Raw genomic sequence first — 144,179 nt, 5'->3', positions numbered from 1 at the left:
ACTTTTTATACCCATCAATGGACGAAAAAAGAATTTAGTTCCCATTTCAGATTAGACCATTTTACGAACTGACAGGTGTCACGGATTCTGCTGATATTGATGTTGCTTTTACGTGCGTTATGTCAGCGGTTCCGAGCTTTCTATCAAAATTTCATTCATGAATTTAGTTCAGAAACATCTCGTAAAATGGTCTATGCTCTGTCGACAAGTTTGCACGCGTTGCTTTTACGACCTTTTTTACAAAATCGACGAGTACTGCTTTGATAGTATACAATATAGTAGACTCATCTGCCAAGGCGAGTCGAAAGCGGAAACTAACTGTCGGGGAGAAGAGAAACAAAACAAACTTTCATTAAATTGTGCAGACGTGATTTTGATTAAAAATCAATATTTTTGGTTTATAAAGTGTCAGGAGTTGAGACATGAAACTTTTAGACGTCTGATTGGCTATTTGAGTAAGTCATGCAAATGTAGATAAGAAACAGGATACTAATTATTGAATACTTACCGTTTTTGAGCCACTCCAAAGGTGCAGCTACAATATGTAGATATCCTAACCAAAGACAAGACGGGACAATAGGGTTTCTATTTTTCTTTTCGTAACGGTCGCTATCCCTGTTGAAATGTTTTGAAACGTTCCACATCGTTGTTACCAGATTTAATATATTCAGAAACTCTGAATTTCTGCTATACACACACAAAACTGCTTTGCATTTCATTTAAAAAAAAAAACACTTAATCTCTTACCAAATTACGAATTAACTTCACCGACCGCACGGTACAAAAACTTACGAATGGGCCATGAATACGATTGCATAGTCTTAAGGCCTAAACACAATTGATACGTTGCGGCTGTGCAGAGATGCCAGATGTTTTTGAAAAATGTCTGCAACTGCTGGAAAAACTGGAAAAATCTGCTTGAAATCTGTGAAAAATCTAGTCGTGATTCGAAAAAATTTTGCTTGGGCAGACAAAAGTCTGCAAAAGTCTGCACACATTTTGAGGAAGTCTGCGCAAATAGAGGTAAACTTTTACAAATATCTGCAAAAACCATTGAAAATATTTTATTATCTGCAAATCAACAAAAATCTGCTTACAGGTTCCAAAAATCTGCGTTTTGCAGACAAATCTGCACATCTGGTATCCCTGCGGCTGTGTTTGCGGCAATTTGACAGTTAGGCCATACATTTTCTGTCAAAGTAACGCCAACGAAACGCAAACGTATCCATTGTGCACGGGCCTTTACATCATCTCTTATGGACAATGAATATTTATATTAGCTATGTTATGAGTTTCCAGCAATACTGCGTTACAATAAAAAAGCAACCTTCGTAGCGGTGAGATGACAGGTTTAGCCTGGTCGGAATTGGTTCAATGTAGCGGACACCAATTGTCAGGTCCTGTCCTAGATCCGAACTAGACATGAAAAGTATTTCGGTATTATCACGCGATATTGGTTGATATTTTTTTATATTTATTGTTTATCTGTCAATTGACATCCTTAAAACGATCATGTAACGTCAATGAACTATGATATATTTAGAGGGGTGCCCAAAAATGCAACGATAAATACCTTGTAATATCGAATATTAGAAATATTTCGCAATATATAAAAAGTGTCTTGCCCCCGAAAACCTTTTTTGTCGCAACTTTTTTTTTATAATAAATGAAAGTAGAGTGCCTGTACATAGAGTGGCGAAATTATCAAATCAAGTTCACCCATTGAATGGGTTGACTCTAGGGTTGACTCCTTTTTGGCTAAATAGAGCTTTCTACGCCAGATCTCACCAATACAGGCTTAGTCTGTATCCTAATAAAATCGATTTGTTTTCAACCAAAAAATCAGCTGATATTCAATTTCGAAAAATATTGTACTTATGAATCCAAGTTCATTAGTGTTATTTGTTTTAACAAACTTTGTTTTAGTGGAAAACCAGATGAAATAAAACTAAAAATCGGCTTACAACTTGAATAAAAGCTCGGGGCAGGAGGAAATTTTTTGTTACTACCAGCGTGTTGATTATTTGCAACCAAAATTAAACTTGTATTAGTGAAATCGACCACTAATACTAGCGCAGATAGGAAGGTCTATGGTTGAAAATTTACCTTGTGGTTTTCAGTCTTATCGTGTAGACTTAGAGGTAAGACACTACACGCTCCTTCAATTTTACCCTAAACTGAGTAACATCTACTCTGTTTTATATTTCTATGCTAAACGTCAAAAACTGAGTAACACTGATTGTTTGAACTGAGTAATATTTACTCAGATTCTCTCCATAGCCGTATTTACTCATTTTTGCGTAATATGTGCGAATGTCAAAACTTTTCAAGCACTCAAAGCAGTATATATATTTTGATGCTAATATTCGACGTTTTATCAGTTATTTCTAAAGTGTTACTCAAAGTTGTAAATTGGTTCGAGCCCGAACCACTAACGGCGTCGAAGATTTTGAAATGTACCTGGCATCTCTCGAGAAAGAGCAACCTCACATTGCTTGTATCAGAAGGCCTTTCGAAACAGGTCGAATGTTCGTTGTCGTTACCAGGTAGATTTCCTTAAATGTACCAGATTCAAATCAATGTTTGGAATCAAAATTCCAACAGATTTGCACATGATTACGGACTTCATGTCAAGTACCTTATATAAAAGATCAAACAACAGTTCCCGAGCAACTGTTAACCGTATCGCTGCTGTTTTAAAAGAAGCCGCCAAGGCAGAAGGTGTTGAAGTTGTTTGAACTATGTTCATTGGACTACTTTTTATCATTTATGAATAAACAATTGATGATTTACGTTTAATTGGTGGTTTTGAAGTAGAATAATTCTCTCAGGAAGTTCGGCTACATAGGGATTTGAAATGAAAATCTAAAACCGAAAAAAGTGAAAAACATGTCCAATTTCAAATGCTAATAAATCGGTTAGTATTCGATGGATTTCCTTCGTTCTTGCAGCAATAGATTGGAAAATCTTATAAGATTCTTCCCAAAATAAGATAATTGTAATTTTATTGTACTATTGAAAATAGTCAAGCCTTGTCAAAACGGAAAATTCGACCTCTGATTGGTCGTTATATGCTTGCTTCCCAAGCACGGTCGACAGGATCATATACCTTGCAACTGAAAACATGCTATTTGGCCTATATAAGAGCCTGTTTCAGCCGGAGCCGCTCATAATAGTTCTAGACAGCGACAACAGCAGTCGTCCTTAGCAGCAGCGCTAGCTCTGTGGTTGGTCATCACAGGACACAGGTTCTCAGGAGCAGCGCGGTTCTTCTCAGCGTGTGTCGCCAGACTGCCATTATTCCCCCCGTGTTGGGGCAGCATGAAGATTGCCATCAGGAAATCCAAGTTTGAGCATCAAAATGCTTTTTTCAAGGCAAATTAACAAGTCATTGAAAGTTAATAATTTTTGTCAACGCAAACAAGCATTCTGTGTTGCATCCTAGCAATTTAAATTTTTCGCACCCGTCTAATTTACTGAATGTGAAATAGCTTCCACAGTGCATGTTGTCCGTGTATCTTTATTCCCCCAATGTTAGGGCAGCTCAAAGGTTGTAATTAGCAACCGATTTTGAACCGCAACATGCTTTTTTCAAGGCAAATAAAAAAATAACTGAAGGTTAATAATTTTCTGGCATCAACACAAGCAGACATTCTGTGCGGGATGCAATCAAATTCTGTTGTAGTTGTCTAATTTTTACTTTTACTTTATTTAGTTAACCCCCCACTGTAGGGGCAGCGCAAAGGCTGCGATCAGCATGACCAGCTTTGAATAACAAACGGTTAACGTTTATTCACTAAAAATTCATCCAATTCAAAACAGGTTTTTGTCTGAGTACAATAATTTGCACAAAAATACATTAAAAATTTTACCGCATTATCAGACGCGTTTCTCCAGTCATGCCTCGTGAACGTGAAGGTTCCCTATCACAGACATAGATTTCGTGCTCCAGCACGTTACAACACGTGGAAATTGTCTTTTGAAGTAAAAAACTTCTCTCAGGAAGTTCGGCTACATAGGGATGTGAAATGAGAATCTAAAACTGAAAAAAGTAAGAAATATGTCCAATTTCAAATGCTAATAAATCGGTTAGTTTTCGATGGATTTCCTTCGTTTTTTCAGCAATCGATTAGAAAATCTTCTAAGATTCCTACCAGATGCATGAAATTGTAATTTTATTATTCGAACTATTGTACTACTGAAAATCCTTAAGCCTTGTCAAAACACAAAATTCGACCTCTGATTGGTCGTTATACGATTGCTTTCCCAAGCACGGTCGGCAGAGTTATGGACCTAGTAAATTGGGAATGCATCATTTGGCCTATATAAGAACTTCATCAGATAATAAACAGACATTTCATTGGATATTAAATTGAACAACAGAAATTTGAAGAGCAAAAATGAATATTTGAAGAGGTAATATTTTCTCGTTTTGTGCTATAATACAAAGTTAATTATCTTCTTCAACATGCATACTCTGACTATTATTACGTGTTTGCGTCGCTTAGTGTTTGGCTACGGTTATGCAGAACGCATATAATGGTGCGATTCGGCAAGACGAAATGTGTTGAAATGTATAGCTCTACTTCGCCTTAAAAAGAGCTGTACATTTCACCACGGTAAGGCGAATCGCATCGCGCCGTCATTCGCGTTCTGCATAACCGTAGCCTTTGTTCCGTTCCCGTTTAATGATGTCGTATTAAATGTGCATATTACAATTCGGCAGCACCTCAACTTCTCATTTGCACAAAATTTAAAAATATTCAATGAAATTCATTCAAAATATCAAACAAAAAGAAAATACAATACTGCCAATGAACGATCAACGTTTATTTACTAGAAAAAATGACTGACACGCAAGCAGCCGAGTTATTTTTCTTGTAAAAGTATTCTACTTCAACCTTGCGGTCGTGGCTTTGCATACAACCTTCCTATGATTTTTTCATTTCAATTGATGATTGATGATTTCAATTGAGATAATTCCTTGGAAAATATTTGAATTACAAAAGTGGGTAACTTTCACTCAGTTTCGTTGATTTGTGATTAATAGCAACAGAGTAAAATTTACTCAGTTTCTGACACATAGATATGTTACCCAAAAGTGAGTAATAGCACAAATACTCTATTTAGAGTACGTCCACCTTTAACGGAACAGAGTGATGTTTAACTCAGTTTAGAGTTAAATTAAATGAGCGTATATAGAGATAAGTGACTTTTCACCTACGCACACTAGTAAACGTGTAAAGTTGCTTTTGTTTCTTCCAACCTGTAAATCATCGCATCTCGTTGCTTCGACTTTTATCACTTTTTCATCATTTTTGGTCGATTATATTTAGCAGCTTCTTCCGATTTCTGATCACGAATGAGAAAATTTATTCAGAAACAAGTTTAAAACATATAATGAGTGTTCAACTGTATTTTTGTCCAGCTGCTAAAAACATAGCATTGCAAACAAAACAACTATTTATAAATATTTTCCCCAACTAGTGGCACTAACACATTCGTACGTAAAGTCTATTGATATATTGCGAAATATTTCCAATATTTCTAGAGAAACCTTTCAAAAGGTCCTATCTGCTCTGATCAATTTTTTGGTCGATCACTTTCATTCAATCACCACAACTTATTAATCACCATGTTATTTGCACGAGCTGATAGTGGAGGGATCACCCTAGCCTTCTGAACGAAAACCACGCTTGGGAAAGTTACTAAAGCTGAACCATTACCAAAAGAAAAAGACGCTCCGGAAAAACGATGAAAGCAGATAGGACCTTCTGAAATGTTTATCCAGATTTAATATTAAGAAATATTTACCGTTCCATTTTCGGGCACCCCTCTATCTAGATCATAGCTCATTGCCGTTACATCAAGCGTTACATTATCGTTGGAGTATGTCAATTGGCAGATAAACGATAAATATTAAAATATATCAACCAATATTACACGATATTATTGAAATATTTTCCATAAATATAAAGATGTCTAGCCTCTAGCTGATGACTATGTTTATTATATGTTATCTTTATAATATAGAGTCGCGTAAAGTTGAAACCAAAGGAACCAATTTAACTTTAAACAAGGGTACCAATCGCATTCGTTGTTTTGCTTTCGTCTCGATTAGACGCAAATTGTTTCTCTCCGTTTGATTCGCAAAATAACAATACACGAGTTATCGTACGGGTGTTTTTTTTCTTTTCGATTAGTTCTTGTGTTGTGCGATAACAATAGCCTGCAGTTTATCGGCAGAAACATCTTCTGCACACTGGTAGGGGCAGGCTACCCCGCCAGTGATCTGATACGCAGCTGATATATCAGCAAGAATAATTCTCCCGCACCGCTGTTACCCCGCTAGCAGCACGGACCACCATACGATCGAGCGAGTGGAAGTCAACTACAAGTGGCATCTACAAGGTCGCGTGTAGGATACGGCCACTGTTTCACAACACAAAGCTGGATCGTCATTGTTTGTTCTGCGGAGACACTCGATTGATCCTACTATCAGCCGTGAGGTCGTGACTTAGACGTTCGGTGAAGTATTCACTTTAGATTTTTTATCATTATCAATAATATTATTACTATCAATATTATTATTAATATTATTATTATTATTATTATTGTTGTTATTATTATTATAATTATTATTATTATTATTACTATTATTACTATTGTTATTAGTATTAGTATTACTGTCTTTTTTTTATTTTGATCCCTTGTAGTTTGAAAAATTGTTTTTAAAATTCAATATCAACTATTTGATCCCCCCACACATTCGAATATTTATCGTTTGTGTGCGGTAGAGCGTAACGCTCCCGCAAAATGGACGACATGCAGGTGCAACTTTTCCTGGATGTTGAAACAAATGGGGAAGAAATTGAAATTTCCCCCAGCAGTTCTCCCTTACCTTCCCCTGTACCACCCCCGCTACCTAGCCCCGTACCAAGGGTACCGGAAATACGGGTAAAAGCTTACCCAGATGCCGCTAGCGGTCCCTACGTTGTTTACTTCCGGCCCATAAAAAAACCTTTGAATATAATTCAAATAGGCAAAGACCTGGCAAAACAGTTTTCGGCCGTAACCGAGAACCGCACTGCCGAACTACATCTCTTTGGACAGGGTTCGTCTGCCTGTACGCCTGTTCGTACCGCGGGCATTGCCAAAACTGCAAGCAGTTAGGTCATACAGCCACCTACTGCTGCAACAAGGCACGCTGCAGCAAGTGCGGAGGCAATCATGCTGAGACCGCTTGCAGTGAGGATACTGAAAAGTGTCTTTACTGCGAGGGAACTTGGCATGACCTTTCGGCGTGTCCCGCGTACAAACAGCGCGAGGAAAAAATTAAGCGTTCCCTCAAGGAACGATCAAAGCGCTCTTTTGCAGAAATGCTTAAGAGGGCTGAGCCACCCTCGACAGGAAACATTTTTTTCCTTTTTGCCAACCGATGAGGGTACCTCTGACGACCCTTAGTTCTTATGCCATGCCAGAAGGATCTAGGAAGAGGAGAATGATCAACTCTCCTAATCTTTCTCGCAAAGGCCGCAAGATAACCCCTAGCGGAATGACCAATAAGCCAACACAAAAAGGAAGCGGTGAAGAAAAACCGAAGCAAGTTCCTCCCGGTTTTAATTTTAAATCAAACCAGGAGTACCCACCGCTTCCTGGGGCACCAAAAACCCCTCGTGCACCCATTTCTCGATCAGAAGATAAAAAAGAAACAGGGTTCATAAAATTTTCTGATATTGTGGACTGGATAGTTAAAACATTCAACATACCAGATCCCCTACAAAATATTCTTCTTGCCCTTCTTCCTACAGTGAAAACCTTTTTGAAGCAACAAGCAGCAACTTGGCCCCTCATTTCAGCTATTATATCTTTCAATGACTAATACGGCGAAAGAGGTTAGGAATTTTATCACTGTATTACAGTGGAATTGCAGAAGTATCATCCCCAAATTCGATTTATTTTCTCATTTGATAAATACATACAATTGTGACGCATTCACGCTCTGTGAAACCTTTCTCAATTCAAACGATCAACTCAATTTCCACGATTTTAACATTATTCGTCGAGATCGAGACTCACACGGTGGAGGGGTACTTTTAGGGATTAAAAAGTGCTATTCCTTCTTCAGAATCAACCTCCCCTCGATCTCGAGTATTGAAGTCGTTGCCATTCAAACCAATATGAATGGAAAAGATCTTTGCCTTGCTTCACTATATATACCTCCAGCCGCGTGGATTGAACAGAAGCAACTTTCTGATATAGCAGAATTGCTTCCCGCACCTTTTCTGATAATGGGAGATTTTAACTCTCACTATTCGCAATGGGGGTCGCTGTACGACGACAACCGATCTTCGTTAATCTGTTCCTTAATCGATGACTTCAATATGACACTTTTGAATACTGGGGAAGCGACACGTGTACCTAATCCTCCAGCTCGTGGAAGCGTGCTTGACCTATCCCTTTGCTCGACATCACTAGCGTTAGATTGCCGGTGGAAAGTAATCAATGATCCCCACGGTAGTGATCACCTTCCAATCGTTACCTCAATTGCTAATGGTTCAACTCCCCCGGACACAATCAATATTTCATACGACCTTACTCGTAATATTGATTGGAAGTCATATGAGACGATCATAGCGGAATCCATCGAGTCTCACGAGGAACTTCCTCCGGAGGAAGAATACGCGTTCCTTTCTGGCTTGATCATCGACGACGCGACTCAAGCTCAGACGAAATCGATACCCGGGGTAACGATTAGACAGCGTCCTCCCAACAAGTGGTGGGACAAAGAGTGCTCTGAACTGTACGCGCAAAGGTCCTTGGTGTATTTGGCCTACCGAAAACACAGTACTCTTGATCTGCTTCGAAAGTACGATGTACTGGATAAACAGATGACGAGTTTAATTAAAGCGAAAAAACGCGGATACTGGCGGCGGTTTGTAAACGCGTTGTCAAGGGAAACAGCGATGAGCACTCTTTGGGACACGGCCAGACGCATGCGGAATCGTAACGTTTCTAATGAGAGCGAGGAATATTCAGGCCGCTGGATACTCGATTTTGCCAAAAAGGTCTGCCCGGACTCTGTACCGGAACAGAAAACCTTTCGCGACGCGTTTTTAGTAGCTACGGAAGAGCCTCCATTTTCGATGTTGGAATTTTCGATGGCTCTCCTCTCGTGCAACAATAAAGCTCCAGGTTTGGATAGAATCAAATTCAACTTGTTGAAGAATCTACCCGACTCTGCAATAAGACGCTTGTTGGACTTGTTCAACAAGTTTCTTTAGCTAAACATTGTTCCGCACGACTGGAGGGAGGTAAAAGTCATAGCTATTCAAAAACCCGGAAAACCCGCCTCTGACCACAATTCTTATAGGCCGATTGCTATGCTCTCTTGCCTCCGGAAATTAATGGAAAAAATGATCCTCTTACAGTTAGACAAATGGGTCGAAACAAATGGTTTACGTTCAGATATTCAATTTGGCTTTCGCCGGGGCAAAGGGACGAACGATTGCCTAGCGTTGCTTTCTACTGAAATTCAACTCGCCTTTGCTCGAAAAGAGCAAATGGCTTCTGCGTTCTTGGATATTAAGGGGGCTTTTGACTCTGTCTCTGTAGAAGTTTTAAGCGCGAAACTTCATTCGCAGGGACTTTCGACAAATTTGAATAACTTTTTGCTCAATTTGTTGTCAGAAAAGCATATGTATTTCTCACATGGCGATTCGACAACTTCCTGAATTAGTTACATGGGTCTTCCCCAGGGCTCATGTTTAAGTCCTCTCTTATATAATTTTTACGTCAATGACATCGATGAATGTCTTGCAAATTCATGCACGCTAAGGCAACTTGCAGACGATAGCGTTGTATCCATTACTGGTAGCGAAGCTAGCGATCTGCAAGGACCATTGCAAGATACCTTAGACAATTTGTCTGAATGGGCTCTTAAGCTGGGTATCGAATTCTCTCCGGAGAAAACTGAGCTGATCGTTTTTTCTAGAAAGCATAACCCAGCTCAGCTGCAGCTCCTACTAACGGGTAAAACAATCTCTCAGGTTTTAGTCGCTAAATATCTCGGGGTCTGGTTCGACTCTAAATGCACCTGGGCTTGTCATATTAGGTATCTGACACAAAAATGCCAACAGAGGATTAATTTTCTTCGTACGATTACCGGAACATGGTGGGGTGCCCACCCAGGAGACCTTCTAAGGTTATACCAAACAACGATATTGTCAGTTCTTGAGTACGGGTGTTTCTGCTTCCGCTCCGCAGCAAACACACATTTGATCAAACTGGAACGAATACAATATCGTTGTTTATGTATTGCCTTAGGTTGCATGCAGTCGACCCATACGATGAGTCTTGAAGTGCTAGCGGGTATTCTTCCGTTGAAACATCGCTTTTGGAATCTCTCTTATCGGTTGCTAATTCGATGCACAGTTATGAACCCATTAGTAATTGAAAATTTCGAGAGGTTGGTCGACCTTCAATCCCAAACCAGATTTATGACTTTATATTTTGACTACATGGCTCAAGATATTAATCCTTCTTCATACGATTCCTCCAATGTCGTACTTTTAGATACTTCTAATAATGCTATATTCTTCGACACCACCATGAAAGAAGATATTATTGGTATCCCGGATCAATTGCGACCGCAAGAGATCCCTAAGATTTTTTCCAATAAGTTCAAACATGTTAGTTGTGATAAAATGTTTTACACTGACGGATCTAATCTAGATGAGTCCACTGGCTTCGGTGTTTTTCACGAAAATTTTACCGCCTCCTACAAACTCGATGCTCCTGCTTCCGTGTACGTCGCAGAGGATCATCGAAACCCTGCCCATAGACCACTACTTCATCCTCACAGACAGTCTCATTTCCATTGAGGCTCTGCGATCGATGTAGACTGTGAAGCACACCCCGTATTTCCTGGGGAAAATACGGCGGTTTTTAAGTGCTTTAACAGATAAAAATTACCGGGTTACCTTAGCGTGGGTCCCTTCTCATTGTTCCATTCCGGGCAATGAGAAGGATGACGCTTTAGCTAAGGTGGGTGCTATTGATGGCGATATTTATGTAAGACCAATTGCTTATGATGAATTTTATAGCATTTTGCGTCAGAGAACACTCAACAGTTGGCAATCATCATGGAACTCAGATGAACTGGGACGGTGGCTACATTCCATTTTTCCTAAGGTATCGACGAAAGCATGGTTCAAGGGGTTGGATGTAGGTCGGGACTTCATTCGCGTGATGTCTAGACTTATGTCCAATCACTACACGTTAAACACGCATCTCTTTCGTATAGGGCTTGTAGACAGTAATCACTGCGTTTGTGGCGATGGCTACCATGACATCGAGCATGTTGTTTGGTCGTGTGCCGAATTCTGTGATGTTAGGTCCGAGCTTATAGATTCCCTCCGGGCCCGAGGAAAACAACCGAACGTTCCCGTTAGAGACATTCTGGGAAGCGGTGATCTTCAGTACATGACACAACTGTACTGTTATTTGAAAAAGACTGACATTAAAATTTAATATTCTTTTGTCTATTTGTCAGAATACCCGTATACGACGCTGGAGACACGAACACGAAGAGCCTAAATCTATGTTTGAAAAACAAAAAGAACACCAGTCGAAACACAAATAGATCGTATATCTTAATTAGTTTAAAGCAAGAATTGTAACTCCCCTCCTCTCACCTTTAATCCCCACTAGGTCGTAGTCGGCCGCGAGAAATAAAAAAAAGTCCTCCCTCCTTTTCCCGCTAATCTAGAATTAATAAAAAGTGTACTTGGCTCAGTTAAACTTAAAATTGTATCGTGCCGTGTCAAATAAACCATATTTAAATTGAGGGTACCAATTGAGCAATGTAAATAAACAAAGTGATAATGTTAGGAGTGGATGAAAAGTGTTGTAATTGAGCGTGATATCGAATATGAGTTTTTCCGAAGTTTCAACTACAAACATGTAATCCAGCATAAACCTGTAAACTGGTTCAATGACATTTAACAAAGCATCACCGCGATTATCTTTTAAAAATGGAAAATATTTCGATATATGTTGATAGTGTCTTGCCCCAAGCCTTGTGAAGAATTTCAAAAGACGATATTCGCTAAAGGCTGGATTACACTATTTGACCAAGCGTCAAATATTTGTCACTTTTTGACAGATAAAAATTTGGTCAAAGATAATTGTTTGTCACTCTTCAATTTTTACATGTGACAAACATAGGCAAACAACAAACAAGATGTCGAATAAATTTGACCATTATGTCAAAAGGTCAAATATTTGACCATTGGTCAAAGAGTGTACTACGGGCTTAATACATGGTGAAAAACTATACTGTATAGTTCTTGGCAACAAACGGGTCAAAAACTGTTTGCCGGAACGATAGATTTTCTCTTTACGCGACTTTATATAATCATAGACTCTGCTTTTTGCCTCAGTGTAAAATAAATAAACATAATTGATATTATTCGCGACTACTAGGTTGAGAGACCTACACGCTCGGAAATAATAACTCTCAAATGAGTAACTTTTGACGCATTTTCGTAAAAAGTGGAACAACTCTTAAAATGAGTAACTCCACAAGTACTCAAAACTGAGTAACACCAGGCGTCTTTGAAAATGAGTGATTATTACTCAAAATTTACTCATTTTTTGGGTAAAGTTCAGTTTCAGTACTGGATATAATCCGCCTTGGCCAAACGACACAAAATAAAAATTAATAATTGTAGAGCAACATGTCAAAAGGATCTATCTATTTTCATCGATTTTCTTGATTGACTTTTCATTTGTTGAATGGTTCAGCTAAAGTAACTATTCCCAACGTGGTTTTAATTTAAAAAGCTAGATTAGATTCTCCGCTATCAAATGGTGTAAAGGACATCTCATGAAACGTGTTTAATAAGCCGTGGCGGTTGAAAGAAACCGATCGATCAAAAAATCGATCAAAGCAGATAGACCCTTTTGACATGTTGCTCTACAATTATACCTGGTGATAAAGAGAGTCAAAGTTACTCAAAATCGAAAAGGACTTGTGCTCATTTTCTGACGTCTACAAAAATCGTTCTAAACTGAGTCAGAGTTGCTCAGTTCATGAGTTATCATTTATGAGCGTGTAGGCGAACTCTCAGGGATCATTCAAATAATACATAATGCGCTCAGGGGTGGGGTGGGGGTTTATTCAGCGAAGCGTTACATTGCGTGAGGCAAACATGTAAAATTGCGTTACGTGGGGGTGGGTGGGTATTGGAAATTGCCAAATTCCGCGTTATGTAATATTTGAATGGTTCCTCATATGCAATTATAGAGCAACATGTCAAAAAGGTCTATCTACTTTCATCGATTTTCTTGATTGACTTTTCATTTGTAGAGCAACATGTCAAAAGGATCTATCTATTTTCATCGATTTTCTTGATTGACTTTGCATTTGTTGAATGGTTCAGCTAAAGTAACTATTCCCAACGTGGTTTAATTTAAAAAGCTAGATTAGATTCTCCGCTATCAAATGGTGTAAAGGACATCTCATGAAACGTGTTTAATAAGCCGTGGCGGTTGAAAGAAACCGATCGATCAAAAAATCGATCAAAGCAGATAGACCCTTTTGACATGTTGCTCTACATTTGTTTAATAGTTCAGCTCAAGTAACTATTCCCAACGTGGTTTTTATTTAAAAAGCTAGATTAGATTCTCTGCTATCAAATGGTGTAAAGGACATATCATGAAACGTGTTTAATAAGCCGTGGCGGTTGAAAGAAACCGATCGATCAAAAAATCGATCAAAGCAGTTAGATCCTTTTGACATGTTGCTCTACAATTGTCAAAATGTGTGTGATGACAAAAGCAAAAATACTTCCCTCCTTCTTTTTCTCATGCAAAAACCAAACAAATATCAGCCAGCACCATCGTAGTTGCGAATTCGATGTTGATCTACTTACATCGTTAACAATACGTTAACAATAAGGATTAGGAAAACTGATTTGATGCATTTTGTGTCAATTTTCTACTGAAGTTATACTTATGTGAATAAGCTGTACGAAATCTTACTATTAGCAGTTTTATTATTAACTTTCCGGTTGAAACAAAATTCACTCCGTTCTGTTCTGTGATACCTGTTACAAAAAAAAAACGCTATGTCGAGAAAAAATAATAAGCGGATAACGTGGAATGAAAGTCATGTGTACAAAATTTTACAGTACGTTCAGCAGATATACCGTCCCGATAAAGAACCTTATATCCTTGTATCTGAACTACATGGATTGTTGCGTGGAGATTCAAGCCTTGCCGCATACAGTAAAAACCAATTAAAAATGAAATTGTATCAAATTAAGCAAGCAATTGATAGATATTCAAACGGTTCTACTGGTGCTGGGCTTATTACACGGCGTGTGTACTTTGATTTGGCTTTGGCGATATACGGCAAGAAACCCAGAAAATCGGCTTCATGCGAAGAAAGAATAGAAGGGGAACAAACGCAATTACAGTCATCGGATCATCATCAGTTTGAGCAAATCAAAAGGTTTATAACCGTAGTAGAAAACCGTTTCCAGTTTCCAAAAATAGGATGTTGTCGTTTATGTCGATCAACATATACCACAGGAGGAGTTGACCTTTTTCAAGATACCTACGATAATCAAAGTTACAACCAATTGCTCCAAAATATGTTGTTTATAACGGTATTAAACAAACCTGGTAATTTTTCTCCTAACTTATACTTCTAATTTATTTGTAGATTGACGAGAAAATAGATGCAAGTAGAAAAATTTGCGCGAGATGCGCTAAGTTTCTGGAGAATGTTGCTGCTTTTGTTCAGCAATGCCACATTTCGAATGGCATATTAAGCATTAGTGAATCAAGTGAAGCATTTTCGTCCATAGCTTCCGCTGATAACCCAGGTCTTACTGGTAAAAATGATTTATCAGGTAACAAGCATTATTTTCCCGAGTATACCGATTCTAAATGTGAAAAAAATGAAAATGCTGAGCTATCCGCAATAGAGCAAATTGACATAGATTACCTAGGTAAGTAAACATCAGACGTGCGAGGGACCTTTTCAGTTGCAGTTTTTTAATTTGTTTAAAACATATTGATAACTATGTAAAAATATACTCTCCAGATCATGCAGCCACTGATGAACCTAAAATTGAGTCCTTTCAAGTGGTTTCAGACACTATGAGCGATGATTGCTCAGAACAAAGAAAAAAATGGGAAAACAAGCTTACTGGACTGACATCTAATTTGAATAAAAAAGGACTAAATAAATCTAAACAAATTATTGATCAAAAGTGCTCATGGAAAGCCTCACACTTGCGGATCCTTATGAAGAAGATTCAGCACTACCAGCAATCAAATAAAAATGTTAACCACACGGAATTGGTGGCAATGTTGAAAAGTGTCCCAGAACTAGCACACTATTCATCTTCAGAATTAAAATCAAAATTGTATTCCATGGAAAAAATAATACAATCCCCGCAAGTTGAATCTGAAAGCGCATCTTCCGACGATATGGATGATGACTATAGCTATGATTCGCAAGACACTTTTGTACTTGACTATCAGGAGGATTTAGTAGTGCATGAAATCGAAATGCTAAGCGAATCAGAGTGTTTTTCGTCAGATTCGCATAGCTGAATGACGGTAAAATAAAATATAACAGTCGATACACGGAAAAGACTTACGGGTAACGTTTTACAATAAAAATGAACTACTCTCAAAGTGCGATGTTACTTTTGACGTTTTTGACGGATTTTTATTGTAATCGGGACCACCTTTAGTCCCGGTAAGTGTTTCTAAACCAAATTCAAACAAAATTTACAAGCTATCTAACATTTTCTGAAGTATAAGATATGCAAAAGCGACACATTGCAGAAACAATCCTTCACGTTGTATAATTGCACGACACTTCCCGAAAAATTTGTTTCGGAAGACTACCGAATTAGTTCATTGCTGAAAAGTAGAAAGGGTCTGTGGCTGATATCACAAACGCAGGCCTAACGAAGAAATGCGGACGGTAATATAGCAAAATGCTTGCATTTGCTATGAATCATAAAATTTAAAACTTCACTCTCAAAATTCAGCACACACGCTAGAAAATATGAGTGCTACGAAAACCGTAGATAGCAGTAGTCAAACGAAAAATTCCAATACAAATTGCACAATACCATGGTATTGCGAATCATTTCGCATAACAGTCGGATACGGCCGTAAACAAGAATTAAGGTTGTTTGATACCATACAAAATTACAGATGATTACATTGATATTTATTTGACACAAATTATTGTGGTTATTTGAGGTTTAGTTCTCGCATATTATTGCAGCTACAATGCCGTTTTCAAAGAATGTGATTTAACCTTAACTCTTATCGATTCAACTGAGAACGAAACATTAACGAACATTCAGCAAGAAAACGCACCGTTGCCACAAAAGGAAAAAATACTAAGCATCTCTGACCTGAAGGGTCTTGTTTGTTGTACAATTATGTAAGCAATGGAACTGAACCTTTAACTTTTTATCACATACCTAATGTAATTTTTTTTAAGTTACATACAAAACGAGCTTTATGCTGTTTATTAATAAAAATGTACTGCAGAATTTGTGGAAATATTCATTTAGAGAGAATTATTTTTAAATGCCAGTGGTCGAAAAGTAACATGTTATGTCTTAAAATACGATTTAGAAGTTATTGACTGCTGTGCTAAGACTGCATCTCGATATTGTGCGTAACTGCTCATTGACAGTTTTCAATTTTTCTTTGGCAACAACTTCTTCCTGAGCACAAGCTGATGTGTAAATCATGTAGGATTATTTTGCTTATTTGATCGCAATCTAGCCAAACCGGTTCGTTCTTCTTCTTCATCGCTGGTGTAGGAAGAAATTCCACCAACCGCGCCACGCAGCGAAGTTGCCTGCATTAGTTCCTGATCTGGAGCATTTTTATTCTCATATAGTAAAATGTTAAGAGTTTCTTCAAATATTCGTGCCTCAGGAAACTCAACTTTCGTATGTTTTTTATCAGTGGCGTACACTATCGAAGTACAGCACACCTCAGCTACTTTTTTACTATTACCGTAAAACGACCAGCAACAAATTTCGCTCGAACCGATAACGTCTTTTATGAAAAAAACACGACCACTAAAACGTAACGATAGCTTATCAAATAGCTCGATATTTTTCAATAGATTATCGTCCGAGGTATTTGTATAACTGTATTTATTGTTGTGGCGATTAATCAAAAGTTTCACCACTGGTTTTGTAGCCGTTGTTATAAGATACTGTTCCTCCTTCTGGGATGTTATCAAAGGAACTCGACAAATCGGCTCCGATTCGCGTGATTCTCGTTCTTTTTTGGCAAGTATTTTCTCGCAAGCTTCAACTAGTTCCTCAATGCAATAATACTTGGATTCGGCAAGTAACTCAGCAATGCCTTTAGACGTATCCGGAAGAGCTACACTGCCATCTCGTAGAAAATTCAAAATAGTTCCAAAGTGACTGCCGCAACGATCTATTAGTATCCAGCCTGAAATTAGGAATCGCTCGTCAGTTTTAGTAATTAATATTTATTAAAATGCACGATTCAGTTGAAAATTTTACATTAAAACAGCTAATACATCCGACCTGATTGAACCCAAATTAATTACCTAATCAAGTATAGTAGCAAATTTGGATTATTAAACACGGCTGCATGTTTCGTAAAAAAGATCTCTCTCAATTGCAAGGTGAAACAACACAAAGTGAAATGAAATAATTGAGCAACATTGAAGCACCTTACCTTCAGAATCCGTAAGCACTTCCATTCGGCCGCTGAACATGGCCCGAAGCATTGTGTCCTGCTTGCATAACGTCCCAATTGTAGTATAGTGCAGGGAACCGCCCACATTCAACTTCACGTATTGCGATGGATTGCCCTTGATGAGGGTTTTCTGATCACCCGACATCCTGGCCGATTCTCCTTGGGTCGCAATTTTGACTGCAGTTCAAGTTACAGGCTAACTTGAAACAATCGTTTAAATAACGGATGGAGAAAAGAACAGGAATTTAATTATATTTAAATTTTTTTCTATTTCACACTAATTAGGTGTTTTCTTTCAATTACAAATATGAAAATATTAAAAAAAAAATATATAACACATATAATTACGATATTTGATCAACTTGCTGTCAAATTATAAGCTGCTGACTACACGCTCCTTCAATTTTACTCTAAATTGAGCAACTTTGACTCAGTTTTACATTGTCTATTCAAACGCCAAAAATTGACTAAGTTTCCAGGGGGGATCTATCTGTCAAACATCGTGTAACCAACATATTCGGCAACATGGCGTTTGTTTTGGTTTTTGTTCTTTTTAGTCATGAAATTGATCGATGTGAAATATTATAGAATTGGAACGTTTTTTATCAAAACGCGAGAAACCGCGGAAAACTTTCATGAATGTGTTGTGTAGTGATATTTTTCCCCCATTATTGTTCATAGTTACCTAAGACAAGACTTGACAGCTGGTCACCGTTACATTCAACCAATTTGAACCGGCTGCTGATTGGCTGAATTCGATAACGCAATCGTCACGTAGAAAATACAACGAGGTTACTTTTCACTGTAAAGCAGTGATGCTGGAGAGTCATAATTTAGCTATTATAACTGTTCATAAATAATGATGCAAAAGTATGCAAGGTACATGATATTACCGAGTAATGTATTTCACTGTTATAACTTTAAAAATGCATTGATTAATCGTTTATTACTATTTCGGTTGAAGTCCAAGAAACTTAGAAAGAAAAAATTTGGGTACCAAGAAAATTAGGAAGAAAAAATTTATAGTAGAAGTATGCTTTATTGAACATAAAATAATAAATAAGAATTGAGTGTTATTCGCCTATATATTGCAATTTTAATTTGTTTTATTTACATTGACCTGCATAAGTTGTTAGAAATAATCAGTCTGGCATTAACGGTATGGAACGTTCAAAAAAATTTCGACGGGGATGACGGCCGTTACGAAAGGAAAAATAAGAAGCCAGCTGTCGCGTCTTGTCTTAAATAGTTACAAACATCATGGACCAACAAACGTCATGGACCAGAGTTGATCTGCGATAACGCACACATATATGGAATATGACAGCAGTGAATCCCCTCTGTACATGGGCGTAGCCAGAATTTCAAATAGGGGGGGGGGGCAAGCTCTTCAAAATTTTAGAAGTAAAAAAATGGTACACTAAGGTCGCTTTTACGCGGTTGTTTTTACGCTGGTTTCTTTCACGCGGCTTTTTTTACGTGGATTCCGGAATTTACGCGGTTTTTTCAAGCGGATTTCGAAATTTACGCGTTTTTTTTACGCGGATTCCGGAATTTAAGCGTTTTTTTACGCGGCACGTATCCCCTGCGTAAAAAGCGACTTAAGTATGTTTTGAAAAATAGAAATAAATACTAGTCTTTAGTGATTGTTACATCAAGGCCATCAGTGAAAAGTTGTCGTTGACATCAGATTGGAAAATTTGATTAATTTTTGTCCAACCTCGAATATAAATAGATGTTCTTTACTAAAAACTCTTAAGTTCATTTAAACCTTTGGACATATTATTTTGGCGACGAGGATCTCAAGAATCCACGAACACGGCAGAAAATAGAGTTGATCAGCAGCCGCAACCGGGAATTCAAGATATGATTCACAAGATGGCTCAAATTTTACAGCGGATAGCGGTCCAGCAAAGTTGGACACCCATTCTCACAGCCGCTATCTCAACTACATCCTGTCAAAGCTTTCCAAGGACGTGAAGATTGAAGACACAGTCAAGATTCTCAATAAAATCTTCGGGCATCAAACGTCAAACGTTCCGGAAGAGGTTCATGTGTCTTTTCACGATTGTTGTTGACCATCTGCCGATGAACACTCAGCAAGCAGAGAGCACTCAACCGCTGTCCAAATATTGTTGACCTCAGCCAGGTTTGCACCCGACGTAATGTGCTGAACGAGCGTTCAATCGTGCATGTTTTCATGGTAGAGCAAATGCAATTTTAACTGCTTTCTCAGTCGCAGAAAGAACGGGCTTTAGCTAGCAGGTCTATAAGATCCAACTCTTCCAAGTTCTTATGGTCTGCTCTCATACTGCTGCAATGTTAATACAAAACTTCCACCTCTCCAACAAAATTGTCAACTTCATAAAAAATTACGAAATTTTCGGTTTTGCGCATGAACTCTTCCAACGACATGCGTATTACGTTAGCGGGATGCAGCAAGGACAATGCGTAGGCAGGTGCACTATCTTCATCGAACCGTGTTTCCAGTGAGGTTACAAGAGAATCAAGGTAAGGAATTGTCACAGCTCGGTTCCAATACTCCAAGCTAGTTGATGCAGGCGGATTTGCCCGGTACTTTGCCGCTGAAATACCCTTGGTGGATCAACTGAAAAACCTATGCAATTCCACGCAACGTAGCACAAGCATTTCAATCAATTATTTTTGATCTGGCTGTTACACAGATGTTTCTGTGGGCTAAAGATGTCATTTTGTGCTATTAGAATTATTGAAAACAAAATTCTGCACCACTGTCAACACTTAGGGGGGGCAATAGCCCCCCATGCCCCCACCCCCTCTGGCTACGCCTATGCCTCTGTAAGTTTCGTTTACCGAACTGAGTAACAGTTACTCAGATTGTCATTATTTTCTGCTTTACTCTTTTTTTTGAGTGGTATTGAAAACATTTAAAAACGTTCCGCTAAAAATAAGTTGTTGTTCGGAAAAACGTGTTGTGTTGTTGTTTGAAAAAAGTGTTTTTATTTGTGTATTAGAGTTCCTCCAGATATGAGAATGGTTATGGATTTTTTTAGATGTGTACTATTTAAAACCTCAAGTCACAGTTCCCGGGTAACAGTGAACCGTATTGTTGCGGTTTTTAATGAAGCTGCTAAGGCAGAAGATAAACTAATGATTTAATAAGGTTTGTTTTTTTTTTATTACATATATGTATATGCAAAATAGAAAGATTTGAAAAAAAAAACTTGTGATTTTGTTATAATTGTATGCAGTGGTGGGCACCGCTAACCGAAAATTTAGCGACGCTAATCGCTAAGTCGCTAACCGGAAAATTTAGCTCGATAATCGCTAAACGCTTATCGCTAAACCCACATTAGCGGAACTTTCGCTAATCGCTAACTTTTTAATATGTAAATAGTCATATCGCTATATTTATTGCTCGTGTTTTGTAAGATTTGGACCACTTTGATCTGTTTTGGTTAAACAAACGAAAACAATTACTTTTTAAAGCTATTTACATAGGGTTACCATTTCGTCGGAGTTATAAATCAGGACAATTTTTTTCCAGCAAAAATTTGTTCTGAGCTATTGTTATTGTTTGAGGCATCAATAAATAAAACACGTAATTTGAGATTTGCACTTCAAAATACGCCAAAAGCCTCATACTTAACGTATTTCTCGAACGATACCTTAAAAATGCAACACTAAACTGTTTGAAATAAACTTAATTGTCAAAAAACGTTTAACGATTTCAAAAAATCGTTTGAAATAAGTTCGTTTCTTCCCGGAGTCAAGATGAAAGTACTGAACAGTTTGCTTCCTCTTTGAATATCCGGCATCATTCAGAAAAATCAGGACAAATGCTAAAATATGAAAAATAAATCAGGACACTCCAAATGGATCTCAAAATCAGGACATGTCCTGCTAAATCAGGACGGATGGTATCAATTTACAGTAAGAGGTTCACGAAACGGTATTCATATTTGATTTTGTAAAAACAAGAATAACAAATATTATTTAGCTTGCATTGAAAATAGATACTCTTAGGAATGTTTTCATAAAAATTCAATTATTATCTGAATCGAAAAAGTAGAACCAAAGTTGTCATAATTTCAAGCGCATTGCAATCTACCAAAGTTCTTGATGTGCCGAAAATTCAATCTAGACCTTGTGCTTGTTCTTCAAAATGCTCCTGTGGCTTGTACGATAACTGGAACTCCATTCTAGGGAAAAAAACTGACAAAAGTAACTTTCGCAGTAAAGTATGTTCATCTTTCGAAGCAATTTACGTACGCCATCAGCAATTCACAGTTTTTCTAAATATTTCTATTTTCGCTTCTCTACAAAATTTAGCGAATTAGCGATTAGCGTTTCGAAGTCCAAAATTTAGCGACGCTAACAGTTTCGCTAACCAGCTCAAAAATTAGCGAAATCGCTAAATCGCTAACTGAATTTTAGCGTCGCTAATTAGCGAATTAGCGGAATGGTGCCCACCACTGATTGTATGCAACAATCCTCTGGCAGTTTCATTCATCAAAGGGATCAAAAGTCAAAACGAGCAAACTCGGAGCTTTTACTCAGTTTCATTTCAAAGCGGTTTTCTAAGAACTGATCATTATTTTGTTGACCATACAAAAGGTTTGTGACCACCAGTTAAAAATCACTATGATAAAGCAATTTCGGAGCTTTCTCAATTCATTGTTTAGCAATATAACGGGAAAAAAGTGTGAAAACAAATATATCCTTTATGAACCTGATGGCAATACCTTTCAATGTGTTATCTTTCTTGTTCCTTTAGCTCGGATTTTGACATGTTCGATTTGCTCACAACCATGATGTACCACTCATTATTTGTTACTCTAAAGTGAGTTAGATATGACCCATTTTTGAAAAAAGTGGAGGTACCCTAATTTGAGTACTTTTACGGTTACTCACTTCTGAGTAAGGGCGTCATACGTCAAAAACTGATTAGAATCTACTCTGTTTATGCAAACCAGGAATTAACGAAAATGAGTACAAGTTACCCAGTTTGCCTAAATTTGGATATTTGATGATTTCTGGTTTTTGTAAATCTGACTCAATAAATAAAATAAATTCAGAATAATCAAAATCATAGATTTATTTCTCATCGAAACATTATAAAAGTTTTATATCATTCACGTGTCTTTATATAATGCGGCAACCAACCGATTCACAGTTGCCCGTGAACTGTGGCTCATGTTTTTGTACAGTACGCACACCAGAAAATCCGTCATCATCCGTCACCAAACACTGCGAAGGATTTAAATTGTATCGATTGCATGTATTGGGCACTGTACATCGATACAAACGTTTCCGTTCATTATCACGAATAAAAGCCCGACTTAAAACGGCATCGCAGGACACACAACATGCGGTTGTTCATTTTGAAGAGATGTTTTTTATGTTTTCAAATCCTCTGCAATAATGATGTTGGGCTGAAATTGTTATGGAATATTGTTACATGTTGTTTGTAATGTAATTGATTAGGAAATTATTGATTTGATGAAAGATCAAATACTTACTGCTAGCAAACGAATAAAAAGCGACACCAATTGTTCTTCGGAAACAGATAATATCGCTGTTGAAAACTTTTGACATATACATATACTCAGGGGTGAGTAAACATCATAGATAATAGCTCAAAACTGAGTAAACATGGTAATTATGAAAATTTGGGTAAATGTTACTCAATTATCCATTACCCGATAACTCACTTTTTGACATTTTGCATAAGAATACCAAACTGAGTAGATCCTAATCAAATTAGAGTCAAAATAAAGCAGCGTGTATAAAGACATGGTGTAACGATATGTCAAAAGCAGAATCGGCCATATTGGAAAAAAAAATCGCCAGCGAGTAGGTTTGTTTATAAACAACTAGGGCATAAAAATTATCGCATCTCATAATATATCATTTGGATGCATTTAAATTATAAATATGGCAATGCTACATACCTTGCTACCAATTTTCATTAATTTAAGAAACAATTTCCAACTTAAAACCCCTGAATTTGCGGTATTCAATTGCCTAGTTAGTCAGGGTATATCAACAAACACGAAAAAGTTATTCGCTGTTGCATAGTGATGCTTCGTCTTCAACCCTCCAAAGTGAAAAAACGCTTCCTCGCCCCGCGCCTACTTTTTGATCAAACCGTTGCACCATGTTCTACTCATCATGCTCACAACATTCTCTCCGCACACGCTCGGCCATTTTTACTCTAAATTGAGTAAAATATGACTCAGTTTCGTTAAAAGTGGATCTACCCTAAATAGAGTAATCATGTTGTTACTCACTTTTGAGTAGCCCTAGTATATGTCAAAAACTGAGTACTACTTACTCATTTCAAACACAGCAAGAATTAGGCAAAGTGAGTAACTGTTACTCAGTTTCGTAAAATTGACGTTCCTACGCAAGGGAAAATGACTGGAATTTCGGAAATTCAAATTTGAAAACAACATAAGAAGCATCGCATAAATGTTATAGATTTATTTGGTTAATAAAGTTTACATTTCATATCATTTCCACATCTTCCTCATTGATTGCCTCGCGGAAAAAGCGGCTGTTTTGTTTACGGTTATGCGGCAGCTGTGGTCTAAAATTTTATACAGAACGCATCCTAAAAAATCCATAATCATGCTTAAGCTAGTTGGAATTTTTATTCCAAACACACTGTAAGCTTTGTAGAAGGTGTCTATGGCATGTAATGATGCCCCGGAACCAGAATCCCGCATGAAGGAAGATGACAACGAAATCCTTCAATAATGATTATTATTTATTTTTCCAAAATTTTTATTCAAATAGCTTTCCTTTCAATTTATTACACGTCTCGGCGTCTACTTTAGCTGCAATTTGATCCATTTCGGTTCTTTAAGCAAATTTTACTCCTTTATTTCACTACACAAATTAGGTTCTGCACATCCAATCACGAAATTAGCGTTTGAATCGCGGAAAATAAAATGGCCAGTTACTCAAAAATGAGTAAAATAGAAGAATACGTAAACTGAGTTTAAGTTACTCAGTTTCGTTAATTGAGGTTACTCATTTTTTGACATTTTTAATTAAAATACGAAAGTGAGTACCTTTTACTCAATTTAGAGTAAAATTGAATGAGCGTGCATATCTCTGAGTATTGCTACTGCTGACATCACAAAGAGATGCCAGATGTTTTAAAAATGTCATCAATTGCTCGAAAGCCGGATAATATTCCTTAAATTTCGACAAAATATCTACTGAAAGATCGAAGAAATTGAACTCATCCAGGTATAAAGGGATTAGAAAAAGGCTTTAATCATTACCATTGCCCCTGGACCTTCACACTTTGGAGGCCCCCACAAAAGTTTACTTTTTATGACTCATGACTAAATACTAGAAATTAAAAACACAAAAAAATCGTAACACTCAAAATAAAATGAAATTTATATAAAATTAACACAATATTTTTATAACTTTTCTTCAATCATAATCTATGTATGACATATTTCTTTATTGAAATTTTGTCAACTAAAAAATGACTGAGTTACTAGACCTCCGGGCCCCCACGACCCTAAATCGGGCTCTTGCTCCAATATAAATTCAGATGCGCTATACAGCGTACTACTTCCGACGTTAAGTATAATGTACGGTATGAGAATAAAGTCGAATGTCGCTAGTCGACAACTCCAATTTTCAACTTAATGCATAATATGTAGCATTCGAAACAACACGTGCAGAATAATAGATGCTGGGTTGCCGTTTGAAACGTTTAACTAGCTTTAATTAGGCGAGAACGTCACTGATAAATGGGGACCTTTAAAGAGCTTCAACGCAGCACATATTTATTAGTGCTGCTGGTAATCACTTGCAAACGTTTGAACAACTTCTGTTAAGCTAGAGTTCCACTGTTGAATAAGTACATGAACAAATAATGCACCTGTTGCTTCTACACTGCTTTTTTCCACATTTCGCGACTACGAAGTTGGAAGAGATTTTGAAGGTTGTTCGCACCTGCAATTGTCAAAATGTGTGACAAAAGCAAAAATATAGGATTTTTTTTCTCATGCAAAAACCAAACAAATATCAGCATTTTTTTTTTATTCTCGCTCATTTTCCGTCGGTCTAGTTCCGCCACTGTTGTGGCCAATCACCGACGCCCAGGGAGACGACTCCACACCCAGGACCCTAACTCACGACCCGTTTATTAACGGACCGGCGCCAACGGCTTTACTTCCTCATGCGATGGAAGGCGTGATCCCAGAGATTTTTCGCCTCAGAAAATCTCCCGGTGTCGGCTAGGATTGAATCTAGACCAGTTGGGTTGGTTGTGAGTGGATCCGCGTATTTACTCTTATAACACCTTCCAAATTGTTTTTTTTTGTGACATGAAAGTGAGTTTAGTCACTAACTACACTATAAAAAAAATCCACGTCGAAGTGAAGTGATTTGCTGTTGAATTCGCACTACTTGCCTAACATTTCGAAGTAAAAAGAAAATCTTTTGGAATATGTTAATGCAAAGAACGATAAAATCAACAGCGAATCACTTGACTTTCTGTTGTTATGATCATCTCTTTTGAAATGCCTATGTTTGAGATAAGGAATGTCGATCATTTGGATATTATCAGCTAATCAGAATAAATCTTTTGATCTTTTGATTGTTATTTATTTTAGATTTTTTCATTTTTTTTAAATCTCAGATTTTCAATTTAATTACAAAATGATTTCTGTCATCATGTCGGTGCAACCGATTTCAGGAGCTGTAAAGTAAAGAGTTGTATTATTGTTATTTTAATATCAAAGATTCAATAAAACTTACTTTCAAACAAATTGTTAATCTCTGGGGAAAATGTGCTGCTTACGCCTTTCGCCACCGTCACTATTTTTGTTTCGCCTCATGGTTCTGACGTTTGTCAATTGATATTGCAGCTGTAATTCAATTGATTTAAACAGTGGTGCAAACACAAGAGATATTCATTATAATATGATGGTGATTTCCATTGAACAGTTTTCAACGCAAGATCATTTCGTTGGAAAATGTTAATCATTGTGAAATCAACATAAACTCACTTCAATTTGCAGTGCCACGTGACGAATTGAATCAAGTGCAAAAATACTTGAAGTAATCGTACCATTTATTTACAGTGTATGGTGGATAGTTGTAAGGTATTTTTAAATGTTTGAAATGAAATCAAATTCGCCTTCTTTTAAATTCTATCACCTTTTTGATTACTTTTTGTTTTTTGTTGAGATGTTTCGTATTTACATGGTGTGAATAGAATACGCTCATAAATGCGTGTCGCGCATGATTGCAGTGCTGCAAGCACTGTAGATTACCAAGGTTACCTTGACTACGTATTGCACAAACATAAATGTTAATCAATAATAAAGATGATATTTCCGTATTTTATAAAACTGTTGAAATGAGCGAAGAATTAGGTAGTTCTGGTATCTACATAGATGATTTGTATTCTTTACGCGTAATTGATCCTGATGTGGCTAACGAAACCCATGAGTTAAAGGATGAATGTGAGAAATTCACGGATAGTAAGTTAAGATGTATATTGTTAGTTTCACCCTTTGCATGCAATTCATACATATCTTTTCTAAATGACGATAATGAGATAACACCTTATTTGAGGGGCCTTAAAATAATATAATATTGAAAACTTAATAGAAAGAGCAAACACTATTTTAAAAAATTTTTGAACTTGACTCGCAACGTCGATTACCTAAACCCTTTACATTACGTTATCTATTGATCTAATGTCTACGTTGTCTTCCAATTTTTCTAGAGCTAAAGGAATTTCGACAAATAATCGACCAATTCGCTAGCATTGTAGAAATCTTTTCAGTCGAAGTTGACCAAGTGAAGATGAGAGCAATTGGTGTCCAAAATCTGCTGAAAACGTTCTCGAAACAACGGGAATCTGAGCGGCAAGCTATACAAGTAATATGCTTATATTATTTCAGATGTTCAGAAAAGTAGTTTTCTTTTTAATCTATTTTAGAGTGAAATAATAGAAAAAATGGTAGAGCTGGACAAATTAAAAATAGAATATCAATATTTACAACGAGTAGAATCTGAACAACAGGAAATAATTGATGATTACTATCAAAACCAATAAAACGAGTTTAATGGATGCTCAAGGTCACTAAGAATAAAACCGTGAAGTCTATTTTTTTTTCAATATCACGGCGTCATGAAGTTAAACCACAGAGAACAGACATTCATGTTCATATAAAGAAATTTAAAAATCGTGTGTTAAAATTTGAATCAAAATACGTTAATACACTAATGACATCTGTCTTGTGGCGCCCCAGTTGCACTTCATAAATATTGCCGTATCGATATTTTATCGACATCAGTACTTGGTTTGTAAGTGACGAGATCGCCACGTAGCGGGAGCATTACCACTTGCTGGTAAATGACGGTTGCAAGTTTTTACACATCTTTTGAAAACAAGATGAACGTCTGTTCTCTGTGGTTAAACTAGATAGCAAAACAGCATACAATTATATCAATTTCACATGCAACAACTAAATCAAAAAATCTGGCTACGTACACGGTTGAGGGCAGCAGTGACTGTTCTGGTCGATATGAGACATTACATGGTCTTATGGTCAAAATCAAACAAACAAATTAATGGATATATTTTATATGTGGGGAATGTACCGTGAGGCGCCCTAATTCTGCGCACTTCGTATCAAAATGTTGAAGCCATTCAGTAAAAAAGGAAACATTAACAGAAAGTTGACAGTTAATATATGTATAGCAAATCTCTCTCAAACACCATTTTTTAAATCTACCTACTTTAATTTGATATTTTTAAACATTTTAAAATGAAAAAATGCAAAATTAAGAGACGCGCAGAATTAGGGCGCCCCAAAAAAAAGCCTTGGTGCTAAATTCCGATTCGGAACTCGACCTTCTGTTTATTCCTACACAGACTTCGCAGCCAACTGTTTAGTTTACAGGACAATTGCGGGGCTAGCGCTACCATCCTACTGACACTAACAGCCTTTCCCAAGCCGAGACTCGAACTCGAGACGACTGGAATGTTAGGCCAGCGTCGTACCTCGAGACCGTCTGGGAGAGTTAGGGCGCCCCACGGTAGTAAAAAATGAAACAACAAAGTCAATAAATGGGCTTGGGTTGTAGTCCTTCCAACTCTGATCTCGATAGTCTCCTATGTGAGGGAATCCTTCTGACAATATTAATTGTTAATAATTGTTTGGTGAATTCTCTTCACACGTGGACCGGACCACATTGTGCAATCTCTGTTCTCATCTACAAAATGATCCGTAGTAGTAGAAACAGAACAAGACATTTTATTTTATTTAAATATTTTGTGGTAATCAGGTTAAACTTTGCATGATTTCTTGTACGCACTGTAATTTTGCAAGGAGTAAATAAATTCTGAGGTCTGTTCCACTAAATACTCGCAATGTTTGAGTTCCAATGCATCACTCAAAATATAGAGCATAACTTACACAAATTGTATGTTGTTCTTTGAAATCGCAGTGAAAAAAGTATTCAATTGGATATAAAACTGAACCGTAGTGGTTCCGAATTAGCTTTTTATTGTCATTGTCATTGTTAAGTGTATAGCCCGTGCTTTCCGCTAAGTCAGCATATCTAGGGACTAACCCCCTGGTCTATACACTTATTGTAATCCTTCCCGTTGCACGTGTCGGCATGTGCGATACTCTAGACTCACATGGGTGGTCGTATCCGGGTCCTCCCCTGGGTAGGCGCAATGTCCGGCCAGGTTCTGGTACATTAACTTACTAACCCGATTCCCATTTTGTTTCATTCAAAGATGTTAAAGGAAAAAAAAAACTATTTGCAACAATATAATATAATGATAAAATAGTAATGTTCAAAATATGATTGATCGTTACGAGTTTATGGTAACGATCAATTATACTTACGATAATAATTGTAATTATAGATTTCAAAGAAATATAAATAATAATAATAATTGGCTTATCTGTTTGCGAATCCGATGCTCGATTCCTGGGTCTCTATCTTTTTATTCTAACGTGTATTGGTGGGGATCGTGGAAATGCTCGTGAAAGCTGTTCTTCCTTCGGTGCGCGATGTTGTGCTTTCCATTGGTGTCGTCTCCGTTGTTCCCTGTTATTTGTTATCATGTGCATGTGCTCGGGTGTGTTTCAAATTATGATGGGTGCGGAAACGAGAGGAAGGAAAGGAATTGAAGTGTTAGTAACGGGTAAAAAAAAATTCAAAAAAAAATAATAAAAAATAAAAAAATTAAAAAATATATATATAAAAAAAAATAAAAATAAAAAACTAAAAAAAAAAATAAAAAAAAATAAAACAACAAAAAAAATAAAAAAATAAAAAAAAACAAAAAAAAATTAAAATAAAGGTGGTTACTTTGATGATCGATATGTGAGGAAGCAGCAGAGTATCCCCAATCCAGCGGAAGAGTCCGGTGAGGTTCCCCTGGCACACCTTTCCGTTGTCATACGTTCGTCCATTCTCGCTCTCATCACTTAGCGCCACCCAGGGGGGACTTGGCCCTGTACCCAATGCACTCAATATCTCTCCATCGCCCATCTATTCGCAATTGCTTGTGATACAGTGGACGAAATATCATTACTAGAGATAGTTTGCAGACGTCTTCCAGTTAGGAAGATCGACAGGTAATTGGTGGATGTTCACCTGGCTCTCCGTAGTATGTGCTACGGAGAGGGCCGGAAGTTTTGATGAGCTTTCCCCCCCGGTGCCGAATTAGCCTTTTATGCTACAAAAATCAGTTTTTCGCTAGTGTCGTTTAAAAATTTTTCCTGAATATTTTTCAGTTTTCCCTGATATTTCCTGATTTCCCTGATCGAAAAATGAATTCCCTGACATTCCCTGATTTTCCAGGTTTTCGACACCCTGTTGACGTTTTACAAGAGTTTTTGATTTCACTCTTTGCGCATCATCCCTGGGCTTGGTGGCTAGCCTATAGGGCCCATACTCCCGGGTGGCGAATGGGAGAGGGAGATGAAAAGAGTCGGCCATCTTTAAATTTCTTTTTTCCTATTGTAACGGCTCTTGGCTATCTCTTATGTGGGAGGATCCTTTCTAGTAGTAACAAATCCTTTTAAAAAATGCTAGTTTTGAAGAATATATCCCACACGTGGACCAAACCACCATTATCTATCTATTCATTTATTTAGTTAGTTATTTATTTATTTATCTTTTTATTTATTTATTTATTTACTTATTTATTTTTCTATCTATTTATTTATTTATCTACTTATCTTTGAGTAGATGATCTAACGAATCCCATCTCGATGATAGGTGGTTTTACGAATTCCTTATTCACCGGTTATATTGATGATGAGAACATACTAGTAATAGACACAAAATAATATATTAAAAATGTAGTTTCATGTGTAGAATGTGATGTGAATTGACGTCAGAGCTAATCGATATGGAATATCCAAAATCGGTAGAGCTTACAATACAGGTCGGACTCGATTATCCGGAACATCAAAAAAATTTTCATTCCGGATAATCGAGTTTTCCGGATAATTGAATCACACAAAAAATATTAAAATTTTGCGATTAACAAACATAAAATAAATATTTTTTTTTATTTCACTTGTATGATGCAGTGAGGTAACCAGAAGTTATTTCTGAGGCGAAAAGGGGTAAAATCTTAAAAAGCAAAAAAAAATAAATTGGACATTGATTATTTCCACTTAATTCGAACAGGTCCCAAACATGCCGAAATTAACTTAAATGGTAACAAATATACCAGAAGAGATGGCAGAGGCAAAATTTCGGAATACAGATTGAAAACGGACACCAAAAAAATGAAATTCCGGATAATCGAGTCTAAAATTCCGGATAATCGATATCCGGATAATCGAGTTTCCGGATAATCGAGTCTCCGGATAATCGAGTCCGACCTGTATTAGTCGATTCTAAATAATTCTAGGATATTTCAGCGATAAAGTAGACGAACAAGAATGATTCCTCTATTTCAGAGGAAAGAAAGGGAGGAAGAAGGAAAGAGGAAAGAGGCGGCAAAATAGAGTAAGCAATAAAACTAAAACGACCAACCGAAGAATAAGCACAAACAGCAGAACCTCGGAAGAAGAGCAATACAATACAAACATGAGCCGCAAGAGATGAGAGGCAGCACGAAAGCGAACCAAGCAAACAGGACAAGACAAGACACATCGATGCAAAACGACTCGTGAATGCAAGTAAGAACAACAAGGCAGATAAGGTAATAAAAGCATCCTTATACAAACATACAAACAAACCTAATTAAATGGCAGATATACAAAACATACCTTCACAGGCGTAAACATTTTTCAGTCGACATTGACTCACCCAACTGTGCCTGTGAAGATCAATAGTTTAGAAAATCGCCGAATGTTATATTCTTGAAATTACAGTCCTAACATACCTAATTTTCAGATTATGACAATGATTAAAAGGGTAAGATAACTGCCAAATTTGAGTCAGATCGCACCAATGCAGCCTATATGCTGTTTTTTGCTCATACTTATTACATTGGGCGGGACCTAAGACAAGACGCGACAGCTGGCTTCTTATTTTTCTTTTCGTAACGGCCGTCATCCCCGTCGAAATTTTTTTGAACGTTCCATACCGTTGATGCCAGAATGATTATTTTTAACAACTTCTGCAGGTCAATGAGATAAAAGAAATTAAAATTGCAATATATAGGCAAATAATACTCAATTTTTATTTATTATTTTATGTTCAATAAAGCATACTACTACTATCAATTTTTTTCTTTCTAAGTTTCTTGATACCCAAATTTTTTCTTCCTAAGTTTCTTGGACTTCAAGCGAAATAGTAAAAAACGATTAATCAATGCATTTTTAAAGTTGTAACAGTGAAATACATTACTCGGTAATGTCATGTACCTTGCATACTTTTGCATCATTATTTATGAACAATTATAATAGCTAAATTATGACTCTCCAGCATCACTGCTTTACAGTGAAAAGTAACCTTGTTGTATTTTCTACGTGACGATTGCGTTATCGGATTCAGCCAATCAGCAGCCGGTTCAAATTGGTTGAATGTAACGGTGACCAGCTGTCGCGTCTTGTCTTAGGGCGGGACGACAGCTAAACAGTGTCTTGGTGGGTGGCATTACCCGTGTCGTCTGGTACGTTGCAACGCGAATCTGAAGAGCCCTGCTTAGTTACCCCCAGCCCAACAGCTACATCAGAACAATAATTTTTAGATTATTTTCATGCTGCAATGTAATATTTGAGATTAAGGGGGTATGTGTAAAGATTTCGAATAAACCATTTTCGTTTCGAAATACAAATCAAAATTTTTTAAAAAATGTGAAACATCTAGTTGTTTGATGAATTTTTGTCGAAGAAATAAAAATTCTATCTCTTGAGGCAAAAAAGTTATTGAGCTCCAAATTGATGACCCCCTTAAAATCAGTTTTTTTACTTTATCTTTTTTATTTTAAATTTAACAGAAAAATGATATTCTGAAGAAATGAGAGCATTGTAAAAATGCATTTTTTGCAACCAGAAGTGTAGTTCTAGCTATTTTAGTTTCTGATTTATTGCGGATTTTCTCTTATTTCCAAACAATGTTTAAGGGGGCTTATTTTGAAAATACGCAAGTATGCGCAGCCGATCTCAGTGACTTTCAGTAGTATGGTTAAGAACCTCTCATTTCATAACTGTATCACGATGGAACATTGTGGAACTTTTAGAAATATGCAAATAAAACCGTCGATAAGTATAAGTAAGTTTTATAATACTCTCATTTCTTCAGAACATTATTTTTCTGTAAAAATTAAAATAAAAGAGATAGAGTAAAAAAACTGATTTTAAGGGGGTCATTAATTTGGAGCTTAATAACTTTTTTTCCCTAAGAGATAGAATTTTTATTTCTTTGACAAAAATTCATCAACTAGATTTTTTTTTCTTCACAAGTAACATCAACTAGATGTTTCACATTTTATAAAAACTTTTGGTTTGTATTTCAAAACAACTATGATTTATTCGAGATCTATACACATACCCCCTTAATCTCAAATATTACATTGCAGCATAATAATACTCAAAGAATTATGAAACTTTTGTGAACACACAATTATCAGAAAACTTATAGTTTCTTCGTAAAAGCTAATGTCCGCCTTTTTTTTAAATCCGTCCCACTGTGGGCCGGACCGATCGACTTCAGACAGGTTTGGGGTTGTTTGGGGCACCGGATGGAGTGGATAGAACTTGGTTTTGGCTTTCTGCCATCAAGTTTCATTTTTTCACATAAATCTGATGTATATATATTGTTACACTAAAACAAATTTTTCTTTCTTTTCTTTTTCGTACCATTTTTTCTGACCACGATACACGATAAAATGAGTATGATATCGGCAACAACTTTATTATTCATAGTTTTACACGATGATAAACCTTAATTTCTTCGATAACACTGTCCTACAGCGATTTAGAACTTCTGAAGTGACCAAGTGTAGGGTGTAGGTCTTGTTGAGTATAACATTCGCTCATACTAGAAATTTTCCAAACACCCCCAAAATCTGAAGTTATGGTCAAAATACGGTTTTTTGGACCATATATGTGCATATAATATTTTTTAATTCAGTCATTTATCAACCGATTTTCGATATTCAAGCAGTTTTAGAAAGGGGGCAAATAGAGCTTTCAAAATATATACAGGTTTCTATTTATATCAATAAAATATGTTGAGTTATTTGAGTTTAAATCTAATTTTTTAGATAATTTCACGCAATTTTTCAATTTAATTTGAAGTTCGCCGTCTATTTTTGAAAAAAGCATACCACAAATATACTATAATTTTGAAAGTATATTTAAATTCGAATCAAACGAAAGTAGTTTCGTGGAAATCGGTTGATATTTGGCAAAGTTATATATTTTTTAAGGAAACCAGAATTTTTGGCTTCTATCGCACATAAGGGTAAACTTTTTAGACATATTTATATGTTTTTAAAGCTCTATTTTTCGTCTTTCCAAAACAGCCAAAATATAAAAAATCGGTTGAAAAATAACCGTATTAAACATAACAATGTGGACTAAGGTAAAAAACAGGGTTTTGACCATAACTTATAATTTTCGGGGTATTTGAAAAACTTCAAGTAAATGCGCAAGTAACACTTGACTAAAGCTACAACCCACACTAAGTCACATCAGAAGTTCTTGCATTTTTTCATCATTTGTAGCTCCGTGAAATAATTGTGCGATAGAAGCCAAAAATTCTGGTTTTCTTAAAAAATATATAACTTAGCCAAATATCAACCGATTTCCACGAAACTACTTTCGTTTGATTCGAAATTGAATATACTTTCAAAATTATAGTATATTTGTGGTATGCTTCTTACAAAAATAGACGGCAAATTTCAAATTAAATTGAAAAATTGCGTGAAAATATCTAAAAAATTAGATTAAAACCCAAATAACTCATCATATTTTATTGATATTAGTAAAAAACTGTATAAATTTTAAAGCTCTATTTGTTCCCTTCCTAAAATTGCTTAAATATCGAGAATCGGTTGATAAATGACTGAATTAAAAAATATTATATGCACTGAGTTCCAAAAAACCGTATTTTGACCATAACTTCAGATTTTGGGGGTGTTTGGAAAATTTTTAGTATGAGCGAATGTTGCACTCAACAAGACTTACAACCTGCACTAGGTCACTTCAAAAGTTCTTGCATTTTTTTCATTTGTAGAACAGTGTAATCATCAAATCCCCGTGGTCCCCGTGGCTCTGTGGTTAGCGATGTCGGTCGGCTAGCTCTCCCACACGGTTGTGATATCGGGTTCGATTCCCGATCAGGTCGAGGATCTTTTCGAGCTGGAAATTTTCTCGACTCAGCACTGGGGCACGGGGGTATCGTTGTACTTATCCTACACATGCAAAATGTGAAAAAAGAACAATATCGATAACGAATTCTCTCAACTAATCTAGTTGACCGAGACCGCATAAGCCCCCCAGGCTTGCGTGTGCGATATTGTTAAATCAGAATAAGCAAGTAAGAGAAAAGACAGCACAACCAACCATAACTAATCCAAACAAACTGACATTCTCTGATTTTCCAGGTTAGGTTCTTTTTATGTCCAAGGTTATCAAAGTTAGCAAAGGGGGCGGCAAAAAATAAATAACACCAAGACGATAAAAAAGAAATATCTTTGATCAAAGTTTGTGTGCAAGTTATGACGTTTGTAACTTGCACTCAAATAAATGTTGAAAAACAACACTTTATTATTAGTATTATTTATTTCGCTTGCCTTTTGACGACACTCTCGCTGTCACTGGACTTATTTGTTGCTAAATAAAGCATTTATGCTGTCGGAAAACCAATAAAATGAACAAAACGGTTTGAGCTTTTTTTTCTTCCCCTTCTAATATTAAAGATTTTTGAAGAAGGGGGTGACATAAAATGAAAATAAAATTTGTAACGGCCTTATTGAAAATTTCCAAATTCCGCTTTATGTGATATACGAATGTCCCCTATGGCTACGGATTTCTCATTCCAACAAAAACGTTCTTTGTCGATCCGCGCTTTTTATCGTAAACTTGGTGCAGAAGCTTTTTCAGTACCATAATTAAGACAACGTTCGCTATACTTCTTTTAGAAGACACTTTATTTTTCTGTTACAGTTACACTACCAGTTGTTTTAGGAGCATACGCTTCACTTACAGGGATGTGCTGTTAATTTGCTTCATTTTAAACTTACTTATGCCCTTTATCATAAAATATGTGCCCTATCTCGCCAGTGATGAACAATTGCCAATCCAGTAATATTTACATTAACTGGGAGAGAGACACACGTGCATTGTTTTATGTACGGGTAAGATTTACTACTGTTACATGCCGTTTTCATTTATGTACTTGGTGCGCCAGTTTCGCTATGTTGTAAAATTTTGTTCCTATTTCACAAATTAGTTTAAACAATTAAAGTTAAGTATTATACTCGATTACTAGTACTGATATAATCTAGAATTCTTCCATAAAATGTTGATTCCTAGTTCAGTATTAGCAACCAAACCGGTTGGATCACAAAATGTGATTTTTTACGACCATATGATCGGTGTGATATTCAAGTGTCGTTATTAGTTTTGAAATTTTGACACATATAACCATCAAATACTGAAAGTAAACCATAATAGTTTCATTGTCTTCAAGGGTATGAGTTAATTATTATGTCTTACACTAACAATTATTCAAACTTTTTCCCAATTTTAATCTCACAATTAGAACGAATGGGTATGTTTTAACGTGCCATGTAAAATGGACTAATTATGAAAATATAAACTGTGCAGATAGAACGAAATGGTTTAGCCATTGAAGAATTTTAAATGTAACAAAAACAAAAACTGCGCACACAATAGGCAATTAAAGACAAATAATGGAACTTACGGGATGCGTGTCAGTGTAAGGGCGATAAGACTACGGATTCACGTTGATGATGAAGCAGTATTGTCACTGCTATCCATAGGTGAGCTAGATTCAATAGATGCTACAGCAGCAGCTGCTTCTTTTTCATCGCTGCTAGTAGTTGCTGTAGTTTCACAACTGCTTCTATTGCTGCCGGTTGTTGAACTTGCGCCTGTTTCAGTTTTCACCTTTTTGCAATCGTTTTCAGCTTTGGGAATATCATCTCCTGTCGAAGCAGTACGCTTTCTTGAAGCAGCACCGCTGAAGTTCGGTTTAAACTGAACAATTATTGCAGTCATATTGTCGCAACCAGTTCCGTCACCCTTTGTATGTGGAGCTAAGCAGTAGTCAAACATCTGCAAACAAGTGATAGTGAGAAAACCGTCAAACATAAAAATTCATGAAAATAGTTTTTCTTACTTCTTCACAAATTTCCGAGAGCTTCTTGGTAGGATCCCTAATGCGTTCTTGTACAAACTCAACCACGTCATCGCTCGTCATAAAGTTCCATATTCCATCGCAAGCTAATACCATGAATTCATCTTCCGGGCCAATGGTAATCTTTTTGATGTCAGGTAAGGCTGAGATCATCTGTTCTTCCGGAAGAAGTTTTTTATTCTGAAGAGAGATGAGTTCAAAGGGAAAACTGTATTTGTTTCCCCCAATTACTTGGACTATATTCACTTGCACGTACTCTCAGACCCATAGACACGTAAACATATACTCAAACTCACTCATGCACATGCACACACATAATTGCAAAAAAGGTCAAAAAGGCGCGGAGTAGGGGTGATGCCCTCATACTCAAGACGGATGGGTCGAAGTACTCAGAAGTCTCGCACTGGCGAGATGATACTTGAGCTCCGGAAGGACGCCAAGAACAAGGGGGCTACCTACAAAACGGTAGCTGAAAAGGTCCTAGGGAAGGAGGTGCAAGTGCGGGCACTCACCTCAGAAGTGACTCTCCAGCTTAAAAACCTGGACGAAATCACTGAGGGGTGCGACATTGCACAAGCCCTAAAAGCGAAGTGCGGGGTGGAGGTGGCTAAGGAGTCAATCCGCCTCCGCAAAGGTCCGGCGGGGACCCAGATAGCTACCTTCCGACTACCGTCGGCGGACGCTAACCTGGCCCTGAAAGAGGGCAAGTTGAAGGTCGGCTGGTCTGTATGTCCTCTGGGCATACTACAGCAACCAGACATTTGCTTCCGGTGCTTTGAGGGCGGACATAAGTCCTGGACCTGCAAGGGGCCCGATAGGAGCCAGCTGTGCAGGCGATGTGGAGGTGCAGGCCATAAAGCAAAGGACTGTGTGGAGTCTCCCAAGTGCATGGTATGTTCCGGGAAACGGGACGCCAAACACTTTATGGGAGGCCCCAGGTGCCCAGCCGGTAAGCCGGCTGCGAAACCACGGGCGTAAGGGTGACGCAACTGAACCTGAACCATTGCTTCGCGGCTCAGCAGCTGCTACACCAAGCAGCCACTGAGTCGTTGTCGGACATCGCCGTCATATCGGATCCCTACCGCATCCCTCCCGGAAACGGTAACTGGGTTGCGGATAAGTCCAGTTTGGCGGCCATATGTACGACGAGCAAGTTCCCGGTTCAGGAGGTTGTCTCAACCTCAGAAGAAGGGTACGTAGTTGCTAAGGTAAACGGAGTGTTCTACTGCAGTTGCTATGCTCCGCCACGTTGGTCTACCGAAAGGTTCACCCAGATGGTCGACCTCCTATCCATGGAGCTAACGGGCCTAACGCCGTTGGTGGTGGCGAGCGACTTCAACGCTTGGGCTGTTGAGTGGGGAAGTCGCTTCACGAACCAGAGGGGCCAGATCCTGTTGGGGGCTTTTGCAAAGCTCAACCTAGATCTGGCCAACGTTGGGAACAAAAGTACATTTAGCAGAAATGGTGCGGAGTCGATCATCGACGTGACGTTCTCCAGCCCAGGACTGATCAAGAACTGGAGGGTGGACGATGGCTACACTAACAGCGACCACCAGGCGGTCTGTTATAGTGTAGACAACAACGAGAGGCGGCAAGCGACGGGTAGAGCCAACACTCCGACCGTTCGCGGGTGGAAGACATCGCACTTTGATGCCGAGGTATTCGAAGAGGCAATGAGAAGGGAGCGCGAGGGGGGCAGTTGGATCCGCCCGACTGCTGACCAACTAGTTGCTATGCTATCGCGGGCGTGCGACGCCACCATGCCTAGGACTCGCCAACCTAGAGATGGAAAGCCACCGGTTTACTGGTGGACGGACGCGATAGCCGACCTTCGCAGTGCGTGCCTCCGTGCAAGACGGAGGATGCAGCGTGCGCGAAACGAAGAAGAGAGGACAGAGCGCCGCGCAGCATTCAGTTCGGCAAGATCGATGCTAAAGAGTGCGATAAAGGCCAGCAAGAGGGCCTGCTTCGATAGGCTATGTGCGAGTGCCAATACAAATCCGTGGGGTGACGCCTACAGGATCGTAATGGCCAAGACTAAAGGCGCGCTGGCGCCTGCAGAGCGATCACCAGCGATGCTGGAGCGTATCATCGAGGGACTCTTTCCACGCCACGAGCCAAGTCCTTGGCCTCCGGCAGTCGAGTCTCACGTCCGACGTTCCAGTATCTCAGACATAGACCAGAGATGGTCGGCCAACCTGCCGAGCATCCAATCCGTGAGCGACGACAGCCGTGTCGAGGCAGGGGAGGAGGCTAGGGTTACGAATGAGGAACTCATCGTGATCGCCAAATCCCTAAAGGTGAGCAAGGCACCGGGACCGGATGGTATCCCTAACCTGGCGATCAGGCTGGCGATAAAAACGGCCCCCGGGCTGTTCAGGGCAGTCATGCAGAGGTGCCTGGATGACTGTCTCTTTCCGGACAGGTGGAAGCGGCAGAGACTGGTCTTATTGCCGAAGGCTGGGAAACCGCCAGGGGACCCATCGGCATATAGGCCTATCTGCCTGCTGGACACCGCGGGCAAGGTGCTTGAGAGGATCATCCTCAACAGACTGGTGAGGTACACGGAGGGTGTACACGGTCTGGCAAGTAACCAGTTCGGCTTCCGGAAGGGCAGGTCCACGCTGGACGCAATCTCTTCCGTCATCAATACGGCGGAGGTAGCAATCCAGCGCAAGAGAAGGGGAATACGCTACTGCGTAATCGTCACGCTCGACGTGAAGAACGCGTTCAATAGTGCCAGTTGGGACTCCATAGCGCTCGCGCTCAGGAGCATCCATGTACCGGTGTCGCTGTACAAGATTCTGGAAAATTATTTCCAGAATCGAGTACTTGTTTACGACACGGAGGAGGGTCAGAAGTGCGTCCCAATTACCGCAGGAGTTCCGCAAGGTTCTATCCTGGGCCCGGTGTTGTGGAATGTCATGTATGACGGAGTGTTGAAACTCAAGTTCCCTGTAGGGGTTGTGATCGTCGGCTTTGCAGACGACATAACGCTGGAGGTTTACGGCGAGTCTATCGAGGAGGTCGAGTTGACGGCCGCGCACTGTATACGCAAGGTCGAGGACTGGATGCGCTCCAGGAAACTGGAGCTCGCGCATCATAAGACGGAGGTCACGGTTGTGAACAACCGTAAATCGGAGCAACAGGCGGTGGTCAGAGTCGGAGACTGCACCATCACCTCGAAGCGATCCCTGAAGCTCTTGGGGGTTATGGTGGACGACAAGCTCACGTTCGGGAGTCACGTCGACTATGCCTGTAAGAGGGCCTCATCGGCTATTGCAGCACTATCTCGTATGATGTCCAATAGCTCAGCGGTTTATGGCAGCAAGCGAAGACGCGTCCCAATTACCGCAGGAGTTCCGCAAGGTTCTATCCTGGGCCCGGTGTTGTGGAATGTCATGTATGACGGAGTGTTGAAACTCAAGTTCCCTGTAGGGGTTGTGATCGTCGGCTTTGCAGACGACATAACGCTGGAGGTTTACGGCGAGTCTATCGAGGAGGTCGAGTTGACGGCCGCGCACTGTATACGCAAGGTCGAGGACTGGATGCGCTCCAGGAAACTGGAGCTCGCGCATCATAAGACGGAGGTCACGGTTGTGAACAACCGTAAATCGGAGCAACAGGCGGTGGTCAGAGTCGGAGACTGCACCATCACCTCGAAGCGATCCCTGAAGCTCTTGGGGGTTATGGTGGACGACAAGCTCACGTTCGGGAGTCACGTCGACTATGCCTGTAAGAGGGCCTCATCGGCTATTGCAGCACTATCTCGTATGATGTCCAATAGCTCAGCGGTTTATGGCAGCAAGCGAAGACTTCTTGCCAGCGTGGTTTCGTCCATACTTAGGTATGGTGGGCCAGTGTGGTCCAGAGCGCTAGGTACTAACAGTTACCGTGGTAAACTGGAAAGTACCTACAGGCTCATGTGCCTGAGAGTTGCGAGTGCGTATCGTACGGTGTCATACGATGCAATCTGTGTCTTGTCCGGCATGATGCCTATCAGCATCGCCATCAAGGAGGACAGAGAGTGTTTCGACCACCGTGACACAAGGGGCATACGAGGTACCAGAAGGTCATTCTCGATGCTCCGCTGGCAGCGGGAATGGTCCAACTCCACAAAGGGCAGATGGACGCACCGACTCATACCGGAGATATCCGGCTGGGTCGGGAGACGACATGGTGAAGTGAACTTCCACCTGACACAAATCCTGTCAGGCCATGGTTGTTTCAGGCAATATCTGCACAGGTTCGGACACGCGGTGTCCCCCATGTGTCCCGAGTGCGTGGAGGAGGAGGAGACTGCTGAGCATGTCTTCTTCGTATGCCCCCGTTTCGCAAGAGCGAGGAGCAACATGATGGCTGTGAGCGGGCCTGGCACTACTCCGGACAATCTAGTCCGGAGGATGTGCGACGACCCGGACATCTGGAACGCGGTCTGTGCGGCCGCCTCTCAGATTGTTCTGGAGCTGCAACGTGTGTGGCGGGTCAACCACCAACACGCCAGTGGTAGCTAATTACCAGTCTCCAGGTAGTTAGCTAGGAGGTTATAAGAGTAAAGAGGGTGCATCACGCACAAAAGCCACTCCCCGACGTAATACTTAACCGTCGTTCCGGGAAGACCAGGGCTGGAGACTGGAGGGGTTTTAGTGGGTCGGGACAGGGATCAGTAGGTGTCTGGGCGAGTGTAACTACCCCAGCATCTCTCCCCTAGTCTCATCCCCACACCCTGAGTTCTCTTCTCAGGTGTCTGTTTGCAGATTTCCCCGCCACCTTTAAAAAAAAAAAAAAAAACACATAATTGCAACGTACCATTTTATACCCATGATCACCAATAGCTCGTGATAAGTTCAATCCTCCATTGACACGACCATCCAGTGTTACACGACCTCCAGCCTTCTGGATTCGATCGAACTCAATCTGATCTTCGGGTTTATGATCGAAGCTCATCTCTAGAGCTTTGCCTTCACGACAAACAACACATCGTGAGTCTCCTACAACACATGAGTTACGAATTGTCTGAAATTTTATAGCAACATTTTACCTGCATTGGCTACCAGCAGTTCCTTTTCATGCAGTAATGCCACAACAGCTGTGCATCCACTATCTTTGCCCGGTTCATCAGTGATGTTGTTCATGAATGCTTCATCCTCTTCATTCATGTATTCTTCTTCATCCTCTTCATATTCACCCTCTTCTTCTTCTTCCTCTTCGCTTCCTTCCTCACTAGACAAGAAATAAGTTATCAAACGATAATAAAATTATATCCATTTTCATTTACCAATAATGATCTTCCTCTCCATCTTCGGTACTGGAGGTTTCGTTAGCGTCGGCGACTGGTGGAAATTCTTCATCAGTGTCAGTTTCATCGTCTTCGGAGTCATCATCCACCAGGTTTGGTCCATTGGTGGTTTGGCGTTTTTTGGATGCAGCAGGGGAAGATGAAGTTCCTGCAGAAGAGCTGTCTACCTTAGATCCGCCGTTCTTGTTGGCAGATGTCCCTGCTTCACCGGAGTTAGTATTACTTGAAACAATGCCATTCTCCTGAGCTGATAAAGCTGAAGAAGAAGATACAGTAGATTTGCCAGCCGATTCTGTTGTTTCGCCATTGACTGCAGGATCAGAAGACTTTATTTCTCCTAAATTAGATTTCACTTCTTCGCCGGGTTTAGACGAAGACGAACTATCTGGAGCACAATCTTCCTTGGGTACTGCTGAACCGATTCCATCTGTATCGCTAATCTCATTGCTTTGCTCAGCTTTTGTAACTGAGGATTCTGGATTCTGGCTCTCCTCTGCTTTGTTACTGGAGCTACTTACAGTAGAATCTGCTGCATCCGAGATGCTGGTTTTGGCGTCGCTAGATACATCTGCCTCTGCGTTGGATGTTCCAGCTGCAGAATTACCTGTATCGGTAGAGCTTGGATCGGACACATCGTTGGTATCCGACAACAGACCCTTTCGTTTACCTTTCAAGTATGGGGATAATGGCTTAGAGCAATCTCCCTCTTTAACCTTGTTCAGGATAGGATTTTTTTTGTCCTTCTTGTACATCTGCAGAACTTCATTCAACGGCATGCAAGCCTCCTTGCACAGGTCGTCGACATTATCATCCTCTTCTTCTTCGTCTTCTTCTTCTACGGCTTCTTCGCCGTTTGTTTTGTCAGACAATTTTTTCAGCTCCTCAATCACTGTTTCTTCCAGCAACGTGGCATCAAAACCAATAAAGGCATCTTTCAAAGCCTGCTCAAAGTTTTTGGCTTTGTACGATTCTAAAGTTTTTAGAAACGCTGGAAGATGTAAACTGCAGTACTGGGCTACCTCTGAACCACCATGTCCATCGTAGACAGCAAAAAAAGAAGTATTTTCGTCGAAATTCAGGATACAGTTATGAGCGTCCTGGAAGAAGAAATAACATTGTATTCAATATCACTTTTAGTTTGAGTATCAGCTTAGAAGAGACTGTTATTGACAGTAGGATTGTGTGGCGGTTTGCCTCTCAATTGTCATGCTAGTTGCGAAATCTTTGATTAATAAACAGATGGTCTAGTTCCGAATTGAAATGTAGCACCAAGGGTTTGCATTTTATTGGATGGAATATGATATAACTAAAATAGGGTATCGGCTTTATTATCGTCAGGTTTTACCCGCTATCGTGAGGGGGGTAAATGATGTCCTAGAGCGTAATTGATGGTTCTTCATAATGCAGAGTATCTTCCCGCGAAAGATTAGTTCTCTAATACTTCATTAACCCCCTGGACGATAATTGAACAAACCTGACGATAATAGAGTTGATAATTAGGTTAAACTTTCTGGGGAAGGCGAATTTGTAGAGTAACATACCTTATAATATTCTTAATAAGAAGTTATTATCACTAAATGAATAAAATTTATCGCTCCATTCCAACCATACGCATCAATGTCTCGGCTAAGAAACTAGCAGAGACCTTAATGCGTATGGCTAGCTCGTATCCGTTGATGTTTTGTTTCTGATTTAATACTAGTAAGAATAAATAAAAAAAATCGCTTTTAGAGTACAACCTTATACTTTTCTAGGTGAGATCATGGGTGAGATGAGATTCGCAAGTACCCTTTGCAGATTATGTCTGCGACAGTTTTAGTCTATAGCCGGTACGGTGCCTGTTCGCATTAATCATAAAGGTTCCTATTTTTAATCCTGTACAAGGCATCCACACATGTTACTACATTTTCATAAATTATTAGATGTGTAACCTGATTCATAATTGCAAAGTTTATCATATTATAATGAAACGTATTGATGTTGTCATAACCGGCAAAATTTTACCGTTATGATGGAGTTATTAATTGTAAGAAACAAAGTTATAGTTTTCACGGCGTTATATATTCTAATTAACATATTATATGAACATTTTTGTACTTTGAGATAAAATAATTTGAGTATAATTCAAAATATTTTAGAAGTTTTAATACACGAGTTAATTTGTCTAATGAACTTAAATATCGAATGAAGTAGGTATTTGTAAAACTAAACGCACTCTTCGATTGACAGACCAACACTACCACATGAATATTTTTTCGACTTCCCTACTGTTTTTCTACCGTGGATAAACCAAGATGCCGGAACATGACCATGCCGGGAAATTGAAAATCCAACAACACAGAATACCGCTTTGCTACATACCTCTTGACTGATTCGCCAACCCTGCATCGAACTGGAACCGGATACAAGCATGTCATTTCCCTCGTCGTGTGAGTCTTTCGTCGTAAGAGGTTCTGAAAGATACGCGCCCATTTTGGCTTACAGTAGAAGCGTTCAGCTTATTATTTGCTGGATTATTTTGCTTGAATAGTTCACCTATTTTATTCACAAACGCAAAGATCAACACTTATTATTTCGGAGTTCTGATGCACATAGTACAAAACGGAAATAAAACTAATTTGGTTGCGTGCATTTAGCTGTTTCAGCGGTTTTTTTTCTGAAAATTACCACGACAGCGGCGACAGAGTTCAGCGAACACCGCACCAAAAACACTATCTGTTAAAGTTTGCGTCGGATTTTTGTAGCTATCTTTGTTACTCAGTTCGCTGCTAGGCTGCTGAGTGAGACAAGAATATTGCTTTTTACTTCAACCTGAGGAAGATGCACGCTAAATCAATTCATCATCAATTTATTTCTTTTTCCCTAAGAGGGTATTCCCTTCTGTCAACATCAACGTAAACCGCGTAAACAGTAGGTTGGCAACCCTAGCACTTTGTTGTATTTCTCGTGTAATTTTTCAAACCGGCGTAAGTCGCAAAATGTACATGAAACGAGTTACAAAATCAGGCAAATGTAGACAAAGCCGGATTTACGATTGTAGGAGTCAGAAACCCGAGTCTTGTGTGGAGGCTGTTTTTTTAATCATACGTGTAAAACCTGTATTTGTTTTTGCAAACTTAACTAAAATTTGTCAGAGATTTTGGAAAAACACGAAATTTATCAATTAGTTGTATTTAAAAATAAATAAATCGACGATATTACACTCGTCATTGATTCAGTATAATTTGATAGAATGCACATAATCGATATATCCTGTTTTCGAACATATATTAATACAACTACGTTCATTTTCACTTTTCTGCATTGATGAAATGCAATTTGAATAAGCGTTCCATAGTACAGCACTCGTTCGCTAATTGCACGCGATTTAGTTGCACTGCGTTTTGATTGCACGTCCGTTAGTTGCACGAAAGTGCAATTAAAAAGCAGTTTTGCGTCAAACTACACGTGGTTTTTGAAGCTAATGTCTCTCTGTCAAGTTTTGCGAGGGGATACTGAATGCGCGAAATATTTAATTACCTGAAAATAAATTCAATATTTTTAATTTTGTTATTTTAGATTCCGGTTGTATGTACTAAATAACAAATATACATAATCACATTGCACGTTTGCCCAATTTGTTTTCAATTATAGTCGATCTAATTAATTTCAATTTGATCACTTGTGTCGAATCCTCACTGAAATGTCGCATTAAGCTGTCCACACACTGAACAGCTTCTGAAAACGTGGGATTCTCTGAAATACAGTAATGTGCGTTACACTCCAACTAAGTTGCAATGCATGAAAAAATCTGACTGGTTCGAAATTGGTTCGTAAACGGATACACGAAAACCAAACATTAGCGCACCCCCTAAAAATTTTTGACAGTTTTGAGTTCATGCAATTAAAAGGCCCATCCGCTAGTTGCACTGCAACTTTCGTGCAATAAGCGCACGAGTGCTGTATGACGAAAATTAAGTCAATAACCCTTAACAGCGTGCAAACTAACAGCTGGTGGCAGGCAGCCAGACCGAGCCAAGCGCCAAAAACATTATTTCGAGTAATTGGCGTTCAAAGTTTAACCACCCCGTATGTTTCCTGCAAGCTGCTGTACGCATTTTTTTTTATAATATCATAATGAACTGTTCAAATGATTTCGTTTCTTCATGAAAGACAGATTATTCATTCTCATATCGACTGGTGTTAATAACTCTTTTAAAAAAAATGGCGCTTGGTTCGGTCTGGTCGCACGCCAACCAGCTATGAGACTTATTTATTATTTCTTAAACGCGGGTTTGCGGATAATAATATAGAACTGATAAAAAATGGGATACAGTGAGAATTTAGCAAAGAGCCGAACAAAGTTTGGTGACTCCTCTTCTCTTAAGTGTTAAATATATGATGTGGATTAGGATGCTCGAACAGCAGGTGGGGGCAATTCGAGAAAACTAGCCAAAGATCGAGTGAGATGGTGATCTATCTGGATTCATGAGTGGATCGTCATAAAAGTACAGTAAATCAGTAAAGTATTACTAAATGCGACAACCAATAAGTCAATCTTTTTGATAATACAATTTATAAAAAAAATAGGAAGATTCTGTTATGGTTATGCTATGGTCTTGTCGACCATAAAAAATAAGTTGCCCTGAAGCCCAAATTTAAAGTGACCAGACGTCCCGCTTTTCGCGGGACAGTCCCGCGTTTTAACAAAATGTCCCGCGTAGAAAAACGTCCCACGTTAATCTAAAGTGTAGAACGCGCCATTGCAAAATCCCGCGGTTTCAAAAAAAAATTAGACCACCTGATGTCACACATTTTCACTGGAACGGTTGTCGGTATCGAATTTTTTAATGCCAAACGTCTTGAAAATGCATTAAACGTCGGGATCTGGTGTTATCCTGATAAAACAACCTCCTGGGACTTTTGGGGGGAATGGGAAATGGGAAATTCTTGAGCAGGGTCAATGGAGAATTTTTCAGCCCAAACTTTCCTCAAAATAATACCCAGAAAGTCGTTTTTTTTTTTTAATTTTATAGATAACACCAGATCTTGACGTTTTATGCATTTTTAAAACATTTGACATTTAAGAAATCGATACCGATAACTGTTCCAGTTCCATATCGAAATTAACATTTCATGAACTTCATCAGTCACAATAGGGAAACTTGGACCGCTGTTCGGTCAGCCAAATGAGTAAATAAATTTTACAGCAGCACCTTTTTTGTGACAGCTAAAACTATAATGGATTTCATTAATTAGGTTAGGTGATAATGATTTGATTAACAATTTTACTTTTAATTTTCCTCCCTCGCTTACGAATCGCTTTAGGCTATATTCTCCACTATCGTAACTATCGCCGCAGTATCTTGCCTGTTTTAAAATTGTCTAAATTATTCGGTTTTCAGTGTAGTTTTGCTGCTCTAAATTTACTTACAGTAGATTACACGCGGTTTCCTTGGGGGCACTTTGGTTACAAATATAACAATTTATTTTCAGGTTCCCTACAGGTAAGTATCAATAATTTTATAAATTCTTCACAATCCTCACTTTTTACTTACAGACTTTCAGGTCTCGAGTAATAATTCTTCATATATATCTCGCTGAATCTCCTTTACTTAAATCGATTTACTTGATATAGCGCCAGTTCCTACGTTCGCTCAACTAGGCGGTAAACAAATATCTCAGTGATGCTGACGTATAGACGTCTAGTCACTCATCGCTGGGAGTCTCTCATTCGCTTTCGAAGTTCAATATTCAGCCGCGGTAACATACCCCCGCCCGTAACATCCGGCACGTTCTTCAGAAGTTCCGGATTTACCATCTTGAATCTCTAGTACAGCTAGATTTACTACACCGCGGAGATGTAACTTTCCATCAGCAGACAGAACGTTGGCTTGTCTGACAACTCCGTCTGCCCCTGGAAATAATTGTGTTACCTTGCCACGTCTCCAGCTCTTGCGATTCTTACCATCTACCATGAAAACTAAATCACCTATCTGCAAAGGTCGCTGTTCGTTGAACCATTTACTACGACGATTAATTGTCGGCAGGTACTCGGTGACCCACCTTTCCCACATCCGATCACACAGGTATTGAGAGCGCTTGTAGACATCTCGTAGATTCTCGGATGAACTAAATGGATTCACTTGAAGATCCAAACCGGATACTGTACCACGAAGGAAGTGGTTTGGGGTAATTGCTTCTTCACCTGCCAATTCTTGTGATTAAAAAGTCAATGGACGAGTGTTTATCATGTCTGCTGCATCTGCAATTGTTGTGCTAAGGATCTCGTCTGTAAGTTTCTTACCATCGTCTAACGCTCGCATTGCCTCTTTTACCGATCTAACCATTCGTTCCAAAATACCACCCATATGTGGTGTGCCTGGGGGATTAAAGTGCCATGCAGTAGAGGAACTGATGACTTGTTCTGCGCACTCTCTGTTGATTTGCCTCTTTGTCTACACTATTTCGTTTCACGCACCGCGAAAACAAGTCGCGTTGTCAGAGAATATTTTCTCCTGTTTGCCATATCTGCTGCAAAATCTCTGTATAGCCATAAGACACGATTGCGTAGATAGTGAGTGCACGACTTCTAGGTGCACGGCACGCACGGCTAGGCAAGTGAAGACTGCAATCCAGCGTTTTTCCTTTTTCCGCCCAACAGGGCCCAAAAAGTACAAACCTACTGCGCTGAATGGTCGTTTACTGGGAGTTACACGCTGAGCAGGCAATGGGGCCATTTTTGGTGCACACGGAACGCAGCGATGCACGCGGCACCATACACATTCTCCTACAACATGTTGAATAGCGGTTCGTAAATTTGGGATTTAAAATTTTCTTCGTAATTCATTAAATACTGTTTCTCCGCCAGCATGACCGAACTGTTCGTGATAGTGTTGAATAATTTTCTTTGTAACATCATGGAAACGGCACAGAATGACTGGGAATCTCTGTTCAAAGGGTATTTTTTCAGCATGCACCAACCTACCATCTACTCTCAAAATACCATCTTCGTCTAGCGCAGGTGAGCATTTGTAAATGTAGCTTTTCTTTGACATCCTTTCCGGTTTTTGATCTGCATTGAGCTGTAGATTTTTTGTTAGCATGCTCATCTCATCCGGAAAGCTATCCCACTGAGCCTGTTTCCATAAAACTCTCTCTGCCTCAGCTAGCTCTTCTCATTGCAATGGCTCTATGTTTGCATTATTGTTCCGCTTAAGTAATCGTAAATGTTTCGCCGTCGCTTTCGTAGTCAGTATTGGCAGTTTTTTCAGCTTCCGTCTACAATTATTGATAAACCTTAACGCTGTGGCAGTTACCCTCAATAATCTCTTCCAGGTTGAAATTGTTTCAACCTCTAAAACCTCGTGAAATAATACAACACCTCTCGTGTCCTCGCTAGTTTCACCGAATGATACTTCCGCAGACGGCCACTGGTTTTCTGAAAGATATAAAAATGACGGGCCTTTGAACCATTCGCTATTGCTTTGCAGCGACGGCCCATGGCCCCACTTGGTTAGCAAATCAGCGACGTTTTGTTTGGTTGATATCCATCGCCAATCCATGACGCGTGTTAAGTCCAATATTTCTCCTACTCTGAATGCAACGAACTGCTTATATTTATACTGATCCGATTGCAGCCAAGAACACACTGTGCGAGAGTCGGTCCAAAATATACAGCGAAGAATATGCAATGAATGCGTTCCAGTAATCGTTTGGTTCATCCGAGCTCCGAGCACTGCTGCCATCAGTTCTAATCTGGGAATCGATTGACGCTTGAGCGGCGCCACCTTTGCGCGGGACATAACCAAGCAACATTGAACCATTCCGTTGATCACCGCCCTCAGATACGCCACCCAACCATATGCGTGTTCACCAGCATCAGTAAATATGTGAATTTCGAGCGATTCGACATCGGTAGACAGAGCATTTCCAATATAACACCGTGGAATCCGGATTTCTCGGACATCTGGCAACAGACTGGTCCACCGCTTCCACAAACTTAAACTCTCAGAATCGATTTCTGCATCCCAATCGCAGCCTTTGCGCCAAAGAAGTTGAAGAATTATTTTACCGTGTATCTTGAAGAGAGACAGTAAGCGCAACGGGTCAAAGAACCCCATAACGCAGCTCATGGCTATTCTTTTCGTTGGATGCTTGCCCCTGTGAAGATACTGATCGACTTCATCACGTTGCAAAGTGGAAAATTCATCAAGAATCGGGTCCCATATGATTCCCAAGACACGCTCCCTAGCAGTTTCCTTATCCCGGTTAAAGTGAACAGTAGCAGATAGTTTCTTCTCGCCCAAACTCTGTACACGCTCATTATTTGTTACTCTAAAGTGAGTTCGATATGACCCATTTTTGAAAAAAGTGGAGGTACCCTAATTTGAGTACTTTTACGGTTACTCACTTCTGAGTAGCGAACCTATACATTAGAGAAATGACAAGACACTCACCGTTAAGGTAACTGTCAACATCAAAACGGCGAGCTGTATAAATTTGCATTGCCGTTATCCGTTTTGATGTTGACAGTTGCCTTAACGGTGAGTGTCTTGTCATTTCTCTAATGTATAGGTTCGCTATTTCTGAGTAAGGGCGTCATACGTCAAAAACTGATTAGAATCTACTCTGTTTATGCAAACCAGGAATTAACGAAAATGAGTACAAGTTACCCAGTTTGCCTAAATTTGGAAATTTGACGATTTCTGGTTTTTGTAAATCTGACTCAATAAAAAAAAAAATTCAGAACAATCAAAATCATAGATTTATTTTTCATCGAAACATTATAAAAGTTTTAAATCATTCACGTGTCTTGATATAATGCGGCCACCAACCGGTTCACAGTTGCCCGTGAACTGTGGCTCATGTTTTTGTACAGTACGCACACCAGAAAATCCGTCATCATCCGTCACCAAACACTGCGAAGGATTTAAATTGTATCGATTGCATGTATTGGGCACTGTACATCGATACAAATGTTTCCGTTCATTATCACGAATAAAAGCCCGACTTAAAACGGCATCGCAGGACACACAACATGCGGTTGTTCATTTTGAAGAGATGTTTTTTATGTTTTCAAATCCTCTGCAATAATGATGTTGGGCTGAAATTGTTATGGAATATTGTTACATGTTGTTTGTAATGTAATTGATTAGGAAATTATTGATTTGATGAAAGATCAAATACTTACTGCTAGCAAACGAATAAAAAGCGACACCAATTGTTCTTCGGAAACAGATAATATCGCTGTTGAAAACTTTTGACATATACATATACTCAGGGGTGAGTAAACATCATGGATAATAACTCAAAACTGAGTAAACATGGTAATTATGAAAATTTGGGTAAATGTTACTCAATTATCCAGTACCCGATAACTCACTTTTTGACATTTTGCATAAGAATACCAAACTGAGTAGATCCTAATCAAATTAGGGTTAAAATAAAGCAGCGTGTAGCACCTCCGGAGAATTAGATACCCAGTTTCTGATCTCGAACCCAGCACCTTTATGTATAAGGGTAACCTGTTTCGCCCTCTCTACAGCTTCTTCAATCGTGTCGACACTGTCAAAATAGTCGTCGACATAGTGACGATTGATGACGGCAGCTACGGCTTCCGGATATAGGCTAGCGTATTCTGCTGCGTTAAGATTTTTAACGTATTGGGCTGAACTTGGTGAACACGTCGATCCAAACGTCGCAACGTCCATTACATAGACAGTTAGTTCTTCTTCGGGACTGGATCTGAACAAAAACCGCTGAGCCTGTCTGTCGTTTCGAATGATCTTTAGCTGATGAAACATCTCTTTAAGATCACCCCCTTTGGCAATCCTCTTTTCTCGGAAACCGATAATCACATTTACCAGAGGCACTAGCAAATCAGGCCCTTTCAACAGCTGCGAGTTAAGTGAAACCCCTTGCACCGTAGCCGCGGCATCCCATACCAGGCGAACCTTACCCGGTTTTTTTGGATTTATCACGACATTAATCGGGAGATACCAAGCTTTATTATTTTCCGTTTCAGTCAGCTCTTCTTTTGTGGCAACATGCGCATAGCCCTTCTGCTGGTAGTCAACGATCTGCGTTCTCACGTTTTGGTACAGCTCGGGATTTTTAGCTAACTTCCGTTCAAGTTGTAACAACCTACGCAGCGCCATCGGGCGACTATCGGGAAACTGTACGTTGTCTGATTTCCAAAGCAGGCCAGTTTCAAAACGTTCTCCGATGCGTTTAGTGGTTCTCTCCATTATTTCCCTAGCTCTGGCATCATCGGTTGATTCTGCCGGTTTTGCAACCACAGACTCTTCTAGCACGTAATGTTGTTTAAGGAGATCGTGGATATCCTCGTTACTGATCTCTTGGTGAAAGCAGACATACCCACCAGCTGGGTCTGCTTGTTTCGGGCCGTATGCCGTCCAACCCAGTTTACACCGTACGGCGATTGGTTCTATTGTTGAACCTATCTTTACTTCCAGCGGGGCGAATGAATGAACATTATTCAATCCAATAAGGATTTCCGGGTGACCATCGTACGATGCAATAGGTAATCCCCGCATATGTGAATAATGTTCGGCAAGATCCTTCACATTCAGTTTCTGACGAGGCAACATAAGACGTCCCACTGTACGAACCGTTCGTAAAAGTATTTTTTCTTTGGATCCAACGGCCGATGCCCACACGTTTACCTTTCTGGATTTTTCCTCGACTCGCGAGACATCTGTTGTCCATCTAATAGTTAGCTTTTCCTCCACACCGACAACACCTAGTCGGTCCGCTAAATTGCTTTCAACCAATGTAACTGACGCACCTTCGTCTAGGAAGGCCAATACGGTTAGTTTGTTAACACCGCAATGTAGATCTACTGGAATGATCCGAAACATCACCGAACTCTTAGTCCGAATGTGTGCGCTCATGCCAACTATCCGATTTGAAGGGCCATTTACGGGATGCATTAGTACATTATGGGCCTTGTTACACTCCTCAACGGTGCAGTGAAACTTGAAACGACACTGTCCTCCATGTTCGCCCAGGCATAGCTTGCACAGATTATTTCGGTTCACCAACGCTACTCTGTCTTCGTACGATAATGCTTTGAAGTCCTGACAATACCGTAGGCGGTGATCGGTTCGTTTGCACATTTTGCATGGTTTTAATTTTCTTTGATAAGGCGAATAGACACTCGAACTGTCATCTTCATAGTGGTTGTACAAGAGACCCTTTTCTTTTCCTTTTTTATTAGACGGGCCCCCTGTTGCCTTTGCCGATGAAGCGAACTCAACATCAACATCAGCCTCGCACGCATCTTCCGCAATTCGCGAAAGAAAATTCGTTAACGTGCGCAATGTTACTTTCCTCCTTCCTCTTTTGAACTCGACCCATTGTCGCTTCTCTGTATCAGGAAGTTTTTTCACGATATCTTTTATCAATAGCGGATTTACTAGATGCTGTTTCATTTCAGCCGCTTCAAGATGCTCGCAAAGCTGCTCTACGGCATTACTGAATGGTATAAAAGCACACAGGTTATTTGGCTTCAAAGAGTCCAACTTGTGAATGCGATCAAAGTGACTCTGCAGCAGCTGCTCTGGCCGACCAAAGTGTTGACGAAGTTTTTGAATTACTCGCGGAACTGATTTCGGCAGTAGTAGTTGCCCACGAACTAGATCGAGTGCGTTGCCCTTTAGGCATTGCTGCAGGCGCGACAAATTGTCAATGTCGCTAAAGCATCAGGCTTCCGTCGACGACGTGTAGGTGGCATAAAACAATGGCCAATCTTCAGGCTTACCAGAAAATGCTGGAAGCTGTTTGCTAATACCGTGTCTCGCTGCAAGTTGAGCCTTTGTCGGTCCGGAACGCGGCGGGGGCTTGGCTAGTTGGCTGTGCTCTTTGTGGGAACCAGACGTATTCGTCATTCGTTCATCATCCGATATTTTATCTATTTCGCTGTCCGTTTCGATCACACTTTTCTCGTCTTCATAGTCCGTAGCACTATCGCTATCTGTCTCCACAATGTCTGATTGCTGCCTCGGCCTATCTTTCACCGGATTGGTCACATCAGGATTACGCAGTGGGGTGCTTTTGCTCATAATTTGGCCGGATGGTGCCTCAAACGGACTAGCTACTGAATTTGTCTTCGCTGTACTTCCCGTTTTAATTATTCCCAGCTGGTGGTCAATGACAGACATCCGTTCCTTAAAGTTACTTTCCAATTCTTGGATACTTCGTAGATGGTCTTGCTTCACCTTAAGCTGATGCTCCAGCTCGCGAGCTTTTTCCTTCAGCTCCAATTCACGCATTTCCGCCTCCCATTGTAATTCCATTTTTCGCATCTCTTGCTCTTCTAGCCACATTTTCATCTTGAGAGCGTTCCGGAATTTCATCTCTTTCTGTCGGATCATTTTTTCTGTTTCCCACTCTTTTTCCAACCATTGCTGTTCCTCCTCCATTGCTTTCATCCGGTCTTCCATAGAAAGAGTTGCCCTGCCGACAGACGATCTAACAGATGCATCCGACCCTCCCGGGTTTGGAGCATTAGACGCATTTTTCTTAATACGGCTTTTCTTTGCCATTTGCTTTTGGTACTTTTTCGCTGTTGCTTGACAACCGACTTCGTCGCAGTACCATTTTGCCTCCTCCGTAACGGCATCGGTTACACCAACGCAAGAGTAGTGAAACCACTGGTCGCAGCAGTCGCAAGCAACCATCCCTTCCTGTTGTATTGAAGCTGCCTTGCACTTTCCGCATGCCGTCGTCGTGAAGTCTAGCTCGTTATCGCTCATCGTGCCGTGGTATGGTCCGAATCAAGTTAAAATTTTTATCGCCAGATCGACTTGAACTGTCCTACAGTACGGTCGAATTTTACCAACAGCTTGAGGCTAAGTCTTAGACTACCGAGAGATATTGAAATTTTGTTTTTCGCTTTCAACAGGCAATCTTTTTAAAGACTACCTGTTGAAACGCAAAGTAATAAATTTGTTTTTAACGTTAACGAGTGATTAGTGAGTAAATTTGGTTTGAGATAATTCTATTTAAATTCTATAGTGAAGTGAAAGTGTAGTGAAGTTTTCCAGTTATGACTGGAAAAAATAAAAAAGCCCGCTTTGATGCGGCTTCAAGGAAACGTGAGGCATCTCCTCCAAGTGACACTGAAATTTCGACTCACAGGTATGATATTCTTTCTTCCGTTGGGGATCAAGAAGTTCAAACTTCTCATACTGAGCATAAAGCCGTTATGAAGAAGATTAAAGTTCCACCTATTGTGGTATTTGTAGCAAATTTAAAAGCATTTCGATCAGAACTTTCATCATTTCTGTCGGATGTGAAAGTTAATTTTCAAATTGGCCGCCAAGGCGAAATTCGTATTTTGGCCGAATCTTTCGATGGCCATAAACATCTTTTACAGTATTTGACTGAAAATATGTATAAGTTTTATTCTTTTGATGCCAAAAACGAGAGACCGTTTAAGGCTGTTTTGAAAGGTCTTTCAAATGACCAAACTATTGAGGAAATTAAAGAATGTTTGTCAAAAGCACTTGGTTTTGCCCCCAACCAAGTAATTTTGATGAAACGAAAGGCAAATGCCAAAATTTATCAAACTGGAATACGCCAGGAAAATTACTTAGTACATTTTGATCGTACCAAAGTAAATAATTTTAATTGTTTGGCAAAAGCACGTGTTTTATTTAACGTGCGAATAAAGTGGGAAAATTTTAAGAGACATGGAGAAATCCATAATCTTACGCAATGTCGGAATTGTCAAGCTTATGGTCATGGAACTCGAAACTGCCATATGGCAGCAAAATGTATGATTTGTGGTGACACTAGTCACACGAAAGATGTCTGCCCCGTGAAAGAAACCACTATTAGTTTCAAATGTGTAAATTGTGGGGGAAATCACAAATCTAATTTCTTTAATTGTCCTGTAAGGTCAAAAATTATTGCTTCCAGACAACGTAAGAATGCTAAACAACCTGTTGTCAATGTGGGTAATCAAAAGACTTTCAATACTGTTCAGGCATCACCAGCACTTTCATTAGCAGGTGTGTCTGTAGGTAATAATTTAAATTCAGATAACAAATTTCAGACAAAAAATCCTGTTCAGGCAACACCAGGCTGTTCATATGACAGTGTCCTTACAGGTAATATTTCAAATTCAAACAGTAACAAACCTTTCGTGTTTGATGCTGAAAAGTCAGCCAGTACTGATTTAGGTAGTCCAACTCCAGAAAAGATTGAATACCTACAACAATCCATGCTGCAGCAGATGTTGAACTGTAACTCGATGTACGAGGCTGTTCAAGAAGGTATAAAATTTACAACTAATATTGTTATGAAATTGAAATTCAGCAATGATTTTAAATAATGCTGTAAATTTTCTAAATCGGAATGCTCGCTCTTTAAAAGCGAAAGTAGATGAATTTTTCAATTTTTTAACAGCCATGATGTGCATATTGCAGTTGTGACTGAAACGCTTTTAAAGCCAAATATTAAACTAAAAAAGAACCCAAATTATATAGTTCATAGGTTTGATAGAATTGATGTTGTCGGTAGTGGAGTTGCAATAGTTATCCACCGTCGAATAAAACATCGTGTTTTACCCCATCCTTAAACTAAAATAATCGAGGGTTTGGGAATTGAAATTGAAACAAGTATTGGCATTTTATTTATAGCCCCAGTGTATTTGCCTTTCCAATGCACTGGTGAGCGAAAAAATTATTTCAAGGGAGATTTGCAAAAACTCACAAGAAATAAATCTAAATTTTTAATCATCGGTGATTTTAATGCGAAACACCGATCTTGGAATAATGCTCAAAGCAATTCCAATGGAAAAATATTGTTTAATGATTGCTCGGCTGGATTTTATTCAGTTTTATTTCCAAATGGTCCTACATGTTATTCTTCTATTAGGAATCCATCTATAATTGATTTGGTACTAACAAATCAAAGTCATCCATGCAGTGATTTTAAACTCATACTGACTTTGATTCTGATCATCTTCCCATAACATTTTCTATTTCTCATGAAACTATTTTAAATCCCACTAGATCTGTGTTAAATTATCACAAGACTAATTGGGATAGATATCGTTCTACGATCGAAGAAAATTTGAATAATGATATTATTTTACAAAATAGTGCTGACATTGACAGAGCATTAGATAATTTTAGCAGCCTAATTCTCAATGCCCGGAATTTATCAGTTCCTAAGGCTCGAGTGAAATTTAATGCACCAATTATTGACAGTGAACTTCAACTTCTTATACGTTTGAAGAACATACGGAGACGACAATACCAAAGATCTCGTGATCCTGCTTTGAAAATAATTTTTCAAAAATTACAAAAGGAAATTAAACATAGATTCACTCTCTTGCGAAATGAGAATTTCATGAGAGAAGTTGAACAACTAAAACCTTATTCAAAACCTTTCTGGAAGCTTTCGAAGGTTCTTAAGAAACCTTCGAAGCCCATTCCAGTCCTTAAAGATGGTGATTGCATTTTTCTAACGAATGAACAAAAATCTCAAAAACTTGCTCAGCAGTTTGAGAGTGTTCATAACTCCAATTTGAACGTAGTAAGTCCTATTGAAAATGAAGTAAACCAAAAGTATGATCAGATCACCACCCAAGAATTTCTTTCTGAAGAGGTATTGGAAACAAACTTGAATGAGGTGCGAACTATTCTCAAAAAATTCAAAAACATGAAAGCAACTCTTTAAATTTCTTGGTAAAAATTTTTAACAGATGCTTTGCACTAGCAAATTTTCCTACGAAATGGAAAAATGCCAAAGTCACTCCAATTTTAAAACCCGAAAAGAATCCAGCTGAGGCATCAAGTTATCGACCAATTAGTTTACTTTCCTCTATTAGCAAACTTTTTGAAAGAATAATTCTCAATAGAATGATAACACATATTAATGAGAACTCAATTTTTGCAAATGAGCAGTTTGGTTTTCGCCATGGGCATTCCACTACTCATCAGTTACTTAGAGTAACAAATATGATTCGAACTAATAAATCTGAAGGCTATTCGACTGGAGCTGCTCTTCTAGACATAGAAAAGGCATTCGACAGTGTTTGGCATAAAGGTTTAATAGCTAAAATGGCAAATTTCAGTTTTCCGCTTTACCTCACAAAAATGATACAAAGTTATTTAACTGACCGCACTCTTCAGGTTAACTATCTAAATGGTAAATCTAATAGATTGCCTGTTAGAGCAGGTGTGCCTCAGGGGAGTATCTTGGGCCCAATCTTATATAACATTTTTACTTCTGATCTTCCTGATTTACCACCAGGTTGTGAAAAATCTCTGTTTTGTGAAATGAGTAAATAAATTTTACAGCAGCACCTTTTTTGTGACAGCTAAAACTATAATGTATTTCATTAATTAGGTTAGGTGATAATGATTTGATTAACAATTTTACTTTTAATATTCCTCCCTCGCTTACGAATCGCTTTAGGCTATATTCTTCACTATCGTAACTATCGCCGCAGTATCTTGCCTGTTTTAAAATTGTCTAAATTATTCGGTTTTCAGTGTAATTTTGCTGCTCTAAATTTACTTACAGTAGATTACACGCGGTTTCCTTGGGGGCACTTTGGTTACAAATATAACAATTTATTTTCAGGTTCCCTACAGGTAAGTATCAATAATTTTATAAATTCTTCACAATCCTCACTTTTTACTTACAGATTTTCAGGTCTCGAGTAATAATTCTTCATATATATCTCGCTGAATCTCCTTTACTTAAATCGATTTACTTGATATAGCGCCAGTTCCTACGTTCGCTCAACTAGGCGGTAAACAAATATCTCAGTGATGCTGACGTATAGACGTCTAGTCACTCATCGCTGGGAGTCTCTCATTCGCTTTCGAAGTTCAATATTCAGCCGCGGTAACAACCGCTTTGAGGCATAACTTTTCAAAGTCCAATTTAGTTGAACTTTTGTATGAAAACATTATGCAAGAATACGAAACTCTTGAACCTTACTACAAAACGAAATGCAAGCGTCAATGTTTTCCCATAAAAGTCAACTGCCGCTCCAAGCATAACTGTCCCAGCGTCCATAAGGTTTGCACAGAATATGGGACAGTTATGCTTGGAGCGGCAGTCAAGTCATTGCCACCCTACTATGCACGTGCAATTTTTGATCATTTCAAAGAAAAGTATTAAAACCAAACCACACAACTCCCTCCCTTCCGTCTAAAAATTGAATTGGTGTCCCGCGCTGAAACCCTAACTATCTGGTCACTTTACTGAAATTGAATGATGCCCAAATGTAAGATTATAGCTTTCTACCCATTCCTGTGAATTTTGGGGCCCCTATGCAGAAGTGCGTCAAGGGCCGCAAAGTGCTTGCTCACCGGGTTCGTTGCTTCTACGTTTGCTTACGGCAAATCTCACTTAAGTCTCTGAGAAAGTTATCTTTGCTAGAGAGACACCACAATTGACAGGAATGGTTGAAAAGTTATAATTGAGACGTTGCGGAACAGAATGGTCTAAACACCATTTTTTTTGAAAAATGAGTTTTTTACGTAAACCGCATCTTCTCAAGAAACTGAAGTTAGGAGACTAGAAAAATTTCGAAAAATCGAACTTTAAAGCTGATTTATACCATGTTGAAATTTCGTCCGAAACAGAATGACCATTCTGTTTCGGAACAGAGTGGTCTATGTACATAAATCGAGGTAATACCATCATGTAACATGTGACATGTAACATATTACATGTGGTATGTAACTTGTCAATTGCCCTGTAACATGTTACACGTGATTTGTAACATGTTACAAGTAATGTAACACGAAAAATGTAACATGTCAAATATCATGTGATATGTAACATGTTGTGTTACATGTAATGTTATACGTCACATGTTACATGTGACATGCACTTCATAACCTTTATATTAGAACATTTTGTTTGAAAGAATCCGTTAAACTAAATTTTATTTAGAGATTTTTCGAAAACCACTCTGTTCCGCAACGGCTCAATTCTTAAACTCGCAGCTCCTGCTGCACTACGCCTCTTACATATGTATGTGTTACTATAAAAAAGTTACAATTACTGATTGTAGTACGGAGGCAGTGCGCTGTCGTGTATGCATCATGCAGTTCTATGCTTGGTTCTCAATGCAGTAATTGGTTATGAGAAGTACATAAAAGCCTATGTAAGATTCTTAAAGCAGGATTTTCATTTATGAAAAAATATACAAAACACACTGTATGGCTTCAATGAATAGATGAAGAATTATGTATATTTATATTATATTTGAAATGACACGAAAAACATAGATAGATAAATAATATGCATGTGAATTGAATAGAATTCTTTAGAATATTTTTTTAGTTTTATTACAATTTATAATGGTGATTTCGGATATTTGGACCATAAAACTTAAAAATTTTTGCGCACGACATGATCGTACAGAACTACTTGCTCATGAATGTTACTATCAAGTTCAGTTCGTGTAGTATTTGTTCCGAAATATCTTGCAATCGGATCTGGCAGGATGTCCTTACGATCATGTATATTCCTAAAAACTATACCTCTAAAGGGGTCGCATGATACGATATAGTTTCGTGAGTTCCTTTTAAAAACCTTATCTGTTCTTGAGTTATAATAGGAAAGATCAAATTTAGTTGGATAAAGTATCTGTTCTCCTTTAAAAATCAACTTCCAATCTAGTGCATTTTCTTTGTCTTTATTAGTTCGCCTCAGAGCATGCTCGTAGTCGATATAACCAGAAATTTCGGCATTTTTCCGATAATATCGAATATAAATAATAGTCTGGAATGTTATGGGTTGTTACTTCAGATATGAATAATTCATAAATATTGGAAATACCGATAGCATTCCTAGTCTATTTGGCCGTTCTCGTGTTGCCAATTCACCAAGGAAATGATCCGATGATTGTATATCTCGACTAAAATACACATTACGGTCTTGGGTGGCATACAAAATATCTGCTATTTCAGCTCGACGACTTTCGAATGCAGCCTGGGTCAGTGACCTATAAAATTAACGCTTACCAATTAGAGAAAACGCGAGTCTACATAAAATTTTGAATAAGGAAACCTATATCCCGTTTGATATAAACGGATTCCATTTTCTTCATGCCCTAGATATCGAAGATCTTGCGTAGTTACAAGGCTCTGAAGATATTCTTGATACGATGAGAACTCCAACAGACAAACGTCATCCTCAGTTAATTTCATTACTGTTTAATAATTAAATTGCTATAACAACGCAAGATGACTAGATTTCTGAAATTTCACATTAAATCATTATGTATGAAAACACCAAACACCATACGTTAAACTAGAATACTAGTGTAGCTAGCTTTGTACAGTGAAGTCGTAACAAATTTTATTTTTATTTTATGTACACCTCAATATGGGAGAAACTGTAAGTGTCGTAGTGCTATCAACGCCCCATCTTGCATTTGTAAGCGTAGCTTATTAATAACAGGTGGTAATTAAAATGTTGGATTTTTTGGAGTTCTCTCACAACAAACATTCCTAGAGAGAAATGAAAGTATGTATATGTAAGCTCTCTCTCTCTCCTCTTGATGTGAGTTTTTTTTGTTTTGTTTAGGCATGATCAGTTTTGTTCAAAATGGCGTCGAAACAAGAAGCATTGCGAAAACGCGTTATACAGTTCCAATTGAACTACACAAACATTTTGGCAAAGAGTTCACAGTAAACCATTTTGAAAGCGAAAATCTTCCAGTTTTCTGAAAACCTCAACAATAATTTACTAGGAAGGTAGTAGAAGACCGCCCAAAGAAATGTTCCCTGGTGTACAAACATGATAAGCTCTAGGATCGTAGCGCTAGCCTTGCAATTGCCCTGTACTCAAACAGTTGACCGTGAAATCTGTGTATATTAAAAAAAAAACAGTAGGTAGCGTTCTGATACGGAATATAAAACCAAGGCTTTGCTTTGTACAAGAATAACAGGAGAGCAACGAATTGCAAACAGTTGATTGGTAGAATCAAGAGATGCATTTAAAAGGTCGGCGTAAATGCCGTGCTCAGTTCTTGTTCCGGCATCACGAAAAAGCTTCGTCGGAAAACCGGTTACGGACCTTTCTCGAAGTTCTTTTTGCCTTTCTCCTAGAAAGGTATAGCAATCACTTGCAAAACCGAAAGTATAAAAGTGCTCCAAAGGGCCGAATGGCATATATCACTCGACTCAGCTCGACGAGCTGAGCATTTTCTGTATGTGTGTGTGTATGTGCAGATTTTTATTCTCACTCACTTTTCTCAGAGATGGCTGGACCGATTTTCATGAAATTAATTGCAAATTAAAGGTCTTGTTGTTTCATAAGACTCTATTAAATTTTATTGGAATCGGATTTATAGTTTAGAGGTTATGTATCAAAATGTAAAAATCATGAAACATCATTATCTCAAAAACTACCCAACCGATTTGAACAAAATTGATTTCAAATGAACGAGCTGCCTATAAAACCCTTAACTTTTGAATTTCATGCATATTGAAGTTATGGTTTAAAAGTTATGAAAAGAAACGTGCTCTAAAAACTGTTTAATCTCACTCATGTTTCTCAGAGATCGTTGCACCGATTTTCTTGAAACCAGTGTCAAATGGAAGGTCTAGTTGCCCCATAAGACCCTAATGATTTGTTTTGCAATCGGACTATTACTTTACCAGTTATGTTTAAAAATGTGAAATCCAGCTATGAAAAGGAACATATTCCGAAGACTACTTGGACTCACTCACTTTTCTCAGAGATGGCTGACCCGATTTCCACAAAATTTGTGTCAATTGATAAGTCTAGCTGCCTCATGACACCCTACTGAATTTTACTGTAATCGAACTGTAACTTCGTCTGTAATGTATCGAAATGTGAAAATCACGAAACTTTATTATCTCAGAAACTACACAACCGATTTGATCAATATTTTTATCAGATAAGCGGGGGTTAACTGATGAATTATGATTGAACACGTGGTTTCAAAGTTTGGCTGCCCTATACGTTCCCATTTCATTTGATTATAATCGAACTTAAGCAACCGTTATGAATTAAATTGTTAATAAAACAACGAAAGTCTATTATCTCAAAGATTACATGACTTATTTGAACATAACTAGTGTCATACGAACGAGTCATCTCTCGAACTTACAATTAACAAACTTCATGACAATTTGATATGTGGCTCACAAGTTATGGGAAGAGAAAAAATTCAAAGACTATTTAAAACTATACCTGCTTTTATCGATATATGTGGCCTCAACATAATTTAAATGTGGTATCGTACTATTTGAACGTTCCAAATTCATTGATCCCTTGCGATGTATTCAAAGTCTGAAAATGGCCATAGGATATGATCAAAGTCAAATAACAAATCGTTTAAAATGATTGGTTTTATCGAAATAACAACATCCTTGACTTTTGGCTTCTTAATTCTGAATATATTCATATTGGGTGGTATTCGGTCAGTTTCAGCAGATTTTCTGGCATCAATCTGACACCGGAAAAACCCATATTGTTAGGTATTTAGTTATTTTGGTATCCAGGGTCAATGTTTGGTTTCTATGCATCATCTCGATTACGGAAATATCCATATTGAGTATTATTCGGTCATATTCGACTGTTTCCTAGAAGTTGCCATTTAGCAATTCAAAATGGTGCCTGAGGTCAATTGTTAGCTCATTGCATCATTCTGGTTTTAGAGATACTCATATTAAATGGTATTTGGTTATTTTAGGCTATTTTTCACAAACCGGAAGCCGCCATCTTAGATTTCACAATAGTATTTAAGATAATTTCTGGCCTCTGAGCGTCATTCTGCTTGAATGTTTTTAGAGGTAACAAATATGTCCATAATGGTTCGACGCCCCTCCCTCTTTTGGAAGCACATGCTACTGGGAAACAGCCGAAAATGATCGACTAACACCCAATAACGGAAGTCGCCATCTTAGAATTCAAAATAGTATCTGTGGTCGATTTCAGCTCCTGTGTATCATTCTAGATCCGGCTATTGTTATATTGAGTGGAGATTGTTACCTCAAAAAACATTCACCTGCCAAATTTGGTTCCATTTAGTTGGTTAGCTCTCGAGATGTGCAGAAATTTGTGTTTCATTAGTATGGAACCCCTCCTTTCCAGAAAAGGGAGGGGCGTTCAACTATTATGAACATATTTGTTACCTCATAAAACATCCACATGCCAAATTCGATTTAATTTACTTGGTTTGTTTTTGAGTTGTGCAGAAATTCATGTTTCATATGTATGGGACCCCTCCCTTCCAGAAGAGGAAGGGGTCTCAAACTATCATAGGAACCTTTATCGGCACCAAAAACCCCTATACACAAATTTTGACGTCGATCGGTTCGGTAGTTTTCGAGCCGATATGGATCAGACAGACAGACAGACCGGACTGTATTTTTATATGTATAGATTGCAACATCAATATTTTAGAACCTAAAGAGTGAATATACATTGATTGGATTGAAGTGTTCATGTAAATCTATTTTTACAAATAAAAGTTTGAATGAGAAAGGCTGGGTCTGACCGCTAGGTGGATTAATTTAGGTTTTTCAAGTAATGTTACTCATTGACAAACCTCGTAGGAAAAACTCAGCTCCACATCACGCTGATTTCTTAACCCTCTGGGGTACTTGCTTTATAGCTGCCTAAATTTCGGATGTTTCAATTGTTTTGAGCTTGATTTTTCTATCCAACAATCGACGTTTTTTGCTCTGTAACCTTTATGATAGACCAGCGGGTCTCAAAAAAATCAGTAATGGCGGACAAAGCAATTTTTTTTAAATACTTCATTTGTTGTTCAAACTTGCTCTTAAAACAAGACTGTAGCAATCAAACAAATCACAGTTCAATTTAAAACCTGAATTTGACTACCACAACATGATCTACCACTGCTCTCTCCCACTCTGCGTGAACATTGTCACACTATGGCTAATGCAACTTTAGCTAATGCAACGGATTTGCGGCACGCTCTTCTAATACGCCAGATGTAAAAAAATCGGTATCGAACATTTTATGAACCACCTGTGTACTTTTTCATTAGTCGAAAAAGTGAAACCCTGATCACCCCGAGGCATAACAATCCCGAGGTTCAATCGAAAAGAAGATGTAACTTTTGAGATCTATCGTTGAACGAAACTTGAGCCCTTCGGGATAGTTGGAATGGGGTACCCAGTACAATTTGTTTGTATTCAATATTCCCAGCTATCATTTTAAACTTAAATCAGTTATTCGTTGAAAAATCTTAAATATTGTTCGGTAAACCGAACACCTTGTTTATAATAGGTTGACAGACTAGCTTAAGGTCACGTGAATGTTGAAAAAAAAGAGCAATTTTCGAAATTTATCTCAATAAAATTCTGTTCAACGGATTCATTCAAACAAAATGCTTTAATATAAAGGTAATGGAGTGGTTCAACATGGGAAAACAAAAAATTAACAGTTTCTTTGCGAAATAGGTGATTTTATCTCACCGATGTACATAGACCACTCTGACTTCATATATATATTCAGTGGAATCCTCGAATCGTTTCGGAACAGAGTGGTCTATAAAATGGCTACCCGGACGAACTCACACGATTCGCATAGATTCTCTAGGATTCCTCACATTGGATTCGTGAGCGTCCTTGAGAAGGATTCCTGAAAAAAGAATCCTCAGGAATGCCCTGTATATGGCTCTAGGATTCTTGAATAAGAATCATGAGTGAGAATCCTCCGGATCGTGTTTGCGATTCCTTTCACGTTCCGTCACCGTGTTCATCGGTATCCTGGGGATTCTTTTTCAGGATTCTCTGCGTGCTAGTAAGGGTAGTTTCACATGTTATATGGTACATATAGCATGTCACATGTAAGATGTCACGTGTAACATTACATGTAACACAACATGTTACATATTTCATAATCATTCACATGTAACATTTTTCGTGTTACATTACGTGTAACATGGTTCATATCACGTGTGACATGTACAGAATAAGTGAAATGTTACTTATCACATGTAAAATGCTACATGTTACGTGTATGATAGTATTACACCGATTTAAGTACATAGACCACTCTGTTTCGAAACATAATGGCCTTTGTGTTTCGGACGAAGTTTCAACACGGTATGAATCAGGATATTAAGAAAATTTCGTAAAATCGAACTTTAAAGCTGACTTCAGCTTCTTGAGTAGATGCGGTTTATGCAAAAAACTCATTTTCGAAAAAAAAAAAATCTTTAGACCACTCTGTTCCGCAACAGCTCATATAATGGTACACTAAAGTTGTTTCTTACGCGGAGGATACGTAGTGCGTAAGAAGTGTAAATTTCGGAATCCGCGTACAGAAACGTCTAAATTTCCAAACCTTCGCAAAAATCGCGTATTCGGGTACGTAAGGGTACCTTTTTGGTTAAGCACAAATATAACAGATAAGCAAATGCAAACGCTTACAAAAGCTCGTTTAGTGATGATTACTATTTATTTTATCATCAACACGGTGAGTCCCGTTCGGTTTTTTATGAATTAATTTCAGAGATGTTATTTTTAATCAAAAAATAAGTTTTTTAGTTTAGTTTCAAAAACGGGTAACCATTTTTCATTGAATTTTGTTTTCATTTGTTGAAAACCATAGGTGCCCGTTTCATCCCATCTGCCCCTATCCTTCTTCGTGTGTGGTTCTACGTGCGTGCTATCGTTATCAACACAGTGACTTCTATGTTGTTACATGTAGGGTGTCGGACTACTTCAACAGCGGTTTTCTTCAGCAGGTTTCCTAAAGCCGCCCGATATAAAACCTGCCGAAGTAGTCCGTCACCCCATATCATTCCAGAAAATCCATACTTTTGCAGAAAAATGCTGATATTCTCAAGTCCTACATTTGACTACATTCTTGCTATGAAGCTCTTGAAAAGTGATAATCATAGCTTAAATTTTAATCACCGGAATCGAATGAAAGAATCTAACAATCACATTTAAGCTCCAATGATGCTGGTGCTAAATAGTGACAGCTCAAGTTTAAATAGAATTATTGGGCTTACGTGACCCGGACATGCACGGGTTGGTATTCGATATCGTCATTCAACATAGATACGAGGTCCGAGGAGAAAGATAGGTCAATTGTAAAAGTCTGCTATCGTTTGACGTCGTAGGTATTCGGTATCAACAATTGATGATTGTCACAGGAAAATCGAACGCCACCCAATGAAAACACATTTTCATTATCAGCTTGTAAGTGTGAGGTTATAGTGTAGCTGTGAGAGGGTGGTATTGTGGATGCTTTATGATTCATACATTCGTTAGTAGAGTTGCCCGCCAAAGCAGCCAATGTCAATGATATTGAGACGAAACATTCACTCAGCTGCAGAGCAAACCACGCTAGCCAATTTATACTAACAGAGAGGAAACAGTTGATTGTTGAGAATGTAAAGCTCTCTCACTGGAAATGGAGTAAAATTTTCCGGACAGATTTTCTTTCTGCGGAAAAGCGAAGCGTCGTGGTGGTACCAATTGCTGAGAGAAATTATATGTATTGGAGAGGAGTTACATTCTGATAAATTCTGATCGTGAGAGAGAAAAAACTCTTAGAAAGCAATAGTTGCAGGCATATATTAGATATTTTCCATCGTGAGCTGCCATCAGAGTTGGACGATTATTAGTAATGCTAGCAGTGTGGCAGGAAGTTTACGCTTGTTACATAAAAATTGTAAAAGAAAAAAACTCCTCTTACTGCTACCTGTTTTGTGTTTAATGTCGGTTGACAGGAGCAGAGGGTGTTAGAAAACGCATTCTGAGTCGGGGCTGCCAGTGAAAAATTAATGCTAAATTTTTCAACATAGTGATAGTTCTGAACGAGTGGAGAGCATAAGTATCTCATCGGTCTTTGACTTCCCGTATTAGTGGAAAGCAAAATTGTAGTTTTATTGTGTTTCCCTCATCAAAGGATCTGCATGAAAAAGAGCTGCTAAACGTGAATATCTTTTGGTTTGGTTTCGTGTCAAATCCTAGCGAGAAAAAAAGGGATGCTTGGTAACACAGAAATAATTCATACAATGAAAAATGTCACATGAAACCTAGAGATCGATGAAAACCAATTGAGAAAAAAAAATGGAATCAGTGAAAGTGCTATGGTCGTTTACCAGACCTAAAAATCGTCGTCCAATTAGGATTCACTAATAAGTGGCTAGTGGCGTCAGCGGAACTGGAGCGGTGGCGAGAGAAAATATGCCCTCTCCATTCGATGTTTAGGTAGGTGAATAAGTACTCAATATTTTTTTAAAATTTAGATCGAGTTAAAAAGCTTTGTGGTTGCATAAAAGTTTTTTTTAATTTTATAATAATAAAAAAAACATAATGAGATATATAAAAAAACATTAACAAAAACTCTTAGTCTTCTAGATGAAGTTATTTAAAAATATTACAAATAATTTATTTTTCAAAATGAGGCTATTAGTTGTTTTACGAACACGATTCGTAAAACGTTGTCGCCATCGTGGGAATTTAGGCACAGTTAACACAGAACATAAAAATGTGAAATGTTATTATACAGCTGCGCGTTTTTATACAGTTTGTTGGTTGTTTGTTCCCAGGGTGTTTTCTTTCAATTGGTCCCTACGATACTTGTTTTAACCGTATGTTCGCTAGTTCCACAATTGTCCTGTATACTGACAGGTGTCCGCGAAATCTATTCTTATAAACAACAATACCAAGATTTCGCTTTGCTTTGAAGTTATTAGAACTTATCAACTGATTCAATTTAACATGTAGTATTATTTGAAATAACGTTTGTATTTTGTTTCTAAACCAGAAATAAGCAAAAACCGGCACCTGCATTATGATGCTGATCTGTATTGATTAGTCGATGCCCTTTATTAATCAAGCAACTGAATCCGTATATATATATATATATATATATATATATATATATATATATATATATATATATATATATATATATATATATATATATATATATATATATATATATATATCATATATATATATATATATATATATATATATATATATATATATATATATATATATATATATATATATATATATATATATATATATATATATATATATATATATATATATATATATATATATATATATATATATATATATATATATATATATATATATATATATATATATATATATATATATATATATATATATATATTGCATGCCCTGGATACAAATATAGTGAGTATTACGCGTACGCGTACGCGAGTATTATTGTAATATAGCCATATCCAGGACATGCAATATATTTCTTCAAATCTTCCTTAATAAATAACCAAAATACCCAAACACATCACTTTGATCTAAACATCTGAAAAAAAAAAATTACAAAAATTTATTATTTTTCAACCTTCCAGAGTAGGGTCCCCCTTAATTTGAAATGCTTAAATTGATGAGAATAACTTCGTATATTTTAATTATATGTTGTGCGCCAATAAATAATGTCACCTGTAAGCAAAAGAGTATCCTACAGTGTGGAACTCCTCAGATAGAGGGCAACAAATTGATAGTGAACGGACAAGATACAGCTCCGGGAGACTGGCCCTGGCACGTAGCCATCTACCATCGCAAAGGTCGTTCGGATGATTACGCTTGCGGTGGAACCGTTATCAGTGAACAATACATCTTAACGGCAGCTCACGGCGCTATGAATGCACGTAGTCGTAGTAAATCCAATATTTGAAAAAGGTATTGCTAAATAGAAATAGTTGGCGACTTACTTCCTTCAGAGTATTAGAGAGTGATAGATTTGATAGACAAATATCCTAAAATACGCACTTCATCCGTATTTATAATTTTACCTTTCAATCGACAGATCACATTCACCCAATTTGCCTACCGCACACATCAGAGATTAGAAACTACAAACCTTCTCGATATGTTATTACCGGCTGGGAACGGACGGATATTTTGGAAGGTGCTTCGAGTAGTTTAATAAAGGCAACAGTTATGTTGGTCAAAAATTCCGAATGTCAACAGTGCCTGAAAGGAAGGGGAAGTTTCCATCTTAGTGGAAAACAGCTGTGCGCAGAAGGTGAAAAGATGATACATATAACGGCAATAGCGGAGGACCGTTGGGGTATGGGGCCAAACTCTATGGAGTACGATTTGTACAGTTTGGTTTAACTGACTCGTGTCCATGCATCTATACCAATGTAGCCTTTACATGAACTGGATCCATGTCAATATGAAATCATAACCATATATTTGGTATTAATTAAAAATCGCCGGTGTATATACCTTACATATAAATGTGCATAACAATGGTGTAAATGTGAAAAAAGTATTCTTTTAATTTTTTTCGCCTAATAGTTTACCTAATTAATGAAAAGTTATCAAAACTTTTCCTCCAGCCCATCACCAAACAATGTGGTTCAGAAACGTGCATGCACTATTCTTTGCCGGATGGTAATGATGACACCCTTTGTACTCGGTGTGGATGTTTTATGTCGGACGCGTAAATCGCGTAGTGAACAAGATTTTGCCTGTCAGTATGAGTGTGGGTAGAAGCCCGGCTGTAGTACTACAACCCACATACGTCATCGTTTCTCTCTCCACTGCTCAAAATGAATGAGCTTTCACGCTCTTGCTCCCAATGTCGCTACGTTAATGGCTGTTTGAAACCTGGATCAGGAAGTGTATGAATAATGGTGACAAACTCGATAGAGAATAGCGGTGTTATCATGAATGGTTGTATATAAAATAACTAAAGAGCAAAATCATTTCAAATCGCCTGGAAATACGCGAAAATTTGATCGACCATTTTTGATTTGAATGAAACTTTGCACACGTATTTGGCTTAGTAAACTGAGCAGTTTTCACAGGTGGAAAGATTTTTTACACCCATGAGTTACATTCTAAAAGGGCGTATGCCTTTTGGCATAGGTTTTATTCGAAGCATTGTAGCCCAGAAACCGTTGGTTGTATAGAAAAACTGTCTGAGAATGAGTTGTAGGGAATTAAAAATGCACCATGAAAAAAATATACACTGTACAAAAAAAATTTTTTTGACCAAAAAAAATTAAAAATAAACATTAAATTTCAATTTAAAAAAAAAAGTTGAATTTTTTTTTTATTTTTTTTTTTAAGAAACTTGACGTTAATACGCAACTTTTGAAAAAAAGTCCAGGATGGAGAAATGAAAAATAATTTTTTTATGGTAGATTAATTTCTTTATGAAAATTCTAATTCAAACATTTTTCAAAATATTTGTATTCTGATAATTTTAAAAAATGCAGAGAGTCATTTTGAATTAAAAAGTTCTAGGTAGTAAACATTCTAAAGGCATTGGTTTTCGAGTTATTTCTAATTTAAGCTCGAAAAATTTTAATTATTTAGGAAAACACACGTTTTTCCTAATTTGTCCATGGTTCTCCAGCGAAAACCATACGTTCATTGGAATGTTTGATCAAAAATATACAATTAATTTTTTGACAACAAAACGATTGGGCGAACGGTTCTCAAGAAAAGAGTTAAATGTTCTAAGTGATATAAATATATATAAGAATCAAATATTTATTTTCGAGTTTTATTATCTTAGGAACATATTTTTTTATGACATAGATACTTTACAGAACTAGTTTCACCTTATATTTTATATACATCATATAAGTAAATGATTCGTCATCTTTTGAAAACAGCTTCGTTTGTATCTTATTTTCTGAAATCGGAACAAAAGAGTAATACTTTTGTGTGGCAGCTATTATTATAGATTTTTTGAAAATATTGCTCCATTCTGTTACTCCTTGTTCATATTCTTCATATGATACCCAACTAAATGACATTTTTGATGAATTTTTATGATTAGACCAATCATACAATTCTTTTGCGCTTGTAATGGGATGTTCATGTTCTTTAGCTAAACTTGCATTTCCTGCCATTCGTTTTAATATGCCACCAATTGCATCGCATGGGCCTTTAACATGAGAAGTCGCAAAAAATGCCACTCTGCATCGACGTTATATTTTGTTTTGAACTTGCAAAGACTTGCAAAGCTTTTTTCTATTTTTATATTGTGAGGCAGCTCCATCAGACAATAATATCGCTTTTTTCAACTCTATTGTTGTTTTCAAAAACCTCATTAATTTGGCAATGAACCGCAACAGTATCATGATGAAGTACTTCCGATATTATGATGAAGCTGATATTCTTAAGTGTTCCAGATTCTGAATAATAAACAACGAAGGGATGAATGGTGGCTTGACTATCATTCCAATAACTACACAAATCACAAATTGATAAAGACGTATTAAAATGAGCTTGACTGTTCAATATTTTTAATTTTGCAATAACGTTTTCGTTTAATTTGCGTAAGCTTGATGAGCACCGATGATCAGGAAAGGGTTTACAGCATTTGAGCTTGGTGTATTCCATTTTCACTTTATTCATCTTCACAAAATGCAAACTGTACTAACACATCTGGAGTAGTGCAATCGTATTTATATACGAAAACAGATATTAAAGGTAACCCAGTAGTTATTGGTTGCGTACTTTACAAACAGTTATTATTAGTAAACAAGTAGGTAGTGTTGCACGAAAAAACATATAATTTTTATAAAACATTCGGCAAGGGTGAACGTGTAGGTAGGCTGAGGTTTAGCGCTTGAGTTATTTATCCAATCGTTTTGTTGTCAAGGAATGAATTGTATATTATTGATCAAGCATTCCAATGAACGTATGGTTTTTGCTGGAGAACCATGGACAAATTAAGAAAAACGTGTATTTTCCGAAATATTAATAATTTTTCGAGCTTAAATTCAAAATAACTCGAAAACCGATGCCTTTAGAATGTTTACTACCTAGAACTTTTTAATTCAAAATGACTCTCTGCATCTTTTAAAATCATCAGAATACAAATATTTTGATAAATGTTTGAATTAGAATTTTCTTAAAAAAAATTAATCTACCATTAAAAAATTATTTTTCATTTCTCCATCCTGGACTTTTTTTTAAAAGTTGCATATTAACGTCAAGTTTCTTTAAAAAAAATAAAAAAAAAATTCAACTCTTTTTTTTAAATTCAAATTTAATGTTTATATTTAATTTTTTTTTTTTGGTCAAAAAATTTTTTTTTGTACAGTGTATATTTTTTTTATGGTGCATTTTTAATTCCCTGCAACTCATTCTCAGACAGTTTTTCTATACAACCAACGGTTTCTGGGCTACAATGCTTCGAATAAAACCTATGCCAAAAGGCATACGCCCTTTTAGAATGTAACTCATGGGTGTAAAAAATCGCTCCAACTGTGGAAAATGCTCAGTTTGCTGAGCCAAATACGTGTGCAAAGTTTCATTCAAATCAAAAATGGTCGATATTCGACCATCGGTGATTTGGGGCGATCTTGCTCTAAACGGTTGTTGAATAGCCCTACAGTTAATATGAGTAGTTTGGTTTAGAAGTAAAGAGCAAACAGATGCTGACACGAAAAATGGTTTACCACTGTTGAACTATATGATCTGCTGAACACTAAAAGACATATTTTTCTTAAGATTTATTGGACCTGACACTAAAACTTATTACCCTTAGAATTTTTAAGTGAAATAAAACTTTCCTTTCGCATCGACTGGATACCAGCAATGATTTGGTATATCATTCGGGACTATGTCCGAGCGATATCCATCCAACTGAAATGATTGCTTGAACTGTTGGTCGATGCGAAATGTAGGTTTCATTTGACTTACGAAACTGTACGATTAATAACTCTTAGTGTTTGGTTCGATAAATTTTGTTAGCATTGCTCTTGCGGTGGCACGAAATCGAAGAAACAGGTGTCAAGGTTACAGTTAAGGATTTGCATAACATGAACCACATTGGTGGTGTGAAGCAAGGTTGTTAATACGATAAAGTATCGTCGATAATCGTCATCGCCGATATCGATAACGTCTGATATCGTTATTGACGATGGCGATAGCGTCTTCAAACATTAACGTCATCGGCGATGACGATAGTCACCAAACGTTATCAGCTCGCTAACGTCTTTTGTATGTTTTGTCTGCTGTGGTTGCAATTGGATCAAAAAGTAGGCACTGGGTGAGGAAGCGTTTTTTCACTCCGAGGGGTGGAGACGAAGCATCACTAGGCAACAGGAAAAAACTTTTCCTCGTTTGTTTATGTTTCGTTTCTCATCATGATAAGGAATGTCTCAGTTTTAATTGTTTCAAATTGTGAGACGCTTTTTGAAGCACGAATATGAATAGCAAGGTATGTGGCATTGTCAGATTTATGATTCAATTCCATCTGAATGATATATCTGATGATGCGAAAATTAGTATGGCAGTGGTTGTTCATAAACAAACATTATCGATTCGATACCGTCCAGTAGCTATCGTCCTTGGCAATGATGATAATGTCTGAAGACGTTAGCGTCATCGTCGATAACGATAACAGACGGTATCGTCATCGGCGTTTACGATAACTTATCGATTAACAACCTTGGTGTGAAGCTACTAAGGTCGATGACATAGTAAGCGTGAATAGCGTCGCGAAGTGCTTCGTCTTGCTGCGAATAAATGTACAGCTCTACTTACGGCTGTATAATAACCTACGGCAAGGCTTCGCACCGCTTTTCGCGTTCACTATAGTACCTAGTAGCACCAAGACTTTGCTTTGCTTTGCTATGTCATCGGCCCAAGAGTATATTTGTGAACTTTTCAGCCACTGAAGATATTTGAAAAGAAAATAATACGGTGTTGTTGAGCAAATTCGAATTGTTAAATCATATGTTGTTCGTCATTTTAGACTCAATAATATTCGAGGTTGACGAACATTTTTGAATTTTTGAGTTTTTATTTTGGTCTCTAACAACATATGTACAATTAACCCACGAAAATTGTGTGGAATGCTATGGCTTACCGAGACTAACTTTAACCTTCATTCTATGATAGTAGATGATTGAAATAAAAGGTAAAGTTGTTGACATTGAAATTACTGTCTTAGCAGAATTTACATACCTATCTTCCATAGAACAAAATTAAAAAAAATGAAAAATTCAAAACCTCAAATATTTGGAAATATAAATTTATCATGAATCGACATACGCCTTATTATTAGGTTAGGTATTATTACCAGCCATTATCCTATATTTCTTGCCCAAAATCCCTAAAAAAAATTTACAAGATTATAGAGAATGAGGAATGCATTATTACACGACAAATGGAGTAATTTCAATGAAATAAAACACATAGCTACTCATAATGATTTGGCATTTAGGATATATTTGAAATTACAGGCACTTTATAAAAGAGTTCACTGTTTGTTGCTTTCCCGATGTTGAATTCTTTTCGATAGTAATAGTAATTCATATGGCTCCATTAATTACCCCAGCAAAAACGAAAACTGGCTATTTGAATTAGCATAACGGGCGTGGTAAACGTTCGCCTTGCATATGCATAGCAGCGGTGTTACTATTGAATTGATGGAAATTTTCCTATGCAAGCAGTGGCAAAACGGTTTTAGTTAGCGTAAGGAAAAGGTGTGTCTCCTGGCAAATGGGTTGCTGAGTAGTTTGCGCTGTGAGTACATTTATTTTCTCGATAACAGTTCAACATTGCAGGAACACAACAATCACATGATATTGTATGAAAGGCCATCATTAGAACACTTTAGGATTTCAAGAGGACTAAAATCGGAAAAGTGACTATCTGTTTTTCCATATTTTCTATAGAAGGAGATACTTTAACTAAGGAAAGTTCAAAATTTCAGAACTGTAGCAGCAACTATACCAGAGATATTGAGAAATAAAAAACTTGTCATCTATGACAATTTCTGTAACTTATTTTGAGGGCTTATCTTTTTCAGTTTGAATGAAAGTGTAGTTTTTTTATTTGCCAGGCTTGGGTTGAGAATCAGGTGACAAGTCCCCCCTTAAAAAAATACTGGCTGGTTATTCATTTCTGTGATTCTGGGCAAAATTAAAGCATTGAAAAATATATTTTTTGTCTTAGAATCGCTGTAAGTATAAGTAAGTATTGTATCTATGAATATATTCCACCATATCTCAGGAACGCCTTGACCGATATTCACCAAACTTGGCATACATGTTAATATTCACCAAATCTCCCATAGTGCAAAGATAGCCAACCATGAAAAACATGGGATATTTTTTTTTTCTTATAATAATTACGAAAAGTGAACCACATAACATGGTGATTTTGCTTCATTGATTGATAGTGGAGTTCTATAATCTCCCACCTAGAATAAGGAGACAACAAGTAAACGAAATCGAAAAAAAAAATCGAGAGAAATAAAAGAGTCCTTTCAAAATGTTTCTAGAGATACAACAATTTTCATTTTCGAATGCATTTAGAATCCCCCCGCGAGATCTGTCACTTCAAAGTCAAATATGACGTTGACATCAGATTTGATGGATTGCGGTCCGATAACTGCTGTTGCAGTTATCGGTCTTGGAGTTAAAAGCGTTGCAGTTATCGAACGGCGACTGTATATCCGAACCGAAAAACCGAAGCGATAAAAACACATCTAGTTATCTTTGTCAATGAACAATATATATTGCACATTTTAGTTTTTCATCCTCAACTTAAATTTGTGTTTTTTTTTCATTTCAGGCCTACGTGGATTTTATAGTTGAAAAAATACATATCAAACCAAATGCCTCATTTAGCAAAATAGCACATTAATAAATAGTGTATGTGTGGAGAGTGAATAGAAGAGATGTTTAGCTTTAAAGTAGAATAATAAGTTTGGAAGTTTATCTTTGCGATAAATTTTAATTCCGATACATATCAAATTGTGGCTTTAAAAATGATTAAGTGGCTGTTTGTGAGACTGATTGGAAAGTGAAAGCTGAGAAAAATTATATCAAATAAAAAAGTGCTAGTTGAAGTGTCGCCCTTCGGGCAAACGCATATTTTTCTGTAGATGCGTAAGAGATGAGAGCTAATAGAATGCCACTTAATCTGTATGCATGATTATGGGTTGAGTGTCAATGTAACACAATAAGAAAAAAGTGAATAAGTGAAAGTTGAACGCCAAATTGCATCTTGCCACCCAAAGTGCAGTTCCGCAAAACAGTCTTTCGTTCCTGATGTACTCTCGCGTCCGATGGAACCTAGGAAAACGGAAAAACTAGGAGAGCATTATCACAGATCACACTGATGCCCACAAAACGACGCAGTGATCAATTGAAGGATTGTTTCGTTCCGGTGCCATTGGATATTCTGTAAGTGCATTTGGTTTTAAACTAAGCTTGGCATTCACCTCAAATGGATGTTTTTGACAAGATTTTTTGATGTTTTAACACTGATGCATTGCAAAATGACTGTTAGAATTTTTAGTAATATTTCGTGAACTTTACCGTTTTTACATGATATCTGATGTTATTTGATTTTTCATGAAGGATATCACCTCTCTGGGATCTGGAAAGCCTTTTTTTATGAAGTAGAAGGCGGAGTTGGGCAACCCATGAGATGGCTTCACAAATTCAAGTTTTTCTTGTAACACTTTTTTTTTAAAGCACGCTTCTCTTTCAAAAAAATTAAACTCCCTGCGACAAAACGGAACCTTGACGTGGTGCATGGGCTTATAGACGAATCAGGGAAACGGGGAACAATTATATGAAATGTGATTCTTGTGCTGCTCAGAAAGTGTTTTATAAGAAGTAAAGCCATAATAAAAGAATTGCACGTTACTAAAAGGAGTAAACAAAATCGTTGCCATCCTAAAAGGTCATGTATCACATGCAAAAGTGAAATTCATTATATAACTGTCATTATATGTATTATAGTAGTATATAATGTATTGATATTGATGTTAAAGAGAATGTATTATTAATTAGTTTTATTATTTATGTATGGTTTGCAAGTTTTGCAATTAGAGCATCTGGCATATGGTTGATTATTCATATTAGAATGATTGACCTTTGCAAACCTTAACATTATCTTTGCAAACAAATCTCTACTTATTGCTTTAAATAATGTTCCTACTTTTTGAGGACAGACATTTATTGCAAAACACCTCAAAAGTTGTTTGGAAAGATTTTAATAGGCTTTTGGTCATATATAACAACAAGGAAATAATAAAACATAACCTAATAGTCTGTTGCATGTTCTTATTTGAATGATTTTTAAAGAAACTTATATTTATAATGCTCATTAGATTCGTTTCACTGAAACGGCCGTGAGAGACATGGAGTTCGAATGTTGATAACCATGATTGAATTAAATGTACGAGTCTTCTTGTTGAATTTATTGATACCGTCCTTAACGGATTAAGCCGTTTTAATTGGCTTTTGTTGCAATTGAGACGTGCTTTCTACTGAAGGGCCGAAAGAGCTCAGGAAGAGATTTTAGTACACTGGATTCTCTTTTTACGCGATTGATGTGTGCGCTAAAAAAAATAATCGCGTAATTTGGAGCAAATCGTGATAAAAAAAGATTGCGTCGTTACAAAATCTTTCGCTATGTGGTAAGTTTGTGTGTGTGTGTATGTATGTGGATTAGAGTGGCCATTTTTGTAACATCATGCGATTTCGATGAGCGCCGGGCGGCAAAAGTTTCCTTTTTACTCCAAAAATAAGCCATGAAAATTTGAAGTTGGTCCGAGTTCATTTGATGGACCCACAAAACGTTCATATTTAAAAAAATAGATTCTCATAAGAATTGCTGTTTTTTATCTCTTTTTGAAGTTTTTTGCCTTAGTTTCTTGAAATAGTTGTATATTTTGCGTCGAAATACTCTTCAATTATAAAATCATATCGTTAGGGACATTCACATATTACGTAACGCCAAATTATAGCAATTTTTTTCCTATCCCTAAATACCGCAATTTTGCATGGGGGCCTCGCGCAATGGAACTCTTCGTTGAATATCCCCTTCTTCTTAGTACGTTACGTAATAAATGAATGACCTCTCATATTCGTTAGAGGTTTTGAAACTGCCATTCAGTGATTATATCCTTAATCGTACTTCATTGCAGCAACTGCGTGAAGTGAACCGCCACAATCGGATTGGTGAAGCAAAATTATTAAAATTATTAAGAACTTTTTGTATGAATTTAATGTTATTTTTAGTATTATTATTATTATTATTATTATTTCCTATGAAACAGTTCAGCACTAGTGATCTGAATGCACTAAGACGGTGAATATTATCAAATACGGTCGGTAGATTTCCTGTTGATCGAATAACAATTCTCATGAGGCTCGATGAAAGTGCAAAGTTCTTGGGCGCGCTTAAAATTGATTCAAGTTACGGCAAAAATATCGCCTAAAAGTTCATTATGCGCTAGTGGATTGAAATATTTCGGAAAAGTTCGGAAAACTAACCAATATTACTTGTCCTCTTCATTTCTATGAACTTTTATGCAGAATATATTACATGGCAAGAGCATCGGACCTTAAACACTTGTCTTTAACCGTTTTACAAGAGCATCAAACCAAATCAACTCATTCACAGCTAATCAACTCACTAACAACTTCAATGATCCAAAAGTTCTGATCATTGACCATAAATTGCAATCAAGACATGTCCCTGATGGTAGTCAATCTTCACATTCAGGTGTTTTTCGGATGTACGAGTGCTGTCTAATGTATTATTCAAGTTATGAATTCTCTACGTGATTCTTTCGCTTATGCCAAATTTGATAGTTGGATTGGCCTGATATCCCATTTGAAATTAAACAAAAAATGATCAGGCGATTTAAAGTAAATGGTCCCTAAGGTGAAACGGTATTGAAACCACAAACAGCCAATTTCGAATCACCACTTCGAATTTTTAGAAGCACAACACTCGGAATTAGATAATGCACTCCCTATGAAAACGCTATTTTATGTTTGCTTCACCGCAGCAAACATGAAATAGCGTTTTGACAGGTGACGCATTAACTGTTACCGAGTCTTTGGCCTTTGAAAATTCAAAATGGTGACTGGAAGTCGGCCATTTTTGGTTTCAAAACCTAATGTTAAATTTATGAAAAATTCTAACCGTGTTTCAACACATAATTAAGACGAATTTCAGTTTATATTGTATGTTGTTGATTTATACCGGAAAATACACACCTCATTCAAAATACAAACTTTTTAACAAACACCAAAAGTTATAGATTTTTTTTAATCTTAAATTAGGGTGATAATATTACTGTTTTATGAAAAAACAAGTGTATTTGTATAAATTTATCGAGAGACATGTGTTAAAAAAAGAAAAAACTCCATAAAATTTTCATGTAAATCGATTTCTCAAATATAAGCGCTTTGTGGGTCCATTAAATAAACTCCGATGAACTTCAAATTTTCATAAATCATTCTTTTGTTTTTCTTCTTGATATTATCAACGGTTTACCCATGCCACCGAAGAATTTGAAGAAGGTTTCTTGACGAAAATGGAGAGGAAATGAAGAAATTAAATTAAGTTGAGTACCCATTTTTCCATTTTTTTCACTTCGTATTTTACATTTATTGTCATGCATCATTTGTATTTGCGCTCGACAACATGCGTCCGATGACCTTTGGTCAGGAAACCTCCAAAATCAATTCGCTACTATGTTCTAATAAGTCGCCATAGGCTTGTCTCGTAAAATGATTCTTGAAGGCTCTATGATTTAATGACTCGGGCCTGGTGTGGAGCTTTGAGCGCTTTATGCGCCCAACCAGTAACCCCATAGAAGAATAAAAGAAACAATGAATAAAAAAACATGCTCCTCTTTCATTCAACTGTTTTTTCGGTTTCAAAAAATTTTAAACTTTGGCTGCTCTACCGGATTACTAGTAATGGCCGAAAGCGTAATCGGAGATCAGCATTGAATGCTGTCAAAAATGGAATCTTCAAAAAATTATTCAACTTGGAAATACGGAATAACAGAAGGGTTGTACGCAGAACCACGACCGCAAGGTTGTCGTCGAACTACATAATACAATGACAATAGCTCTTATCCAACACTTATAAAATAACTCTCAGGAAATAATGTGATGACACTGAAAAGATTCTTAGCGACATCTGGGGTCAAATGACGGTCATTTTATAATTCAAGATGTTGGCTTCCAATTCCTTGAAAATGAGCAAGGATGGCCAAATACCAGCTTATATGAGTATAGTCGGCTTATTCCGGTGATAATCACAGGCCGTCAATCAATCCCAGTTTCTATTTTAAATCTATTCAGAGGCACATTATTTCCAGAGAGCTATTTATTTGTGTTTGATAAAAAATTTTAACATTGATATGAGATAGTCTATCGTAATCTAAGCATCATTCATTTCCTTTTTTGATGCTCTGTTGTCAATACGTTCTCAATGTGATTACCGGACTGCTAGCGCGGATAAATATCACGACAAACAGTAACAGAAAACGTATCCTTAGAAGACAGTAAAATAAGACTGTACCATTGGGATACCTGCTCCCGAATGCAACAATGGGGCAGCTTTTTACTAAAGGAAGTGCCACTGCACCTACCCCTGTATCATGTACCATGTACCACGAGTGGTACCCACTGCAGTAACCCCGACAATACGAACTCTCCATTTAAAGATTTAATTTGTCCTCAAAAGGACAATTTGTTATTCAATTAAATATCAAATATTATGTTGATCGTATCTCTGTGCTATCCTCTACAGTACTTAAAAGGCATTCTTCTTATAACACAATGGGTAGCTGTTTTCACGCTGAAAATTTGACGGCCAACATGCTTCGATTGCCGGCATCCAAGAAGCCGACAAGAAGCTTCAAAGGATGCTGAAAAGGAAGACGTAGGGAAAAGAGACTACATCATTGCGTGCGCTCGGCCAGGAGGTCGGTGCAACCGGTTAAACAGTGAAAAAGTACCTGGCGAACATGGACATACATGTCAGGACGCAGCAGACCCGTACACTAGTCTCGGAGCTGCAGGCAATGACGCAGCGTTAGCGTCTGATTAAGATGGTCAAGTCGATTTTCCCGGAAAATCACGACGTGGCGGTGGTGATTGACGACGAGACCTGCCTCACCCTGGATGGCAACGACTGGCGTGGCACTTTGTATTTTACCTCCCCCACGAAGGAAGTGAGCACCGAGGTGAACCACGTACCAAGCTCCCCAAGAAGGTGCTGCTGTGGCTGACAATCAGCGAGAAAGGGATGTCAAAGTTGCTCTTCTTTCGCTCCGGACTGGACGTGAACGCGGAGATTTATAGTACGAAGTGCCTGTCGGAAGTTGCTTTGTTCGTCAAAAAATATCAAAAAAAAAGAAGACGCGGTGTTTTAGCCGGATCTGCAACGGCCCACTATTCGAAGTGATCGTTGGAGGAGATGGAGCTGCTGAATATCGATGTGGTACCCAAGTTGGCGGACCCGTCCAACATCTCCAAGTTGCGTTCTGTCGAGGATTTCGTGCCGTACCTGAAGCGTAAGATCTACTCCAACAATTTTATCGCAAAAACTAAGGAGGAGTTGAGAAACGACGAAAGAATCCAAAAACATGCCAACACGCATGTTTTTGTCCGCCATGACGAATGCTCCAGTTAGCTGCCGGAAGGCCGGACGCAAAGACGTAAAATTTTTTTTTGCGAGGAAGCTAACATGATTACCTTCCATTGGAAATTTATCAAACTCAATTATCTGTCATAGTTATTTTCATCACCATCCGAAAAAAGTCCATTTTTTAACGCATACGTTAACCAAATTACAATTTTCTTCATGTTGGCGGATTTCCAATCAATTGCTTTGAAAACAAACCGACTTATTAGCATTTGTAATCGGACATATTTTTCACCTTTTCTTGAAAGCGTCACTAAAGCGACAATTTTCAGAAAAATACACAACTTCATTTCCGCATGTCGCGATAATTTCCAATAACTTGCCGGTTAATTTCAAATGTCTGCAAGTTTCCATGTCTCGCATCATGGTAGACTATAAATCATGCCTAATGTCCTTAAAATTTATGGTATTAAACTTTACAATACAATATTTAGTTCTGTTTGCGGCAGTACGGAGTTTACCGGGTCAACTATTCTCATAATAAACTGCATACTGTCTGCCGGGGTGAGATTGTGCCAGTAAATGATCCTTTTTTGTTCCTTAGCTTGTAACGCATACATTTAAGCAATCAATTTGATCCAAAATACGTCAATGCATGCATGAATGTTTTGTTAACAACTACCGCAAATGTGGTTAAGTTACAATAAACTATAATTTCGCTAAAAAACATGAACTTTGGCCTAATCTCACCCCTTCTATGGAGTGACATTGTGCCAAAAACAAAATGTTGAGTTTAATACCTGAAAAATGAACAGTAGTTTTTTGACGTGGGACTACGTCTTTGTTTTCTATACTGGGTTGCGTTCTATAAAATTGGTAATGAAACTGGCAAATGTTGCGTCAGATTTCAAACGATAATAACAGCAAAACCACATCATTCTGTGCCGAACACGCATCAGTACTGGACGTGTTTGGTGATCGGTCCGATAGAGTATAAAACAAAAGACGTGTGAACAAGTGTTGGCATTGTTTGCCTGGTCGAGTGAAATAAATCCGGGTTCAAGGTCGTTCCTTTGTGCAACTGTTTCGCATCGTGACTGCCAGCTGGTGCGTAAGCCGATTTGGCTGCTGGCTGGATTGTGCTACAGCAGTGGACGAGACACAAACGAGGAAAAAGAAGAAGCCATCAGTGTCAGCGAGTCGTATCGCTGTGTGGAGTGATCTCACACCTGGCTCGCTGCTGGTGGCTGTTTGGTGCTGCTGTATTGGTGCTGCTGGCTGTAACGGCTGCTACTTCGAACGATCGGACAACCAACCTTACTGGAAGGGAGAAATAAAAAGGTACGTGTTCTTGTCAGCGCTAGTGCGCTAAACATAGCGCGATGGATGTAGATCCCTCGCCTCCCGCGCCACCATCCCCGAACCCCTCTGACCCTGACCCTTCTGTTACCCCCTCCCCTGTTCATTCTTCAGTCCCCCCTCGCCCCAGGCTTTACCCAGACGGAGCCCAGGGCAGCTATACTGTTTATTTTCGGCCAAAGGCAGGACCGAAATCGAAAGAGTTGAACCTCTTGCAGATTTCTAAAGACCTGACGAAGGAGTACAAGGGCGTGACCGAAATTTCCAAGGTCCGGCCTAACAAGCTCCGTGTCGTGGTCGGTAACCTGAAAGAGGCCAACGATATAGCTTGCTCTGAGCTCTTCACACGCGAGTATCGCGTTTACATACCCGCACGAGACGTGGAGATCGACGGTGTCATAACCGATTCGAGTCTGTCCGTCGAGTGTATACTGCAAAGTGCCAAAGGGTGCTTTAAGAACAAAACGTGTCCCGAAGTAAAGGTGCTCGACTGCAAGCAATTGCGGTCAGCATCGATCATCGGTGGCAAAACAGTATACACTCCGTCAGACTCGTTTCGAGTTACGTTCGCCGGGTCTGCACTACCAAGCCACGTCTCGATCCACCGGGTTCGTCTCCCTGTGAGGCTCTACGTGCCCCGCGTCATGAACTGCCTGAATTGCAAGCAGTTAGGCCATACAGCCGCCTACTGCTGCAATAAGGCACGTTGTGGCAAGTGTGGGGAGTCTCATGCGGAAGATTCTTGCAGTGTTAACGCTGAAAAGTGTATTCACTGCGGAGAAAATCTGCATGAGCTCTCGACATGTGCGGTGTACATGCAGCGCAGGGATAAAATAAAACGGTCTCTCAAAGAGCGTTCAAAGCGTTCCTACGCTGACATGCTGAAGAAGACCGTTACCACTTCTCCCGTTACTTCGAACCCCTTCGATCTGTTGCCCTCTGAGGAAACCGATTCTGACGATTCACCAGCGGGAGCATCTTACGCCAATCCTGGGGAGTCTAGAAAGAGGAAAAATATTTCCTCTCCTAAACTTCCCAGAAAAGGTCCTAAGATTTCTCAAAGTGAAATGAAAGTTACAAACAAACCAAACAGTGCTGCGGAAAAACCGAAGCAAACTCCTCCTGGGCTGGCAAATTTAAAGTCCCAGAAGGAGTTCCCAGCACTGCCAGGAACATCTAAAACCCCAGTTGCTCCTTTTACACTCCCAGTTGATGAAACAAACTCTGGATTAGTGAAATTTTCTGACATTGTGGACTGGATTTTTGAAACTTTCAATGTACCCGATCCAATTAAAATTTTTCTTACAGCATTCCTCCCAACAGTTAGATCATTTTTGAAGCAGTTGACTGCCTAATGGCCTCTCCTTGCAGCGATTGTATCCTTCGATGCCTAATTCAACTGCGTATATGAAGGATTCTATCTCTGTCTTACAGTGGAATTGTAGAAGTATTTCACCAAAAATTGATTCGTTTAAAGTTTTGATAAATAAAAACAAATGCGATGCATTTTCCCTTTGTGAAACTTGGCTTACTTCAAATATTGATCTCAACTTCCATGATTTTAATATTATTCGCCTTGATCGAGACACCCCATATGGAGGAGTACTTTTAGGGATTAAAAAGTGCTATTCTTTCTATCGTATTAACCTCCCCTCGATTCCAGGCATCGAAGTTGTCGCATGTCAAATGACAATACAAGGTAAAGAGCTTTGTATTGCCTCAATATATATTCCCCCCAGAGCACAGGTTGGGCAACGGCTGCTCTTTGATTTAATAGAACTTCTTCCCTCGCCACGTTTGATTTTGGGAGACTTCAACTCTCATGGCGTGGCTTGGGGTTCCCCATACAATGATAACCGCTCCTCTTTAATCTATAACCTTTGCGATGACTTCGACATGACTATTTTAAACAACGGTGAAATGACACGTATCCCGAAACCTCCAGCGCGCCCAAGCGCTTTGGATCTATCCTTATGTTCGACGTCGCTACGGTTGGATTGCACATGGAAGGTAATCCTCGATCCTCACGGTAGCGACCATCTGCCTATTCTTATTTCAATTACTAACGGGTCAACTCGCATGCGACCAATTGACATTCCGTATGACCTCACACGAAATGTCGATTGGAAGTTATACGAGGAAATGATTTCAAAAGCGGTCGAGTCGATTCAACATCATTCACCACTTGAAGAATACAACCTCCTCGCGGGCTTGATTCTCGACGCCGCGTTGCAAGCCCAAACGAAGAAATATCCCGGCGTAACGATCAAAGAACGGCCTCCCACTCCGTGGTGGGACCAAGAGTGCTCCGATGTCTACACGCAAAGATCCGACGCGTTTAAGGCCTACCAGACGGGAGGTATACCTGGCGACTATTTACGGTATTCGGAGCTTGATACCAAGCTTAAAAGCTTGGCTAAAGCAAAGAAACGTGGATATTGGCGTCGGTTCGTGAACGAGACGTCGAGGGAGACATCGATGAGCACTCTTTGGAACACAGCCCGAAGAATGCGGAATCGCGTAACGGTCAACGAAAGCGAGGAGTCTTCAAGTAGGTGGATATTTGATTTTGCCAGGAAAGTATGTCCGGACTCTGTTCCTGAGCAAAATATTGTTCGCGATGCGTCTCCGGGCCACGACGCGATAGAATCACCTTTTACGATGGCAGAACTTTCAGTTGCCCTCCTGTCCTGTAACAATAACGCGCCTGGATTAGATAGAATCAAATTCAACTTGTTGAAGAATCTACCCGGCAATGCCAAGAGGCGCTTGTTGAACTTGTTCAATAAGTTCCTGGAGCAAAACATTGTACCGCAGGATTGGAGGCAAGTGAAGGTGATCGCCATCCAAAAACCAGGGAAACCAGCTTCTAATCACAACTCTTATAGGCCGATTGCAATGCTATCCTGTATCCGGAAATTGATGGAAAAAATGATACTCCGTCGTTTAGACCACTGGGTCGAATCAAATGGTCTACTATCAGAAACTCAATTTGGCTTCCGCCGTGCCAAAGGGACGAATGATTGTCTTGCGTTGCTTTCAACAGATATTCAGCTGGCGTATGCTCGTAAAGAACAAATGGCGTCTGCGTTCTTGGACATTAAGGGGGCTTTTGATTCCGTTTCTATTGACATTCTTTCGGGTAAACTTCACCGACAAGGATTTTCTCCAATTTTGAACAATTTTTTGCACAATTTGTTGTCCGAAAAGCACATGCATTTTACGCATGGCGATTTGGCAACTTTTCGCATTAGCTACATGGGTCTTCCCCAGGGCTCATGTTTAAGCCCCCTTCTTTACAACTTTTATGTAAATGACATCGACGAATGTCTGGCAAATTCATGCACGATAAGACAACTTGCAGACGACAGTGTAATCTCTGTTACAGGAGCCAAAGCTGCCGATTTGCAAGGACCATTGCCAGATACCTTGGACAATTTGTCTGCTTGGGCTTTACAGCTAGGTATCGAATTCTCTCCGGAGAAGACTGAGATAGTAGTTTTTTCTAGGAAGCATGAACCTGCTCAGCTTCAAACACAATTAATGGGTAAAACGATTTCTCAGGTTTTGGTACACAAATATCTTGGTGTCTGGTTCGACTCTAAAGGCACCTGGGGTTGTCACGTGAGGTATCTGATGAAAAAATGTCAACAAAGAGTGAATTTTCTTCGTACAATAACCGGACAATGGTGGGGAGCCCATCCAGGAGACCTTATAAGGCTTTACCAAACAACGATATTGTCTGTTATTGAATACGGGTGTTTCTGCTTCCGCTCCGCAGCAAACACACATTTGATCAAACTGGAGCGAATACAATATCGTTGTTTGCGTATCGCCTTAGGTTGCATGCAGTCGACCCATACGATGAGTTTGGAGGTTTTAGCTGGAGTACTACCATTGAAAAACCGCTTCTGGAGCCTGTCTTCTCGTATTCTAATCAAATGTGAGGTCTTGAACCGTCCCGTGATTGAAAATTTTGAAAGGTTAATCGAACTTAATTCTCAAACCCGTTTTATGACATTGTATTTCAATCACATGTCCCAAAATATTAACCCTTCTTCGAATATTCCAAATCGTGTCGACTTATCAAATACTTCTGATTCTACTGTGTTTTTCGATACATCCATGATAGAAGAAACTCGTGGAATCCCGGATCATTTACCCGTGCAGCAGATCCCTAAAATTTTTTCCAATAAATATCGAAACATCAACTGCGACAATATGTACTACACTGACGGATCACTTCTTGATGGGTCCACTGGCTTCGGTATCTTCAATAGCAATTTAACCGTCTCCCATAAGCTCGATAATCCTGCTTCTGTTTACGTCGCAGAATTAGCTGCAATTCAGTACACCCTAGGGATTATCGAAAAAATGCCCACGGACCATTATTTCATCTTTACGGACAGTCTCAGTTCCATTGAGGCTCTCCGATCGATGAAAGATGTTAAGCACTCTCCGTATTTCCTGGGGAAAATACGGGAACATCTGAGTGCTTTATCCGAAAAATCTACTCAGATTACCTTAGCGTGGGTCCCTTCTCACTGCTCGATACCGGGTAATGAGAAAGCGGACTCTTTGGCTAAGGTGGGCGCAACAAACGGTGATATTTATGAAAGACCAATTGCCTTTAATGAATTTTTCGCACTTGTACGTCAGAATACGATCATCAGTTGGCAAAATGCTTGGACCAGAGGGGAATTGGGAAGGTGGTTACATTCCATAATCCCCAAAGTATCGACGAACCCGTGGTTCAAGGGGTTGGATGTAGGTCGGGATTTCATTTGCGTGATGTCCCGGCTTATGTCCAATCACTATAGATTTGACGCGCTTCTCCGTCGTGTTGGGCTCGGGGAAAGTGGTATCTGTGCCTGTGGTGAAGGTTATCACGACATAGAGCATGTGGTTTGGTCATGCCCTGTACACCGTGACGCCAGGTCTAAATTAATAGCTTCCCTGCAGGCCGAGGGTAGACAGCCGGCTGTTCCTGTTCGTGATGTCTTGGCGAGCCGTGACCTATCCTACATGTCCCTTATATACGTTTTCCTGAAATCCATCCACGCCCCAGTCTAGTCCCGTTCCCCTCCGTCTACACCCAACAAAACGACAAGAACACGTTTGAACCTTAAGCACAAAACCAGCAACCAGACCCCGCACAATAGAACCAGGACCCAAGGACTACGAGCCTCTGTCCCAACTCACGACATCGTGGCTCAGCAGAACGAATCCATACATGCCATTCGACGATTATCAGACGACCATTGAACAACAAAACACTGATTGGAAATCCCATGCTAGTTTTAAGTTAGACTTAATTTCAGCTCGTAGTCGGCAGCGAGGATAAAAAATTTGCTTTAGTTTTTAAGTCATCAGATATAATTGGCGCCGTTAAACATTAAATTGTATTTGTGCCGTGTCAAATAAATGTTATGTGAAGAAAAAAAAAAAAAAAAACAGCAAAACCACATGATGAATAACAATAACCAATATATTGTTGGATAGACAAAAGGTTGAACAATTTTGTAACACGCTAGTTATCCATATTATTTTTTTGCTAAGTGGTAAAAATTGATAAATAGTTTCAAGGACAATATTACGCGAACAATGAACCAATCACATGCGAGCATTCATAGCACAGACGACATTAATAGACACAAACCTTTCCTAAAACATTCTCTGTCAAAATCTAAACAAAAATTGACAGAGTCTTCCCGTCCCGATAGGTCAATCAATGTTTGCTTCCGTGAACTTAAACTAAATTGATGTATCGATGGTAAAGGTTTTTCGAAAAGTTTGAAACAACCTTCGCTCTTGAACAATTTCTAAACCTACTATTAGAACCTAATGAAAACCGATGTCATGAAAGAAAACATGTAACAGTACCATACAGTATATGTGAAGCAGAGCGCCGCTCTTCTCTCGTCGTCTATCATTGCATCGGTGCACGACTTCTAAAAACTGCAATGCTGCTGCTGATGGTGATTAAGGGTTTATATTTTGAATATGGTTACCTTAAAAGCCCTAAGTTACTCAAGTGGAATTGAACATTTTTGCAATGCTTATAAGTTATTTTTATTTAATTTTCGATCTTCGATATTCACTGGATCATCGTGATCGGTATAATATTAAAAGAGTAAATTGCTAAAAATAAAAATTTATAGAAGAGTAAGAGCCGGTGAATGCTTGTGTATATTAGCTGTCTTCGTAATACGGTCAATGTAATTGTTGGCAAATGAAAAAAAAAAAACAAATAACGAAAATTAATATGTTTAAACTTTAACTTCGTTGTAATTGTTGATTACTTGAATTTTCGCTGGAACTCGTTGGTAATTTTGTTTAACTTGTCTTCTTATGTATCCCTTTTTGTTCTCAAAGGAAAGTTTATAAAATAAAGTTGATTAAATAGGGGTTAAATAGGACAAAACCATTCATTATGATTACGTAAGTATTGTAGGATTTGGTTTATGAGGAAATAAAATTATTTCTGGTTTAGACGCATTACGAGAAATTCTTGGTGCTTCTTCAACAAAAATGATACGCTTTTACCTTGTCGAATGAATGTAGTTTGCAGGAAAAAAACACTACAGGCACAATATCGCCAAGTGTAAACGATTTTTTTTTCGAGTGTTATTAAATATATTTTTTAAAAAATGAGGGGAGGCTGAGAATAAAGATACTTAAGTCACTAAACAAACGAATTGATTCTGTCTGCGGATTCTATAACCCTTCCCACTAATAATCCCTCTAATAACAGTGTTTTCATACTAGAATATATCTAAGTAATGGTAGTAGTGGTCATAAGCTTCTACAAGAAAAAAATTACAGTGTTTAGTCCTACGTCATTATTTCATACAACCCTAGGGATGTATACCTTGTAGTATTTGTTTTACTCCTTGAGTAATATCAGTCATTGTAATTTTCCATCTAACAGTTGTTAGCTTATAGTTCTCAAGCATTTAGTCATTATTTCAAATATAATACCATAGCTAGAAAACATATCCTATGTAAACAATGCAAGGGAACTCCTCACACTGCGCTGATTTATAGCTTGGCATAATCTCACCCCAAAAGAGCTCGGAAAGTGTATAATTTGGAAAAACATTATTTTCTGAATCGAGACAGGTTCAATGCGTAATATTTCCTAACCACATTGGAGACGACATCTTAACGTGCCATCTGAGCAGTGAGTTGATGTAATTTCTTGATCGGGTTGGTTTGCATGAGACATTTTGGTAACGTTATTTGCGCGTGGTTTTCAGCCTGTACTTTGAAACATTATTTAAGTAAAACAGTTCACTAATATTATCTATACTGCCCATAAAAGCATAAGAGTTCCATGTGAAAATGCTCACACTTGAGAAAATTACAAATGAAGTTCTAATCTTAAATTGAAGACAAATAATTATGTTTTAATAATTATGTTAATTAGCATGTTTTATTCAACTGTATGTTCATGAGGTGGAACATTCTAAATTCATATGAGTTCTAAGAACTTTTGCATGAATTCCAGACTTGGAAATAAATAATGGGACCCGTTTGCCTTTATTTTTTCTCTATATACCAGAAATAAAAGCATATCAGTTTCTACGCATTCTAAGGCGGCCAAGGCATTTATTAACATTCCTCATTGTATCTATCATGTGAACGGTTCATTTCAATCCGATATTTTTTTAAATGGTCGCTGGAATTGTAATATAGCGATGTGGTTTTAACGGATTGCAACATGAACCGGCTCATGTTATTTATTAAAAAGTAACTGAAGCTAATAGACGAAAGCTCGTTCGACATAGAGTCTACAATTAAGAAATCGATGCAAACCGTAAGCCCACAGTCCTGAACACTTTAATTCCACTCATTCCAGATGCTAAGCAGGATTTCTGGAAACAGTTCTCAAAATAAAACATCACTTTAATTTTCGATTTTGTTAGGAAATACACATTAATTTCAATCACTTGAATGTATCTAGCTTATTTTTAATTGAACTTTGCCAACATGAACTGTGTTCTCATTTTTTAAGTCAACGATATTTTTTATGTGAACACTTTTCTTTTAATTGATAACAAATGTGAAATATTAGTTTTAGAGGACAATTGAATATATATTTTTAGGATGGGACTCATATTTTTTTATTTTTAATATGGGACAGAGTTGTGAATAAATATGTCATGTTTCATATAGTATTGAGTTTGTGGCATTAGCTTTTAGAAATCTCAAGTAATTTCACATTCAAACATTTTCCGTTTTGGCTCAATCTCACCCCCGTGGCCTAATCTCTCCCCGGCAGACGGTAGCTTATTTCCTTTGAAACATATTATAGTTTCTAACTCGTATAAGGTATTCATTACTATTTTGTCATTGCTTGTATCTTATACAGCCAAATTAAGCTATGGTTTCGTCCAACCTCTGGTGTGGTAAAACACAAAATTGTAACCAATACAAGATAGGTTCTGGCTGTTTTCATCTCATTTGCCGGATGCCCACTTTTTTGGTCCCCTTGCAGTGTCGGTAGACAATTTGGATCACGTGCAAAACACTAACATGCCTTTCACTGTCACGGAAGAAGTGCACCGATATTTTCGATGAAATTGAGTGAAAACGAATTTGGTGTAGAGTTAGGGTGGGTCGATTACTGTTTCTGTGAGCAAATTTATCGACGCCGGTTGTGACCCGACCAGGCTACCACGTTACCATTGGCGCAACTAAGGAAAATTTCTAGGGGGGGCTAGTTTTCGTGTATGTCGCTTAAAAAAGAAAAAAAAGAGTTTGAATATGCTTATTTAATAACGCTTAAAATAGTATCGTAAAAGCAGAAAAAAATCACTTCGGGTTAGAATCTCCGAAGATGTACTGAATATCTTGAACACATCGTCAACGCCAAGCTCTTTCAGCAACAATGATTCGATATTGAGGAGAGCTAGATTTGGTTAACGGCTGGGCAGTGCTTTTTAACAGTTCACCCGTACTAGTTAGAAGAAAATAGACCCCAGTGTGGTTCAAGGCATATTGCCCTATTCCTACCTCCACGTGGTACCAACTGGGATACTAGCAACCAAGGAAAAACCGGTAAACCGGTGGGGTAGTTGTTCTCCTAGAGAGCAGCTTGTCTGCGCGTCTACCCCACAGGCTAGGGGCGGCTCAAACAGCGACTGATCCGGACCGGATGGTTGAACTATGAAATGCGGTGTCTCGCCAGCTACATCCATGACGGCAGCTCCGTCGCGAGACTAGGTTTCGCAGCCCTAGTGAGGCAGCATACTAAAATAAACATACTACGGAGAATCAAGAATTCAAAACGAACCGGAACAATGACCCAGCCGACGAAATAAGGACGACGATTAAAGGCTCAGTACATGTAACAGTAGATCGCTTAACGACCCGGATGTCGACCGAATTCTGCTGGATCAGCTAGAACCCCGCCACTTCGACATCGTCGCGCTCCAGGAGTTTTGCCTGAAAGGAGAGAATGTACGGTGGATTTGACGCCGCAAGGCACAGTACCACCAAAGCGGCAGGCAATCAGCGACAGGTTGTGTTTGTTGAGAATTAAGAGCCGGTTCCACAACTACACTATTCCCGATGTGCACTGCCCTCACGAAGGAAGACCTGATGCAGGGAAAGAAGCGTTCTACGCACAGTTGGAGAAACTCTACGATAGCTGCTCGCGTAGAGATATCAAGATCGTCGTTGGGGACATGAACGGAAGGATAGCCTTATATAAGCCGGTTATCGGCCCGCACAGCCAAAGTCACTTCTTCCTCGACCAACGTACAGCAAAACAAATTGACCACGTTCTCAACGACGGCCCGTTCTTCTCAGACATTACAAACGTACGCACCAATCACGGTGATGATCGGACATGACCACTTCGATACAAAAAACTACAAAACCCTGATAACCGGTAGTCCTCTATGGAAGTCCTTTTGATATTTTCGAACAGAAGGTGCCTATCGGCGAACAGAAGGTGACTATCTACGGAGGAGCACAAGCGGACGACGGATAATGGCTACAGCGCATGAACCATGAGTTACAATCGCTGCTTGGAGAGAACCCCATTGCACACCTGGCGAAAGACAATAGGTTGCGGTGGGCCGGTCACATCTTAAGAATGCCGGACGACAACCATGTGAAATCACTTCTTTTCAGCAACCCTACCGGCACAAGAAATTAAGGGGCGCAGCGTGCATGATGGCTCGACCAGATCGAAAGAGACTTGCGAGTGATGAGACGTCTGGGGAACTGGTGAAGCACAGCCCAAAACCGAGTAAACTGGCGACTTCTTGATACAGCACGAGTTACTACAGCTCTCGTCTGACTGGTAAAGTGAGTAAGAGAGCAAGGGTTGAGAATCGATCCTGGGTGCAGAACTAGTTCTTAGCCAATGAATGACGACATCTCAATTTGTGTTGATTTTGATGCTCTGATAAGTAGTATGGAATGTAAATATATTGAATACAATCATTCTCTGGGAAATTCTAGGGGGGGCTAAACACGTTCTAGGGGGGGCTTCAGCCCCCCCCTAGCCCCCCCGTAGTTGCGCTCATGCACGTTACTAACAAGTGTTTTAACACTCTCTGCAATTTCGAACATTCACCCACCCTATATCGAATAAATACAGCCGAAACATGCATGGATGTTCGGTTGGAATCAATATCCGGTTTGTTGCTACAAGCTCAGTTTCCCCCTGTACCAAAGATCTCCGGGAGGGAAATTGAAATCACCAAACAATCAGAGAATTAGGAAACAGAATAATTCACATTGACAGCGATTGAAAAAGCTACGAAATCAGTGCGCCTGCTGCAGGTTTTTGGTAATGACTTTATCCAACTTCAAGGCCTGTAAGATGTAATAGGTAAAATTAAGGAAAACTGCTGAGCGCGAAATTGCATTGCGATTGGATGTGCTCTGATTGTTTGAGCGGTGTAGTGAAGATAACTACAAGTGACGTTGAAAGAAGTGATTTGATATCAGTATGCGGATTTCGCTGATATTCACATAACTACTTATTTGCGCAAGGTGTCAACCCAAAATAAATAATCAAACAAACGTTGAAATGAAGATACAAAATATTTATAAATAAAGCGCTAGAAAAACACTCAATTTCCACGGCAACACTATCTGCTACAGAGCAACAAGGGTATATTCTATTTTGTTTATTATGTACTTACTCATCGTTAAAGGTTATCACCATTGTAATGTTGTAAATTGATTGCATTAGGTTTATATTTTATTATAATTTTAGAATCCGCTGAGGATGATGAAAAAATAAAAAAAAGCAGAGTCTGAACATGTTTTCGCTTAAACAATAAACAGGATCATGAATTTCGATTTTTGACGAACCAAAAATTTTGCTTCTGTTTCTTTCCAATGTAATAGACCAACCATTAAAATGTATGACACCTCAATCTTGCAATCTCCAACACAATTCTGAAATTCATAAATGAAAAAACAGTTTCATATTTATGTTGATACTGAAACTCATTGTTTTGCGATGACGCTTATTTCATACGAATGCGGTATCCTTCGAACGAAAACATGAAAAGTTTTTATCCCCACGAACCTATAACGTTTGCATGTGTGTATTGCATGTAGGTTTCCTGCATGCAGACTAGCTCTTACGTCTTGATCGTTTAGCATGCTACAAGTACAACTCCCAACATACCATTGTAATTTTGCATATTTGGTTTGCCTCAGAAGGCATGCCATTTCTATAACAGCTAGTGCAGTAATAACAAGAAGTATATTTAGGCAGCCAGGCTGTTTGGGGAGCAACATGTTGCTTATGTGATTGTTGGTGTTCACTATCCGCAAACCAATTGTATCCCATCTAAAAAGTGTCAGGAAATTGTGCTATACATTTGTGCTTGTCTATTCAACGTGCCGAGCGGGTGTTGCAGGGTAATGCTGTTGATTTATTTCTACATATCATTAATAAAATTTATTGACAGCTAATCAACGATATCTGATAATTACATTGCTTGTATGAATATTATCACAATCGATAATCAAATTATGGATAAATTTTCCCGCTGCTTAGCGATAAATGCTAATTGCTAAACTTAGACTAGTGAAAATCTCACCAATCGCTTCACCAAAAAGGCATACTTTTCGCCTAAAGCATTGCAAATCTGTATTTGTGTGTTCAAAGATTCAAGAGTCGAAATAAAGAGTCTTGTGAATAACCCATTTAGAATTGATATAAATGCATGTATGAAGATTTGTATCGTGAAGAAAATAAACTGTGGATAATGCCAAGGCAATGAAACACATCCGTAGTTTTGAAATGATGAAATACATACTGAGTTATTCGAAGTTTATGCAATCATGGTTCCTAGAATTGACCCATGCATCAATTGAAATTAAGTGTGGCCAACGAGCATGAGCAAGTGAAAGGCGGAGTTCAAAATGTTTAGAATTTATCTTTTGAAATTGATCACTAGTCTCTCGAAATAGCTTGTATAATGATATACACTATAACTAGCATCGAATACATTATGTTTCATTAGGGTGGTTCATTTATTCGACATAGGGTAGTTCATAATATTGTGAGGGTTGTCGAGTACGGTTGGGGATAGTGCAATAATGTCGACGTATTTTGTTTAGCCTTCCCGTCGCGTAATCGTTATATTTTAAGTGCAAAGGGTGGAGTAAAAGGTAATACGAAATGTGGTGGTTTCGTATTATCGGTGAGAGTGACGTCAATGTTGAAATCCGTGAAAGATTCGTGTAATTTTGTGGCTAATTTGTGAGAGCTGCATTTCTTTTTCGGTGGCGGAGCACGTTTCCCGCTAGCCCTTGCCTTGTCATAAGTGTGTGTGTGTAAGTGCAAGGTGAACAAGGAAAAGCGAGAGAAGTGCGAGTGCAGGATGACCGTTGCTCTTGCGTGCGGCACTTTCTCGCACTAGCATGATGGTTCAGAGAGGACGCGGGAATTAAAGGATAAGTATTAGTGTTAGTGACGTTTTGCCTGTGTTTTTTGTTTGATTTGCATGGCAAAAGGGAAGCAATGTTTTTTTTTTGTTTTTTTTTCTCTGCTTTCATTTTGAGCAGTTTTATGCCCTTGTTTTATGATTTTTCTAGCTTTTGAGTAAATACTGAAACACATAGACAATTTTTAATTTAATTAGGGTAGGGAACGGCTTAAGCAGTAGCGCCTTTTTCAATCAGTCGAAGAAAACAGGCCTCAAACTCCTGCATTTTGATCAATATCGACAATTTCAATGATGGAAACAAAATCTTTGATTGTCTAGCTGTCTTACGAATATAAGAAATACCGTTAATCACAAAGAAATCTGTGAACAATTGTAATTGAACAAATCGACCTATATTGCAGCCATTCAGGAGCCACTTCGGGTGCTGAAAAAAAACGCCTGCAAAACAGATGGAAACTGCTTAAAATAGGTTCGGGGTGATTGGAATAGTGTCCCTCGATTGGTAACTTTGATTGATGATTGTTAAAGTTTGCTAACTTAGTTTTACAATCTGAAAACAAGTTCTGACAGAGAAAACGATAGCGAACATATTGATATACTACTGTTTGAGTTTTACCCAACACATTTCGAGTATTTCGTCTGAATACACAGGCGGTTCCTAAAGCTGCTTTGAATATGTTCCCTACCCTAAGTAGAAATCTTGTCGGTCAGCATGGCAAATAAATTTTGATTGCGAGAAACTAAAATTCAATTTATGATTTCGTAGCTTTTGAACGAATAGTGTGCTGTTTTGAATGATTATGTTCAATTCGTGTGAGTCATATGGGAAAACCTACTTTTTGCATTTACCTTTCTAGAGAGCTCAATAATGCTCTAATAATGCACTACATTATGTTGAAGTATAGTATTTTAGATGCCTAACAACTTTGCAAAATACACTGAAGAGCTAGAATGTCCCTAAGAAGAGCCATAGCTGTTCAAAGTTGAGTATATCGATTTAAATGCAAAAAATCTTGTTTTCTGCCAACATTACCAATGTACCGGCGTCAGTTGGATTCCCATCAGAAGTAACCTGTCGTAACGAGTTTATACACTCAGCTGGACCAAGAAAATAAATTAAGGTCAATATTCTAGGCGTAAATAGAATCTACAACGTGTTTCAGAGGTTACTTCTGATGGAAATCTGACTAACGCCGGTACACTGACAGTGTTGGCAAAAAAAATGATTTGCAACATAAATTTCGACATACTCAACTTTGAACAGCTCTAGTATTTTTTTGGCACACCCTAGCTCTTTAGTATCTTCGGCCAAGTTGTTAGGCATCAAAAAACCTAACATATGAAGTCATTAAACCTATGGTTTGAGCCATTTTGAAAAATGCAAAAAAGTTGGTTTTTCCATACAAATCTCCATATGAATTTAAAATGCAATGCGCCAAGCGGAGACAAAACCAATCGACTTCCAATAAATTCAGGATTGTTTGGGGCCCCAAATAGAACAAAAAAAACTTGGTTCTGGCTTTCTGCTATCAAATTTCGTTTTTTCCATATAACAATTCCCCACCCTAATATGTATACACTTTTTCGAATACTTAAGTTGGAAACATACAGTCCATGATAACCGAATTTCAGTTGTGATCAGTTTGGCATTTTGCAAATAAACTTAGAATTTTTTTATGATTTTACTAGCTTTTGGACAAATGTTGCAAAACCTTAACAGTATTTTTTTAAATCAATTTTGAAAATCTCGTTGGTCGGCATAACAATAGACCATGCGACTGAATGTTGATAGCGATTGTTTTGGCATTTTGTAAATGCACTTCGAACTCTGTTTTGTTTGATATGCATATTGGCATTTTTCTAAGTTTTTTTGCTTTGAAGGCATGCAACTTTGCCAGTTTTTCTACTCAGTGGGTATTATAGTTTATATAAAATTCTCCGCGAATTACAAAGTCCGCGCTTTTTAGGTAAATGTCCTTAGCCGGTAACCCTGGTCGGTTTTTTTCCCCTAACCGCATTATTACTCACGACAAGAATGGTGCATAAGTAACCGCGTTTTACATTAGGCTTTGCGTGCGGTATTTTGACTGCGCTCAGTGTGACTATCCTCATACATCGGTTTCGAAGTTCAAAGACAACGTATCATCGACCTTACATCGTATAATGCTCGGGTGTGCCTCGTATTGGCTCTTTGGTCAGAGACTTTTTCCCCCTTACTCGCTTTATCGGTTATTTGAGCGCTTATCCATCATGTTACGAAACAACGCGGCGTGATATTTTCCACTGGTACCAGTAGTTTGCTTAGTTTGCGTTTGGCGTGCGGTTGTTGCATTTTACGAAAACCATTCGTTTCAAGGTAAATTAAAAAAGTTCACGGGATGAATATCGTCTCCTGGTGGCCGGTTGCCCAGATACCGAGAAGTAACCATATCGTGCGCGAATTTGTGTAGGAAAGATCGCACCATCAACCTCGATGGATCCAGATCAATTCCTTTCCACTAACACTAATTCCTTCCTTTGATACTTGTGGATGATGCAGAGGATTCCTCGGTCTCTAGTAGCAACAAGTATTAAACTAACACTCCCGATATCCCTTCCTCTATTGATCTGCAATGGGCGTGGCCAGCTACGTTATTGACCAGTGAAAAGAAATTGTGAAAAGGAATTGTACACTAAAAATGGCTTGCTACTCCTAGGCACCATTTTGACGGTTCTTTGTACAATTTCAGCTGATTCTGGTCAATCGCGGGCAACACACGGGCGATCAAATATGCTATGCTATGCTACGCAAATTTTAAGTTCAAAATTTCAAAATATTTTAACAATCAAAAAATATTGCGAAACAGACAAACAAGTTGTGCAGTGCGCGTCTTTTCTCAGGTAAGAAATATGAAAATCAACAATGAGTAAATATATACACACACGGATACTAAAACATAAGTATTTGATTCATGTCGGTGAAAGCCACCAGCAGTTTTAACAAACAAGTTTGTAAAAGTATGCACTTATCTTAGAGATACCGAAGCAGCATTCTGTGAGTCAAGCATGCCGCCACAATCGCATCCGAGCGAGCACAAACAAACCGTTTCCATGATTACAGTTGCCGCTCTCTCGGCTTCTGCCTCTCAGCAGAACTTGCCATAGGCGACAAGCATATGTACAGCTTAACACTGGAGAAGAGGTTTCACTGCAATGAACTTTAGACACAATACACTCTCCGCATGAACACGAACGCTAAACGCGTTTACAAACACAACACTGCACTATTAGGACAGCCATTTGCAGAGCGATAAACTGTACAAGAAAATTATAATAAAATTCTTATTTCTGAATCACTTCACTTGTAACTCACTTCAAACATACTGTAATAAACAAGGAATATCCTCAACTACAACTGTCACACGAATTTCACAGTTTTTTTGCACTATGCACCACAAATAAACGCGATCTTAATTGAAATTTAGTGTGGCCAATCATCACAAAGTAGCTTAACAGATCATTAAATATTGTCGTTCAGGGCCTTTTGCGATTTTTTCACGGTCAAAAAAATTTCAGCATGAATTTGGCGAGCTGATAAAAATCGTTATTTTTTGTTAGATATAATTTCAATTGATATTTTGAGTAAAACAATGCACTTTTATTGTTCAATGGAATATCAGTAAAAAATTCAAACGAATAAACAAAAAAAAATGTTTCCTATTTTTCCTCCATAGCATTCTGGTAAACTTTTTCAAGGCAATTGCCTAATCAAACATAGTAAAGAGAGACTAATGCTTGTTTGTGTGAAACTGTGGAACCACTAGATTTCATTATTTTCAAATCGATGTTCTACAAACATCAAACTGCTCGGCAGGTTAATCAGAAGCGACTGCAAGAACTGCAAAACCAAGAGTTTAACCAAAAGCTCCCCAAGATCCCTCCTAACTCAATACCCTTTTGTTATCTAGCTAACGTATTTTTTTTCTTCATCTATTCATTTATCATTCATCATTTATTCGACACGGCACAAGAGCTAAGGTCTTAGAAAAGTGGCTTAAACGCATCCCTACACTTATCTCGCCCAGGGAAGGTGAATTACCAGTTACACCTGCTGAAAAGGCAAACGCCTGGAGCAACAGTTCTCGCGTAACTTTTGAAAAGGACCTAAGTAACATTGAAAGATTCTCTCCTCTCTCAGTTTGTTTCGGTAATTACGTCGTCATTACAAATACTTTCAACGCTATCTTGCCCTGAATCGAAAGTTTATAATATTGTCTTGCTTACTATGCAAATAGTGTTATGAAAAATGGAAAAATAACATAGTCCTTAATCGAAGAGAAAGTAAACAAATAGAGTCTCTCAATCAGGGTTGATATTTGTTGACACTCTTGAGTGAAAGTGAAAAAGAGCATCCATAAACGTTATTTTTTTACAATCCTTTTAAGAGTTCTCCCTTCCCGTTTTTTGCATGGAAGTGAACTGTCAAAACACCTCATTTTATTTCATGCGATGGAAGCAAGACAACAAAATCAGTTTATCAGTTAACGAAGATTGTCAAGGCATCGGTCAGTGTCAGTGAAAGTGTTTCGGTGAGGTTTATTTTGGTTGAGAGGACTGTTTGTTTTTCTTCGCTTTGAAGTGAAGATCATTTGTTTGGAATTGTCGTCAAATTTTATTCCGTAACCGTGAACAATGCACGCGATCTATTTCTTCTGAGTATAACAGCACGTTACTAGGACGAAAATCTAGTGTATCTGAAAGAGTGCTGCGATCATTGGAAGTGAAAATTGAAAATGATTGGCTGTAATTTCCGAAGAATTTTGCTGGGGAAGATTACTTTTATCAGCACTGCTCTCAATGTTAGATAGGTCCATTTGAAAAGTTAAGTGAGAGTTCGTGTCATCACACAACTTGGGGCATATCATCGCCAGAGTCGCCGCCGCCGTCGACATTGACATTCGTCGACATAACATTGTTCAGAAGAATTGTTCATAATATTAGAACGGAAATGTTGATAAGACAATTATTGATCATGATATACTATCAGAAAAATTAAAATAACTCTTGATACAGCGAAGATACCTGAAAAGTTTTTTAGTAAAGTGGTAGAACTTTTGAAAATATGAAACTTTACAAAAGAAATTTAATTTCAATGACGTTTTTTACTGAGATACAAGGAATTTGTCAACTCCCTCAAATTGAGTTTTTGTAATATAACCTTTTAATTTTTTTTTCAAAACCAAAATGTTCTAGACAACTACGAGTAACATAAAAATACAAGTTTCTTTCGAAGATAGCATGTAGTTATAGCCATTCCATACAAAGTTGAACGGTCAATATATTGTAAAAATAAATCAATAAAAAAATAAAAATTGATTCAGAAAAGAGTATCTCGTATTTTCATTTCTTCACCACATTTCAAAAGTGTATTCTAACTTATTTAACACCCTGTAAGCTAGTAAAACTTTGATACATTACAATTCATAAATCGGTTAGTAGAATAACGTTTTTCATATGTTTGTTTCTGGGGGTTTCTATACAAAAACCAATTTCCTGAAAAACGTTCTAGCTTTGTATGGAATAATTCATATTCACATTCTCTCTCCAAAAGAAACCTGTATTTTTAAATTACTCATATTTGTTTAGAACATTATGTTCTTGGAAAAAATATTTAAAAAATTCTGTCGTGGAGTGTCGTAATGGTGACATCCGGCAATTTCGTTTATTTCTCGTCGTTGCGTATGTCGTTTGCATAAGACGAGAGATGACTCTCGATGGTTTATCACGGCCTAATTTGCTAACATTTCTAGCACTTGATCAGCTACTAAGTATTCCATAACAACCAGCAGATAGACAATAGTATATAGCAATTGCACAATCAAATGATTTTGGGACGTTAAGAAGCGCCATTAATGTGTCGCAATAGTAGCACTCGATAATTTTGATTGTTTTTTCGCCATTGCAGATTGCCATTTGCATATGACGTGAGATGATCCTCGTCGTAATCCTACCGTAGCCTTGCTTGAAAACAATCTTAAAACAACCTCTTCAACTATTCACTCATGTATAACATACGTATTACGTATTTCGATTGTTATTTATATGAAGGTTATACTTGGTTATAATATTGTTTATATCCATTTCTCTTTCAGATGGTTACCCAAGGCGGCTATGAGGCCCATCGGGCCAGCAGACACTTCCCACTCAGAGTGCGTTCTCGTTGTAGGCGTCTGCCGTCCTAAGCTAGCGGCTTTATTCTTATCTGTTATGTTGCTATCGCTTCTTCTCACGTTTCATATTTTGTATGATAGCGCAGTTTATAGTATTCAGGTAAGTTTTGTTGATACCGTTTTGCACGTATAAATGTAAGACTCCAAAATATATAAATGTAAAACCATTAAGAAAGTCGTTGTTTGATTGCACTTAAACAAACGAATGAAACTGGAAAGGTTTTGTTGTGGTTTGACTGAATTTTACAAAATGCGAAAAAATTTATATATTTAAATACTTGAAAAAAAAAAATCAACCACAAAAATCTAAATATCTCGTTGTGGCTATCTTGCTCAGAAATGGAGTTTATGGAGTAAATATGTAAAAATGTAAAAATGTTCAACAATTGAACAACCACTCTCTCTGTGCAATTCGGCGATTTTAAAACAATAACTATCAATTAAACATAGACTAGTGTCATACAGTCGTATGCAAAAATATTAGTCGAACGATCAAAGTACCTGCTAATCGTCACAAAGCTGGAAGTAAAATTTGCTTTTATCTCGCTCTTCTTTCACAGGCTGCAACCGCTATATCCGAAAACAAGATTGCCATACTAACAAATCACATTCCTAACCCACCGGTGATTAATCATCCTGTGGTGTTTCCAAATAGGATCCATTTCCCCAAGACCAGCAGACGACTTCCGCAAGTAATTTATTGGCAGAATAAATTCTCGGCAATTGCACTCATATCGAAACCTGTGTTCTCTTCTTTGTCTTTTCGGTGAATTTTGTGCTACGGTTGCTGATGGTGTTTTCGTGTAACGTTTGCACTTTTCATCCAACTAGTGCCTAATAATTGGAGTGAGAAAATGTGGTACACGGGCTTTGCTGGAGATGCTTTATCTGCACCCGCGAATTCAGAAAGCAGCAGGCGAAATCCACTTCTTCGACCGCGACGAAAACTATCTCAAAGGACTGGAATGGTACCGGAAGAAAATGCCCCACTCTTTCCGCGGTCAGATTACCATCGAGAAAAGTCCAAGCTACTTTGTGACGCCCGAGGTATGTAAGCTTTGCCACTTTCGTTCTCATACATTTCTTTGTTTCTATTTTCGTCATTTGTTTCATTTTACATGGAATCGATTTAAAATTCTATAGAGCTGCTATAGTTCGAAGGAATGATAAAAGTTTACTTGAAAAGTCTTATGTTTCGAATTTGGAGATTGATGAAGGTCAACCTAATTTATGTCGTGTGACCGCTGCACACTTGGAACAGCTAAATAAACTGTTAAAGCTCGTTTATCACGTGTAAGGCGTGTAAGTGTCTTTGGCAAAGGTTTTTTTAAGTGTGTTGTGGCAATACAGTGCTTTTTCGCTTTTATCAACAGTCGTTTTTATCACTACTCGCCAAATTCACGCTCGATTTTCGCACGGTTTTTTTCGTTTTTATCACGCTTTTTAAAAAAAACTTCAAATCAAGAATAATGTTCTTCCAGTTGCAGAAAATGTATTCGAAACATCAATTGCATTTGTGCCTTGTGTCCTTGCATGTGTATAGTTTTATGAACTCAATTTATTTGATCAATATTCTGAGGCAACCAAGTGTCATATCTGTTACAAATAATTTGTGTCATAATTTTGAGAAAAATGAACCGTGAAATACGTATTTCATTGACTTTGAAGCAAAAATTACGTATTATTTGGGCAGTTGAGAAAGAAGATCTGTTAACAACTTTAAAATCCCTACAGTTTGGTCCTCATAGAGCGTGGTTCCAAAAATTATAAAATCTAGCGGTTCCACAACTTCACATAAACAAGCATTAGACTCTACAAGCTATGCTAAAGAATGAGCAGTTCAAATCATATTGATATTGCATGTATAATAGCCGTGAGAATGTCCGCGAAAATTCAATGGAGAAAAATACCGAAAACTAACCTTTTCTTGTTTATTCATTTGTATCTTGAACTTATATTCCATTCAACTATGCAAGTGCATCATTTCACTCAAAATATCATAAATTTCAATTGAATCCAATACAAAAAATTCAATTTTTATCATTTCGCTAAATTCACGGTTTCGCCAAATTCACGGTAAAATTTTTTTTGACCGTGATAAAATCGAAAAAGCACTGTATTATATAAAAAAATTCTCAATATATGTCTACAAACTTTTAGTTACGGGATAACAATTTTATATCATCACAACAAATGAAGGTCTAGAGCTATCAATTTTATGATTTGTTTCGATGAAAACAGTTAACGAAATTCGTAAAATCCTAAAATAGGAATAGTACTAATGTGGCAAAAATAAAATAAGGTTGATACAAATTTTGAATTCTTTTTATGCCCAAGGTTATCATAGTTAGCAAACGGGGGGGTCTAGAAGAAAAAAAATTGCACACCTTTGATTTGACTTGCATTCAAATGAATGTTGAAAAATAACACTCATTTTTTATTAATTATTTGGCTCACCTTTTGACGACACTCTCCCTGTCACTTGACTTGTTTGTTGCTAAATTGAATATATACGCTGTCGTAAAACCAATAATGTTAACAAAACGGCTTGAACTTTTTTTCTTTTTTTTTCTTCCCCTCCTGATTTCAACATTTTTTAAGGAAGGGGGGGGGAGGTGTGAAAATAAAATTTGTATCGGCCTAATGATAAGTTCGCCGCAAATATAATTTTGTTATCTTATAACTAGAACTTTCCGGTCTTAGTTTGGCCCAATTCATAACAAAGTTCACATAAATCCAGAAAAATGGCAGTGACCGTTTTATGAAGCACTTGCGAAGACATATACCGTAAACCGGGGTGAAACCGTGAAATTGTAAGATTGTGTTCGTGACTTGTCGGATATTTTACTTATGAAAATTGGTCTTTTTTGATTGATTGGTTGCTACAATAATGTTCAACAATTAAAAATCCTTCGAAACATGCTAATTTTTTTCCAGAAGTAATGTTGAAAAGTAAGAATAAGAATAGTATATTGATCAAAATATATTGATCAAAAATTTTCGATTTTTATATGGTCGGCGTGCGACCAGACCGAGCCAAGCGGCATTTTCTTTAAAATTGAGTTATTAGCACTAGTGGATGTGCAAACTGGTAATCTATGTTCCATTAAAGAATGAAATCGTTTGAACAGTTCATAGGCGTGTTATAATAAAAAATCTCTGTAGCACTTTGTGAAAAGAACGAAATTGCGTTCGACCAGAGTGAACCATAAACACAGACATGGCATCTAACGAAAGTGATTTTTTGTGATTTAACTTTGCGCAAACTTTGCGATTTATTTTAACCAGTAACTGATTTCTTCACTTCGGGAAGATCGTTAATTCGACTGTCATCAAAATTAGATAAATAAACAGCCAGGTGGTTTTCGTAAAACTGAATTTCGTTTCAATGGGCACATCACTTTTTTTCAAGATCTTGTTGAGCCAGACCGAACCAAGTGCATTTTAGTTTTATTTGATATTTTTCAAATAAAATTAAATTTTTTCTTGTAACAAACGTCAGGCCTGGGTTAATATATGTTAAATCAATAAAATTAGACAAAACCCGCTTCAAAACACCAGAGCATTTCATATTGATACTATCTTAACACTTAGCACTTGGTGCGCTTTGGCACCAGGAAAAAGAGCAACAGAAATAAAGCTTTGCTTGTCTATCAGCTGTATAATTTTTGATACAGATTGGACTGAGAGATAAAGCAGCGTTGGTATCTATGTATAACGTTTGACTTGTGGGAAAAATTAGCTTGTTTAATAGTCAAGTTAATATGTTGTAGTAAATACGTTTGACCAGACCGAACTGAAGACCATTTTTTAAAATCTTTGTTCGACCAGAGTGAACTGAGTGCATGGGTGTCAAAAATAAAAACCAAATATTTTATCAATTATTGCTATTTTTCGTGTATTTATGATAACAGGACATTCATTAAGCCCTGTTCATTACGTGTTAGCATTGAATTAAGGATAAGTTCAAACACGATTAATTTATGGGTGGTCAAACTTCAAATGCTAATTACTCAAAACAATGTGTTTGACGCTTGGCTCGGTCTGGTCGCACGCCGAATATATTAGAAAAATTGATAAACAAATTCTTATTCTTACATAATCGGTTCGATTCAGTTTAATTTACTCTTCAGCTCCTAGTTCACTTAGAAACTGAATATAATCTATCTTACTCCCATAACAAGATAGACTATGTTTTTCATGCATGCATGCATGCGAAACTTTCACAACTATAGATATGACATCATTATTTTTAATTTGTTCTGGAGAATGGAATACTGACGGCGTCGGAATTCCACACATACTTCGACAACGGTAGAATAGAGGGTAACAGCTGCGATCCCACTGACACTTCGCAGCAATGTAATTACCAGCACTTTCATAGCAAACTTCCACCGTTAATAGATGGAGTGCACTGTTAAATTTGACACTTGTCATTTGTATGGGATCGATCCAGAGATTCTTGATAAATGATGTTTTTGCTAACAGTCTCTCTCGAGCAGAGATGCCAGACTTTTTTTTGGCAAGTCTGTATAATCCATAAAAATGTCTGTATAAGTCTGTATACCGCTGCGAAAAAAAGTTACCGATACATTGATACCTAATTATTTGTCGACCTGTCAGATTATTTTGTTTTATTGCTTGTTTTGATTGTTCTTTTTCGAGTCTATCATAGTTGGTAGATTGATCGATAGCTAATTTATCTTTTAAATCTAAGTAACACATAGAAGTAAGAGTCTTTCCCGTGATAAAAATCGTCGTTCGTCGTAATGTAGCTAAACTGATACATGATGGCAGAAGTCTCGCGGATATAAAAATAGTACCTTCAAGGTTTGGGACATTTTAAGCAATTCTTCAACGTTGGATATTGCTCCGAATAGAACAAACGGTCTTTTCACCAATATAACCTGCATGGCAATCGATCGAGACAATCAGCTGTTTGTTACTGGGGCGAAACAGGCAGATTAGTGCCCACGGGGCCGATAAAAAACCCCGATAGCCTGACTCGATTCCCGTTGTCATGATTTCACTCTCAAAAACGCAAGATTAATATGTTCAGCAAAGTGTTCAGTTCCTAGTTCACTTTTTCCAGCAACGGCTACAGTGACTTTTGGTTTTTGTGTTCGTTTTTTTGTGTATACTGGTAAAACCATTATGTAGAATATCAGATATCTGTGTAATATCTGTATTATACTAAATGTCTGTATGAAATCTGTAGGCTTATGCGTGTCTGTATCGCAACACAGAAAGTCTGTATAATACAGATTTGTCTGTATATCTGGCATCTCTGCTCCCGAGCCGTAACATGAACCTATGACGACTGGTTTGTTAGGCCAGCAACGTGCCTCGAGACCAGCTGGGAGTGTTTACACAGTGTGCATTATGAATCATATTATTCACGAAAATTAGCAAGTATTTCCTGTGATTTTCGGGATTTTATCACCAGGTGAAGATGAATCATTTATTAACGGCTTGACGATTCCTCTTAATGTTTGTGTTTAAACATTGCCCAATTATGATTTCGATGAATCGACCGATTCTTGCTTTGACACTTATGGGACTTTAACGGGGGTCAACCGATTCATTAACCCTTAAACGCGCAGCGTTGTTTCAGAAAATAGTGGGAATAATGTTTCAAAATGAATGTATTTTAATTTTTTCTACAAATATAATAGATTGGAGCAGTTATCTAGGCTTTGATTTGGCTGTTTATACGATTTTTATTTCTTAAAAAAACTGATTTGAAACGTTATTCGCAATGTTGTTTTTAAACAACATTGCGCATTTAAGGGTTAATATGTGGAATCGGTTGACGCAAACCAGCCAAATCGGTCCTTTAGTAGGGTTATTTTACTGAGATTTTATATGAAACCAGAAGAAATAGTCGTACGAAATAGGCGGAGAAATCGATGAATCCAGTTCCACATCCTGCGAAATCAAATTAAAGACAGATTAGACAGAGATTAAAGACAGAGAGATGAAATTAGTTCAAGCATACTAAGTAGGGTGGTTATTCGATGGATGGAACCCGATCCCCTGTGGGGTCAGACAGAATAAGCAGCTATAAAATTAAGTAAATTATTATGCTGTGTTATTACAAATTTTGATTAATTTGATGTAGGACCCTAAACTGAAACCAAACCGGAAAAACTATGATGGTTGCTCCTGTACGGGCTGTCATCTCTATGATTTGTTTATATCAAATGTGATTGCTCGATTTTCGCAGATGGCAGAAATCAACGACTGGCGCTTTATTAATGAAGTGATTGGAAATGCAGTTTAAAAAATTAGAATGGAAAAATACTTCTTCAACTTTGAAAATTTACTCGAACTGATGATTACATACATTGCATAATTTACAATTTATTCATTTTGTTATGTTTGTGGATAATTATTTTTAGAAAACTATTATAACCTGAAACTATTCTTAACCCTCTCCCGCTCATAAGGTTTAACATTTAAATTTATAGCTTCACGAGAAAATTCAAGCTGAACACTTTGTAGACTAACTAAAATTACTGTCAACTGTAGTATTTTGAAGAAAATGCCCAGTGATGCTCTGAGGCAGCATATAAAAGTTTATAGAACAATCGTAAGCACAACAAACTATTTTATGTCAAGATATGATGATTATAATTCTTGGTGCTCTAGAGTCACCATGAGCGGGATAGGGTTAAATTGTTCAACTTTTGATATCGTTTTACTATTGTAATTTTAATGAATGTCTACATTGCTTCTGCCGATTTTCAGTAATTTATTGCCGAGAATGGCACCACTGAGTGCTCTGTTAAAAAATGACAGCTGTCATATTTTTTTTTTAAATCCCGGTTCTATCTAGCTGGAGTTTCGGTACAAAATATACGAAATATCGGTAGTATTCATGGTTTCATGGTTTTCATTGTTTTTTTCGCTGAATTCTCAGTAACCGTGATAGCCCGATAATATGAACTACCGAGCTCGAGAACCATATTTGAGTGTGTATTGTATATCTTTCATTTCCATACGAGTGAAACCAAATGGAAATATTGGTTGTTTGGTTGTTTGTGAATACAACTGCTAATAATCCTAAATACTGATTATTGAAAAGCGATACATTCGCTCCTTAAGCGAGGTGTTGCGTATTTACACTGTAACTAACGCCATTCAGATCGGAGCCACTCGAAATTGGACGATATGTGATTCGGTATGAAAATCCTCTTCAGGTGCTCATCATGCTAAGTTATGTGCGAACAAATATGTGTATGTATGTTTGTATGAATATGTGTATGTATGTGTGCTTGTATGCTCCATCTGCATATTAAAATATAACCAGATAACACCAATATTGGATATTGGTGCTTATTACGGGAGTCACTTCACGGTGAAATATATTTCACTCTCACGCTCACTTCACTTTTTTAGACCTATCCCCGATTCCACATCAAGTGAGGTGACAGAAATCACCTCCGTGGAGTGAGATTGACAGTGAAGTGAAATTGAGAATAGGACAAGTGAATGAAATTGTTTCCCAGCTCAAAAATCCCAGAATCAGAAGTCCCAGAAAGTCTTTTTTTCCCGTTTTTTTAGATAACACCAGATCTTGACGTGTTCTGTATTTCTAAGACATTCGGCATCAAAAAAATGTTTTTTTCGGTATCGAAAATTTCCTGAACTAGTTTGCATTTTTTTCATCGGGCAAAAAAATGAAAAATTGACCGCTTTAAGGCACGGATCAAACTCTGATTCGCTTCGTTACTGAAGAAAAAATCCAATACTTACCATTAGATCACAACTCAATCAACTTTAAGACTTTTGGCAGCTTCGTGGAATCATTTCACCGTTCAAAATGGTCGTGAAATAATTCCACGCGAAACGTCGCTTTTTCCGTTCTCACTTCACTGATATGACACTCATTATAACCCAGATTCCGCAGCAGATGTCACTTTGCGGCGTTTTTCTCACTTACGTGAGTCCCGTTATAGGATTTTGTTCACTTCACACTGATTTCACCGTGAAGTGACTCCCGTAATAAGCACCATTACCATACAGGTTAACATTATCACTTTAAATATCATCCACCTGCATCGATACCTGCGGACTTTTGTCCGTATCTTTTAATACATATGTTAGAGATAAAACAACATTTTCCCACTGCTCTACAAAATAGGTCCCTGAGCGCGTACGAGCGATGAATGCCACAATAAAACTCCTACTGATAGTACGTGAACCAGTGACGAGAGCGATATCCGATTATACGCAGCTTAGGAGCCACGCGGCTACAGCAACTCTACCGCAGCAGCAGACTTTATCTTCCACATCCCCTTTATCCAGGTGGGTACTACAATATTTCAAAAACCTATTGGAAATGCCGATTTCTATGCCGAGAAACAAGAATAAAGTTTCTTTATTTTTCTCTAGAAATATAAAATCTGTTTTTGTTTTGAAGATTGAATGTTTTTGTTTTACACTTTTCGAAAACAGGTCTTTTGAAGATCTTGCTATACTACCCAATGGAACTGTAAACGAGGCATATCGACCGCTGGCAATATCGCAGTACCATATCCATGTGCATCGATGGCTGGAAGTATTTCCACGAGAACAACTTCTGGTTGTGAACGGTGACCAGCTAATAGAGGATCCAGTGTCGCAGCTTCGGAGGATCGAGGATTTTTTAGGTAGGAAAATATCCACAATTTCCACTATTATCTTACTCACAAATTCAATAAAAAAATTCAATTATAACGCAATTGTTGCACGAAAAATAAATATTTTACAAGAGCAAATACCATGTAGGTACTAGCTCAAACTATCAGTTTATAGCGAAACTCTAAGTAAAGAACAAATGTTGTCTCAAATTGCTACTGCTAATTGACAATGTTTTGTAACTGCATGGCGGACGTTTTACAGAAACAGCAGTTTTTCACCAATCTAGCAGAAAAATATGGCACATACGAGTATACATGAAATTGCATATTTTCGTCAACAATCGACGCTAACGAAGTGTTGCAATTGTGAACAAGTGCTCGAAAAGTGCACTTACAGAGCGAACCTGCTGCGATGATAATTGTGCAATTTTGCTTTTCTTGTTTTCTTTTATTCGACACTAGTCCCATCGGTAATTTAAGTAGCAATTTGAATTCAACTATTGTTATTTTTTGTTAATCTTACAAGGAATATGGTATAATAGAAATAAAATCTTAAGATAAATGTGAAACATTATCTTTATTTGTAGTTATTATAGGTATTATTCTTTTGATTTAGGTTACTTTTTTCTACTTTTACTCAATTGTTATTTTTTTTTTTGTTCATCTATAATTTATTTAGCTCAATTGTTATGCTTGCAATTATTTTTGCAGAACTTTTTTTCCAGATTATATATTTTACGAATTGCTAACTTGAAAAATGTATTCAATTTTTTCATTTTCCGTAATTTTTTTGTATCCACATCTCATGCCACTAACTTTTCCATCTTTCAAACAGGAATCGAGCCCCGAATTGGAAGCAATAATTTCTATTTCAACGAGACGAAAGGTTTCTACTGTCTGCGCAACGAAACCGGAGATAAGTGCCTGCGGGAGACAAAAGGACGTAAGCATCCTCGGGTCGATCCGGTGGTAGTGTCAAAATTGCGTAAGTTTTTCGTCGAACATAATCAAAAATTCTACGAGTTAATTGGTGAGGATCTCGGGTGGCCAGAGGAATGAAGCAGTATAGGGAAGCGGTACAGTGGAGATGCATCGCAATGGAACGTGCAATGAGCACAATGTAAGAAAAAAGGTTGGGAAAAGTCAGCGGTGAGTATGAAACAGAACTGAACTAAAATGTAGATACCATCTAATAACATTGTGTAAGACAACAATCGTCCTGAAAGGATGTAAAGCAAACAAAAAGTAATATCGCGGGACTACAAAACTGGTTATAAGCGAACACGCTTCTTGTACTAGCAAATGTTTCAAAAACGGTTAGATAGGAACTAATTATTAAAATGATAATGCTTTTGATTTACGATCTGCAGAGAGACAAAAGTGGCGGTGCACTTTGTGATGGTGAAATATTGCGGTACCAGCTTAAACGTTTACCTGTATTAATCCAAATTATAAGCCTCCATCCTTGCTTTCACGCTTCAGTCTTCACGCAGCGGGAGTACAGACGACATTACGAGAATGGTAAACTAAGACAAGATTTCTCCGTTGTTCAAAGTTCGCAGCAAATCGTTAAAACGAGAACACGCAGAATGTTGTAGATATAACAGTCAAGGTGAATCTCCAACAAATATCAGAGGCTCCGTGGTTGCAGTCAAAGGAGCACGAATGGTGGAGACTGAAAACAACGTTTCATTTAATTTTAATGAGCGCAGCAATTGCGAGTTTGTCGGGGTCTTTGAATGTAATTGATACAGTAGAATAGCAAAGATGCAATGCTTATTGTAAAAGAGAGATGGGTACTTTACCATACGTTCTACCTGGTTTGTGTTTTAAAATTATTACCAAAGATTCACGTAATTATTATATTTTCAATTTATTAATGAAGAAGTTTACCAATTATTTTGACATTGCTGATCGTATTTCTCGCTGTCAATTTTCTATCAATCCTTTGGCATTCTACAATACTTTTCTTCTCACGATTTTCCCTTCAAAAACAAATGTGCATACTGTCTGCCTTCATTAATGAAACAGAACAAAACATGGCTTGAACAGTTATTTCCTAGAAAAAGCAGTCGCTTATTCTAGTATGGAATAAATATACAGAATAATTATCGAAAAGGTTATTCAGTAGTGCTTTTTGTAGTAGTATTGCGCTCCATGGTTCAGTCAGAACAGCATTTCTCGTTGCTAGTGTGCTGCTTTCTGACCTGAATTTTCCTATCGGAAGTGAATTCCCCCTAATGTCGGGGTGCAGAAGGTGCTTTTTTCTGCACCTGCTGCTACTTTTGCTACATGCTGTTGATATACCATAGCACTAACAAGTGGAAGATTTGATGTGTTTTGAGTGTGGGAGTTATCACGTGATGTGGTAATGATTTCCTGTTGTTTTAGAAGTTCTCGATGAGTGCCTGTCCGGCAGCACATTGCACGTTGGTAAAACACTCAACTCGAAGAAACGTAGGGTCGATGTGCAAGTATAGAGTTTGGAACGAGCTACTTAATGGAACCTTCAGGTTCAAATGACAACTTTTGGTAAACACACATCAATATAGGTACCTATCTGGGTGTTTCTATTTTACAATATGGAAGCACGTAATTTGGATACTCATTTTCGATTTACCCTATAACGAAATTTCTATGGAAACGAAAGGTTGAAGCAACACGTACATTGTGAATTACAATACGAGCATTTGCCTAAACCAATGCACCCGTTGTGCCCGGATGAACGACGATGGTTAGCACCGAAGACAGCCCAAAATGCATATTTCTACAATCTTATCGGGCACATTTTCAACCACATCACGCGAACTTGTTATTCACTCGGTAATGAAATTCATCTGTCTTGACGCTTTGCCCTTCTATTTGGAGCAATGTTACATAAATTGTTCCTTGAAAGCTTCTCTAGCCATGCACTGCAGGAACTTGCTCGTAACAAGGACATCAGAGGATGCAGCCCGAGCTAAGCAAAAAAGCGTGCTTGGATAGGAATAGTGACTGTGGGACGAGGAGCTTAGCAGTCACGAAGTCAGTCAACAGTTATTCTTCCCGGGCAACACGTTCCAATTTGGAATGTACCATTAGTTGGGAGTTGTACACAAGGCCAGGTTAGTCAAGGATGACACGTACCTATGGCACACACTGTAATCGTAACGTTCCTAATCGTAATGGTTTTTTAATTCAACAAGGCTGACCACCAAGCTTTTTCTCATCTTTACATGGACATTAACTAATTCTAGAGTCCATCTCTCCAACAGAAACGTACGCGACGGTTTTAATTATTTTCTTTGCGTTCGCATGTTGGGTAGCCGCAGGCAAAAGAAACACAGAAATCGAACGGAAGCGGTGGAAACACTCATGCGTAGAATCAACAATTTCTTTTCCTAAAAATTCAGCTTCGTCATTGCTTTTTACTCTCAGTTTTTTACTAGCAGCAATTGTGGCACTAGGTAATGTTGGTTGTGTCGGCAGTTTCCATGAATGCATTTTCGATGCATGGTAGAATTGTAAACGCTCGTGCGGTGTGATAATATCACGTACAGCTCTTCAATGGATATGCGTTGAAGGATTTTATTGGTCAATATTCAGCTTGTTGGAAATTATATAATATTCGCTATCCGCGGGATGGTATTGTTTTTTTTTTATTTTACTTTATTGTATTTTATTTTATTTGTTTTATTGGAGAAGAATTTGTGGACTATCTATTTGAAACACATATTATTTGTTTTATGAAATTTAGCAGATCAATTTGTTTATTATTTCGCTCAAAATATCAACAACTAGAACAATCCACTGGGTATATATGTGATGGATTACTCGTACATTTAACAGCTGTCTTCTAGACTATTTGATTGTTTTGTCTAAATCCAAATGTACTGCGTTATGTTGCGGTTTGCAGCAGGGTTTGCAAAGCAAGTTGTTTTTTTTTTTGTTTTAGATTGTTTGTCGTGGTGTCCTTGATTTGATCACAACACAGATCAAATATCAACACTATGGATCATACGACTGGTTCTCAACGTCTCCAGGCAGATTTGTCCCTTACCGTCCCCGCCTTTCAAACATTTAGACCAGGAGAACTGGAAGAAACAGCATGGAAAATAGTTCAGAAGTAAATACTTGTACGCTATAAAAGATATGCTTAACTATCCGTTAAACCTTGAACAACGTAAATAATACAAGGCTTCCATTTCATCTCCTGTTAACAGATGTTTTGCACTTCCAGGCGGGCATGTTAATGGTCACAGTAGAACAACTTTTCACTGCAATAATCGTCGTCTTTTGCTTGACGGTGGCAAGGCTCACTGTCTAATTACATTCGTGAACAAACATATCAAACGAGTATTCGCCGCCACGACATTTTTCTCTCTCAACGTATTTTGATTTTGACAATTCTTTCTAGAAATGAGAATTACTCACGTTGTGTGCGGAGATTTTGGAAATTACTTATATCAGAAACAAAAACGAATGACAGTGTGCATCCTTTCGATGCGCGAGTTTTAGTCGACCATTTTTTCTATATGCGAGAGCCGAAGAACGTTCTACATTTTTCCTCTTTTGTGCTGTGTTTCTGCTGCTCGCAGAAAAACTAACACACACTTGCTGCTGACTCCACAGCTGAACGAAACAAGAGTGGTGAATCACACTAGGGAGAATACGCAGAAGCTGGCTTCGAAATGGTCACCACTTTTCACTGCGATAATCGTCTTCTTCTGCCTCTGCCGCTACCAAGGCTCGCTGTCTTAATACATTCCTGAACAAACATGTCAAACGAGTACCGCCACCACGATGTTTTTTTCCTCAAACTTATTTTGACATTTTTTTCTAGAAATCGCCAAACGAATGACAGTGTGCATCTCTTTGATACGCGAGTGTCGAATGACCATCCTTTTCTTTGTTTGAGAGGCGACGGTTGTTTTACATTAACGAGCCAAAGCCTACTGCCGCTAAGGAAGCGAGATCAAATGAAAATGCTGTCCGTTTCGAAGCCTGAGCAGAAGTACGCCGCGGGGTGCACTGCTGAGATAAATTCTATAGCATTCGAAGAGCATACATGCGTGACGGGCGGCTGGATTTTTTTCAGTTTCGAGATACAAATCACACAACGCAATTTACTTTTCTAGCTGGATGCTCTCCTCATTTGATATATGCTTGAGAGACACACAGTAAATGCTCTGCAGTGAATTCTGTTGTGTAGTTATGAAGCGTAATGACCTTTCGTATGAGAAAGCTCACACCAGTTTATAATCTCTCTGTAGAGAAATTTACGATTCCACCGCGGTGTTTTTTTATGCTCGGCAGAGATACAGACGATTCGCTGCTCTCTTCAAGTAGATGCTTCGCTTTGCTCACCAGTTTGAGAGCAGTTGTTTTCACAGTGAAAGATAATATCATAAACGGTAGTGTTTCTCTGAGGATAAAAGACAAGTCTGTGTGCCATGTGCCGTTTTAAATGCATGCATTTCACTAAACAGATTTTTAACACAAATGTCTTAATGAATAGGTGAAGTGTTTCTGAATTATTTGGTATAATAACTAGCATATTTTTTCAATTGCGAACCAGTAAATGAACCTAAAATTCATTTTGAATAGCAGCGACTAACCAATCACGACCTTGAATTGTGTTTGTGATGTTTATTTTAGGTCCTTAGCTGCGCAAAGTTTTTATTCCGTATGTCATTCCTCTCACACACGCAGCAAAATAGCACGCATCGTGTCGTGTTCTGTTCGTGCAGACGTTGACTAATGACAGACATGAGTCTAGACTTAGAAATTCTGCTGTGTCGAGCTATAACCGTCTTTTTAAGACTAAATGATATAACATTTTTAATAAAATGTTGTCCCTATCAGGACCACTACAAATATAAATGAAGAGTTTGATGAATTGTAATTTACGTAGCCCTACGTCAACTATGTGGTCATGTCTTGGATACCACCCTTCACTTTTTTTCATTCAGAAGTTGGTATGCTAATTTATACCCATGATTTGCAATTAAGACATACTACCTTGCTGTCAATGTCTATTTACCTAGAATGCCATTCTCAACTCAAAACAAAAAATGGGGCATTCATAAATCGACAATCGACTTGTGTAATCATACACAAGTAAGTTACTAGCTAAGTAGCGCTTTGCCTTCATCTTTGCGAAGGAAAAAAATTCTTCCTCCCGCGCTTACTTTTGACACAGAACAGATCGATATTTTAAGTATCGACATCTAGCGGTGGAGAGGACGCATTTTACACTCAAAGTTTTATCATACTTATACCATTCATACCTGCTCGTGGTGAAGAATTGTTTCGAGCTAACACCAGCATACGTGCAACGTTTTTTATGTACATATTATTTTTATGAATTTCATTGTTGCCCGAGTTGAAAACCGTATATCTTGACTAACAACAATAGTTTTCTTTACATTGTACCTACTGTGCCGTGTATAGCGCGTCTAATATGCATTACTTGCAATGTTAGGTATAATAAACGGTACAAGAAAAAAAAATTGTCGTTAGTCGAGAAATTCGGTTTCCAACTCCAACGAAAATAATCAATTAATTCAACTAACTTAAAAAAAATTTGTTTGTTAATTTGTTAAGTAATGTTTGAATGGTTAAGAGATTTTTAGTTCAATTTCTTCTATTCATTTTAATTATGAATTGTTACTGAATTTCCGCTTAAAAAATCTCTTGAATGTGGTCCTGTCTTAACTTGATTTTGATAGATTCAAAATCACCTTTTTGTCTGGTCATTGAAGCAAAAAAAAAGATTTTTGTTGCATGTTCAAACTATTAGAGCAAACTTATCGAACGATGCACTGTAAAATCAATGTAGGATAGAACAACGAAAAACGAATGCGACAGCGTGTGCTATTATTTGCAGCAGAGTTCTGTTCCAAGTTGCATATCTGTTATGTGCTTTTGATCAAACCGTTATATCATATTTTTCAAACTTTGATTGAGGGCATATTTTAACAACACAAACCGTCCAAAATTGCGGCGAATAACACGTTATCAAATACATCGGCCATGTCGAGAAAACTTTGTAGACAAGATTTCTATTGAAAAAAAGAATCTATCACGACACATACAGACCGATATAGGGTAACGGGGGTATTTTGGCCCACATGCATATTTTGGCCCACCCGGTAACATTTCACGCATTTTATCTGATAAATTCAATGAATATTAGAAAACTATGCATGCAACATCGAATAACACACCTAAGAATCATACTACACTATAATTTTCGGCGAAAAACTGGCTCTAGGTTGTGTTATTTTGGAATTGATTCATACATATTCAAAGTCATGGCTGAGTCAACACAAAGTCAAGAGGAAGTGGTAATATACAAGTCAACGTCCGGAAGCTATTGTAACAAATATGTATGCTTTTGAAACAATTCTTTGTTGTAGTAACATCAATAAAATGTCAGAGAAACAGTTTGTATACTCTAACATGTTGGAAAAAGTTGAAAAAGTGATTAAACGCATGGCCGAAATATGTTTGCCTTTTTCTGAAGCAAACATGTTTTGGCCATGCCAAGTTTTGACATCTCCCTTAATTACCGTTCGGCCGTTGCACGTGAACATAGAAGCAGCTTGTGACAATTTACAGGTAGTTACTTCTTAATTTATCACATTTAACGATATGAAATTGGATGAGAATGCCTGTCAAACCGCTATAAGCCAAATCATTTCATTTTTAGATGCCTATAATTCACAGCAGAAGGATGTTCTCCTCAAACCCACTATTTTTGCTCTAAAAATACCGATGATGATCTTAAATATAATTAGTCCGAACTATTTCCATGCACGTCTGTAGATATCAAAGTGTGCCAAAATAAAAATTTAGTGGACCAAAATATGTTTTATAAAATTTTGATATTTCTAGGATATTTTTCAATATATTGCATTGTTGAACGGTGTATATTAAAATAGACACTTAGCTTTTAACAATGGTATAATATAGTAGGTATTTATGTTGAAAAATTGTGTTTGTTTTTAATGTTTTTAATGTATTGAGCGAACACTTCCCAAAGCTGGCCAAAAGACCCCCGTTACCCTAATAAATTACTCGCATAACGCAATTCAATTGGGATGATGTACTAATGTTTCTTGTGGTGAGAGGGAATAAACTCTATATGCACCAAGACATTTGTATGGTATAAGGAGCGAAGTTGCACATGGCTGACTCAATCTCCGTAAACATTTCGAGACTCCAAACTAATACCTATAGTTCATTGCAAGATGACGTCACAAAAAAGAGAAGAAAAAAAATGAAAGATTTGATATTTCAGGAAGGTTTTTACATGGACTTTCAGCCTAGCGCTTTTTACTATCCGGTAGTAAGGAATTCGCGTAAGCGGAGAGTTGTCCGATCTTTTTCGTATTCATATCAATTGTTTTTACTTCCAACACCACAAACGATTAATCAAATAGTAGGAGGGTGGTATCCAAGACACGACCGCATAGTTGACGTAGGACTACAATAGTTTTATATTTCCCTTTGAGGCTCTGTTTGATTTGTGCTCGTTTTACTTTTGGCACGGTTAAATTTTGGCACACATGTGCCAAAAACGAGCGATCATGTCTAATCACATTTATTAGTTTTCTTGATTATTTCAACCAGTTTAAGCTCAACATCCTCCAAAAGAAGGGTATTTTGGTTTTTTATGTTGCCGAAGCAGATGACCGGAATCGGTCAAACGGTTCCTGGAATATGACCGGAACATGTGCCGGTAATATAATGATCATGATCTAAGCAATACTAAGTCTCTAATTACTAGGATAGTAATATCAAGTATCTAGGTCGTCAGCCTTTATTCATGAAGCGACACCTCAAACGATTCGGAACTAAAACTAGTTCATTGGTGGAAATATCTATGAAAAAATCATGAAAAGGGAACCGTTCATTTTTGGCATGGTTCAATCTTAACAACAGGAAAATTCTGCCGTGTCGCGTTTGACAAAATCGAACTGGGTCTGTATTTTGATAATTTATTTGCAGCACTTATATTCTCTTTAACATTGATGAATGCCATTTATTCTAGTACAGTCAATTTTCTTCAATACGCGAAAAGGCAAGCTTCTATACAGACCTAAATTAAGTACGATTTAGTAGAAATTAAACAATATTTATATGTCTTGTGAACGATGGCTCACTCTCCAATCACCAAGCGGCAAAGCTGTCACATAATAAAATCTTTCTGTAGTTACAAGTTCATGGAAAAAATAACGATAAAGAATTACAGTTTTTAAACGAAAATGTATATTCACAGAAAATTTAAAATGGACATGAGAAAAACACAGTGTAGAATTCAAAAATAAACAACGCATTTTATCTGTACAACGAACCTAATTTATATACCCTGCGTCCTGCCTTTACCGACACGTGCAGAATTTTGTTGTCCCCGGTGGAGCAGCGTATTTTAGCGGCACCCGAATGATCATATTGAATTCTGATATTTGCTACTATACGAAACAAAAAGACAATTCAAACAAACAAATCAAACGGATCCGATTGTGTTCCAGTTCGCAAAACGATACCTACGCGTTAACCCAACACGCCCGACTGTGCGTCGGCAGCGGCAATTGTAGTCTTCACTTGGCTTGGCTGCACACCATCGAATATCGAGTTCTACTGCACTGATTGATGACGAGTGACCAGCGCTCAATTCATACATTGCCCGGTGCAGTACTGTTGCCTGTGCCAGCATGTTTTCCTCCAAGACATCAGTTTTAATAACATTCTAACAGCAGAACGTAAAACTGTCTGATAGTGGAGGTGATTACGAACTTTCCGAAAAAGCTTCACCTTCGAGACATCAAATCAGTCTAGGCTCATGGAAGCGAACATTAGTTGACCTATTGGGACGGGGAGATTCCTTCAATTTTTTTTGCTACTGCTATACAGGATATTACAGCAGACAGTTGGTGTCTACTCATGAAGTCTGTGCCAGGCGTGCTCGCATGTGATTGGTACACTGTTCGTGAAAATTCGACCTTGAAACTTTTATGAAATTTTCACTGTTTAACAATGAAATGAAAATGATAACTAAGGAATCACAAAATTGTCCATCATTTTACCAATCAGACGACATATTGATTATTGTAATCCGACATGTGGTTACATCAGTATTACCGTTTGAAATCTTTCATTCCAACGTTACACCTTGGTTTTAGTTTCCGCAAAATGTATCTCGATATAGTGCGGTTAGACGTAGTCCTACGTCAAAAAAAATGTAAAATCTTGTAAATCTCCCTGAACTGTAAAAAAATGAAGCTTTTTTGTGTATAATGATCTATAATATCGTCTTTACCTTCTGAGAAGCACTCCGCATCATTTTCAGTTTCAGAGTCCGAACAACCCAGAAAATTATCAAGGAAGAGACTAACAGTGTTGAGAAGTCTCATTATTTACTAATATTTATCATAAATGCTTAAGCTACTAACAAATCCCCCCCTCTTAAAAAAATCAAGGAAGAGAAATTCATGGATTTCATTGTCGTTTGATCAACTTGCTACAAAATGTTTGGAAACATGGTTACCTGAACATGACATTTTGGAACCTACAGACAATCTTGAGCGTTAATCAATAAAATTCTCAATGTGAATATGCTCAACTTGACCATAAGATGGCATTCGTTTCTATCGCACTTTTTTTTAATATGCCAACATTTCAACGAAATGTATAAAAATCAAGATAAAAAAATTAACCGAGATGTCGATTACTTGTCTGTATAAAAGCAGTCGAGTGCGATTGAATTTTTTAAAAGAAAACAACGAACACTTGAGCAATTTATTTTTAAAAAAGGTCAGCGTTACCAGTTAACGTTTAAGGTTGAAACGAAAAATCGATACCTTCAACACACAAACTTTGCTACTCAGTTAAAAGTTGGAAGCATTCGTACCATTTCGCATAATAAATACGCTTAATCCGATCGCCAACGCACTCCGCCTTCACTACGTAGGAAGGCAAGTGCCATCATTTTTATCCCAATAGCGAGACTAACAGTGTTGCAGATTCCAACCCACGCAATAGAATGGAAAACTTTTGTTCAGTCACCCTCGGTGTTTCGTGCGCGTTCGCTGATACATGGTCTACGGTTTGGGTTCTAGAAGGGCTTCTTACTTCTATCTGATTTGTATTGAGAAAAAAAAAAGAATGTGGCGAATTGGTGTACAAAATAGGTTCCACCAAAATCTTATTTACATAAATTATTGCGGACATACCTTTTACATGGACTTTTTTTTTTCTTCTATACTTATACATAAGAAGTTATCATTGTCAGAAAACAAAATACGTTCAAAATCAAACAATCAATGCTGGATTTTCTTACTGACCAACATTGTAGAAACACAAGCCATTGGAATTATGTGAAACTCGATTAAGGATTTTTGCGGTATTATTGCGATTTTGTCAAGCTGGGCCGTGCCCTGAAGTGGTGCTTGCCTCATGAAATTACACTACGTTGAATTATAATATTAGCTGATTTTTAGGTATCGGTATTGTGAATTAACACCGTTCCTCACGCGTTCACTCGAATCAGTGTAGTCTTCTTTTACGCTGGTTTCATTTTCACGGTACGGCAGCATCACATAATGGTAACCTAAAGTGTACAATGTCTTTGATTGTGTATTGTGAAACATGAAAGAAATACGATGGATCTCGATAAAGAACAACTCACTTGAAATACACAAATGAAACGGACAATAAGCATTTTTCTCAAGTCACCAACTGTCTGGTCTTTACAGCCAAGTGTAGTGATCATCCTTAGGCATGGTGAAAGGGTAGGAAAGGGGATGTGAGGGTTGTTGTTTCCTTATCGTTCAATATGTCTTGCTTTCTCATGGACATACTTCGCGTTGTCAATGGAACCATCTGTGGATTCAAGGAATAAGTGGAGTTCTCCATTTGTCGGAATGTCACTTGGTTTTATCTCCGTTTGATCGTAAAAGTTCACCCTAGCTATGATTTTTGTTCTCTCACCAAAAAACTCACCTTCCTGAACTAAGATTGTATAACATTTGAGCGATTCTTTTGTTGTATCAATTATATGGCAACTCTGTCAATACATTTTGGTAATACAGCGGAAGAGTTTGATCCCAACAAACGAATATTATATTACATGGAAAATCGACCATTACATCGGAAATAAACCGTTCTGCCATAGTGGATCAATGTAGGTTTGAAATATCGTAAAACCAAAAAATATTCATACGCTTAGAAAAGTTGTATTTATTTACCAAAATGATAGAACAGGTTACCATACCAGCTACAAGGTTTTGTCAGTTAGTAGGTATATCGAAGGAAATATATTCCCGTATTTTGGGCCTCAAACCACGGTTCAAAAATGTTCTCAAAAATAAACCTATATAACACCATCAACCGTGCGTCTCCACCATAAACACAAATCATGGAGATGGTGGTTCTTTCATCTTTGCCACATATTTGGTTATGATTCGGTCGAAGCAGCATCCAATCAAATCGAAATTAATTTCTACCAATCAGGCTGAAGGTAAATTTTTGTAGGAACATAGTAGTATTATAATAGAAAAAAAATTGTTTCCTTCACATTTACTTCACTTTCCGGTGTAATTCAACCATGGTGCAATAATTCATCAGATTTGCTTATAGGTTATTTTATAAATTTTATATACTACTTCTACCCGATGGCAAACGGTTTTATTATTTACGATTAGTTCCAGCACACCGACACATTGAACACAAATGTGTATTTCTTTTTGTAATGTTTCGTGGAACGAATATTTTTACTTTTCATCGGACTACCATTACTGGTTTTACGATGGCTGCGATGGTTGTTTGTAGGTACTAGTGACCGAGGAGGCTTGTATAACAATAAAGCATTAGTAGTAAATCGTTTCAAGGTTTGCTGGTTTGGAATTCCATTCAGGTGAACAAATTTGCATGGTTTTCAGATTTTCGTGGCATATTAAATATGCAAACGCTGATCCTGAAAAATACGCCCGCGGCGGACGCTGTCGCACGGTCTGTAACAAAGCACTATGAAAGACAAATTATGATCCCACGTATTCCAAGGGAGTAGTCCATACGTTGCCTTTTTTCCTGTTGTCATTTCCAAACTAATTCAAGCGCTAAAAAGCGGAGTGCAAAAAGTGGTGGGCGAGCGATTGTTTGCAGTTGTTCTCGCTGCCGAGTGAAACCCGCTGTTCCACCTGTACGCTGCACTGCCTTGAAAAGAAAGTCAAGAAAAAACATATTTACTCCCAGGCGTAGCGGAAAAACAGCATGAAAAGTGGCAAGCTGTGGTGACGTACACATAGTAGGGGTAGTTAACGTAAGCGCAGCATAAAACCATGCGCTTGTCATTCGACACTGGAGGAATCAAGGTGTTTGGTTTGTGGAAATTATGTAGATTGTCTTGTCTTGCTGTTTACTAGGTTTCAACTAGGCTAAAGCGTATCATGATCTTGCGATCACTTTTTACTTTGCTGTACCTGACAAAATTGATAAAAGGTATAAATATCGATTTTACGAGCAATCTTGATAATCTTACCTGGCTTCTTTATTCATATTTTTTACCTTGTTAGCCAAGAGCGAATCAGAACCATTCTGCAACGTCCGTCTGTTTCGCCCTGTTTGCAGTTGACTAAATTAACAGGTTGGTATATAATGTCGTCATTGCCAGTGTTATCTCAGTTTGGGCCTTTATGCTGCCTGGTCGTTTTCAAAGCGGCAGGGATATACTGCGGCACGAGTCTGATGTATTGAACAACCGGATACAACGTACTGACCCAAAATGAAGACTTGCGCGAGCAGAAAATAGGCCCTTTACTCCGATGTAAATAACAACATGACTGAATGGATAGTAGAAATGTTGGTCCCTAGTCAACAACCACAACACCAACGAGAGGGGGGATGCAAGCTGTTGCTGATGCTATTGTTCACCTTTTTATAGAGGTTTATCCTCTCGCGGATTAACCTTTCAATCAGTCGGTGTCGAAAAAGTGCACACTCGCTTTAGCTGAAAGCATTACGTGACTCGTTCTCAGTCAGCGGTTATCTAGCTGGACAGTGGCCAATTTTGCATAGACTGGAAGGTAAATTGATAAATAAGAAACTAAGAGGTCAGTTTATGCAGGATTTGAAATTATAAATTTTGAATTATGGATAGTATATGTTGTAAATATAAGTATTTTATGGTGGACAAATAATCATCAAAATGTACAAAACAATGAATAAATTGCTCCAAACTACAACCGTAGCGGGATCGAGTGACTAGGTTACGAGAGCATATATTTTCGTTGGCCTTTTCAAGGGATTATGTTGTCATCAGCAGTGTCATGTTTACATATTATTTATCATAGTGTGATGCTGCGATGCTTTGACACTCAAGGGGAACTAAGGATAAGTAGATGGCTGTTATCTAAATAACGGTGCTTTGTTTCCGCCCGAAGAATGCTTTCACAGTCGTTGGAAGCTGAAATTGGATCGAGGCCGCAGCAGAGTTTTCTTTTATGTCATTGTACAGAACGAGGACTACGCCTGACCGCATCATTCGTTTCATTTTTTATAGCATATAGCATCGCATGGAAAACGTTGAATTCTTCTCCAATATTTGATTTTGTATGCAGTATTTTTTGTTTGAGGACGACTGTGACCTGTGGCACCAACTCTCAGATTACACTATTATCAGTTATGTTATAACCAGGAATGGTATTCTTTTCTCTTGAGTCCCAAAAATACGTCGCAAACTTTATTCTACGTTCTCGATCCACCTAACCGCAACTTTGGCTAAAAATATTCAGAGTTGCGATAGTGATAGCTCGATAATATTCGCTCGTTCCCGGCAAGAAAATACCTAGATTCGGCAAAAGGTCAAAGTGTATTTCTCGTATTTGTTATCAAAATACATTAAAATACTGCAATAATGTAATTGAGTTTGTCGTGTAAAGTTTCAAAATAATGATCATACGCAGAATACAATACATTACCGCCAAAATTTAAAAAAAAAGCTGCAAACAGGAAAAAATTCGTCAAATTTAGTTGTATTGACAGAATCAAGACGTGTTAATAAATTTCGATAAAAGCTTTAGTTACGAGTGGATCCACTATTATTTGATTCCATTCCTAGTTTAAAAAAAAAACGAAGATATGACGTTTGTTAAACATTAGTAAGCGTAACTTTTTCGTAAGCTGACAACGCGACTTTTTAATCGGAGTGTTAGGTTTTACTTCCTCACTTCGTAACTAAAAAGGCTGTCTACTCTCGTTTTCCTCGATGATTGCTCTACAACAGATTCAATAAACAATTGTTCTCGGGATTCGAAAGGCTGGGTAAAAAACTTTTTTATCTGGGGATTTTTTACCCGGTAAATCGAAAAGGTTTCTTTTTTAGTTCAAGCTGAAACAACTATAATAGTAATAAAAGCCCAGGAAGCGATCCAAAGGATGCTGGTTATCTCACAAACAAAAGCTTTTTATCATTCATCGTTGATTGATCCATGACTTTTTCCATCACCTCAAGAAGCGTCCTCTAAGCACGCTAGATTTATAAACCAGGTGGCTTCAGACATATGCGAGAACCTAGTTTTCGGCAACTATTTTGTACTATATCTAGTATGGAAATGGCTCGGTTTATAAGAACCTTTGCAGTCCTTTAAAAGTGCTAGTGCTTTAATTCCATTTTCATGATTTGGCTAACGGTGAAACGGAGTGTAAATGCAATATTCCAAGATAAAATTCTGTTTCTGTCCGTGGGAACTGACTTTAAAAAGTTTCAGTATTGTGCAGAAAAACAGGTACTAAATTTCAATTTGGAATTTAACCTTCTATATATCGGTCCTGCAACTAACTGTTTGTTTACTGAAGAATTGCGTGGCAGCGTTTCGATTCAATTGACAGGTAGGTGCAAAAACCTGTTAAAAAAACCACTGCCGAAGACGTTCGACACCCCGTTTAGTCTCGTAAACTTGCTCAGACAATCTGCTGTGTTTACCAGTTTGCGACCAACGGAACTCGTCTACTCGTAACTTTGGGAGGTTAGTTACTTTATATAGTTGTGTTACCCTACTGAACAACAGAAACTGACATTGATCAATGGTTACGTGAGGTAAATGTTGGTAAGGAGGAGGGTGATATGATAGGAATGCAACTGAAGAACCGAAAACGAGACCAAATCTCTTATTTTAAGTATCGATACCCATCGATGGAAGGGACGCATTTTACACTCAAAACTTTAGTACACTTATACCATACATACCTGCTTTTGGTGAAGAATTATTTCGGTCTCGCTTGTATACAAAACCGAAAAGCAAATTGAAACCCGAATATCTTGGCTAAGGGAGCATACATAAATAACTTAGCTTTTTATTCATGATTTTTAAAAAAGCCCCCCCCCCTCCTCCCTCGTAACATTTGGCCACAAAATCTCAAACCCCTGAAAAAAAACGTAGCATTAGATGGACCCCCCCCCCCCCCGTTATAGGAAAAACGTACAAAAAAACAAACTGTAACATTTGAGAAAAAAGATATTTGAAATAAAGCACCGTGTTAAACTCAATTTATTTAGCACTCATACATTTGTGACATGTCGGTAGAAAACACAAAAAATATTCACGAATTCGCCAAAAAAATAAATCACTGCACTTACCAGCTTTGAAAACAAGCGAGTACCTTGTAATAGCGATTGTTTATGTGCTAGGACGATATCCATAAATTACGTAAGGAGCCATCCACATACCACGTGGACAGATTTTTAACGATTTTGCCCCCCCCTCCCCCTCCGTGGACAACTGCCTATATAAATTTTGAAAAAATTGTATGGACCGTGGACATTAGCCAACCTCCCCCCCCCCCCCCTAAAGCTGTCAACGTGGTATGTGCATGGCCCCTTACTTAAAAACCTAATTTTTGGACCGCCACCCCACCATATGTAACGAAACGTAACGCCAACACGTACCCCCCATAAAAATTACGTAACGATGTAGCGGAATTTGCTTAATAAAAATGCTCGTTTTAGGAGAGCCCCTCCAGAGATTTTTTGTTAAGGTGAAACGGGATTGTGGCCTTTTCCTATACAATTTTGAGGTTAGAGTTCTTTTCACTTCTGTATTTTGATCGTAAAAAAATTCGGCTTCCACTAAATAAACAGCACTTAAATTGCTACTTCAGGCATGCAACAGTTGTGAAAACAATTGATCAAAGTTTCATGTACGTAGTCTTCATAAATCAAGAAAAAATTAGATTGCAAATTCGAGTTGATTGCGACCACGTCCCGATTCACCTTAAAGGGTGTCCACGATGAAATTGCCACACCATGAAATTGCTCTAACTTTTTAACTGTGGGTAGAATTTAATGAAAATTTGGGTGGATTTAGTTCATAGTGCATTATTTACATCCTGCAAGTTTTAAAGTCCTGTGATCAAAACTCGCGGCAATGGAGTCGAAAGAACAGCTCGTGCGTGATAAACTCTTGCGCATTCATCACGAGAATAAGGATCTCTCGCATCGTTCCATCGCTTAAACGTTGGGAATCGCGAATTCCACGGTGTCGCGAGTGATTAAGCGGTTCGAGGAACGATTGACCACCAACCGGAAGCCCAGAAGTGAAGGAAAAAGTATCCCGTACAACACCAAAAATCACAACCGCGTAGTTGGGGCCTTCAACCGAAACCCGAACGCCTTCGTTCGGGATGTGGCTAAGAAGCTGCACCTAAGCCGAAGTTTTGTCCAGAAGGCCAAAACTAAAGCCTGTATCAGACTAACCGTTGCAGCGGTCAACCGCTACCGTTCCGTTCTTTTACGACCAATCAGAACACAGCGGTTTGGTCGTAAAAGAACGGAACGGTTTACATAAGAAATGCTACATTTAAGGTATCCAGCCCAGCGGCTTTCAATTAGTGGGAATTAAGATTCATTTTTGCCAGTGTGCGTTGGTCGAAAATCGACATCGCCAACCAGCGTTGCCGGTGCTATCAATGTTTTGACTGGCTGTCGTGTGTGCCAAAAAGAGAAGCACACATTTTCATTTGTCAAGTCTCTATAAGTGATCTTGTGTAGGTGTGAAGAGATTCGTTTGCCTTCGCCATGCCAATGACAGCAGCCGGCAACCGTTGGGAACGGTTGGCGGCAAAAAAAGAAAAGATTCTATTTTTTGCAACCGCAAGCGACGGTCGACCGCTGTGTTCTGATTGGTCGAAAAAGAACGGAGCGGTAGCGGTTGACCGCTGCAACGGTTAGTCTGATACAGGCTTAAGGCTGGGCTTCGAACGTTCAAGGTACAAAAGGCACCTAATCGCGACGAGAAGCAGAACAAGTCCGCCAAAACCCGTGCCAGGAAGTTGTGCCTCAACATGCTAACGAAAGTTGAATGCTGCATCATGGACGACGAAACATTAGTGAAGGCCGACTTCAAACAGATCCCCGGCAACCTGTTTTTCACGGCCAAGGATAAGTTCAGCGTTCCGGAGCATGTCCGCACTCAGAAGATGTCCAAATTTGCGAAGAAATTCCTGGTTTGGCAAGCCATCTGCACGGGCGGGAAGCGGAGTGCACCTTTCGTGACCCAGGACACGATGAACGGACAGGTGTACATGAAAGAGTGCCTCCAGAAGCGGCTGCTTCCTCTACTTAAGGCCCACAACGTCCCAACAATCTTCTGGCCGAATTTGGCCTCATGCCACTACTCCAAGGACATGCTGAAGTGGTATGCGGACAATAAGGTCAATTTCGTGCCGAAAATGTTCAACCCTCCCAACACTCCGGAGCTCCACCCCATCGAAAAGTACTGGGCGATCATGAAGCAGCACCTTCTTAAACAACCTAAGGTAGTGAAGACAGTCGAGGAACTGAAGAAAGTATGGGTTTACATGCAAAAAACGGTTGATTCACAGGTTGTGCACAATCTTATGGCCGGGGTTGAGGCCAAGGTGCGAACATTTGCGTATGGACTGTAAATAAAATACGAGTAAAATGGTAAAATGAAGTTTAATAGTTATTTTTCAATCCCTGAAAATTTGATGGCAATTGGATGAAAACTCGAATTTTGCGAATCAATTTCGTGTGTGGCAATTTCATCGTGGACACCCTTTACGTAACGCAGAGCTTAACCCCCCCTCCCCTATGTAACAAATCGTAACGCTCAAGAATAACCCCCCTCCCTCCTATGAGCTTTATGTAATTCATGGATACCACTTAGAAGAGCTTTCAGAAGATTGCTGTATGCCACAGAGAAAAACGTTTCGACAGCTCCCGCTGCAGAGCTAGGTGCGATGTTCGAGTGTATTTTTAGTGTACATTTTTTCTGCAGAAAAAATGGTCTTTCAAGAAAAAGAAGTTACTCCGATTTCAAACCAACCCCTCCCCCTTGTTCCTGCTTTTTAGGTAATTCAACTAACTGGTTGAAATGGTGTCAACAGTCGCGGGGTCAGGGCCGGCGTCACATTTTTTTCCCGAGTGGGTAGTAAGGAATGGGAAAGGTTCATGGGTAACAAAGGCTTTGCCGGGGGGGAGGGATGGGGTTGACCTTCTGATACCTGAACAAAATTTTACGAAAAGTCGACAGTGCATCAACAATAGAGTGCCAGTGGAATGTTTAAGAGAAATTAGGTTTTTGAATTTCGTTCAGTAGTCATGTTTCCCATTAATTTCCCATGAAAGGCAATTATGTAGGCTCATTTGCAAAACAAATTCCACGCCCTTGCGAGTGGCTTTCCGAGAGTTTACCGGAACATTCGCCATGGTGGACATGCGTGTAGGCATGTTTTTGAGTTCTTTCTTCGTTCTATTTATCAATTACTCCTCAATTTTCGCGTCAAGATTGTTGAGGTAGGTCTCACGCTTCTGATTTGTCCAGAAACTCTGGAAGAGATGCAGCTGGGGAACGTTAGGTGGGTTGGCCGACCTGGGTACCACATCGATTTTCAGCCGCTCCATCTCCTCCAACGATTGCTTCGAGTAGTGACCGACACCAGATCGGGCCAGAGCACCGCGTCTTCGCCCCTACGGTATTTCTTGATAAACGACGCAACTTCTGGCAGGCACTTCGTACTATAAATTTCCCCGTTCACGGCCAGTACGGAGCTTCTCGCTGATTGTCAGCCACAGCAGCACCTTCTTTGGGAATTTGGTGTGTGAAATGAATTTCACCACAGAGGTCACTTCCTTCGTGGGTAAAGTAAAATATGGAGTGCCCTGCCAGTTATTGTTATCCAGGGTGAGATAGGTCTCGGCGTGGACCACCATCATCACGTCGCGATTCGCCGGAAAAATCGACTCGACCATCGAGCAACTCTGAAACCAATGAACGGGACTTCCGCTTTCTGATGTCCATGTTCGCCAGGTACTTTTCCACTGTTTGGCCGGTTGAACCGATCTGCCGATCAAGCGTACGCAGCGATGTAGCCACTTCCCCTCGGTTTTCCTCTTCAGCATTTTTTGGAGCTTCATGTCGCTCAGGGTCGTCGGCCGTCCGGAACCGGTCTTTCTTTCGATGCTCTGATTGTAGTCCAGCAGTGCCAAGATGTTGTAGATACCGGAACAAGCGTAACCGGCGTCCCTTTTCCGCACGAAGTCTGTTTTCGACGCGACGGGGTAACTTTCTTTGATCGTGCACACTTCTGAACAGAGTAGCTTCACTGTTTTCGCCATTATGGTTAGAGTTTGAGTCAATTTTTTTCTGCTGACTCATGGGTTACTATGATTGATGCTTCATGGGTAGTTTCGTCAGTGCGTGTGAAGGTAAACTCATGAAAAATCGGCCTTTTTTGAGCATTTTTTTCAATGCTAACGTTAAGACTCAACAATTTTGTCTTCTCGAAAAAAGTTTCCATCCAAAATTTGAGCTTAATCGAACTTCTGAGAGTGTTTCACTTACAATCGTGAAAGTCTTACATTTTTGAACAACCTAAAAATGCACAAGAGCAGTTCTTGAAGTTTCAGAAATCAATTTTTTATAGCAAATCTCTTAGGAATGCTTGAAATGTCGAAAACTGAACTTTAGAACTCTATCGTGAATGAAATTCAGAACTCTATCGTAAATGAAACAATTAAAAAAAAATCCTTTCCTCTGAGTAACGTTACAACTGTACATAAGTCTGTAGATTTATAACCTCTCGCTTAACAATATCCATCAAAAAATCTGTCGCTCGCAACAGTACTTTTTTCTGGTTTTGTCCAATAGTTCCGTGTGGGTAAGTACCCACAAGGATGTTCTCCGAGTGGGTACTACTACCCATACTACCCACATGAAAAGCCGGCCCTGCGCGGGGTTTACGATCCAAAACAAAACTGTTAAGTAATGTTTGAATGGTTGAGAGATTTTTAGTTTAAGTTTTTCTAGAGATGTTGATTGTGAATTGTCATTGAATTTCCGCCTAAAAAATCTATTGAGTGCGGTTCTGCCATAACTTGATTTTAATAGATTTGGGATCACCTTTGAAACAAAAACAAATAGATTTTTGTTACAAATTCGAACGATTGGAGTGAACTGTTCAAACCAGTGCATCGTTTTAAAATCAATGTATGACAGAACAGCGAAAAATAAACGCGAAAGCACCGGCACCGATTTGCTGTAGAGTATTGTTCGAAATGGCATATCTGTTCTGTGTTTTCATATTTCTATTGGGCTTATTGCCATCTCTTCAATGGGAGTTGACAGTATATATGACAAAAAGACCATGTAGCCGATAATTTATTGTGAATAATGTTTTGCAATGCAGTGCTGCTAGAACATTTCAAAACATCAAAAATATATTCTATATTCGAGCAATTTTCAATTATTCAAAAAACAAGTTTATACTAATAAAAATCCAATTTTAGCGCTATCAATCTTTGAATACAATGTACTTATAAAATAGTAGAATGGGATAGTATAGGACGATGGAAATCCTCTGTTATTTGTTCAGTTCAGTTGCGTTTCATTACTGTTGACGACTAGATATTTACATGAGCGTAAATGTTTTAAAGACTAACAACAGCAGCAAAATTCAAAAGGTATTTGGGCTCAGAAAACGTCACCCATCAGCGCACCCTTTCTAAATGTGTTGGAAAACTGTGACACTCTATCCGTGAGTTTCACCCTCAATCATGAGAAACGACGATTATATATCTCCTGCCTTCAATTTATGCTTTATGTTCCAGCCGGGGCGAAAAGAGGATGGGAGTAAAGTCACGGAAACTTTACTTCTCATACACACACCATTAATGATCAACTTTGCGTTTCACATCTTAAATGTTCCAATTCCATGTTATGTCAAATGAAAACAAACTAAAAAGTATGAACTATATCGTGCAGGAACTATGCTAATGGAATTACATTTCATCGTACTTTCGAAAAACATTTTACAAGTTTGATACGGTTGTTTCATATGGTTATTTTTCCAGGAAGTGAAATATTGTTCTAAAGTTGAAAAGAAAAATTTTAAAATCCAAATCAAAAATGATTGTGAAGCGTTGTATGCAAATGTTTGCAGTTCGCAGTGAAGATAACAATTTCATGCCACCTCGGAATATATGCGATGAATTCACATACTGCGCTCTCGTAATCAAGATCAAATTATAATTACTGGATCGGAAAAAAACATAATAAAACATCTATCAATATTTCGTTTAACAAAATCATGGCAATACTATATTGCCTCTTTCTTCCTGCGTCCAGTTTGTAGAGTGTTGAGCTTAAAAATGTTCTATAACAACCTCCATTAGCGAATGTCATTGGCTGTCAATAAATTTTCTTCTCCTGTTGTACTTGGCTCCTCGAGGAAGACATTCTCCTCCGGTTCAAACCATCGCGTTTTTCCTGAGCTTTAGCTGGAAATAGCGTGACAATATCCAGCGATAGTGTTACATTGTAAGATCTTTTACGTATATAAAAGAAAAAGAATTGAGGGTTGGCCATACTAGTAAAATTCAGATTTTCCTCGGTCGAAGGTTTAAGCTCGTCCGCATTATCCCACCACATTCTCTGAGGTTGTTTATTTTAAGTGGCAAAGGCGTTCACAAGACGTTAAGTTTTTCCTTTCGGAGTATTTGCATTGAATAAACATTAGTGCAGTGTTTTTACTTATTTAGTTACCTTTTACCGTACGAGTCCCGATTTATTACACGTACGAGACAGGGATAGAAGCTCCAAGTGAAGAGACAAGGAGCACTAGTCCATGGCAATAGCAACTGCACAGCACGATGGTTATCGGAAGTCAAAGCACGAATTACGTTTGAATAAATTCATGCTTCAGAACTGAATGCTATGAAGCATAAAATAAACAAAGGCAAAAAAAAAACAGCAACCAACTAAAAAGCAATATATCAGATGCATATTAAGTTTTTCTTTCTATTCACGATAAAACTGAACACCCGAAGAATTGCGATTGAGCGATAGCATTTGATTTATACCGAAACTAAAAGTAATTGTAGTCTAACGTAAGAAGTTGTCGAAAAAGTACACCGATCTAGTGAAGACAGTTTCAAACTGAAGCAGATGAGAATGTGTTCATTGAAATCCTTTCTATCAGCTTATTGGATACATATCATGAATCAGCTGAATCAGAAACTTGAATTGTGATCATATATTGAGAATAAGGTGCAACATTGAAAGAAACCCGTTAGTGAATATCTAACAAACAGTCCAAACACTGAAAATAATTTAGCCCAAATTACGAAAGCTGTAATGGTAACGTTATGTTATTCTGGAGTAAGCGTAAAATATATTTATATATGTACAAGTTTAATAATGGAATGTTATGCAGTCAACTTTATTTCAAATATGTTTTTTTTTAACTAATGCTGTTAGTACCATAAGCTAGCCATTACTCTTAAGAAACTGACGAATGCAGAATGCTTTTATTATTTGATTGATTCGACGAGGTAATTTTGTTTGAAAGGAAACGAAAATCCTCGTTTAATGTTCTTTGAATTTGAATACTCATTGAGATAACTTTGAAACCGACAATGAAAGTACAGGATAGCTGCACAAATAGTGACTTTTGCTCTACTAGCCATCCAAGATTCGATCATACGATGGCTGGCTTGTTAAACCAGTATCGCGAGGCGAACACTGGGATATTTTAGTTAGCATGAAGTTCGAAAAATTTATTCACAGCAAGAATCAGATATTTATTCGTGTATACCAAGTCTAGAACCTGGGAGATTGTCTAGTAGTATCGTGGAAGAACCAGTTTTAAGTCTGGTAAGAAAGTACTAGTAAGAAAACATCGTTGTACGGTGCTTGGCTCCAGTAGAAAAGTAAAGCATTGACAAACACATTGACAGTTTGTTACTGTATTTTAAAGAAAATAGATTTTATTTCATCTATTGAAAACACGAAAAAAATTGTACCATTCTAACAAAAAAAAAAAAAACTAGAGTCTGTCGATCACTTAGCAAAAAATATGCATTTATATATGCATTGAAATTATTAGGAAATAATAGGACGATTAAACAAAATATATGAAACCAGTATGATTTATGTTTAGATACGCTAACTCGAAACAGACAGAGGCTTCAATTTTCATTGCGTAATAACTAATATCCATTCCTGAAAGGTACTACTAGCCTCTGAAAAATTCACCGGCGAACGATTAACACTATCAATCAATTCGTCACCAAAATCTGCACACAGTCTGCGATATTTAAAACATCTGCGGATACTTAAAATATATCTGTTGATTTTCTCTTAGACAGATGAACAGAATATAACTTTCTGAAATAGACTTGCAAAATAGTATAGTTTCTTTGACAGAAAGATCCACGATACTGGCTTGGCAAACAACAAACAGTTACTTATTGTGCAGGCTTATGTCTCATGCACAAATATTAGCAATTTTTCACAATCTCCCGTGCAGAACTTGTAAGACTTATTCTTCAATTACCTGTCCATCCAATCTAAACAACTATGCAAATAAGGTTTGCGATATTAGATTTTCTAGGATTAGTTTTTGACTGTGTCTAATGAGAATAAATCGCGAACAAGTACCTTTCAATCGTGACGGAAAATGGCATATAACAAATTCGGTAATTTTTGCATGCAGAAAATAACTAAAGGAGATCCAAAGCAGGAATTTTTGCTACACAAATCTGATCTAGCAGCAAAACTATGTTTTTTTTTAAATCGTAAGTTTGGCGTTTATTTTAAACAAACGCGTTCTTAAATGATGAGACATATCATTTTTTCACCACAGATATCTAAGTCATATATTTCTCCTAGAAAAAGCAGCAGACAAGCTGTTAAAAACAAAAAAAAAACAAAATCTATCAAGCGACATATCGTAGTTGAAAATATCTCTTTCGAATGATAAAACACTATTTTTGATGTCGTACTTATTAAAACAAACTAGGAGAATAGACTAGATTTAGAACCGAAACGCAGTAAGAAATAGTATTATGAAAATTCCAGAAACCAAAACATATCATGTACTACAGATAAGAAAATTAGCGTAGCATTTATAAGACAGTATTTGAAAAACAAAACTGAAGACGAGCGGTGATAGAATCCAATCAATCAACAACAGAAAACATATAAAATAATAGATCAATACAAATTGAACAGCAAATCTTAGGTTGGCATCTGTACAAGGCTTGTCTAACTAATTTCCATTATCAGCCCGTACTGACATAAACCTACGGCAGGTTTTTCCTGCTCCAACATCGACAGCATGTTTGTTATTGGTTTTTATGGTTTTTAAAAACAGTGTACATGTGTACTTTTCATGAAAATCCCTAACAGTAACAATTACATATCATAACGACTAAAATCCTGATTACAAGGAAACTTATATGAAAAACATTCAACAACTATGCATTGATAGGACTAAGGGAATATATACATATATACAAATACTATTGTAAATATCGCGAGTCGCGAATAAAGCGAGTTACTATGCACGTATTCGATGGCATAAAATAAACATATTTATATATAGCCTTATATTTTGACGATGCAAAGCAACACGGAGAGTTTTAACGGATTATTTATTGTAAAATATTTAAATTTAAGGTATTTGCGATAACTGCGCGTGTGCGAATACTGAGTGAACAAATTGGGTATTAACGAAATTTTAGTGAACTATAGGTTTTAGGACTAAGTGCGTGTTATTTTATCATTCATTCATATTGAATAGAGAAAATCGAAATTTGAGCAAAAAGTCATTTAGCTAAGTATTTCCTTTTACAGCAATGAACGAACTTTCAATTTAAATGAAAAGAGAAGAATTTTAGATATGTATTAGGATTACGAAGGTATCTGACATCCAAGTTTGAGTATACAAGAGAAGTGTGTGTTGTGGATGCAAAACTATTTATTTATCAGATTACGTTGTACGAACTTTCTAGCAAAATGCCCCAATAATTAGTTATAGTAGATGAAATTGCAATTGAAGCAAATAAGAGTTAATAATCAAACAACGATCATTTTTATACGTTGAGAGTGTGTATTTTATCGTTCTGACTTTAATTAAGACAGATAAATAATATAATCTTCGCAAAAACCTTTTCTATTATATTTGAAACAGTTAGAGCTTTATGCGAATAGTTGCTTCCCGAAATTCAAATTGAACTAGAATACTTTGTTTTGTTTTTAATTATATTGAATGTTATTTGTAGCAGAAAGTCAATTGTTGATTGGTACGCACATTTGTTACTCATTGCGTTGATACAGTGGTTTTTAAAGTAACTTTAACCGAACTGAACAATATAGTCTCGTTTTACTTAAGCAATAATTTATTATTGTTTTCACATTATGAATAGAAGCAAAAGTAATAACTAAATGTATGAACTAAAACATCAACTATACTTATGTCATTGTTTCTGAAATGGATCCAACTACGAAATTAATTGTTATGTTATCAATACCAAACAAGATACAGAAAATCATCCAGAATATGTAATTGATACATGTTCGTACATGGTTACTTTATTGGTTTCTACATAATATAATTTTTGAAAGGTTTTCTGTAGGTATTTTCAAAATTCTCGATATATCTACTTTTGTTTTAACAATGATTTCCTGAAATGGGATATATTGTATCAACATTTATCATACAATCACTTAAGCCGTTTTTATATTATCTGTTCAGAATATTTTATACATTCTAAAACGAAACGAAACTCAATGAAATGCACGACATTGTATTCCCAATATTTCCACGTTCTCTAAATGTATTTTCTGTGAACTTTTGTCATCGTTAATGTATCAAATATACTCTTTATCTCCTCATCGAGCACTAGATATCGAAAAAAAAACTGAACGATGGAAGCAGTAATTCTAATAAAATCAGTACCATAAAGGCACACAAAATCAACTATACTGTAAAAATAAAAATAAAAAACGGAAACTATCGATGCAAGAAGAATTTCATACTGACAAACGGAAAACCATACATATCATGTTTAAAAAAATCTTTTACGACTCTAAATTTATCTACATGCATAGATTACGATAAGTTACTGTACCTCAGAGAATGAGATGAAGCAGATGAAAAATAACATGGAAAGTGTTAAAATAAAACAGGTGAATGTATTTTGAAAACTGAATATCATACGTTGTTACTTTGCAAAAACTTCGAATTCCTCTCTCAACGGCCAAAGCAAAACCGGGCGATATCAACCTGGCATCAATTGCAAAATTATGTCATGCTACAAGTGAAATATAATACATAAAAGTAATATCATAGCAGATTGACAGATTGAGTATTCCTGTATGTTGGAATTGTAAATTAGTGCCATCCGAAAATAACTACCCTGAAACCACGGCCGTATAAACTTATTAATGCATTATAATGATCTTCATAACGTCTTTTCATTCATTTACCCTTCCTTAAAATGTGTTGAAAAAGTTACACAAGTTTTCAGTTTTGTATGAAACATAAGCTTGCATACTGCTTCGGCTATTGAGCAACAATTTCAACAAATTAGTCCGTCAATTTCATGAAGATGGATGTTAAAATGAGGGCCGCATGGGTTTTACGGTTCTATTCGTGTAATTGAACCAGGAAAATCGTTACACCAGTTTATTTCTCAAAAATTGTTCGCATGTGCATATGTATGCTAAATCAAAGCATCAAGTATAGTAGTGATTCATGTTTAATATTGATAATTGAATATTCAATTAAGGTGTTCAAAATTTGAATCACATTCAGGGATAGAATGTTGAAATTTCGCTTTAACGATGTGTTATAGCGAAAATGAGTTGTCTGTATCAGGAATCAATGAATCAATCAGCGCCGGATTTACGATTGTGGCTGCCTGGGGCCCACTTCTGTGCAGGGCCCCCAAATAATGTATATATTTAGAACCTCTATTTATCTTTGAAAACATAGCAACAATTTAACACAAAGTTTAAGAACATCTTTTCATGAGCATTCTTAGCTGAAAACTTATCAGTTACAGAATCATACTCAATTTCGTCAGTATATCGCACTTACGCAAAATGCCAAATTTGAAAACCTTTCGTTCTTTAGAGTTCTACGCAACCTATTTTCAATCAGTTTCATTTTCGAAAAAGTTGCGTTCGAAACCATTAGGCTGAAATAAATATACAATGCAGTTTCAGTGTTAAGAATACATTTTGCATATTTTTATTCAAATCAAATTGTACAAATTTCAATCAAAGGAAATATTCTCTAAACTTTGAAACTGTTTAGCAAGTGAGTTTTCTCATTGGGGAACAAAGACTTTTGAAATTCGGTTTTGTTCAGGAAAAGTTTATTTTTTCTCCATTATTGGGGCCCTTAAAATTTGAGGCCATACTGACGCAAATATGAGAGTTCAGATTCACGACCGGCAACATTGTTCGGGATTTACATTAAAAAACGGATTCTTCATTCTTCTTATGAAAATATAAAACTTGTTTGAATCCATATAAATGATACATTTATTGCAACAACAATAAAAGTGCTAAGACCTTCTGTTTATTTATAAACAGACTTCGCAGCCTATTTTAATGTACAGGACAATTGCAAACAAAACAGAAACGTTTAATTGTTTATTGAGTACAGGACTTAGTCAACGAAAACCTCTCCGCCCTCCGAGAGATCTGAAATGGCCGGTAAAGAGGACAATTTTAACTGCTGGTCGTAGAGCATCTCGGGTTTTTTCAAAAGCCTTTCTTGGTACTGCACTATTTTATTTTACTACGTTTTTGACGCGGATTTTCGATTGACAGCTGTTTTTACGGGTTTTTTTACGAGGCATGTATCCCCCGCTTAAAAAAACCTGACTGTTCGTGTGTTTGTATGAAAATATGAAACGGCAGCACTGTTTGCGGTAACAATCTCGATCAAGAAATTGTGAAAAAAGCTACTTCAAAGCTATCTTGTTCTAAGCTTATGGATACGTTAACAAGCAGAAAGCTTGCTTATGGAACGCACCTGGTGGTAAGTTACAGAGGCAACAATAATTGGAAACGAGCATCACATTTATTACAAAGATAACGTCAGAGTTTATGCAGTGTCATCTAGTGGTATATGATGATAACAGACAAACTTTGCTAGCATTATGTGTTCAAAATATTTCAAATGGGTTCAAAACATGGGACACTTACGGAAATTAGTTTTTAAAAATTTTTACTTGCAAAAACTGTCAATCAACTTTCTCAACACGAAGTCTTTAACGCACTTAAAAGCTTAGACGCATCAAAAGGGCCTGGAACCGGAATTGCTCCATGTTCTTGACGAATCTTTCAGAAAAACTCACAGTTCCATTAGAACCTCTTTTCTATTTATCACTGCAAAGTGGGAAATTCCCCGAAACTTGGAAATGTTCTTATTTAGTACCTATTTTTTTATTGACATTATCTCTAGCATTCCAAAACTTTTTGAATCACTTGATGACAAAATTTTTCAGCAAGTAAAAAACCATATCACTAGTAAACCGCATGGCTTCTTCAAAGGTCGTTCAACGACCTGGAATCTTTTGGAATTTGTAACTTTTATTCTCAACGTAATGGATAATGGTAGGCACGTAGAAGCCCTTTACACTGACTTCAATAAGGGGCCATCCACATACCACGTGGACAGCTTTGGGGGGGAGGAGGGTCTGTGTAATGTCCACAGTCCATACAAAATTTTTAGAATTGATATGGGCAGCTGTCCACGGGGAGGGGGGGGGGTTAAAATCGTTAAAAGTCTGTCCACGTGATATGTGGATGACCCCTAAAGCATTTGATCGAATCGACATACCATTATTACTCTTAAAACTGCAAAAAATTGAACTGGCGCGTCAACTTCTGAGTTGGCTCCAGTCATATCTAACAAATCGCAAACAAATAGTGCGCTTCCATACCAAACTTTCAAACCCCATTTCAGTCACCTCTGTGGTGCCCCAGGGTTCGCATTTGAGTCCACCTCTTTTCATATTGTATGTAAATGATATTTCCCTGATACTCAAAAGAGTAATAAACATATTTATCTACGCAGACGACATGAAACTCTTCATGGAAACCAGCAACTCTAGCGACGCAGAAGAATTCCAGAAAAAGTTAATAAAAGTCTACTCCAACTCAATGTCAAGAAATGTAACGCAATAACATTTAGTCGAAAAATTGAAGTACCACTTATTGTAACATCTCTAGGAAATCAAACTGTACAAAAATGCAAGATTGTTAGGTACTTAGGAGTGATCCTAGACACCAAGTTAACTTTTACAGAACACTCCCAGTAAACAATTTTGTTGATTTATAGCTTGTTAAGCTGCTATTAGACGGGTTTCGACTGAATTAAAGCTTAATCAGTCATTATACAACCACAATGTTTGTTGGACTATAACTACATTAATAATGATCATGGCTCTTGCAAACAAATCCCTAGCAGCTTAGAAACATTTTTTTTTATTCCAGAAATATAGCCCGACGCATTGTCATTGATTCTGTGTTCATTGAAGTTTCGAAATATTCTGAAACGGTACAAAGCGACGGTTAGAAATGGTTGAAAAAAAAGGTCTGTCCCGTTCAAACGGTACGTTTGGTCAGCCTATATTTGGATGACTGCTTATCCCTTATGGTCTAAATTTAAGATGTGTCTAAATTAAGTGAGGTGATTATGAAAAAGGGGAACTCATAGCCTTAAGGTTACAGTGTCCGCGCTAACAAGCGAAGACGACTCTTAGTAAAATCAGATCTCAGGCCTCCGATCCCCCCACTTTGACGTTACAAAAGACGAGGTCAGTGACTGCGGGCGAGGCAAGTTGCTCGTCTCATCTTCTGTAATAGGGGCCTATAATTACCGGTACTTGACAGGAATAACTAAAGAACAGCAGTGGAGTTAAAATGGCCAATTGATTGCCACAAACAGTATCTTTCTTTCCATAACAGTCATTAGAGATGCTGAAGTAAACCCAGTTTCTGACAACAACGACTGTAACACTTCCTTCTTTCATTCCTTAACCCAGCGGTTCTCAACCTTTTTTTGTCTGCGTACCCCTTGGCGATATTTTTCAAATCAATCGAACCCCCTGGCTGGAGGGAGCTTCGTAGCCGCAAGGTTACAGAGTCCGCTTTGATAAGCGGGTGGTCGTGGATTCGAATGATAGTAGAAACAGGCCATTTGGTTGTCCAAGGACTTTAACATGGGTTTATTCTCAGGCTCTCCACTACATACCCTTCTTTCAAGCTGAATTCTATAGTATCCCTGCTGACTTTCATACTAACAAAAATAAGTCCCTCTTTTAATAAAACTGGTTTGAGTAACGTATAATAGTTTTCTTCAGGGAATTGTGATTATGGCACGATCTTGGCTGGAGGAACGAGGTTTCGATAAGACTCCTTCCTCTTGAGCAT

General features: G+C 38.0%; 5 protein-coding genes and 2 long non-coding RNA genes across 9 annotated transcripts in view; 3 read left to right on the top strand and 4 right to left on the bottom strand.

Annotated features, from left to right (window-relative positions):
* LOC129724158 (uncharacterized) overlaps positions 1 to 11,844 on the top strand; it is a 17,750-nt gene extending 5,906 nt beyond the window's left edge. Inside the window, exon 3 of the long non-coding RNA XR_008727879.1 lies at positions 11,555 to 11,844. This is a non-coding gene — a long non-coding RNA (uncharacterized LOC129724158). The remainder of the gene's footprint in view (positions 1 to 11,554) is intronic.
* Positions 11,845 to 13,567: 1,723 nt separating this feature from the next.
* Positions 13,568 to 27,894, top strand: LOC129723389 (intraflagellar transport protein 20 homolog). Of its 3 annotated transcripts, XM_055677587.1 has the most exons (4): positions 13,568 to 14,675; positions 14,732 to 15,020; positions 27,536 to 27,690; positions 27,752 to 27,894. In XM_055677587.1, exons 1-4 carry the CDS (start codon positions 14,133 to 14,135, stop codon positions 27,866 to 27,868), a joined length of 1,104 nt encoding a protein of 367 aa, XP_055533562.1. In that variant the 5' UTR covers positions 13,568 to 14,132; the 3' UTR covers positions 27,869 to 27,894. The 3 variants fall into 3 exon arrangements, with proteins under 3 accessions (XP_055533562.1, XP_055533561.1, XP_055533563.1); XM_055677586.1 differs by lacking the exons at positions 27,536 to 27,690; positions 27,752 to 27,894 and adding an exon at positions 15,116 to 15,714 and having other exon boundaries at positions 13,583 to 14,675; XM_055677588.1 differs by lacking the exons at positions 13,568 to 14,675; positions 14,732 to 15,020 and adding an exon at positions 26,935 to 27,287.
* Positions 16,245 to 18,245, bottom strand: LOC129723390 (BTB/POZ domain-containing adapter for CUL3-mediated RhoA degradation protein 3). Its single transcript, XM_055677589.1, has 3 exons — positions 18,139 to 18,245; positions 17,770 to 17,986; positions 16,245 to 17,517 (listed from the first exon to the last, which is right to left on the bottom strand). Exons 2-3 carry the CDS (start codon positions 17,933 to 17,935, stop codon positions 16,793 to 16,795), a joined length of 891 nt encoding a protein of 296 aa, XP_055533564.1. The 5' UTR covers positions 17,936 to 17,986; positions 18,139 to 18,245; the 3' UTR covers positions 16,245 to 16,792.
* LOC129723392 (uncharacterized) lies at positions 26,337 to 27,285 on the bottom strand. Its single transcript, XR_008727757.1, has 3 exons — positions 26,811 to 27,285; positions 26,560 to 26,669; positions 26,337 to 26,500 (listed from the first exon to the last, which is right to left on the bottom strand). It is a non-coding gene; the product is annotated as an uncharacterized LOC129723392 (long non-coding RNA).
* An 8,480-nt stretch (positions 27,895 to 36,374) lies between the features above and the next one.
* On the bottom strand, positions 36,375 to 45,664 carry LOC129724204 (probable protein phosphatase CG10417). Its single transcript, XM_055678904.1, has 7 exons — positions 45,464 to 45,664; positions 45,290 to 45,405; positions 42,908 to 44,025; positions 42,671 to 42,852; positions 42,439 to 42,620; positions 37,612 to 37,809; positions 36,375 to 37,547 (listed from the first exon to the last, which is right to left on the bottom strand). The coding sequence occupies exons 2-7, from the start codon at positions 45,398 to 45,400 to the stop codon at positions 37,212 to 37,214; spliced, it is 2,127 nt and encodes a 708-aa protein (XP_055534879.1). The 5' UTR covers positions 45,401 to 45,405; positions 45,464 to 45,664; the 3' UTR covers positions 36,375 to 37,211.
* A 15,632-nt stretch (positions 45,665 to 61,296) lies between these two features.
* LOC129725147 (cilia- and flagella-associated protein 299-like) lies at positions 61,297 to 62,118 on the bottom strand. The gene is made up of 3 exons (XM_055680628.1): positions 61,979 to 62,118; positions 61,748 to 61,913; positions 61,297 to 61,690 (listed from the first exon to the last, which is right to left on the bottom strand). The coding sequence occupies exons 1-3, from the start codon at positions 62,116 to 62,118 to the stop codon at positions 61,298 to 61,300; spliced, it is 699 nt and encodes a 232-aa protein (XP_055536603.1). The 3' UTR covers position 61,297.
* A 6,409-nt stretch (positions 62,119 to 68,527) lies between these two features.
* On the top strand, positions 68,528 to 139,939 carry LOC129726002 (heparan sulfate glucosamine 3-O-sulfotransferase 5). Its single transcript, XM_055682513.1, has 8 exons — positions 68,528 to 69,141; positions 77,488 to 78,101; positions 103,742 to 103,919; positions 104,380 to 104,511; positions 104,651 to 104,866; positions 111,966 to 112,129; positions 112,280 to 112,473; positions 113,279 to 139,939. Exons 2-8 carry the CDS (start codon positions 78,037 to 78,039, stop codon positions 113,500 to 113,502), a joined length of 1,173 nt encoding a protein of 390 aa, XP_055538488.1. The 5' UTR covers positions 68,528 to 69,141; positions 77,488 to 78,036; the 3' UTR covers positions 113,503 to 139,939.
* Positions 139,940 to 144,179: the final 4,240 nt, after the last annotated feature.

The sequence above is a fragment of the Wyeomyia smithii genome, chromosome 2 (genome assembly GCF_029784165.1).
Source record: "Wyeomyia smithii strain HCP4-BCI-WySm-NY-G18 chromosome 2, ASM2978416v1, whole genome shotgun sequence".
NCBI lineage: Eukaryota > Metazoa > Arthropoda > Insecta > Diptera > Culicidae > Wyeomyia > Wyeomyia smithii.
Note: the sequence above shows the minus strand (reverse complement) of the source record. Positions and strands in the feature narration are given on the sequence as shown.

What these genes read in the sequence shown, in the direction of transcription:
- LOC129723389 (XM_055677586.1), top strand. Translation starts at nt 14,133, where the DNA reads ATGTCGAGAAAAAATAATAAGCGGATAACGTGGAATGAAAGTCATGTG. An exon ending in AAAATATGTTGTTTATAACG is followed by an intron (nt 14,676 to 14,731) that starts GTATTAAACAAA and finishes ATTTATTTGTAG; the next exon opens with ATTGACGAGAAAATAGATGC. An exon ending in AATTGACATAGATTACCTAG is followed by an intron (nt 15,021 to 15,115) that starts GTAAGTAAACAT and finishes TATACTCTCCAG; the next exon opens with ATCATGCAGCCACTGATGAA.
- LOC129723390 (XM_055677589.1), bottom strand. Translation starts at nt 17,935, where the DNA reads ATGTCGGGTGATCAGAAAACCCTCATCAAGGGCAATCCATCGCAATAC. An exon ending in AGTGCTTACGGATTCTGAAG is followed by an intron (nt 17,518 to 17,769) that starts GTAAGGTGCTTC and finishes TCCTAATTTCAG; the next exon opens with GCTGGATACTAATAGATCGT.
- LOC129724204 (XM_055678904.1), bottom strand. Translation starts at nt 45,400, where the DNA reads ATGGGCGCGTATCTTTCAGAACCTCTTACGACGAAAGACTCACACGAC. An exon ending in GGAGAGGAAGATCATTATTG is followed by an intron (nt 42,853 to 42,907) that starts GTAAATGAAAAT and finishes TTTCTTGTCTAG; the next exon opens with TGAGGAAGGAAGCGAAGAGG. An exon ending in TCTCGGAAATTTGTGAAGAA is followed by an intron (nt 37,548 to 37,611) that starts GTAAGAAAAACT and finishes ACTTGTTTGCAG; the next exon opens with ATGTTTGACTACTGCTTAGC.
- LOC129725147 (XM_055680628.1), bottom strand. Translation starts at nt 62,118, where the DNA reads ATGAAATTAACTGAGGATGACGTTTGTCTGTTGGAGTTCTCATCGTAT. An exon ending in TTATATCAAACGGGATATAG is followed by an intron (nt 61,914 to 61,978) that starts GTTTCCTTATTC and finishes TTAATTTTATAG; the next exon opens with GTCACTGACCCAGGCTGCAT. An exon ending in ATAGACTAGGAATGCTATCG is followed by an intron (nt 61,691 to 61,747) that starts GTATTTCCAATA and finishes ATAACATTCCAG; the next exon opens with ACTATTATTTATATTCGATA.
- LOC129726002 (XM_055682513.1), top strand. Translation starts at nt 78,037, where the DNA reads ATGCCCACAAAACGACGCAGTGATCAATTGAAGGATTGTTTCGTTCCG. An exon ending in CCAGCAGACGACTTCCGCAA is followed by an intron (nt 104,512 to 104,650) that starts GTAATTTATTGG and finishes TCATCCAACTAG; the next exon opens with TGCCTAATAATTGGAGTGAG. An exon ending in GAGGATCGAGGATTTTTTAG is followed by an intron (nt 112,474 to 113,278) that starts GTAGGAAAATAT and finishes TCTTTCAAACAG; the next exon opens with GAATCGAGCCCCGAATTGGA.